We start from the raw sequence: 101,675 nt of genomic DNA on the forward strand, positions 1-101,675 counted from the left end.
TGAAGGATTTAAACTTCCCCCCCTCCCCCCCCAAAGGATGGAGGGGAAATCCTTCCTGGAGCTGTAAATCTCAAATCTCCAAAGTAGTGGTTCTCAACCTGTGGGTCAGGACCCCATTTGGGGTCGAACGACCATTTCATGGGGGTTGCCAAACAACGCAGTCCACCATTTTTTCCCCCTTTTCCTTAGCTGTGCTACTCCCTTTTATTCTATTGGCTTTTGAAAGCCAATAGAATGACTCTCTTGAATAGAGTCTAATTCTATTGGCTTTCAAAAGCCAATAGGAATTGTCCAGGCTGTCTCTGCCCTGCTGAGCCCGCCAAAAGTCCCATTCTACAAACGGTGCTGCACCAGTTGAGTAGTCCTCAACTTACGACCGGTTGAGTAGTCCTCAACTTACGACTGGTTGGGGGGTCGCGGCATTAAAAAGGTTGAGAACCACTGCTCCAAAGGATGGAGGGGAAATTCCCTCCTGGTAGGCAGCTCTTTCGCTCTCAAAAGAGCTCTCCTGCTGGGCGGGAATTTCAATTCCACATGGAGCTGCAATTCCTGCTTGCTAGGCAGCTTTTTCAGACAGGCCTGAGATGAGAGGGAATACTCTCCGGAGGTGGCAGCAGTTTTTAAAAACAAAAAATATTTTATTGGGTTTTTTTACATATCACCATTAATATTTGGTAAACAGTGTGTTGTCTAGGTTTGCATTTACAAATAATCAAACACTTAATTTTTATGGTTCCATATTCCACATGGTAATTTTCCTTGATTTTCTCCCAATAATATCTTTTATCAACCTTAAATTAGAACATTTCTCGGTAACTTTTTTGAAAAATAACAAATGTCTACAAATATCCTCCACTTCACTAAGCTTCTTTTCTAATTAATCATCTAAATCACCCTGTCATAGATCCTGTTTTTGGAGTTCTCATTTAAATGTCTTTTCCCCACAATATTCAAAAGAAAGCATTTTACTTGTTAAAATTTTCTTAGAGTTAATTACACTTATATATTGAAATCTTTTTCCTCATATGAACCATCCCAACACTTACATTTTTCGTATCTTGAAATAGAAGGGACAGAAATAATATACTATCTAAAAAAACAAACAAAATATATCCCTCTTAAACTAAAATACCTTAATGTTTCATTTTTTAAAAACATTCAAATCTTCAAAATCCATTATATTTAAATATTTAATAAATTTCCCTCATATAAATCTTCCCACATTTTTATATTTCTCATGTCAATAGGCAAAAATACTCTTGCTTAAGCTTATCCCTCCTGAAATTCATTTTTATTCAAAATTTTATTTCTTTAACCTTATTCAAACAAGTGTTTAATCTTTAAATATTCCATCAAATGAATCCTATCATCTAATTTCTTAATTCTGACTTTAGCCCTTTTTTTTGCCAAATACTTTCCCTAGTATGTTCCATTGAACCCCAAGATCTTCCCATGGTTTTGTATATGTTGTTGTCAGTACAAAAGTCAAGTCAGTTAGTGTTTTTATGAAAATATTCCTCAGAAATCTTTTTTCCTTAGTTTCTCCCATCACCTTTTTCTCTTAAATTCTTGACATATAGGTTGTCTTTTCCGCATCCAGTATTTCCTGGAAGTTTTTGTCCATCTGAATCCTTCCATTATTAAATTCCATCTCAAAGTTTCTTTCCACTAGTTTATATTCAGTTGTCTGCTTTACACGATCTCTTTTTTATTTTCTGATCATTTATTGGTTGTGACATTAAATTGAGAATGCATTCATTTAAATTTTCAAATTCATTTTTAATTTCCTCGTGGTTTGAAATTAATGTCATTTGTATTTGTTGTAACATAACATACATTTCCTCCTGGAAAGTATTTATTTTTTCTTGATATATTCTTTCTGTAGACCTCTGATAATCCAAAATGACCAAAAATCCTTTCTCTGCCAATTGCTTTAAAGTTACAGTTTAAAAAATATTTATAGTCTAGGAAGGTTGATTTTTTTCTAAATTTTATAGAGATAATCCACAATGTTTTCTTTTCTTTTATTACAGCTATTCCTTGTTGGATAAAGCTTTGAAGGTCACAATAATAAGTTTTTTTTTCTGGGCTGTATATTTAGGGTAGTATTTTCATCCACCACTAGATGTCAGCACCAGTCCAACTTCACTTTTCAAAACAAATAAGCCATTTATCTCTGTCAATAATCTTTTGCCAGGAAATTTTAATAAATTCCATCAATTTCACCTTTTCCAAGTTTAAATCTTACATTAATTTTATTTCTGTGTATTTTTATTCCCCATAAATTTAATTTGCCCCCCTCTCACTTTCGGAGGATTTTTACTTCTGGGTTTTTTCCCCCAGGAAATCAGTCAGGTAGAAGAGAATCAATATTCTTACCCAGTTCAATCACACTGTTTACGATCGCTTAATTTAGTGCTTTTTGGCTTCAGCTGCATGTAGCTTGGGCTAGACTCATGGATGACACTAGCCTTCTGTTGGTTTCTGGAGAGCTTTCCCAGGACATCTGGATTGACGGGGCTTCCCTCCTTCTTTGCCACCTCTCCGGGGTGGGTTTTGGCTCATTTAGGGTCCCCAAAGAGAAATCAGCTGTAGGATGCGGAGCCCCATAATCCCCCCTGCACAAAACCGGAAGCCAGCTTGTAACCTTTCCTATTGGCTTCCCCACTGATTTTCTTGGGAAGCCGGCAGAGATTGTAAATGACTATCACATGATCATGCAGTTTGGTGGCAACTAGCCATTAAGTGTGAACAGGTTTCCAGTGACCCAGTATACAGTCATGTAACTTGGAGGGTGGAGGAATACTTTACAACAGCCAGAAATGCCTTATGGGCCATAAAGCATCCTTTCTGAGGACACTGTAACTTCAAATAGTTGTTAAATGACTAGTTGTAAGTCGCAGATTACCAGTATTTTGACCCCTAAAATCATGCCCAAAGAACAGATCAAAATCTTCAGTCCAACATACCATTGAAAGGCTAGATTCTGCAAATGGGAAGCAGGATACACATTGTTGAAATCTGCCACTTCTTCAAGTCTTTTTTTCCCCTTGCACTTCAAAGAATGTCCATTTGTATACACTTTTATGATCAGTCGATTCTTCTGGATAGAGTTACACTCTTTCATAACACAGATCTGGATCGTCATCCTTCATTTCAGCAGTGAAATAGTTTTCAGTTTTGCAAGTTAAGGAAAGGAGTCAAAAATTATGTGGAAAAATAAGAGGAAATGTACAGTTTTAAAAAATATTTAATACTCTGTTATCTTAGTATACATTTAAAGCAAATTATTCTGAATTCTATCGTACTGGACCACAGACCAATTAGCAAATAAAAATACAGAAGTGTTTTACAAAATACAATCTATTTATATAAAATGGCATAGATTAAAAAAAAGTTCTAAAAAGCAGTAGTTATATTATCACTTTACTTAATGGCAGCAGTCTTGTCTATGCAGCATTTTTTTCCTTAAAGCAAGTCACAGCAATAATTGGTATCATGGTAAACCATTATGATAAAGTGAATAGCGCTCTGGGAAAGGAAAAAAAAAGAGAAGATTTGTAGTACCCTTTTATATTAACACACTTTATTAAAACATATTTGCTTTTGTAGGCTACAGCTCACTTCATCAGAAGCATGGAGTGAGCTGTAGCTCATAGAAGCTAAACTTTTTAATAAAATCTGATAATCTGAAAGGTGCTTCTAGATTCCTCCTGATTTTTGGCTATCATAGACTAACACAGCTCTCTTCCTACAGTGGAACAGGAAAATAACTGAGAACACTATTGATACACAAATAGTATAATGTTTAAATGATATGTACAAAACTGTTATCACAGAATTACATTTTTTTATTTGATTGACTGGTTATTATAGTTTTTGAATTGTGTGAGCAACTAATAATCTGACAGTACAAATGAAATCAAGACCTCATGCATAAGGACAGGAGCCACCGATGCAAGAGCTCAGCAAACATAATTTTTTGAGAATCTTCCTCTCTTGAAAGCCTTCTGTGTCTTTTAAAATCTTGAATCGGAACATTTTTAAAGTAGTCTCCAATCCAGTCTGAAATACTGTATCCAGAAACTTCCTTGAATATATGGAAATATTTGTGCCAAAAAATAGAATCTGCTTGAATTTCCATTTAAACAGAGCCAAAGTGAAATGAATAAAGTGAAAAAGAAATTTGGACAATGCTTTACTTTTGACAGCACAATCCTATCATGTTCACAAAGAAATAAATCTAAGCTCAAAAAGTTTTATTTTGTGCAAGTGTTTATATGGCTGCAACAATGGAAATTCAAAACTGAATAGGTTTCAAACTCTTAAAGCACTTCAAATATCTGTTAAATATTTGAAATTCCTTATATCAGAAAACTAGAATATTCCAATTCTATTAGAGCAAAAAAAAAACCACTTGAAAAAAATAAGCATGGAAGAACTTTTCTTTGCATTACACAAAATTCCCTGAGTTTTCTTCCTTTATATGGAATATGAAATCCTCAATCAGATGAATGCAGTTCAATAACAAGACCGATATTGAATCTGATGCCTCGTGTTGTTTTCAATCTGATGCTACGATAATTTGGTTAACAGGGGAATCCCACTACCAAGCATTTACCACAATATTTCACAAAACCAAAATGCAGTTTCTATACAATAAATTTTATATCAATGTACAAATGTGCATCGTATCATCCAAAGCCATTAAAAATATACAGTCAAACTGTCTCTTAAAATGCTATTGGAAAAAAATTCAGCCGTCAATAACAGGATAACAGACATTTTACAAAATGTAACTATTTACAATTTCATCCTCCCTGCCCCTTGTTGCTTAGCATAATTTCCTACTCTTTAAAATAAAATTAAGGTTTTACCTGAGCAAATTAGATAGTGGGATGGCTCCTCTCATAAAGGGACTTCCTATCACCTCCCATCAATAGAACTACGGTTTGTGCATGGATTCTCCAAAATACATGGATCTTGTCCCCTTACCACTGAGCCAGACTGAGGAAGCTGGCCTATTTGGATGGGGAGCTTCGCATATAAGCCAGGCCCAGTCAGTCCACTTTGATATATATCTATATATGCTAGTGCTCATAGCGGCACAAACAATTTTAAACTGGCACCCACAGGCTGGACATCTGCATTCTGAAGTACTTGTTTAATTCCATATAAGATTGCTATACCTTCTTCTATGCTTGAGGTAGGTAGGTAAGTAAACTGACTAGAGACTTATAGAATATGGCCACCTACCCTACATTTTGCTAAAAATGCATTTCAAGTTTTAAATTGGCTTCTGTAGCAAAGAACCACTGCTTCTTTGACCAAACTTACTCTTTCGATATTAGGAATTTAACTGAGCTCAAATTTGCTTAAAAGAAACTTTACATTTCAAATGCAAGACTTGGTGGTCAAACTATGGAACAAGGTATTCAATTCACTTGCTTTCCTCTGAATTTTTATGGCCAGTCCTTAAGTTAACATAGAGTTTGAAAGCGCAAGAGTGCCAGAAACAGCTTACTATTTTGCAAACATGAAGTTGTGCCACTGATACTGACAAGCATAAATCTGCAGTAATATCCCTTATTTCACAATGTAGGCAACCAATTCCTATTACATGGCTGAAGTTACATATAGCCAAATCATACAATAACCCAAAAAAAGATGGGCCATGATTATCCTGTAACATCACAGACATACTTCTCCTTTCAGGTGAATGAATCAGCCTATAAAAGTTAAGGAACTAACAAGACTAACAAGGATTAAGCTGCTACAATATGGTTCAATCTTTGCATCTTTAGGAGACATAGTTAAGCTTTACAAATCCACAAACACAAAGGTAGGAAAATAAACAACTATATGCTTATTTAAAAAGGCAATTTTAACAAGTTTTCTTTAAGAAAAATACTTATCTGTTCCCTCCCCCCCCCACAAAATATATACAGTGCATTATACTGCCTCAACAGGCACATCTGCTTTTGCTGACCCACCACTGGCTCAGATAGGCATATAGTTGCTCAATCAAGTACTAAACATATTATTTGTTCTCGTCACTGGAGCCATAACACCTTGACATGGTGAAAACTAGCATTAAAAAAAAATGTAAGCCCTTGTATAAGCCATGAAAAAGCATGAGGAACCATTTTGTTTCCTATAGAAAAGGCAAACAGGAATTCCAGGGAGCTTTTTGGAATGTAATCTACGGGCACTCAGAATTGCTTTATGAATTCTGGCAGGAAAGAGATGTCCTTTGCATTTTGCAAAAGTTTTCTTTTTTGAATGCCACATTGAACGTTTGGGGATCTTCCATGCTATAAAGGCAACTCCAAGAACCAGATGTGCTATCTTCTCCTCTTATCTTGAGAGCTCTTTGCTTCTCCACCATGTTTTTTTATGTTTAATGCATATTCTCAAAAGAACAGCATAATCATATATAAGAAATATGCAACAGGCAAATGAACAAATTAATCTCATCTACTTTTGGGAAACACAATGAACAAATGGAGACTAAAAAAAAGATTAGAAATCAATTTGTTCTAATCAGTACAATCAATAAAATCAGTGATCAAGACCACAGCATGAATCTGATGTCCATAGGCATTGCTAAGCTTTAATTCAAACATTTGTTCCTCTTCAAAGTGATGCCTTTAGGAATGTGATTTTTTTTTAACAGTTGTGCTGAAGATGAATAGTACACATTCTGCAGGTAATCTGTTTAAGAGCACAATTCCACTTTCTTAGAATAAGTCTCAAGAAATTAGTAGGGCATAGCCCATGAAAGAGAGGGTATAGGATTACAGCCTAAATTTTCTTCGGCTCAGAAAAGAAAAATTCTGTAGGCCAACTCTCCATCTTTCCATGACTTTTCTTCTTGACGTTTTGATTTGCAAATCCGTATCAGGCGATACTGACTAACTACTGTTTTACTCTTTTAAAAAAGGAACTTTTCCTATCAAAGTGCTTTCCATTGGTGCATTGGGATAGCATCCCTGATGAAGGAGGTAAAGCAGAGATCGTCACCGTTTGTAAGTTTTGATGGGATGATTTCCTCAAAGTCTCCACCTTCAAGGATAGGAAGATGTATGGGAAGGCCAATAATCTGCAACTGCCTAAGGAGCAAAGTACATTTGCTCTGCATGTTTTCATGTCCCTTTGAATGAAGGTCAATTTTTTCATCCACCCAGGCCTTCCCTTATGACATCCACTCTCAAAGCAAGATCCCTAAAAGATGGCCGCTGACTTGCATTATTATTCCAACACTCTGCCATGATGATATAAACCTTGATAAGAGAAAAACATCAGTATGAGATAACAATAACATCAACAATTACAATCCATTAAAAATCCTAAGGAGCTGTTTATTTTATTTCAACTATTATAACCTTGGAACCAAAGACACTGAACACTTTGGTATACTATACATTATCTCATATAAAAACCTTACTCTCTTAGCATCTTATACTAAATGCATCTAATTCATAGGTATACATTTCCTTCACAAGGCAAGAACAAGACTGAGGAACTGCTTAATCTACATGATATATAATTTTATAGAAAGAGAATAAAATTTAAACTGTTCTATGGGAAAACCAGAAATCGATTACTTTCCCCAAATTTCCCCTATGTCTTCGTCTCCATCTTACCTATTAATTTTTTTTATTGCCAATGAGCCTGGTAATCATAATTCTAAACTACTGAGAAAAAAATCTCATTCCATTTAGCCACAAAGTTTTATCAATGAAATAAATTTGGGGAAGCTGTATTATACACTTTAAGATCATTTCTTATTTTCAAAAGGGACATCTATAGTTTCTTTTGAGAATACTTTTATGATATTTTACATCTGGAAGTGAAAACAATCTTATTAATGTCAAGTAGAAAAAATATTATTTAACTGCTTTGTTATTATGGTACAATTTAAGCACAAGGAAACATTTGTGACCATAAAAAATATCCACTGAATTCAAAATGCTCTGAATTCATTTTAGGAATGACTCTTGTTCAATGTATCTGGTGGTAGGAGATTTTAAACAAAATATAGGACCTCTCTAAGAACCAAGAAACTGAAAACAGCCCCATTGATTTCATCATCAATTATTACATTTTTAGGCTGCTGCTTTGTTTCTAATTGAAACGGCTAATTAGAAATTAAACCACTTTTGATTTTGTAAGATGCCTGAGAGGTAGACGCTGATCACAAAACATCAGGTAGTCTTCATTTACAATCAGCACTGAAAAAAGACAACTTATATTCCTTGAAGCTGTTGCAGCATCCCTATGGTCACGTGACTGTGATTCAGGTGCTTGGCAATCGGCTCACAATTACAATTGTTGCAGCTTCCTGCAATCACACAGTCATCATTTGTGACCTCCCCTGCTGGCTTCCCACAAGCAAAGTCAGTGAGGAAGCTGGCAGGAGTTTGCAAGTTGCTCCCATTGCTTTTTCTCCCAAGGAGACTCTGGATGGCAGATCTTATACTCTGTAGTGCCCACCCATAGCAATGCCCATAGCTCTTGCCCATGGGTCTGCTTTGCTGGGATGTGGCCTAAACCATCAGAGACAGGAAGCGATGATGAGAGCGCTCCTCAATGATGGTGCCCCCCCCCTCTGCAGACCTCCCTCCCTGCACCTTCTGTTTTCAGTCAGCCTCTCCATTTCACAGGAGTTCCTTGGGTCTGCAGCTCAGTAGGGAGAAGAAAATCGCTGAGCGCAGCAAGAGAAATAGAAAATTCATGAATGAGTAAGAACCATACAACCTGCACAATGTAGAATCAGTCTGAAAAACTGGGAGCCAAAAATCACGTCTTTTCTGGGCACAGACTAAGTCATGATTGGGAGGTCTCCTGGCCCAGGAGAGGCATGACAAGCTTGACAGACTTAGTCTAATTGGACAGGAAGACAGAGTTAACCCATTCATGGATTCTCCATCTTCATGCTGGAGAACGACTTATGCAGTCTTAGCTTAACAAATAGCAAGATTGCTTGGATTTCTGTCACTAAGTGATGCGGTCATGTGACAATGCACGTCATGACTGAACCATTTAATGGAAAGCCCAGTCACAACGGCTGTTGTAACCTGAGTACTACCTGTAGTCCAATGACAAGTAAATGCAAGCAATCTCTCTCTGATGAAACCATCTCTACTAACTGCAGAAACAATACAGGCATTCTCATTGCATGCAAGTTACAACCAAATACCTCATCAGGGCATCCATCGGGTCTCGGCAGCCTCCCATTATTCTTCAAAAGCTCTATCAAATGGAACACAATCATCTGGTTTTGCTTATCATTTCCAATCATGCGCATGAACTCCTGAAATAAAAATCCAAAACTGAACTGTTGCAACAATAACAGTAGCATTCTAGGTTTATTTCTTTTTTTAAAAAAAATAAATTGGGATTATCAGGGAAAGTAATAAACACAGATGAAGCAACAATAAACTTAGGGACAGTGAAAGTTGCAATCACATCACCCCAGGACGCTGTAACCATCATAAATTCATACTGGTCGCCAAGTGCCCAAATTTTGATCACACAGCTATGCAGATGCCGCAACAGTTTTAAGTGTGAGGACTGGCTGCAAGACATTTTTTTCAGTGACATTGTAATTCTGAACGGTTGCGGAACAAATTAAGTCAAGGACTACCTATAATTGCACCTAGTGGTAGCAGCCACCAATGTGTCCAATAAAGAAAGCAGGCTCTTTGCACTGGTTACACTCAAAAATAAACTTTACTTGGTTCTTCCTCTCTTTGAAATTTTTCCATTCAATCTGGTAATTTTATACATGTTATAATTTTAAGCGTTTGAGTTTCACAAATCCTTGCCTTTCTTTTTTCCCATATTCTCTTTTTTCCCCCTTGCATTTGTCTCTTGAACACAAGCTAAAACACATTTCCGCCAAGCTGTTTTGGAGATTTTTTTCAACTAAACTGAGAAAAAGTGCTTCAAACAAATAAATAATACTTTTGTATTATGTGCTTCAGGTGTGATTCTTCAGCAAGTCTCCTGTTATTATTTGATTCAAGCTACTTTTGGTGGTGTGGCAGAAACATGTAAGGAAGTAGAGCATGTTGCCAAGAAGCTAATCTTTTAAGTCAGTGTTTCTCAACCTTGACAATTTTAAGGCATGTGGACTTCAACTCCCAGAATACCACAGCCAGCGTTGCTGGCTGTGGAATTCTGGGAGTTGAAGTCCACATGCCTTAAAATTGTCAAGGTTGAGAAACACTGTTTTAAGTCAAGAAGATAACTACAGCACTGTACTTTCACATATAAAAATGATGTAGTCATATATACACATTACTTACCGCTGGAGGGCTTTTATTCTTGTCTATATAAGTGAAGAGTTCATACAAAACCACACCAAAGCTCCACATATCTGAGGCCACAGAAAACCTGTTGTCTGTCAAAGATTCCAGAGCATACCTGCCACGTAAATTTAATAAATAAATACATAAAAACACCTGCAGGATAAAATGAGAGGGCTCAGAAATCTGCAAATGCAAATATTACTTTGAGCATAACCAGGTTGAGTGACTTTTTTTAATTGAGAAATTCTTGGGAGTTAAAAGCCAAAAGTCTTACAAAATAATCTATTGCATCCTTCTAGTTTAGAATCTATCAGCAATCAGAAACATACCAAAATATAGGACTCTCTCCTGGTTCCTTTACTTTGTAATATTCCTTATCCTGTGGCAAAACTTTTGTCAAGCCAAAGTCTCCAATTTTCACTCTGCTTTCATTCTCCACCAAGATGTTCCGTGTTGCCAGATCTCTATGAACGTATCTTTTTGAACCCAGATACTCCATGCCCTATATATAGATGAAATCAAAATTAATTGGTTTAGTGAGTACCAGTTTACCAGTTTATGAGTCATGTAAGTTATTTCTGAATATTGGACACTTTTTTTGCAATAACTTCCCATTAAGCTGATCAAGAACAAGGCATTATAAAGTATCAAAAATAATCTTGCACTCTCAGGAGAAAATTTTTTTTTACAAGACAATGTTGAACAGGAAGTTTCCTGAAGCTGATTATAACTCATCATTTTCTATTAATTAGCACTACTTGTCACCTTTGTCTTTCTTGTCTTGTTAGGCAAATCTTTCTGTCTGTCTGTCTGTCTGTCTCTCTCTCTCTCTCTCTCTCTCTGTCTCTCTCCCTCCCTTCCTCCCTCTCTCTTTCTTTCTTTTGTATGCTTTTAGCCAACTACAAAACAGATATTAAATATTGGTATGAATTATTTAGGTGATTCAGATAAGATTCACTGGAAACCCATCCAAGTCAGAGTTTGGATCCTGTATGTAATTGTGACTGCAATACTACTAAAATGAAATGAGTATGGGTTTTATGGTTAGTGGGAAAAAATCCTGTGTGTGTGTGTCTATGTGTGTGTGTATGCGCGTTTGTGTAAAATATAGCTGCCCATCTTTCAACCAACTGTGGTTGGCTCTCAATCAAAATAAGTGATCTACAACCATTCTTTTAGTGATCGTTCAAAGTTACGATGACACTGAAAAAAAGTGACTTATGGCTGGTTTTCACACTTATGACCACATGGTATTGTGATCAAAATTAGGGCATTTGGCAACTGGCATATATTTATGAAAGTTGCACTGTCTTGGGGTCATGGGATCACCATTTGCGTCTTCCCCAGTTGGCTTCTGAAAAGGAAAGTCAACAGAAGAAGCTAGATTTGCTTAATGACTGCATGATTCACTTAACAACTGCAGTGATTCACTAAACAACTGTTGTGTGGTCATAAAATGGAGCAACTCACTTAACAACTTGCTTACTAATGGAAATTGTGGTCGTAGATTGAGGACTATCTGCATTAAAAGGCTACTTCAGGAACAAATGAAGTAAGAAGTATCACTATCAAGGACAGAGAAAAATCAGTTGATGCCTAGGATAATCCCACTCTACACCTGTAATCAGATTACAAACAGCATTCATTATTATTACATTATAGAACTTAACCTTTTTTCTCTGGCCGCTACAGAAATGCCTTCCCTCTCCCATCATCAGTCAAATGAAGAGGAAACTAGTGCATTCAACTGCTTTTCGGCATTAAAAACTAGCATATGTCAAGAAACAAGATGTTAAAAAAAAAAAAAGCAAACAAGAGGAGTCATGACTGTGTTATGAAAAAAAGACTGATTAAAGAAAGGGAATGGATTGATTTTGTGCCACTGATGAGGAAAAAAACATTTCCCTACAAGAATAGTTCATGCCTAGAGTTTGTGGAAAACAATGAAGACTGTAATTCAATGCAATCCCATAGTAGGTTTAGTAGGGTTAATTAATGTATTACCTTACATATCTGAGAAGCATACTGTAGGAGTTTCTTATGATCCAACCTGTCCTTGTGTTTCTGGAGATAATCCCGTAAACTTCCATAGGGTAAATATTCCATTATCAACTTCAGATTTCTCCGTCCTTTCCAAACAAACATAAATATTTAGAATTATAGTTTAAAGTGATTTCTTCATATATAGTACTGAAATTCTCTTGCATAAGGTTACTTCTGACATGATTATGGCCAGCAAACATGTTTCTAAAAAAGAAGGGAAGAATCACAAAGATTTTGTCCCTTCAGATAGAGACTTGTTGTAATCCAGAACACCAATGCTGGATGAACCTTAATATATATTAAAGCTTCAGAACATTACACTTAAAGCTCTAACTCTATGCAACTATTCCATGCCAACAAAACAGAAAACAGCAATTAATTGAACCACGGCTCAATAACTAAGGGCATTATATTATCCATGTGCTTATCGTTCCAAATACAATTTTCAACCCTGAGCCAGCCATGGGAGGCTGTCGAGATTCTGTCCCAGTGCTTGGAAGCTGTTTAGGTTTGGATGGATAAAAACCATCTCCGATGTTATTAAGACCAAGTGGCAGTGGGTGTGTGGGTCACCCAGATCTCATGATATTCTGTGTTTGATCTTGGATGGGGTTATACTTCCCTGTTCAAGAGTGTTAGGTAATCTGAAGGATCTTTCTCGACTCACAACTCTGGCTTGTTGAGTAGGTAGCAATTGTGGCCAGGAAGGCCTTTGGAATTTCATCTGCTGAGCCAGTTTTGTCCTTTCTTGGATCAGACAGTCAGTCATGCCCTAGTCACTTCACTACTGGTCTACTGCAATGTGTCCTATGTGAGGCCTTCCTTGAAGACCACCTACAAGTTTCAACTAGTGCAAAATGCAGCAGCATGGGCAGTATGCCTCAGTATGCCCATTTAACACCTCTGTTTTGTGATCTGCACAGGTTGCCAGTTTGGTTCCTGATTCAATTCAAGGTGCTGATTGTTACCTATATAGTTCTACATGGCATGGACCTGGGTTCTTGAGGGACCACCTGTCTTCCAGAGGATTTACCCTGACAATTTAATCTAGCAAAATTTCTTCAATTAAATAATGTAATCAATAGGGACTCAGGAAGCGTACCCTCTCTGTAGCAGTGCCTGACCTCTAGAACAGTGGTTCTCAACCTTTTTAATGCCGCGACCCCCCAACCGGTCGTAAGTCGAGACTACTAAACCGGTCGTAAGTCAAGGACTACTCAATTGGTGCAGCACCGTTTGCAGAATGGGACTTTTGGCGGGCTCAGCAGGGCAGAGACAGCCTGGACAATTCCTATTGGCTTTTGAAAACCAATAGAATTAGACTCTATTCAAGAGAGTCTATTCTATTGGCTTTCAAACGCCAGTAGAATAAAAGGGAGTAGCACAGCTAAGGAAAAGGGGGGGAAAATGGCGGACTGTGTTGTTTGGCGACCCCCGTGAAATGGTCGTTCGACCCCAAATGGGGTCCCGACCCACAGGTTGAGAACCACTGCTCTAGAATGAGGTTTCCCCCAGGCATCAAATGACGCCCATTGTGCTGGTGTTTAAAGGCTCTAAGTGAATCCCCTTTACATTCTTTTTTTTCAATCTGGGCAATTCCTATCATCTCTCTATCTTGTATTCCTTATTTCTATTACTGATTGTATCTTTTAAAAATGTTTTTACTTGTGAGCTGCCCAGAATCATTGGGATGGGATATGAAAGAGGGAGGGAGGGAGGGAGGGAGGGAGGGAGGGAGGAAGTAAGTAAGTAAGTAAGTAAGTAAATACAACTTTCTATCCTGAACCGACAACAGGACACAAATATGAGAAAATAGAAGCTATTTTCTATTTTCTAACTTCTGCTGTTCCCTGGTCAATGAACAAGAAAAAGATTGTAATGTGAGCATCACACATGCCCTCAATGAAACAGGTATCTGAAATGAAGTTACACCGTTTTCAGGCAGATACAGAGAAACACGAAGCACCTACATATTGCTGAACTGTAACTCCCAATAGCATCGGACAGCCTGACTAATGAGCAATAGTGTTTCTCAGTAACATGTGGATGGCCTCAAGCTCACCAGTTTGATTAGTAGTAGCTTCTGTGATTATTAAATAGATTTTTAATTAAGACATGAAAGGCCAGTATTATCTAGTTTGGTTTTGAAATACCATTACTTTGCTTCTAGCATCAATCAGCAGATTTAAAACTAAAGCAAAACAGGTTTTAGGTTTGATAGTAATACTCTTTCAAGCAAATATAAGTATGTACAAGAGATAATCTTTAAAGTTACAAATAAATAATTTTGCAATTATTTAAAAACCACAGCTAATCTATTTCATGCAACAGCAAACAAAAAATAAACACAACACAAAAAAACCACTCATTATGAAAAAAAAAAGCTTCTCAAATTTTATGTCCAGCAAAACTAACCAGAAATATTAAGGCAAAAACAAAGAAAGTAGCAGTTCATAAAAATGCTTCAATACATTAGCGCCAAATATTATCACAGGTCACCTGATATGTTGCTTAAGTAGGTAATGAATAATGTGATTAAATGTGTAAGGTACCTGCACTATAGCACACTCCTTTGTATTTGACAATGTTATCGTGTTGCAGAGATTTGAGAATTTCAATTTCTCTTTCAAAATCTCGCAGGTATTCTTCTGTGCTGTGCTGCAGTTTCTTCACAGCCACCACTTCCCCTGTATTATCTTGCAGTGGATCATATCGACACATTTCCACACTACCAAAATTACCCTGCAAAATGAAGAAATAGAAGCATTTTGAAAAAGGTATATGCGTGTGGGGAGAGCAGCCAGAAAAGCAGGTAGTCCTCACTTAGTGACCACTAGAACAGACCTCCCTAAGGCTACTTATGACCTAGTTCCCGAGTACCGACAGCTGCACATTTTGGGCACTTGGCAACCAGCTCTCATTTATGGCCATTTGCAGTGTTTCAGAGTTACATGACCATAATTTTTGATATGTTTTGCTAGTTTCCACTGTTTACTTCCTGTTTCTGGCAAAAAAATGCCCATTGAAGAACACCAGATTCACTTAACAACTGTGGTATTCACATAACAACCACTGCAAAAAAGGCCATAAAATCAGAAGTGGTCATGTGGCACCCGACAACCATCACAACATACAACCATAATTCTGGGCTCAACTATAGTCATAGGTTGAGGATTATCTGTACTACAAATTGTTCTTTCAGCCTAATGCAGGGCTTGAGGCTGATATATGATGTGTTGTGCAATATTCCAGCCATTAACTGGATGTACCAGCAATTCAATACAAATAACTGTCCCAGTTTGCATTAATTCAGTGTATTCAAATGAAAGAAAACCAAATTATACACAGATAAGAATAGGTTATAGCCAAGATAAATGCACTCCCAGGGGTGGGCAATTATTTTCCCAAGGGGCCACACGAGAAACTGAGACTCTTGTGGAGGGCTGAACTGATAGGGCTGTGAAGGTGTGTAGGCACACATGCATGCACATATGTAAATTGAAAAAAAAAAAAAAGCAGGCCCCTTCAAAATAAAAGCAATCCATGTGAGCTGGACAGGGATAGCCAAAGGACTGAATATGCCCAACTCCAGTCGTGTCTGACTCTAGGGGGCAGTGCTATCTCGGTTTCTTAGCTGAGGGAGCCAGCATTGTCTGAAGACATTTCTGTGGTCATGTGGCCAGTATGACTATAGGCCAAGATGCATGGAACACTGTTACTTTCCCACCAAAGTCTTGACAACCTGGGTCTTTCCAGCTGCCACGTTTAGTGTCTCTAACTGCTGAGCTACTGCGCCCCCATGTTCATGAAAATACATATGCAATATGAATTATACTGATTTATGGACACCTAACATGACCTTCCAATTTATGTAGTGCATAATTCTGAAAAAAAAGGCATATCCTTGCAGTAAGATATACCTTGCCAAGCTGCTGCAAGAATTTGAGGTGTCTCTCTTCAAAGTAAGTTGGGTCCCGTCCTTCAAAAGCTTCAGAAAATCCAAGAGCACCAATTCTCATATTTGGTAACATATCGTTTTCTGTCAATAATTCATAATCTTGAAAAAGAAAAAAAAATCCCCAGTTATTTCAGTAGGTAATACTGATTTTACATATATTATATTGTAATACTTACCACAAATACTTATCTAAACTTGGCGTTCCTTCCAGAGAGAAGCTGAAATTCCAAGAGAATCCAAGAGAATGGAGAATTCTTTCCTCCATTTAACCTACCTGGGGTAAATAAACTATTCAGATCCCGTATAACTGCTCTGAAAGAGGGCCGGAAATCTGCTTCATATTCCATACAATTGTTTATCAGATTTGCCAGTTCTGTCCAATTGGGAGCAGGAAGCTGATGCCTGTCTTCATAAAATTGTAGTTTCTAGACATCGAGACATTATAAGGATTATTAATACAATTTTAGACTAATTTTAAGATGCTTTCTATAGCAAGAGAGACAATTGGTCACATTTCTTAGCACGCAACAAGTACATGACAAAGTTGTAACCTGGATCTTACACTCAAAATTCAATTTAAAAGGAGAGTAGGATCTTGTTGTGGTTGCTAATTTCACACCAATTATGTATATTTAAACTTCTTTCAACAAGATTGTAAAACAAAAGCTTTTACTCCCAATGTTCTGTTGTACGTTTCCCCCAAATCCTTTTTCTCAAAACGCCAATAATTTCAAATAAATAAAAACTCACAAATCTGCATAATGGGTGACTCATCATAAATTAACAAATTAAAAGATGCTTCATAGAGCGTTTATTGGCAGAGTTGGGATGTTTTCCCTGAATCAATGATATTATAAATGAACTGCTTAAGCCAGACATGTCAAACACAAGGCTCGGGCCGGATGCGGCCCACAAAGTGGTTAAATGTGGCCCACGAAGCCAACCTGGAAACAATGAGGGAATGGCCCCCACTGCCTTGGCCCTGGCCCAGGCTGGCCAGGCCAATGTACAATTTTGTGGTGCCATCTATGCTGAAACGCATTCAGTCTTAGCTCCACAAGGCCGTCTAGAAATACCGAGGCACCAGCCCCTGCTGTGTCGGCCCCGCCCCCTGGGTGCATGCTGGGAAGGTGTCACCCTTTGTGAGGAATGAAGAAATGGACCATGCCTTGGCGCTTGCCCCAGTCCCACCCCTTTCTGCCAGAGACCCTCAGATGTGTCCCACTCCTGCCCAGGCCCCCACAGGCACTCTTGACGCAAACAATATAGAGCTGGCCATGCCCGCCCAATAGGCCATACCCACTCCATCCACGTCCACCCAGTAGGCCACACCCACCCGGGCCTCCCGAGGGCAACCGCAATGCTGATGCGGTCCTCAATGAAATTGAATTTGACACCCCTGGCTTAAGCCTTTTGAAATTCCAGACAAAACCTAGCAGCACCCCTATTTTCTTTTCCCAAACAGAAAATCACCTTACTATTATTTAATAAGTCACACTGAATGTTCTTAATATTGTTTTCAGTTTAAAGTGATAGCAAAAAGCTAAGACAAGTACAACTTAATTGACTGGAGAGCCACAGGAAAATCCATGGACTGAAGGCTGGACTGAAATTTAAGAAAAGGCCAGTTGGAAAGCAAACCCTTCCATACTGTTACCAAGAAAACAATAAAGGTGCAAGGTACAGAGTTTAACCCAAGGAGGCTTACTTAAAACGAAGCACAATGTCCTTAATACTTCGCCTACTTCAGGCAATCGAACCCCATTCCATAAAATGAGGAAGCATTTGGTAAGTTCAACAGAATAAAGTGACAAAGAGGAATGGGAGGGAACCAACCTTTTCAGCAAAATCCTGAGGCTGGGCTATACCTTATGTCTGATAGACCAGAAAGGCAAGCATGGAAATCATATCTGCCAGTATGTCAAAAACTATTTTCTAGACATTAATGGAAGAGGGAGCCCCAGAAAGAAACTGCACTCAAATGTGAGAGCAAGTGGTGTGCGTTAGCATCTAGCAAGTTTCACTGTTAGAGGGACAGAGATGCTCAACATGACTTACCCTTTGAGAATCCAGTGCATTGAGAGGTTTGTCTCCTCCACTGCAGATTTCCCACAGAGTCGTCCCAAAACTCCATTTGTCTGCCGCCTGACTCAACTGCTTAGGGTTTTCAATGCATTCTGGGGCCACCCATGGAATCCTCTCCAGAAGAACTGACAATGAAAAAAAAAGAGAGTGAACTTCTACTGGAATTATAAATTTTAGCCTAAAGATACTTGGAACGTTTTAGTTGTTTTACAATTTTATAAGCTCTTGAAGGGAAGTTAATAAAAGATAGCAATGAGTTCTAAGTCCCGCCTTGGACGTGAAGCTTCCTGAGTAAGCTTGGGCCAGTCACTTTCTCTCAGCCCTAGGAAGGAAACAATGGCAAACCACATCTGAAAAGCCTTGCCAACTTTGGGTAAGAATGACATGATTGTTGTATGAATGTTACGTTTATGCACTGATTTCTTTGCTATAAAATACACTTGCTTGTATGTATTAGGCACTACTAGTTACAAAGCCAGAGTAGCTATGTAATTCTACTGGATTTGTACCAAGAAATTATGAGCGTTCTGACCCTGCAGAAAGCAATTGCAATATACTGCAAAATCAGAATCAGAATAGAGCTGAAAGGGATCTTGGAGATCTTCTAGTCCAACTCCCTGCTCACGCAGGAGACCCCATACTATTTCAGACCAGTGACTGCCCAGTCTCTTCTTAAAAACCTCCAGTGATGAAGCACCTACAACTTCTGATGGCAAGCTGTTCCATTGGTTAATTGTCCTCCCTGTTAGGAAGTTTCTCCTTAGTTCTAGGTTGCTTCTCTCCTTGATTAGTTTCCATCCATTGTTTCTTCTCCTGCCTACAGGTGCTTTGGTAAATAAGTTGATCCCCTCCTTTTTGTGACAACCTCTCAAATACTGGAATACTGCTATCATGTCACCCCTAATCCTTCTTTTCTCTAAATTAGCCAAACCAAAATCCTGCAATTGTTCTTCATATGTTTTAGTCTCCAGGCCTTTAATCATCTTAGTTGCTCTTCTTTGCACTTTTTCCAAAGTCTCAACATCTTTTTTGTAATATGGCAACCAAAACTGGATGCAGCATTCCAGGTGTGGTCTTACTAAGGCTTTATAAAGCGGTACTAATACTTCACATGATTTTGATTCTATGTCTCTGTTTATACAATCAAGGATTGTATTAGCATTTTGGCTGCAGCCGCATACTGCTGGCTCATATTTATGTACTAGTATTTCAAGTTCACCCTGTTTGTTCCCTAAACTTTGAGCATTCGTATGTAGGCATTTAAGTCCTTTATGGATCTTGGGTATGTTTCTTATATCTCCTACTTTGTATCTGGATTTTCCATCCTTTCCATCACTCTCTACTTCACTGTGATTCCCCCCCCCCCTTTTTTTTCTTCTTTCTCTTTACCAACTCCTTATATAGTTATCTAGTGGTTTTTGTTTGGAATCAGGTTCTAAAGGTCTTGAAGATTGCCCCCCTCCCCCTACAATTTTAGTTTAAAGTCCTTCTAATAAGATGAGTCAGTCGTTTTCTGAATTCTTTGAGGTTACATTTATGATATTTTTATACTTTTGTTTAGCATCATTGCAGTATGCAATATCATCTCATAAGAAACATATTTTTACAAATGCATGCTATTTTAGATAGCATAATATATTATCATATGATGATAAAAATATGTCCCACAATTGTGGAAAGATCATCCTGAAAAGACAAAGGAAAACAGGAATTCCCTGGAATAAAATAATCAATGAAATTGCAGAAAGAAAGCCACACACTGACGTTTTCATAATGTGCTCAAATAGGGGAGTCAGAGACTTACTGTCTTTTGGCAAAACTGTAATGCTGATACCAGGATCGCTAAGTTTGATAAAAGGAAGGTTCCCAGATTTCCTATCTTCCTCTCTGATAAGCAAGATATTTTTTGCACATACATTCCCATGCACCAGGTTTTTATCTTCCTGAAAAAGATACATGTGAAGATTTGATTATTCTACTAAATATAATGTAGCAGTGTGCATTTAACTGTTCAAAGTCAAGCTGACTGTGTTTACTTCAAAAATACTATTTAAAAATATTAAGCAGAAAGAGATTATAAAACTGTAATATAGTTACTGTCCTTCCCTAATTCTAATTCAGAGATATGCCACTGTTTTAGGCTTGCTGGTTACATATGGCACTACACAGTATTTGGAATCTTGAGATAGGTGTGATAAAAAGGGAAGTTAAAACTATTTCTAACTAATTTCAATTTATCTAACCTCTTTTAATATATATTAATGGCCCAACAACTGCAAAACTCCTATTCTGAGAATGTTAAACCTCTGGATTCAATCCAACAGCTCCCAACCATTAAAGCAGGGCTCTCCAAACCTTTAAGACTTGTACAATTCCCAGAATTTCTTAGCTGGCCATATTTGGAGATCTCTAGTCCATACTTTAGGAGCACAGTGAACAGCCTTTCTCCATTGGCTATAATATCAGTACAGAAATCAGAGAACAAGGCATTCTGTAGGTGGTTCCTGAGCCTTGCCAAAATGGGAACTGCATCATTTAATTTAGCAGAGAGCTTGGAAGGTATTTAGGAGACAAGTGATTGCACTCTGTGTTGCATTGCCTGATTAATATGCACTACATCTAAAAAAGCTGTGATTTATTTTGAATTCTCAGTTGGCCCATTCTTGCTATAGGCTACAAGAAAAATTTCAATTCAAGCTTTATATAGTGCATTTATGTAGTGTGCTGATGTGAAAATCCTTCACCTGGACATGGTAGAAACATTCAGTGGTGTATAAAGGTTAGAAAACAGGGGAACAGAAAACATGACCCTAAAGATCATAGCTTGGTGAAGTTGGCCCAATATACAATTTGCCCTAAAACAAACTAATGCAGTTTCCAAAAGAGAAATTACCGCCATTCTCCAATCACTAGTAGGCCTGCACAACTCCAATATCTCACCCTAGAAAAAGCAGTTTCCTGCATGTTTGTTAGCAATAAATTATGAAAAAATACACAATTTTTAATAAATAACTAAATAATATCTCAACTATGAAAAGTTTATGAAAATGGCTAATTATAACCTAAAGCCTGAAGTACCCTGAATAAACTTAAAAGAATTTTTACCAATACCAAAAAAAATAAAACGAACTTACCAGAAAATGCATTGCCATTGCTAGTTGTTTTGCAACTTCTAATTTCCACAATATATTTATAGAAGTTTTATTTTTCTTCAAATAAGTATCCAATGATCCAAATTTTACATACTCCTGGACCAGAATATCTGACAAGAAATATATAATAATTTTTAACACAATGGAATTCAAACAGTAACTTTTAATTACCACATTGGTTAATTTTCTTATGTACTACAGTATACACTGTAAAGCAGTTAACTAAATCTCTTACTCCTTAAGACCAGGGGTGTCAAACTGCCGGCCCGTGGGCCGGATGCATCATAGAGAAACCATGCCCACCCATTGCCGGCAATGGCAAAAAAGTTGTGATACTTTGCGACACGTCACATGACGTTGCGAGTTTGACACTCCTGCCTTAGAATAATTAATGCTAAATAGTTCTTGGAAATAGAACAGAGATTATAAAACTGCTTTCATATTCTTACCATAAAATGCCAAGATATGGAACACAACTTCTTCTAGATAGCCAGACAAAATAATTACACGCAGGAGCATTTTTAACATGTATAGATAGTCCTCAACTTAGAATTTCCATTGCTAAGTAAGGTGGTTCTTAAGTGAGTTATGCCTGATTTTACAACCTTTTTGCACCATTGTTAAGCAAATCACTGCAGTTGTTAAATAAATCAGGCAGTTGTTAAGTGAACAGGCTTATCTATTTACTTTGCTTGTTAAAAGCTGGCTGGGAAGATCGCAAATAGCTATCATATGACCCCAGGATGCTGCAACCATCATAAATATTTGTTGGTTGCCAAGCTCCCAAATTTTAATCACATGAACATGGGGATGCTGCAACAGTTGTAAATGTGAGGACCAGTCATAAACCACTTTTTTCAATGCCATTGTAACTTTGAACAGTTGCTAAATGAATGGTTGCAAGTTGAGAACTACCTGGACTTAATATGACTATATGCTATGGAATACATAAAGCACAGTATTTCATTAATTTCTCAAAATCTATCATGTCTCTGAGAAGTTGGGGAGAGTATTATTAACAACACAAGCTGATGTCAAATGTGTGCAAGATTAAATTCAGGTAAGCACTAATTACTTTTTCATCAGTTTAGGATAATAAGCAAATCTTTTCTAGTACTTTGCCAGCTAAACCACCTGAATTACAGCAAAATAACCTCATCTCTATCTATTTACTACACATTACTGGAAGATGTGATTTTCCTTTTGCTGACTCACAGAGCTAAGCAGAAAATTTTTCCCACAATACCAAATACAAAGAGGCAGATGCAAAAAGTGTTTGATCAAGCATTCAAGATAAGCAAAGGTGAATTACAACTTCAGACCAATTTAGCCACAAGCTTCTACTTGCTTTATCACATCTTAAAATGATAAATGAATGTGTTCACTGACAAGATCCCACCAGAATTTCCCAGATTTTGACTTGGCATAATTTCACTAAGCTGGTATTAGCTTAAGGTTCTCCAACATACAGGCAGCACGAGACTCTTTATTTCATGCTCAACAGAAACAACCACAACAGGTGTTTGAATTCTGCCATCCTCTTAATGTTCACTGTGGGTCAATTTTTGGTGCTTCTTTCTACCCTTCCTACAATTTTATGAACTCTTTGCACAATACCCCCTTGCCTTGAAGGCAGGAGGTTCTTCAGATAACTAACATTCTACCCTTGAAAATTCTGGCTGGTGGGACACACAGTTTTATTATCTTCCGATAAGTCTCAGGAGCAGTCTGTTTCAAGATTTCAGTCTAAAGCAGGGCTTTTCAACCTTTTCACCCATTGTACCACTTTTAGGATATGGCAATATCCGAGTATCACCAGTCGCTTAGCAAGGTGTCAAAAACTTGATGACCAAAAAAAAGGAAAAAAGTGATGAAGTACACGTAGTCTTCGACTTACAACAGTTCGCTTAGTGACTGTTCGAAGCTACAATGGCACTGAAAAAAGTGCCTCCCCCAAGCCACAGCCTGCCTACCCGGCGGTGCTCTTCCTCCTGTCCGAGGTTTTCATTGTTATGAGCATTTCTGTTGAGGATTGGCAGCAGGCGAGGGGGGTGTTTGGTTTTATTCCCCCCATCTGCTGGGTGGTTGCAGCAGGTTTTGATCACTTCACATGACCCTGGGACACTGTGACCGTCATAAATATGAATCAGTTGCCAAGCATCTGAATGTAAATCACAAGACCCTGGAGATGCTGCAACATTCCAGCTGATCAATGCTTCTTCTGGGCTCAGCAGGAGTGCCAGGATCAGTGCCGAGTTCCAGCTGGAGCCTGGTGCTGATCCTGGCGCTTCCGCTGAGCTCTGACAGCCCTGCAGCTCCAGCCATCTCTCAGGCTTGTGTGGTGCTGCCACCGGTTCAGCTCATTCCCTCCCCCGCTACCACTTTTCTAGGATGGTCGCGTACCACCTGGCAGGTGCCAATGTACCACAGGAGGTACCCATACCACTGGTTGAAAAGCCTTGGTCTAAGGAACAAAATAATCAAAATATCCAGATCTGCTCTGATTTTCATACGGGTATAAAACTAACCATGAAATATTGCATTTCAAAGTTGTTTTGATGGATAAGAAGATGATTAAGAGATTTTAATAATGGGCCGTCATGTGGATATGATGCAAAGTTATTATCTTAGACTGTTCAATTTTTTTAATGAAGAAAAAAATGAATATCAACCTGAAGCAAAGACATTAAAAAGCGCTTAATCGAAAATAACTTTCACACACATATACACACTTTCAAAACATATAAAAGTCATTATATTAGAATTCATTGTTTTCTGGTATAACGAGGACCACTAATTAAAAAGTTTTAAAAGAAGATTGGGCAACTCAAGGAGAAGCTATCAAAGTCTACTGATCACAGATTGTATTCTTTGAAACCTAGCTGCTACCAGTATAGAGGTGGTCGGTTACCAACTTACACTTGTGATCATCTTGAGAGATTCTAGTTGGTTCTGTTACTAAAGTAAGTGAACTGTTGATCTGACCCATCAGGATTCTTACGTATTAATACAGGGGTGTCAAACTCGCAATAACACATGACGTGTCGCGACATATCACAACTTTTTTCCCATTGCCAACAATGGGGTGAGCGCGGTTTCGCCATGATGCATCCGGCCTGTGGGCCAGCAGTTTGACACCCCTGCACTAACAGAAAAGAACATTTGCAGCTCAGCTTGGTTGTTTTTTTGCAGATGTTTCATTACCAAATTAGATAACATCATCAATGCTAGCAGTGAGATATTACCTACTTTGGTAATGAAATAACTGCAAGAAAGCAATCGAGCTCAGAGAGCACCAAAGACTTCACAGGATTTTTCTGTTTTCAAGAAAACAAACAATTATTTTACACAAATGTTGAGTGTAAAACCTTCACTACTTCATGTTTTTACCCTTATTCAAATACTGTATCTCTATTATAGAAAGACTTCTGGAAAAAAACCTCTAATCAGAGTACAAACCATTAACTGGATTTACTTACTTTCTTCTCCACAGACACAAACTCCATAATTTAATACTAAATGTTTATAAGAAAGCTGACTCATCATGCTTGCTGCTTCAAAGAAAGACTACAAGAAAAAGATAACAATCAGAAAGTGAGTCAAAGTAAAAATTGGTTGGAATTAATCCAGTTATATTGTGACACCCCTTCGTTCCCTGTCTTCTGCTACTTGTTGCACAATTAATTCTGCAGGACTGGTCTCTGTTTTTTTTTTAAAGAATTCATTTGCTACCGTGAATACATATTTTAATAGTAGACGTAATGGACTGTGTCAATGGGCTTGGGAAATGAAGGGATGAGATGCTACCCAGGAAATAACCAGACAAGAGAAGTAGAAACCTCCAGTGGCTTAATAGTCAGAGAAAGTAACCACCCTAACGGTTCAAGTGGAAGTGGGAAGTTTGTACTTTCAGACTTGCAAAATTCTGTTAATTAAAATAGAATTAGTTCATACTGTTGTATTTTCTGTCTGGTTTCACCTGGGAGGACTGACAACAGTGTTGATTTACTGGCAAGAGGTAAATCTGTGATGAGCATCTGAATGCTTTTCATATTGGGTTATAATAGATGACAATATTTGATATGTAGAAATAAAATTCAACAAAACAAAGATGGGGACAATTAACAAATGAGTCATTAGGAAATTGCTTTTGAAATCCAAGGTACAGAATTTTTTTTTATAGTCAGAGACAAAACTTCACAGAGCACTTTTATCAGTTGTATCATATTATCAAAGTCAACAAATTTGCTTTCAGAAGGCATGGGAAAAGGTGATACAGTTTGTTCACCTCCTAACTGTTGATGGTGTAGAATCATCTTAATTCCTAATTAGTATAGATATTTAATCAGTATCTCTTAAAATTTTTCATGGAATAATCAACTTCATAATATCAGAATTTATCAGAACTCCTAGCCAGCAATAAACAACAAACCAGTCTGCACTACCATGAGAAAGACTGGAAGGAGAAGTCTACGATTTTATTCTTCTGAAATCATGAGATTAATTTATTAAAGTACATACATTAAAGTAAATTCATTTAGAGTAGATGCAATATTTTAGTACAATCTCTAAGCCGTATTGAAAAACTGAAATTCCGCAACTTCAGTATCTTAGGAAAATGGAAGTGTATATTTTGTATAAATTGTTTTGCTTAAACCAGGGGTAGGCAACCTTGGCTCTTTTATGACTCGTGGACTTCAACTCTCAGAATTTCTGAGCGAGCTGAAGTCCACGAGTCATAAAAGAGCCAAGGTTGCCTACTCCTGGCTTAAACCATTCATGGGAGAATAAGATAAAAGAAAAGCTACCGCTCAGATAAATTTTTGTCTCTTGGATATTCAAAATCCTACTGTATATCTAAAATGTGAGTAACTTTGCACACTTTCAACAAAGGAAAATTCATCAGATTTATTCAACTAAGAAATGGCTACCAACAGATAACTCTGACTTGCATCTTGGTTGCATCCTTCAGTTGTGATTCTTTTTAATGTTTTTATTGTTTCATTCTGTATTATTTCAAATCATTATCATATCCAGTAATTAAAAATAGGATCTTTTAATTAATATTAATAGGATATTTTTAAATTAATAAACGAACCTCGGAGTAGTGTCTGTGCGTTTTATCCAGAACTTTCAGCAAGACTTCAGTCTGATATAATTTACCATAGTCTCCTACTTCTTTCCTTACTCCTTTGACAATTTTAGTGAAGGTGCCCTGCCCAAGGCTTTCATTCTACCCAAAAAACAGAAACAAAACCCCCAAAATTTGAGATTAAAGGAAAAAGTTAATCAAGTGACATGAAAAACAATAAAACATGTAAAAAGTAAAAATAAAAATAAACTGATAAAAGAAGGTTGCTTTGGAGCAGGGGTCCCCAACCCCCCAGGCTGCGGCCCACTACTAGGCTGAGCTGTTCAGAACCAGATCGCAGAAGTGGTGGGTGAGTGCGCATGCGCACACACACACAACCCTACTTGCGCGAGCAGTGGGCAAGCACATGTGTGGTCCATTTGCATGAGTGGGGGTACATGTGCCTGCCACTCGCACAAATTGGAGCTGCGCATGTGAGCTCGCCCACTGCTTGTGCAGAACCATCCCCTCTCCACCCCTCCAGTCCACAAAGTCAGAAAAGTTGGGTAACTCTGCTTTGGAGCACAGAGATGTTTTTAGACACCAAATTAAACAGCCTCATTTTTTAATACTAAAGAACTATAAACTGAGGGTGGGAAGAGCTGTAACAATAACAGCTTAAGAGCTCATCTTTATCTTAATAAAAGCACAAATCTATCTTAAAAAGGAAATGATAACACATCCTATCTCAATGAATGTACTTACATAGTAAATGAAATTCAATTTTCAATGAATAATGAAGGGAAATCTTACACCTTATATTTATATGCTTTATATATTATTATAAATATCCAGCTTTTGGTAAATGCACATAGCCTAATCACATTTAAATTAATTGAACTTAATTTCAAGGTGTTGATAAAACAAGGATACTAGTGTATGAATCTTACAAAGATAAGATCTTCATTCCGAATTTTGTGAAAAACCATCTGATTGACGTTATTATGTCTCTGCAAGGTAGGTGATGTTGGCATATCAGAGTCTCCATTGCTCCTGAAGACAAGAAGGTTGGACTTATCTGCAAGAAGTCAAGAAGAGTGCACTCAGCCATGAAGCTTCCTATGTAAATTTTGATTAATAAAACTAGGAATTGTGGGGTCCTCATTGCAACTCTCAACCTAATTTCCCCTCCCTGTTATGTGATCAAAAATAGGGAAAGAAGAAGCCATAGAATTAAGTATCTCGTTACACTTTATCTAACCCAGGGGTAGGCAACCTTGGCTCTTTTATGACTCATGGACTTCAACTCCCAGAATTCCTGGCTCAGGAATTCTAGGAGTTGAAGTCCACGAGTCATAAAAGAGCCAAGGTTGCCTACCCCTGATCTAACCATTTCTGAGCAAAATAGGAATGGTGTACCATTAATGGAAAATTGCATGAACATGTAAGATATATCCATCCTGTATCGCATGTTGCACCCTCAAGTTTCAAATAACTTGAGTTTGTGATCATGTAGGATATTTCTTTGGATTGGTCAGGACACTGTTATCATACTTCTTTTAACTCAAATAATACAGGTAGTCCTCAACTTATGACACAATGGAGTCCAGAATTTATGTTGCTGAAACATTTCTTAAGTGAGTTTTGCCCAATTTTATGACTTTTCTTGCTACGTTTGTTAAGTGAATCACTGTAGTTGTTAAATTAGTAACATAGTTGTTAAGTGAATCTGGCTTCCTCATTGACTTTGCTGGTCAAGAGGTCACAAAAGTTGATCACATGACACCAGGACACTGCAATGGTCATAAAAATGTCACGCATCTCAGTGTAAATCACATGACCATGGGGATGCTCCAATGGTCATAAGTGTGAAAAATGGTCATAAGTCACTATTTTCATTGGTGTTTTAACTTTGAATGGTTACTAAAAGAACTGTTATGAGTTGAGAACTACATGTACTACAGCTCCACTTCCAAATACAAAATACAACACAGCATTTGCTTGCATTTTCTCTTACAGAAAAGACATCTGCCACTCCTGTCATAGCCATAGTACAAATGATAAGGCACACAGAAGAGCAGCTTAAATTAGGAAGTCCGGCTACTAAAATTACTTTACTAGCTTTTTATTTTTTCTCAATCTTCTGCCCATCTCCAGAATTCTTGTGTAGCACAGAAACCACACAGAATCCTGGTAAAGAGGATTCAAGGAAAATCTGTCTCCTTTCCTGAAAGAGCCACAAAGGGAACAAATTCTAATGCCAGCTGCTATATCTGTGCTAGCTGGGACTGGTTCCAGAGTCAAACTACAGTACACATGTCAACATTTTCAAAACGTCCAGAGCACAGCAGCTCCAAAGCTAAGTTTGTAAAACAGTGTACAGAATGAGCCATTTGTTAAATCCAAACAGATTTTGGAATCCTCTAGTGAAGGATGGAACGATTTAAACATTTCCTATATCAGTGGTGGCGAACCTATGGCACGGGTGCCAGAGGCGGCACTCAGAGCCCTCTCTGGGGGCACACGTGCCATTGTCCTAGCCTTGCCTCCCCCCGTGACCCCTTCCTCTCCAGAAATCCCCCTGAAGGAGAGTCGCCCCCGAGGGTGGCCTACACGGAGCAGCGCAGCCAAAGACATGGCAGCCAGGCAGCGTAGACAAGACTCTGCCCTTACACTCCATCATGCAGTTTGACAACTGACCCCTGAATGAAAGAACTGTTATAAAATACTGTTTTTACTGATGCCTTGACAATTGGAAATACAGTAGATTATAAAAACTATATATAAAGATAAGAACTATATAAAATTGGACTGTTTGGATTTTGAGTTTTGGCTGGTTTGACAAGGCTAATTTTAGAGACTATGGCACTGATGAAGGATTATTTGAAAGGAGGAGATAACATGGATATGGCATAGTTATCAAAAAATGACAGAAAACCACATTTAATACTTACTCCTGAAGGACCTAGCCTAGAATATCAAAGACCTCAAGAAGCAACTTTTCAAGACAAGACAAATACTTTCCAGGAGGAAATGTATGTAATGCTATGACAGATACAAATGACAACAGCTTTAAACCACGAGGAGATCAAATACAATTTTGATGACATAAATGAGTACATTTCTAATCTAAACTCACAATCAAAAAACACTCAGAAAATGATGGTAAAGAATGAACAAACAAATCAGATAATAGAACATGACTTAATCAGTGAAGCTACAAATGAAGAGAATTATAATTTAATACAAAGAGGAAAAAACCTACAAGACTTGGACATAATAACAAAAATGGAAAAGATACTTTATTCATTAGAACGTCAAACTAAACCTGAGAATAAGAAAGCATCCTTCTGCACCCCAAAATATTCTTTGCAGTGAAGGAGAAAGACAGCAACTGCTCCTTGCCCCTCCCTTTCTCTTATCTATCCTAATCTTATCTCATCTCATCTATCTAGTCTTATCTGTTAATCCTAATGTCCATCTGCCTAATCTGAAGAATGTGCCTATGCATGTGTGTATACATATGCCTATATGAGAACCACGTTGTTAGAACTGCTCTTTTATTGTTTAACGTAGGCCTTTGTATTTTTCTCAAATGACAGTTATTTCTCTAGTTCAGTTAGGCCACACAATAATATCATCCTCAACAAATAAAATTCGAATTGTTTACCTTTTGGCTTTGGAGGGCAGCATCTGATAAACTGGAAAATCATATTATCCGATCGGACAGTTTCTGTACGGTAACAATTCAACAAATCCACAAGGTTGGTAAAACTTTTTCTAGTTCCAGTGAGATTATATTCTCCATTTTCATTTTTTGTTATCAAGCAGTGTTTATAATCAATTATGCTGTCTTGCTGCAAAATTTAAGGACAATTTAAAAATGCTTTAATTCAACAAACCTTTATTTGTAATTGTGTAACTTTAATCAAATGTCATGCATAATTCTAATTTGGCAATCATGACTAGGAATCTGTCCTGTAGCCATATTGGGTGGGGAAGTGAAGTAAAAAAAAATAACTAGAAGAACAGAAAAGAACAATTTTTATGACAAAGAAATGGCTGGGTAGGACATGGTTCATTCTAGTTCATTACTGGTTTGTTGTAGCTTTCTAACTTTCGCTCATCACATAAACTCCATTACAAACAATGAAATAAGTTGATGGAGGAACAAAATTATGTTTTAATTTTACTCTGAATATACAGCTATCATGGCATTAATACTTAAAGATGCAAAAGTGTAAAATCTGGTTGATTTTATCTGCTCTATAAATGCCATCTAACGTAGCCTAATTTTGTTTTAATTCTACAGCAAAGCTTTCTGGAACAAAGGACTGACACAGGTCAATACTTCAGCTTTGTTTAATGCAAAGGAACTGAACTGTACTACTAAGAGTTCCTTTAGCATATAAAAATAAACTTGTATAGCAAACATTTTGATTTTTTTTATAAAGCAAACTCTGAACTTGAATCATCTTAATTGCTTTGTACTCTGCTTAAAAATATCACAATAGCAACAGACACAAAAATTGGCAACTTATGAGGCTAAATATATGAGAACATCAGCATCATGTTCTTCAAAATATATCATAACTTCTAAATTGCAGATACTTTTTTTAACAAATGAAGAAACCTATCACTTCTTGATAAGTTATTCTTGAGTAACAAATATTGTGCGGTGTCTTTTGAAGGAAGAACTGATAATCTTTGTAAACCATTTCAGAAGTTCCTCTGAGACGTTCCTGAGATTTCCTGTATCTCTTTTAAGCTACTGTTCTACTGGCAAATTCACACAAATGGATATAAATCACAGTAAAACTTTGAAAATTTAAATATTATTTGGCACTTGAATTAACAGAGAGAGTAAATGGGAAAATTAATAAAATATTGATCCAATTTGTGGCCAATTTTCATAAATACATGCTGATCATGTTATTTTGAAAACAAAAGGTGATTTTTTTTTCTTAAGAGTCAAGAAAAACAATATATATCCAAAATAAAAGGAACTGAAATCTCCTCTTAACTGTAGTCAAAGCAGTTGGAAATCTGGATCCTTAATACTAACCTGCACGGCAAAGGTAAGAAAGAATTTATTAAACTCTTTTGGACTGCAACGAAGAACATAATAGCCAGTTTGATTGCCAGCTTTTTTCAGTTTACTGATTGCAAAGTCCATGCTATTTTAAAAAAAAATAGGAGGAAAAACAAAGTATTAAAAAGAGCTGACATTTCTGAATTACAGAATATATTGGGATACAGCAGATTTTTCACAAAAAGAATCTGCCAGTGAAATGGAAATTCCTCTTCTCTCTTGATCTAAGACTACTCTTTCCACATTATTTTCAGTAAATAAAAAACTGCTAAAACCAGTTCCCATTTCCTTGACCTGTTCTCTCACCAGCAGAATGCTACCAAATAAAATTTACAACTAGTCCTCAAGTTACCATGGCAATTGGGACCTGAATATCCAGCACTAAGCAGTGTGGTTATAAAGTGTAATGTCACATTAACTCATTGCTTAACAACAGCAATCCAGCTGCACTCCCCTGGCCCTGTGGGACCCATGTGGAGCTCAAAACCATTTCAAGAAGGTTACAAATGATTTGGATAAAGGGCAGGTGCAGCTTTGGGAACATGGTTTAGCGTAGCCAGCAGCTGCCATACAAAAGGCCAGACCAGGCATGTCTCAGCAGCAGCTGCAAGGAAGAAGAAGGTGGTAAAGGTTAGCTGTGGACAGCACAATTGGCAAGGCCAGCAAATGCAACCTGACAAGGGTGGCAGGGCCAGCAAGGGCAGGGTGGCAAGGCCAACAGGCTGGCCAAAAGGGCAGAGATGGGAGGCAGTTGGAAGGAATTAAGCATCCCTGCGGTTTTAAGTGCGGTCAGGCTGCCAAGTGCCCAAATTCTGATCACGTTATTGTGGGGGTGCTTCAATCGCAATTGCTTTGGGGACCATGCCATAACCTTGAACCGTTGCTGAATGAATGGTTGTACATGTGAGGACTATCTTTAATTGAATAGGACAAAATAGGATGGACCCAACAGAGATTAAAATAATTAAATATATTTTAAAATAAAATGGGACATCAGAAGAGGTTTGAAGAAATTTGGCAGACTATAAAGGACACAATTTAGAGAATTATTTGTGCTCCAGTTAAGCCAAAAAAGAAATTATGTCATTCTAGATAATGTCATTTCCTAAATAAGGACACCAATATCTGACTTTCTCTGAGGGACATTGTTACAGTGAACTTTTTACTATGCAACTTTCACTTGATTTTATAATTCACCAGTACCTTAACTGAAACATGTTAATATATTGAATTGCTCAGAACCGGGACATATTATATGGAATCACATACATTTCTACCAGTGGTGGGATTCAGCCGGTTCGCACCACTTCGGCAGAACCGGTAGTTAATTTTTTGTTGCCCAGGCCCAGAATGGACTTCCGGAAGTGGCATCCACAGAGAACTGGTTGTTCACATATTTGAATCCCACCACTGATTTCTACTCAGAAATATTTTTTCCTCATCTTTATGAAAGGAAGGGGAAGAAGTAGTCTGTACCAAGAGTAATTTCTTTTGTTAGCAATTTCCCATATTTTCAAATAATCATTCAAATAACTGGTGTGTGTGCATAGATAAAAATGTAATGAGGTATAACATTGCTTTTCAACTTTCTCTATTGCTAGCAATAATAACAAAAGCAAGAACAAAGCTATTTTGACCTGCTTCCTCAGGCAGAAAGAAGCTTCTTCCTAAATATGGTCCATGTTGCATCTATAGCCCTGGAGGCAAATTGTGTGTACAAATGAGCAGGGTTAATGTACCAATGATTCCTGTGTTCCCAAATGCCTAACCTAGCATCTGATAAAATACTACTTACGAAATTGGCCCATGGCAATTGCTCTGGATATTTTCAAGAACTGAAGGAGGTGCCACTTCTTTACAAAGGTAATGATGAGCATCCGCCGTTAATCTATAATATCCATCAATTAATGATACAAAAGAAAGCGCATCTTTTAATGACTGAAATTCAACTTCCTGTAAAAGACAAGGAAAAAATGTGGAACAGAATGTAAAGTAATAAAATGCAAATTACAAAAAAAAGTATACAATGCTATGTGCTGAGATGAATAAGCATGAGTTTTCTATCTTAACATTATGTTTTTGAATAATGCTATTTAATTTATTTGTTTACTTTATTTGCATGCTGCCCATTCTTGAAGATTGAGCAGCATACTTTACTTCCAAATAGTTAATACTCTGTGTTAGGCATTTATAAACTACTTTTCTTTTATTTATTTTTTTCTGTATTTCTTGTATTTTATCTTTTGTAGAAATTTAACTGTATGTTTGTGTATATATATGTGTGTAAATAGAAAGGGTTAAATTATCTGGCATGCAAGCTTCTGTCTCCTGCCAATTTAAGCTAAGTAAAGAATTATCCAGAGCAAAACTTTAGCTCAACATATTGATACATCTATAGCAGCGGTCTCCAAACTTTACGGCTTGGCGGCCTGGCAGAGGGGAGGAGAGGGGAACCAGCACGCCACTCGCCAACCACTTGTGTGGTCTGGTTCTGAACAGGCTATGGCCCAATACTGCGCTGCAGGCATGGGGTTGGGGACCCCTGATCTGTACTACTAAACACTTTTCATGACCTTTAACTGGGTGAAACAGTGAATCACAGGGCAACAGTTTTTGAACCAAGGGATGAAGGGTTAACTTACAAAATGCATCCAAAATCCAGGACACATTATTCCAAGGGAATGAAATTTGGGAAAGTTGTGGCTGTTTCAGTGCTCCTGGCTAGTGTTGAGAGATTGTGCCATTTGCTAATGTTGCAAATTCCTATGTTCTGTGTTTGCCTGTACTGGATAATTTGTCCCGTCTGAAAAATATTTCTATTGCTGGAAAGCCACTTTCATCACAAGCAAATCTTTATTGGAAATATGATAATTTCTTTCAACTGGGAGAAACAACCTCTCAGAGAGAGAACACATAATAGCAGAAGAACGTCCCCCTTCTTTCACAGCTTGAAGGAGAACAGTACCTAATGTCACACTAATGAAACATCTGTCTGCGATACAAAAGGAACAGTCATCTGTATGTTTGAACAGTTAAGAAAAGGCGTTATCTAGCCACTATGTAAAACAAAGAGGCAGAAGACTGGTAGAATGCATCAACGAAACCAACTAGAAGTCAAAAGACATGATGAAAACTCTTTTAATTTCACAACATATGGACAGACTTAGCCATAGTTTCAACTGGGAAATTGTGACCATCCTAGACCAAGTCAAGTCCAAAAATGCTATGAAGTTTCTAGAAGACTTCCACTCTGACAAATTAGCCATCAGTAGAGTCCTCGTGGGATTCCTGCCCCGGAGATTGTTGGGTGTGAGTCCCTCCTATTGAAGTTGGGTTCACGGGTTCAGTTGGGCTTGCTGCTGACGTACCTACCTCCCAGCTGCGTTGCAACAGCCCTGCCTGCGTTGCTGGAGTCAGTAGCCGGGTTGGCGGTGGAGTTCCCCAGACTTATAGTACTGGGGGACTTTAACCTACCATCACTCGGCGATCGCTCAGAGGCGGCACAGGAGTTCATGGCTTCCATGGCAACCATGGACCTGACCCAGGTAATTCAGGATCCGACCCATAGGGGTGGTCACACACTCGACCTTGTGTTTCTCTTGGGGCAATGGAGACATGATCTGGAATTAAGGGGAATAGAGATCTCGCCCTTGTCATGGACAGATCATTTCCTATTGAGGCTGGACTTCAGAGCATCACTCCCCCATCGCAGGGAGAGGGAACCGACTAGGTGGTTCCGCCCCAGGTGCCTAATGGACCCAGATCAGTTCCAGGAGGAGCTTGGGGAAATACCTGACTCCCTTGTCCACAACTCGTCCGGGTCCCTGGTTGCGGCCTGGAATGAGGCGGCGTCCGGGGCCCTGGATCGAATTGCGCCTTTGCGACCTCTCTGTGGTGGTGGTCCCCGGAGGGTGCCTTGGTTTACTGAGGAGCTCCGGGAGATGAAGCACCACAAGAGACGTCTAGAGCGACGTTGGAGGGCCAGTAACTCTGAATCTGACCGATCACTATTAAGAGCCTATCTTAGGACTTATTTAGTGGCGATAAGAGCGGCAAAGCGTGTTCACTTTTCCGCACTTATTGCGTCCGCAGAATCTCGCCCGGCCGCCTTATTTAGGGTGACCCGCTCCCTTCTTAAAGTGGAGGAGGCGGAGGAACCCTTGCAGGGGAGAGCTGAGGAGTTTGTTCAGTTTCTTTCGGACAAAATCGCTCAGATTCAGAGGGACCTGGACTCTGACTGGGCAGTGCCAGCCGAGTTGACAGGGGCTGGTCTTAGTCATATTATCTGGAGCGAGTTTGAGCCTGTGACCCCTGATGAAGTGGACAAGGCCGTGAGGGCAATGAATGCCTCCACCTGTTTATTGGACCTGTGCCCCTCCTGGCTGGTTTCTGCCAGTAGGGAGGTGACACGAGGCTGGCTCCAGGCGGTAATCAATGCTTCCTTGATGGAGGGGTCTTTCCCACAACCTTTAAAGGAAGCGGTGGTGAGGCCCCTCCTCAAGAAGCCTTCCCTGGACCCAGCTGTTTTGAAGAACTTTCGTCCCGTCTCCAACCTCCCCTTTGTGGGGAAGGTTGTAGAGAAGATGGTGGCATCTCAACTCTTGCGATCCTTGGATGAAACCAATTATCTGGACCCTTTTCAATCTGGTTTCAGGCCCGGCTACAGCACTGAGACTGCTTTGGTCGCACTGACCGATGACCTCTGGCGAGCCCGGGATAGGGGTCAGTCCTCTATCCTGGTGCTTCTTGACCTCTCAGCGGCTTTCGATACCATCGACCATGGTATCCTTCTGCGTCGTCTCGGAGAGGTGGGGGTGGGCGGCACTGTATTGCGGTGGTTCTCCTCCTACCTCTCTGACAGGTCACAGTCGATGTTGGCGGGCGGACAGAGATTGACCCCTAAGCGCCTCGATCATGGGGTGCCTCAGGGCTCGGTCCTGTCCCCCCTCCTTTTTAACATCTACATGAAACCGCTGGGTGAGATCATTCGGCGACACGGGGTGAGGTATCATCAGTACGCGGATGATACCCAATTGTATATCTCCACCCCGTGTCCTTTCAGTGAAGCAGTCGACGTGATGTGCCGGTGCCTGGAAGATGTGAGGGTCTGGAGGGGGGTGAACAGGCTTAGACTCAACCCTGACACGACCGAGTGGCTCTGGGTCTTGCCTCCCAAAGGCCAACTGGATGGTCCATCTTTAGTCCTGGGGGGGGGCAAATTTACCTCCCTCAGTGCAGGCACGCAACTTGGGTGTCCTCCTGGACTCACAGCTAAATCTGGAACAACATCTATCGGCTGTGGCCAGGGGAACCTTTGCACAGGTTCGCCTGGTGCACCAGTTGCGGCCTTATTTGGACCGGGAGGCTTTACTCACAGTCACTCATGCACTTGTCACCTCAAGACTGGATTACTGTAACGCGCTCTACATGGGGCTACCCTTGAAGGGCGTTCGGAGGCTGCAGTTGGTTCAGAACGCAGCCGCGAGAGCGATTGTGGGCGCGCCAAGGTACGCCCACGTGTCACCTATCCTCCGCGAGCTGCACTGGCTTCCTGTGGGTCTCCGGATGCAATTCAAGGTGTTGGTTATCACCTTTAAAGCCCTTCATGGCATAGGGCCAAGTTACTTACAGGACCGCATTCTGCCGCACAGCTCCCAGAGACCAGTGAGGTCCCATAGATTGGGCCTCCTTCAGGTCCCGTCGGCCAGACAATGTCGGCTGGCGGGCCCTCGGGGAAGGGCCTTTTCTGTGGTGGCTCCGACCTGGTGGAATCAACTTCCCCCCGAGGTTCGAACTACTCCCACCCTGCCGGCCTTTAAGAAGGCCGTTAAAACCCTCCTGTTCCGGCAGGCCTGGGGCTGATGTCCCCGGGGGGGCCGGGATATGATCGGACTCGCGGTATGACTGCTTTATTTTATTGTTTTATCATTGTTTTAACTTTGTACGCCGCCCTGAGTCCTTTGGGATTGGGCGGCATATAAGCACTGAAAATAAATAAATAAATAAATAGGCATAAAGAATATCTACATATTATACAAAGAGGCAATCAAAAAACCAAAAGGGAGATAAAAAGAGCAAAACACCTTCCCTTCAGCAATCAGCACCCAGATGAGCATAGATTAACGCCAAGATTAATATCAGACTATCAAGTAAACAAAACCCCAATCAAAGAACTGCCAAACAAGCTAGCAATAAACACCCCAAAGAACCTCTAAGACAGGGGTGTCAAACTGCCGGCCTGTGGGCAGGATGCCGTCATGCTGAAACCACGCCCGCCCCATTGCTGGCAATGGAAAAAAAGTCACGATATGCTGCGACACGTCACATGATGTTACCAGTTTGACACCCCTGCTCAACACTGATAGGGCAAGCCACTAGAATATAAATTGAGAGCAAACCCCACTTCTTATTAGCACTGATAATGTTATCTAGTTTGGGTAATTAAATGTCTGCAAGAAAACAACCAACTTCAGAGAGCACCAAGGATCTCTCATTTAAAAGAGTGAATGAAGCCCTCCTTCAGATTATTAACCAAGAACTCCTTCAAGGTAGCTATCTTTTGAGTAATCATAGTATATTGCCTCTTAGCTGGGATTTGAACTTCTGGCTTTGCCAGGTGCAAACAATCAAAGTGGCTCCAGGATTCGGGTCAAGAGGTTCCTTTATTGGTGACTCCACTGTACATAAGAATCTTGCCAGGCTGTTTTCCGTGGGAAAGCCAGATATGCGTCCTCCCATCTATCAAGTCCAGACTGGAATATCTCTTAACTCTCCCCAGAGGAGCTGCCTTCAGTCATTGATTCCACTACAGGTTTCAAGTTAATGTTAAAGTCATACACACTATGACATGGGTGTCAAACTCGCAACATCACGTGATGTGTTGCGATGTATTGTGACTTTTTTCCCCATTGCTGGCAATGGGGTGGGTGCAGTTTTGGTGTGACACATCCAGCCCGTGGGCTGGCAGTTTGACACCCCTGCACTATGAGGAAGCAATGAAGTTATTTCCTCCTCCCTGAAAACATCAGCAAACTCTGTATGCGCTTTTTTTTTTTTTTTTTTTTTGGCAAGGAACATGATTCATGTAGGAGAGGAAGAAGCATTAAAGTGGAAAGCTTACAATTGGTGCTGTTGACATTTCTGAATTGGAAAAAAAATGTTAGTTGCGTCCAGTGAGCATCTGGACTATGTGTTAATGGCCAATCAATGCCCATCACAATGGAAATAGTAAAGTAATTGTGAAACAGAGTGGCAAGAATTCTTTGAAATCAGCCAAGTCTCATCTGTTATGAGCTAATTGTATTATATTGTACTATAGTGTATTTCATGAGGTGCATGAGGTTCAATGAAGAATATCAGATGCACTGGCCTGTTACCAGTTGCTTGAACCTCTCTTGAGGCCTTCTGATCTTTTTGGAGTATGTGCCTTTCTTAAGAGGTAGAGATTTTAAATGAGTCACAGAGTTCAACCCAATGAATAAACAAACTGAATACCTTTGCATCACACACAGATCTAAATTCACTGAACATGGCCTTTGATCTGCTATAAAATTAATTGAAATTTTAGTTTTTTAAATTTAAATAAGTATTGTTGGCATTTATTGCAGTCCAGCCAACCAAGCAGAAAATAAAGATTATGTTTTTCAAAAGCAAACTGAAAGGTATATCTTTCAAAGAGCCACAAAGTAGTAATGACGGGGAAATTCAATTGTCCTGACATCTGTTAGGATACAAACTCTGCAAACGTGATTTTTTTTTTTGTTTACTTTGAATGACTTTAAATCACCAGATCACAGGAACTGCATGCTTCTTTCACCAAGCATGAGGCTGAATTAGATGTCTTTTCCAACTTTATGATTCTAATAAGATATCATTCAATAGCAAGGAACTATTCATATTAACTACACTTGGTTTAAATACGCTTGAATCAAGTTTTATTTTGATTTAGCCCCTTCCTCTTTCTTGAAATGTAGTGCTTGATCTATCACTCAAAGGACACATGCTATGATCAGTGTGGAAAATGTTTATGGGCCCTGATTTAGGCCCAGGCAATTCAGCATTTTAAAAGGTCCACATCAGTGTGTATTAGATCTCATACATATACAAGAAGTCTTAATATAGGAGTCATTTCTCATAGATATCTGTAGACAAAAATATGTGTTCTGTACATATAATTAATATCTAGAGCAGAGGTCCCCAACTTTTAAGGCATCAGGGATTGGTTCCATGGAGAAAGGTTTTTCTGTGGACTGGAGAGTGCATGGTTTTATATGCTGCATCCCATGAATGGGGTTTTGCTTGTTTGTGCGGACCAGTTGCTGGCATGCAGCGACCCGGTACTGGTCCATGGACTGGGGATTGGGGACCCCTGATCTAGAGTACATGTTGATTATGTCAAAACCATCAACTTTCAGAACAAACCATAATTCAATACAATGGTATTAGCAAACGATTTTACATAGGCTTAGAAAACATTCAATTTCTCAACAGAGTTATCCAACTGAGGGTGAGTGAAAATTTGCCACACTGTCATTTTTAAAAATTGTGTAAGGATGCTCTCAGGTGAGGAAAAGAAACAAACATGGATAGCTAACAAGTCAATCTTATTCAAGCCTGTTTAGATACAAATACCAATAAGTAAATCTCTACAATATTTCCACACTGAAATAAGACATGCATTTGGGGTTACATGCTTCTCTGTTTTCTACCCTCAAGAATAGAAATCTCTACTTCAAATTCATTTCCAAAAAGAAGATTCGGAATACCTAGGATTACAAATGTGGTATCTCTTTGCAACTCTTTAAAATAGCTGCATCTTTACCCATAACTGTGTTTGGGAATCAGAAAGCAATGTGGTCAACTAAAAGTATAGCAAACAGGTGGGCGATTGTTATGTTTGTGCCTCCCATCCACATATTCTAAAACACTTCTCAGATTGGAAACTGAAACACTGTATAATGCTGACTGTAATATTTAACAAAAATAGAATAATCACCCACATTAATTTTGCAAGAGAATAAGTAAGGGTTATGATGTCATCCTCAAAAGTTTCCTTTTTTAACTGGAAAATGATTGCACTGCACACTGTAGAAATAACTATTTCTATGATTGCCAACTGTGGCTATATTAGATACCAAAGTAATGCTAAAATGCAAAGCACATTATCCAATTTATTTGACCAATTAATACACATACTGTAACACAAAGTCACCAAAGTTAGCTACAGTACCAGATTCTTGCTGTCCTGCTTGTGAATGGTTACAATTCTACTTTCTCCAGAACTTTCTTGATTTGCTTGCTTAATACTGACATCTATAATATCAGGAAAATCACAGTAGGTTTGTATGTCCTGCAAAAAACAAGAGCAAAAATCAGTGATGCTTTGGAAGGTAATCATTTTAAATATTTAGATCAAGATTTAAATCAATTCAAAGAATGACATTCTAATTTAATGTTTATAGATCTGAACTGCCAAATACTTTAGGGGGCCCACTGCTAATAAATATATATGATCATATGTCGCAATAAGTGAGGTCTTTAGGACAGGAGGACATCTCCTCCCCCTTACAACATCTGCGGCAGAAATAGGGATTGGAACATAGCCATATGATCAAAACAATTAAATGAATATCAGAAAAATTTCCAAAGGTTAACAACTAGAAGGAATCTATCTGAATAAACTGTTGAAAGATTACTCCACCCTCAAGCATCAACTGCAAATTGTGGTGAAACAATTTCCAAACATTTCTCTTTTATAGTTCTAAGGAAAACCTCATGAAATACAAAGTTGTAGTATTACCGTTAAGAGACAGAACATTAAAGGAAAATGTATATACCAATCTTACAGTGAGAACTTGAAAATGCCGTTTTCTGTTTTACAATAATTTCTATTGCTAAATCAGTTTTCTCTGCAGTAATAATACTGGTAATTTTAAGTAGTCCAAGTTTACAATCCTGCTGGCTTTAAGCACAAATTAAGAAGAATTACATGTGTATTAGTGCAGGGGTCCCCAACCCCCAGTCCGTGGACCAGTACTGGGCCATGGCATGCCAGCAACCGGTCCGCACAAACAAGGAAAGCCCCATCTACATGATCCAGTCAGCACACAAAACCATGCCCCCTCTGGTCTGCAGAAAAATCTCTCTCTACATAACTGGTCCCTGGTGCCCAAAAGGTTGGGGACCTCTGCATTAGTGTCCGTAGGCATATATGAATATTAAGAAGCAACATATAGCTGGAATTCCACAAGATTAACCAACCCCCTGAATCATGGAGATTGCGGAAAAGAAGTAGGTGCCAACTAAGATTTACAAAGCTTTCAATCTTTCATTCTGCCCATTAATTATCTTCTGAGAAATTATCTACTTATCTACTCTGTAATTTTTAATCACTGTACAGTGTTGTTTCTAATTAGTTACTATGCATTCTCATGACAAAGCAAAATCATTCTGTCCTTCAGTGACATCTTAATAGGTTTCTACTGAAGTAAGCATGAAAGAACTTGATCAAATATTACCTCATCTGCAAGCATATCACTGACATTTTGTTTTCCTCTGGAACACTGTATCCCGCCATTTCCACTTATCATAATGGTTGCAGAAGATTCTGCATCTAAAGGTTCTCTTCCAGGATCCTTCACATCAAACACTTCTGAGTAAAAGGCAGGCTGGAGGCTTTCCAAATTAATGAGATACTTCAGTTTCAGATTTCTGGCAGTTGCTTTACACTGGCTAAACTGTTGAATAAATTTCCGGAACCTGTACCTTATTCTTTTTCGTGTCAAAATATGATAATCTTGGATTTTTTTTCTGATGCATTTTGGCAAAAACATTTTGTAGCTGTGAATACAAGAACTACCAAATAAGTAATCAAACATCAGTAAGAGCAATTCAAAGACAGTTATTTTTCTACAGTAAAAAAAATCAAGGGGTTTACAATTGAGCATTTATCACCAAATATTCTATCTAAAGCCAATAGAACTAAGAACTTAAGGGGAAAAATAAATATTATACTGTATTGAAATATAGATAAAAACCCCAATTCAAGTCTCTTGCATTTGGCTGCATTATTACCCTCCAATAAGATGAAGCACACTGCTAGCTCCTTTAAATCTGTCAATATCTGTTTTCTGCAATCCAATGTAGTATAATGGACAATATGTACATTTTAGGACTGTGGAGAGGAAATTGCTGACATACTGTAGGTCAGACATATTTTTCAGAGTTGTACATACTATACTGAAAGTTTTGGGAGAAAGTACAGCAGTGTGAGTTAATTTTAATTTTCAACATGTGACCTGAATAGAACTTTCCTCCCCCCCTTCCATCCTTCCTTCTGCATTTTTGTCTGTGGACCCTCTAAAATAAATGACTATGCAGTACTGGGACATGTGTGTTTGTGTGTAAAAGGAATAAAGAATTGACTTTTCTGCTTGCACAATTAGAGTTTGGGGCTTCTGCCAACAGAATTGAAAACCTCAACTACCGGTTTTGAAAAACAGTTAATAGGTTCAGAAACAGTTATTTTTCTAAACCTAATGAATATCTAATCTATTCATGTTTTGGTTAAAGAATGTAGAAGATCATGACAGAAAAGAGGAGAAATGAGTTGCCCTTGATACAACTCTTTGTCATCACTCCTTTAACTTTACTCTCATTTCAAGCAGAGGCATTTACCTTCGCCACCTAATAGCAATACTTAGATATGAATTGCAGTGATCTATCTGGATAGAATATATGAGACTGAGAATGTATTTTTACTTATGCTGTATATGTGACTGATGTGCTATTTCGAAAAATAATTACCTTACAGAATTGTAAATGGCTAATGGAGTTTGGTCCTTCTCTTTGGCCATTCTCATCATATCAAGGACAGCCATTCCAAGACATTCTTCCTGTGTTTCATGAGTCACAGCCATTGTTACCCAGCCGTGGACAAAATCTTCTCGCCACTGAATCAAAAACAAGACCAAGAATTCAGGATGAGTGTTTCACGTGGGTTATTTTTACTATAACTTGAAAAATCTTCCATAAAAATCAGTCCAAACCACACGATTCAGCAGTATTTTGATGCTATTCCCAATCTTGTTATACTGAAGAGTATAACCTTTCAAGTATTTTTAGATAGGAACATAAGCATAATCAATGTACGAGTAAATACCTACAGATCTATATAATGAGTTAACAATTTTTACCTGAGCAAATAGGTAAGACATGACAATATCATCAAGGACGGGACTCTCTGCACTTCGAGAAACACCATACCGGTATGCTCGTACATTGCTGCTACAATACCAGTGTGGGAAATAAAATCTGTATAGAAACAGTATGTCACATATTAAAGTTTTTACTTTTTCACAGAATAAAGTTATTAAAAACTAAATGAGATAAAATTAGGGTTTTGAGTATGTTATTCTGTCAATCAAATTAGTTTTATTTTTTTTAATTGTTACCCTTAAAGTTTTTGAAAATAAACTTCATAAATTTGGCTGCTACTCAAAATTCATGGGAAGAACATTCACACAACAATTTTAGCATTTTGTTTTTCACTAAACCAAGCAGTAATTTAATGCATGTCAAATAAGTTTTCAATTTGAAATAAGATAATTATTTTCAGTTAAATTGGCATTTATCTAGTAACGTTGTCAACTGACAAATAATTGTCAATCAAGCCACTAAGACAAGGACTGTTAATTAATGCGGAAAAATCTGATTCAGAGTGAAGCCTCTCTGGAAAGAATTGAAATTATTATGCTAGATTTTATAAATAATAATAAAATAATATATATAAGGACTCAATAGGTGGACAAATATGCAAAATCCAATCTAAACATCTGGCTGACTATACAACCAGCCATAATATAAATTACTATGCTGAATGTAGCCAAGTTTGAAGATCAGACTTTTGAAGCAGTTACTGTAATCACTTCAGTCATTATTTTCTCAATGTTTTCCTAAGCCCCATATTAAAAAAAAAAGCTCTGAATTCCTGTTTAAATAAATTTCTGGTATAGAAGTAAGAACATCTAAGAATATGGCTAGTGAGAAGAGAAGGCAGAAGTAGTTCTCTAGAGAAAGCTATTGGGCATAGTACAACTTCTGATGTATATCAATGTAATTCTAGATTCTGGTAGGACTGGAGAATAAACTTTCCTCACTACTGCCAATGCTATCAGGTTACGTTATGAAGCTGTGAAGAAAAGGTAGATTGTTTACCACATCAGCTATCTGATAAGGAACAAAATAATTTCATATATGTGTGAGATCAAAGACCAATCATCATGTCGGCACTACAACGTGGAAGTGTCCAACAGCCACTCTTCTAGTCTGAGCCAACTACTTCCATTAACTCAAAATTAGTTTTCAGATCTGAATAATAAAGGAAGGGTACGAATTATCTACAGAGTGACTTTGCCCTTTGCTTCTCAGAGGCTAGTTCTACAGTATAAGGATATGTATCCTAACATACTAAAGAACTGCCCTTTTTGACAATGCACAAGTATCTCTTCATAGTCCATATGTCGTACTTCTTCTACCATAGCTTGAATTATATTGTGATATAATTCAATGTTCTAGGACAGGTTTCTTAAAATGTGGTGCTAGGACTCCTGGGGATCCTCCAAGATTCCCTCAGGAGTCCTCAAATTCAGAATTATTTCTCAGTCTATGTTGAAAATAATACAATATCAAAATTCCATTAAATAATAATGAAAAGCAGTATAGCAAATTTACAGTAAATATAAGCTATAAAAACAAAATCTCCTTTGGGGTTCTTCATAATTTTTAAAAACTAAAACAAACCTTGAGGGAAAAAAGTTTAAGAAACAGATATATTACGTATTTATTTCCTTTTTCCTTTATTATCCCTTTAGAATGTTTTTGTTTCATTCAATGACATGTATAACTATTAAGCCCCACTGCTACCTAATGTCAAATCTTAATAGGCAGCATTAAATATCCCAGTCCTAATTCTGACATATAATTTCAAGTTTTGATTTGATACAAGGGGTTTTGGTCTCACCCTCTGCAACTGCGGACCTAATCAGGATACAAGAAGTGACATCTCAGTTGTTAAGACTGCCTGTAGACCAGTGGTTCTCAACCTTTTTAATGCCGCGACCCCCAACCGGTCGTAAGTTGAGGACTACTAAACCGGTCGTAAGTTGAGGACTACTCAACTGGTGCAGCACCGTTTGCAGAACGGGACTTTTGGCGGGCTCAGCAGGGCAAAGACAGCCTGGACAATTCCTATTGGCTTTTGAAAGCCAATAGAATTAGACTCTATTCAAGAGAGTCTATTCTATTGGCTTTCAAAAGCCAATAAAATAAAAGGGAGTAGCACAGCTAAAGAAAAGGGGGAAAAAATGGCGGCTCCCGTGAAATGGTCGTTCGACCCCAAATGGGGTTCCGACCCACAGGTTGAGAACCACTGCTGTAGACACAGGTAGTCCTCTCTTACCAGTGTTAATTGGGACCAGCAACTCCATTGCAATGGGAAACAGTGGTAAGGTGTAATGTCATGTAACTATGCCAACTTATGGCATTTTGAGCTGTCTCAGTTGCTGTCATTAGGCAAATCCCACATGATTGCAGCATCCCACGGTCATTTGTGGACTTCTGCCAATTTGTGGACTTTTGCCAATTTCGCCATTGACTTCGCTTGTCAGAAGTTGGCAGTGAAGGTCACAAATGGCAATCACATAGCTACAAGATGGTTCAACATAATCGCAAGATGGCTACCAAGTGCAAGAATCATGATCACATGACCAAGGAGACATGCCAATGGCCGCATTTATGAAGACCCATCTTACATACCCCTTGTTCAGCGCTATAGCAACTTGAAACAGTTGCTGAATGAGTAAAGGTTAAACAAGGACTAACTGTGTACTGTTTTTCAGGTGGGTTAAAGCCATGTAAAGGGCCAGAAAGTATTATTAGCCTATAAGGCATTTATGGTGCAGGGTACTTAAAGAAGGAATTTCACTCCTGAGTAAAAAGAATCATCAGGAGCATAAAAGATAACAAATGGGATCCTCCTATAACCTTCAACTAAGGCAGCAGTCCTCAACCTATGGGTCGCAACCCCATTTGGGGTCGATCGACCATTTTTCGGGGGTCGCCAAAGAAGGCGATCTGCCATTTCCCCCCCTAAGGGGGCACTGCCGCGCATGCGCACCGCGCATGGGGGCGCCGCCGCACATGCGCGCCGCACATGGGGGCGCCGCCGTGCATGCACGCCGCGCTGCGCAGAACGTTTGTGTGACGGGGGTCGCCGTCACACAAACGTTGAGAACCACTGAACTAAGGAAAAGGCGTGCACTGAGCACTGATCCGGACACTCTTGAGCAGGGTTTTACAGAATCTTTATCAGCCATGTTGCCCTAAAATCTCTGAGTGATTCTATTGCTCAAGATTGTCAGTAAAGGGCTAAAAATAATACACTCTTATTTATGAGATCGAATTTGGGTCAGTCACCAGAACCAGAGGTGTACTCTTCCAAGCTTTCGGACTCATATTGGAGCCCATCTTCAGGGAATTTTTCTCTACTGACATACATGCTTTTGGCTATTCTGTGAGTCATGTTTATGTGGTGCCTTCCTACTGGCTGACTGGTGTGTTAATGGCTGGCGATTGGCTGTCATTTCCTTGTGCTGCCATGCCCTCAGCTCCCAAGAATTTGATAAACTGATGGTAATTCAGCACTCCTGTTAACTATTATTTATGCCCATATATTAGAAACTCAGATTAAAGAAACCATTAACTGACACCTGTGATTCTCTGATTAAAGTTTCTTCTTTAGATATGACTGAAAAAGTTCTTTAAGATGATACATAAATGAAATCAGATTCTATCTCAAACCTTCTCCAGAAATATTAGCTTTGTTTTCAGGAACAAAACAATGTGATCTCACCTGAAACAAAGTCCCATTTACTTCCAATTAAACCACAATTAGCATTACCTTATTCGATAGAGTACAGTGATAGTAGCTGATCCATCTATTTGGAAGGTATAATTTGGAGGATACCAACATCGGTCAACCTCGTTCATTAGTGCAAATATGTTGTGGTACACAGGCAGGATCCCTATAAGGCAAAAGAGAAAGAAGAACGTCACTACAGATAGTCCTCACTTAACAATGGTAATTGGGACTGGAATTTCCATAGCTAAGCAATGTAGTCATTTGGTTATTCCACTTAGCAACAGAAACTTTGACATTTCCAGTTGTCATCATTATGCAAATCATTGTTAAGTGAGGGTGTTACATGATCACCATTTGTAACCTCTTACTTGTTTCCTCATTGATTTGGTAACAAGAAGCCATCAAAGCAGGTTTCAAATGATAATCACATAACTGTGGCGATGCTATGAACAATGTAAGTACCATGTAAGTCATTAGTGTGAACAATTGCTGAATGAATGGCAGTTGAATGAGTACATTCTGTAAAGTCTTTATCACATAGAACAGTGTTTCCCAAACTTGACAATTTTAAGGTATGTGGACTTCCACAGCGTTGCTGGCTGTGGAATTCTGGGTTGAAGTTCTCATGCCTTAAAAATTGTCAAGTTTGGGAAACACTGACATAGAACATGCTACTAAAAGATGATTAACTGGCTGTACCCACAAGGTTTCACCCTTTCTTTGGATTTTAAATCTCAAAAGACAAGATCAACAAAAAAATGTAAAAGTTAATACCTAAACAGAAACATTATTATCTCGGTAATTCTTTTCAGCAATTTTTAAATAATGTTATACGAACACAAGAGATATGAACAAACGTTATACAGAAAAGAATAGGACAGGATGTCCCTTCAGCAGCAGTCACTGTATAACCTCCCTTAACTACAGGCTTTGATTTCATGAGTTAGATATATATTCACATGCTAAAAATAGAGAGGATAAACTAAATGGAAACTGTTAATGGTCTCTCTCTGCAAAGAGAAGGCTCTTTGGCCCAGTAGATACTCATTTGATCAGAAGAAGAGTTGATTCCCAGTAATTTTATAGTCAACACATGCATGTGCTTGCACAGATATGTATCTGCATGCATAGGTGCGTGTGTGGGGGGGTGCACCCCCACACACAGAGACACCATGCCACTCTAAACTGTTCCAGAAAGCTGGACACTCCTTGTAACAGCATGGGACAGTTCAAAGTGAGCAAGAAAATTACAAAATCAGTGTCCTCCTTGAATTAGGAAGTTTTAATATATGCAATTGGATAACAAAGGTTTTTATGTTTTTTTCAAATTCATGATTTGAAAGGAGAAACAGAGGGTTGAAATATCAATCCTGTAGACCAGGGGTGTCAAACTGCCAGTGTCAAATGTGTCATGGCAAAAACCGAACTCACCCCATTGCCGGCAATGAAAAAAAAGTCACAATATGTTGCGACACGTCATGTGACGTTGCGAGTTTGACACCCCTGCTGTAGACAGATCAAGACACGTCAATCCGCCACCTCAAATTTGAAAATTCAGATAGCTATATTTTATTCTACTTCCAGCTACAAAGGTAGGTTCTAATGCTAACATAGTAACTTGGAATAATAAAATGATCTGAGGAGGTCTTTGAATTCATCTGCAGATCCTTCCCTGTTCTATGTGAAGGCCCTTGAATCAAGATGAGGTCAGCTACTTCTAGGATTAAAAGACTGTGCCAGACACAGATATACATTATGATGGAGATAAGCATCTGTTTGCATAGTTTAACTGCACTGCAAGCTGCTTTGGAAACTAGTTCTAACTGGTTTAATTATGGATATAATTAATTTATGACAAGTGAACCTTATTTATTAATGTACCTTCCCTGGTAAAAGTGTGCTAAATGTTCTATTGGAAGAAGGATTCCTTGCCTACCATAGAAGAATGGTTTCTTAAAGTTTCTTATTTATCAGAAATGGCAAAAATTTCGGCTTATCTGAAAGACCATTCACAAGAGAGATATATTTCGGTGTGGAAAAGATGGGTAAATTTTGTACAGAATAAATATGGGATCAGGAAGTATTATTTAGCTTTTGAATAATCTATAGTTTAAAATGGGTATGGTTGGATTTGTAGTTTCTATGTATTGGAGTTAAAGTACTTTAAATTTTTTGGATGTATGTATAGTGGATTGATGTTCATTTAATTTGTATGGTTTTTTTTTTTTGTTTCTTTAACCCTGTATTCAGCTCTGGGAAGGAGGGGGGAGGATTATGGGGTGGGAGGGGGGTATTTTATTGTAAAAAGTTTATAAAATTTTTAATAAAAAAAAGTGTGCTAAATGTTCTGAGCTTGAAATATTCTGACTTCAAAGCAGCTGTTTCCTTAGTGTTTTGAGCAAAAGTCAAAATATGTGTGTTCTGAGAGTTTTGTACACCACAACACAGCTGCATGTACCTTGTTTTGTTTGAGAATAAGTGATTTGCTGCTTGTGGGAAACACAGACTACATATTACTGCCAGCAGTTGGCAAACAGTTTTGTTTTAGTATCCTTAGTATCTTTAGTATCCTCATGTAAAATATATATTCAATATTTCTGTCTCTACTGATATAGGCATGAATCTTCAAGATTAAGGGTATGCAAGACACTTGATTTGGAGGTGCTGGATTGACTTTTGGTTTTCCAGGTTGTCACCCTCAGAGCTGTGAACCCCTATTCAAGACAGGCATCTTCATCTCCTGACTCTTTCAACAGCCTCTGGATTTCAAACAAAAGAACAAGTTAACTAGGGGAGTAGTCAGTGCAGCTTCCTTCTCTACCTGTGCTGAAAGAGAAGCCCCTTCTTCCCCCCCCGTCCAACATGACCGATGCCGTTGCAAGAACACTCACCTTGAAACCTGGATGGCCATGTGTTCCCCCTGCTACATGGTTGTATTTCCAAGGGTGATTCAAGATTCCCTTACTTAAACACTGACATATTGTGGGATGGAGGAAATATGCCTTCTTGGTCACAATGCCCACCCTCTGGAACAGAGATCAGGATAGTGCCCTCTCTCCTAGGGTTCCAGAAAGCTCTTAAAATCCAGCTTTGGTCCCAGGACTGAGGTTACGGTATTAATGTATTTTTGGAGCCCATGTTTTGTTTTGTTTGTTTTATGTTGCTTTTAAAATCATTTTAATCCAAGCCATCTACGTGGTTTTATCTCTTTTAATGGATGCTTTGGTTTTGTATGCTGCCCAGAATCCCTCAGAGTTAGGGCAACTATCAGTCTCCATTTCCCTTTCCTTCTCCATCTCTTTCGACTTACAACCAGTTGTTTAGTGACCATTTGAAGTTTCAACAGCACCGGGAAAAGTGACTTATGACTGGTTTTCACACTTATAACCGTTTGCAGCATCCCCGTGGTCATGTGATCAAAATTTGGGCAATTGGTAACAGGCATGTAGTTAAGACCGTTGCACCACCCCGGGGTCATGCAATCACCATTTGTAAACTTCCCAGCTGGTTTCCAACAAGCAAAGTCAATGTAGGAAGCCAGATTTACTTCACAACCTCATGATTCACTTAACTTTAGTGGTTGTTTTAGCAACTGTGGCAAAAAGATCATAAAAAGGGGGCAAAACTACTGAACAACTGTCTTGCACAGCAATGGAAATGCTGGGCTGCATTGTGGTCGTAAGTTGAAGACTACCTCAACTTTTTAATTCTCCCTCTGACATTTTATGAGTTGTGGATTTGAAGAGGTTTTTTTTAAAAAGAAGAGTAGATTTAGAGTGTAACAAAGCAAAGGCAAAAAACTCATAACTAAATGTGGTGGGAGTAGCAAAGTGAGCTTCCTGAGGCTGACCACTCAATATCAACAGAGCTTCAGCCATTCACTCGCAGCCTCCCACTCCTCTCTTTCTCCATGAACAAAGCAGACTCTGTAATAACTTGTTGCTACTATTACTATACTTAAGTAATTTTTGATTTGATCAAGCACTGCATGTACTATATCAAGCCTTGGCCCTAGGGCAGGGGTAGGCAACCTTGGCTCTTTTATGACTCGTGGACTTCAACTCCCAGAATTCTTGAGCCAGTCCACGAGTCATAAAAGAGCCAAGGTTGCCTACCCATGCCCTAGTGCACGGAACAAAAAAGAACACTCAAATGCTTGAAATGAGTGTGCTGTGGGTAGACACAACAACAGACTTTATATGAGATGTGACAGAGATGATGGAGTTGGGTGACCAGCTGTTCCAGTGGCTGTTTATCCCCAACTAAAATTCCCCTTAAATACAACCTACAGAAAGCAGAAAAAGTCTTTCCTATATAACTGATATAAAGAGGTAGTCCTCAGACTACTGTGTACACTACATCCAAATGTAGGCATGCAGCACATTATATATATATTAAGTCCAAACCAAAAAGAAACATGAATATCTTACCTCTCTCATTCAACTGCTGATAAGGATCACCATGAGATCTGTCCTGTGCATGTTGATACAGTTTAGCCTTATGTGTCCAGATCACATTGTGATCTCTACAATTATTTCAAAACTTAAACAGAGAAGCTAACTTCTACTCAGTTATGAGTACCGGAGACCATGCTCATATTTGTAATTTGTAATTTATACTTAATAATAATTAAAATTATGCAATAATTTATCATCTTTAATGATGATTTAAACATCCAGATACTGAATTCAAGCGAATGAACGATTTGGTTACATATATTGAGCTTTTCCCTTGAGCAGGAATTATGCTTTCTAATTCTTTTTCTAGACATAGTTTAGTGTGTTGTTTTGTGTTCCCCAAATGTTTTGTTTAATCATTATACACCAGCCCTTAGTGTTACAATTTTAAAGAATAGTATTTCCACACCAATTAGTGCATTCTCACAACAATTGGCACGCTTATATGCAGAGGTTTAAGCAGTATATTTTGAATTTCGTTGGAATATGCATATTTAAGCTTTTTCAGGATATGTTTAAACAACTGAACTTTTATTAGCAAATGTTTATGGATTCAAATATGGGGGATAGCAGATATTACCAAGAAGATAATATTTAAACATACTATTAATACAATCCAATTACTGATAAGTTTCTTCTGAGTTCTGGACTATTTGGAAGAATTTCAAACTCAAGATAACTTCCACAACAGTCCATTTTCAACTCAGAATAACAATGGTTTCAAATTTGAAATGGAATTACTTTAAAATAAAATATGTTTTACATACTCGTACTTCTAGAATACTGCTTTGTTATCAGTGATGCAGTCTATCAGTACAACAAGATTTTTTTAAACAGAAAGAAAAAGCTAACTGGGTTTATTTTAACTTCTCAATTTTCTCATTCTGTTTTATAATAATATAAAATGGGCGACATTCAATGTATTCTATAGTATAAAAAGTATTAACAAGATAACTGAATTATAATCCACTTAAAACGTTTAGGTGCACATTTTGCATACAGGCACTTAATTTGAAATTAGAAATTTCCAGAATAGTAAATTACAAACACTAAGTAAAACCATCACAACACGATTTAAGCATAAAACAACTTAAGGTTTTCTTTTCTGATCTTCACTTCTTCAATATGCAGATGATAGCCAGTTATGTATCTCAGCCTCAGATTGACCAAGCAATGCTATCCAAATCTTGTCTAAGTGTCCTTAGGCTATGGAGGAATGGGCTTAAACTCAACCCTGGCAAGATTGGGTAGCTATGGATTACTGAACCTTTCCAGGGCCAATAATGTGACACCTTTAGTTTCTCTGGGGCTCATGCACAATTGGGAGGCTTTCTTGGACTCACTATTTCAGCCCAAGAAGTAAATAGAAGCTATGGCTAAGAAGACTTCTGCAGAGATCTATCTTGTGAAGCAATTGTACCTTTCTCTTGATTGTGAGGCCTTTCAGACACTCTCTTTGATCACCTAACATATAAACTATTAACAAAGGAGAATATTTGTAGCTCAAGGTTGAAATGAGGAGTTCTTGGGATTCATTACCCAAACAAGGTAACATAATCAGTGCTAGTCTGATTATGTTACCTAGTTTGGATAATGAAACCTCTGCAAGGAAATAACCAAGCTCAGAGAGCACCAAGGACCCTTCATATAAACTATTGCAATGCAGCCTATTTGCAGCTATCCTTGAAAACCACTTAGAAGCTGCAGAATGCAATAGCATAGGCAATTTTGGGTATATCTTACCAGGTCACTGTCATAGCTTCTCTCCATGAGCTGCAATGGTTACCAGTCAAGGAAAGGATATAATTCAGGTACTAATTATGACCAATAAGCTCTTTGTGGCACACGGCCTGGTTATCTAAAACAGAGGTTCCCAACCTTTTGGGCACCCGGGACCATTGGTTCCGAGGAGAGAGGTTTTTCTGTGGACCAGAGGGGGTGTGGTTTTGTATGCTGCCTGCATCCTGTGGATGGGGCTTTGCTTGTTTGTGCGGACCTGTTGCTGGCATGCTGCGGCCCAGTACCGGTCCACGAACCGGGGGTTGGGGGCCCCTGATCTAAAGGACCACTGTTTTCTATGGTTTCTGCATTGGCTATACAATTGGCTAGAGATGGCATGCTCCAGGTCCTATCCACCTGATGGAAACTAGGAAACATCTGTTCTCTGCCAAAGCATCTGTCTTCTGATACAGCATCCTCTCCTTGAGCTACACAGCCCCTTTCCCCTGGACCATGGTGAAAACAACTCTGAAACCTGGCTGTATCTCCAAGGCTAGAGTGGATATTGGTCCTGCATGGTTGATTGTCTTTTAATAGTTGTTTTCTTCTAGATTTTTTTTTGGGGGGGGCGCATTTGTATTGTATTATTCTTCTGTTTTTAATGTATGTTGCCTAGAGCTGGGTGGCCTTATAAATTATTTAATGTATTAATGAATACTAATGAATGAATGCATGAATATTAAATAATTTTCCACATGTCATTGTTTATTTTTATGGCTCATTTGATTCTTTTTAAATAAAATCCATCATAACCCTGTGAAAGATGGTATGAAGACCAGTTCTAATATGGCTGAGATAGAGAGGTTAAAAAAAAACTTGTTCTTATGTTGTTATTTGGTAATTATTTCTTATTGATTGAAAAAGAACAGAATGCTTACTACTAATAAATAATAAAAAAGAAAACTACAAATATTGAATTTTTATTAATTTTCTGAATATTGCTCACTGGATATATTCTGTATCTATGCAACCCGCCCCTCTGTCAGGAGCAAAAGAATAGATACACATATGAAGGTTCAATTAAACTGATTTATTGCTAAAAGCCTATGCACAGGAATTATCTTAACTAATGGCTGGCACCTGTACAGACTTAGATAAAGGTCAATGGTACTCAAGGAGGGTTGGACTTAGTTCTCTTATGGCTACATAGGGATTCTGGACTGATCCCTCTTTTCACTCTTCCCTCAGGTCCTGTCATCCCTTCTCCTATTCCTCTCCATGACTCTGCAGAAATTTTAATATGGAAACTACGTATCAATTTAAAAGCAGAAAAGCATTCTGGCAATATGATTATGTAACTGGGATGAAAACCAAGTCAGACAGAGGATTAAGATACGTCTGTGACCTTTAGCATTCTTGCCATCACACAGATCATAGCCAAATAGTTTCACTTACTGCTTTCTGTAACAACTGCCAAAGTTAGCAAATCTTGTTTTTACAATGCAAACAATGCTATCTTAAGGTTGTTTTTTTTAGTTTAGTCAGTTACATGCTACCAAAATGTTTAAATCAGGGCCCCTCCTTTAAAACAAACAAGTGAAATTTGCAAGTACAACATTTGAAAAATTAGCTTTATGCAAGTATTTCTAGGCATCTCCCTGCATATTTTACAATTTAAAATGTAGAATGTAGTATGTGTTCATATGAATGCTGTTCTCTAGCTCTCCACTTAATTATCAGGAAGCTGAACACAAAGTTATCTACAATAAGAAACCTGGATAAGTTGGGACTGTAAATGCATGAAATTAAACATACTTTAGAAACCACTTGCAGAACTTCTCAGAAAATATGCAAAATACACTGTGCAAGAATATTGGGGACTAGGCTTCCTGCACCCCCATCTTCTTAATATTTTAGCTCTTGTACATAGAAATCAAGCCTGCCAATATACGCCTATTGCTCTTTTTGTGAAAGAAAAACACACACTGCAAGACAAAAACAAGGATATTCTTCCAGTATGAAGTCAAGTTCTCCAGAGAGAAATTGATATGACATGCCAATACGAGGCAGAACCAAAGCCAAAAAATGTCATATTCAATCACACATTCGGCCATTATGCTTGAAAAAGGCCTACTATAACACCAAAGGTCAACATTTATATTAAAACAATATTAAACTAATCTCTACCATGGTATTATATAGCATATAACCATGTTAAACCAATATCCATCAAATCACATTATGGCTTATTGCAATGTGTGAAAACAGTCAATAGGATGTAAGATAGGAAGAGATTAATTCAGGTGCCATGCCATACCGTGTCTTGCAAAAAACATACTTTACAAACCCAAATTGCTTTGAAGATCCATATAGGCAAAATACTGTATTATTTGTTTGTCTATACAAATTCATTCCTGTCACCAGGGTAAATAGTAAAATTATTAGCGTCATATAATTTGAGGCATGGTTCAAATTGTACTGCTATTTTCAGAGTTATGGTGGTAAATAAATGGTGCAGTAATATGACTTACAAGTAAATCAGCCAAGTTATTTCTTGTATATACTGATATGGATATTTTAACTGTGGAATCTTTGCCAAATTAAAGTAATCAATGCCTCATATTAATTCTGCAACAGGTGCTTCAGAAGACAGAAGTGTGAACACAGCATCTGTGTAGTCATTATGTCTCCATGATGACAAAACTACAATGGAAAACTCCATATAAGAGTTGCATAATCTTAGCAACACACACACAGCTCCAAAGGTTGCTTTAACAAATTGCAGACAAGCACTGTGTTCATAGTCTCATGTGTTCCAAAAACTGCTATCAAATTACTCTCTGGATAACAAAGATGCCTGGCGCTGTTCTCAAAAATGATTTTGGAAGTAACTGTTAAGATCATGTATCATTTCATGTTAAATTAATTTTTAATCTATTTGACATATGGTACCATAAAATAAAGGTAAGAAATTGTGCCATCACATACAGTATAACAGCAGTGAAGCTCTGACTAAGTAATATAACAACCTTCCCCTCAATCCTTTAACAAGATTCACTTAATCCATTAAACTATAAAATCTAATCAATAAAAATATGTGTAATATGTATCTCTAAAATACAATTCAGAAATACATAAATGAGCTTCCCTTTCCTCCTTTGGCATAATCAATCTAACTAGCTATTTTATTTTAGCACTGTACATAAACTTTCATTAATCTTATTTTTTTATATTTTATTTACTTTTTATGAAATTTATTGCCGTCCATCTCATATCCAATGATTCTGGGTGGCTTACAACATAAACCATTAAAAAACTTTAAAAATCACCTATTATAAAATAACACAGCCGACAAAACCATGAACACAACATGGCAAAGGAGGGAGCCAGACATGCGGGGCGGGTGGAATGGGATTAGGTTTTAATTAGTCAACCATCTCCAGTGTGAAGCTCCCCCATTTGGGTACTGAAACCATCTGGCAATTCTTATCCATGGTTTACTGAAAGCACAATTTCTGAAGCTATGCTATAAAGAAGTTATGTGGTACGTTTGAACTTGGTTTTGCAACTGAAATATGGATACATTAGAAACCATTTTTTTCTGCTGAAGAGAAAGGGAAGGGGAAAGAATGGGAGACTTTGGAGGCATGCAAACTGAAGAGAAAGAGGTAGAGAAAGAAACAAAATAAATGCAAAATTTGTCTGAACAAGACTAATACAATGAGCTACTATTGCATACTGAAAGGGGGAGGGGTCCATTCCAAAAGTTGAACAGACTCGTTCATTTGATCCAAAGAAATTGCAAAACAACCCCCCAAAATACAAGGTTGTTTCTTACTAATTCCTAACAAAGGAAGACAATATATCTGTACATTTATTTTAAAAGAAGCTATGTTCTTACCGCAAGCCTTACAGCAGGCAACACAAATTTCTTCTGCAACATACTCTCCAGCTGGAAACAGTAGATAGTCACCTTCTGTCTTTCCTGGGGAATTATAAAGGTAAATTCGAAACAGCTGTTCGGATGGTTGAGAAATGGTAGAATTTCCAACAATGCCACCATTTTGATGAATAGTAGATGATACTGTTCCTTCCATATCTGTCACTGTAAGTAAGGCCATGATAACTTTACATTCTGTTCGGCATATCTTCCTGCAAGATATTAAAATTAAAATATGTAATCATTTTAGTTATATATCTAGAATATTTTGCATTCGTTTAGACTTAGTTTATATATAGATTTGGTTTATTCAAGGCAATGTCCAGCATTCCAAAAATGAATGCATTCTCTCTTTCTGAAACTCTTTAAGAATTTAACATATCTGATGATACAGTTTTATAGGATAACTGACTCTCAATTGACCTTCTAAGTAATATGAAGCAAATAATGCTTCCTATAGTACAGAACCAACTTCTCAAAAAGACTAAATCCAGCAAAATGTAAATATGTATGTTCTGATACTAAGAAAAGAGATCATTGAGAATTTCAAAAATCCAATCATACTTAACATTTCATCAACACCAGAAACCATTTGCAGCACCAAAATCAAATCAATTCAAGACCAGACAGGAGTCTAATTATGCTTGAGGGGAAGAGTGTTGGACTTTGCTGTCCTAGGAGCTTGTAAATGACTGTCCTTATTGTGTCATCTCCTGCAGCAATATTAAGCAACTTTCCCAAAGGCATAAACCAAAGGAGAAAAAAAATCTGGCACCCCAACAAGAGAATAATAACAAGGCCAGATGTTCATTCATTCAATTTCAACTTTCAAACCAGTATCAGACTTTCTGAATCTTCACTCCGCCTTACAGTACAGAATCAGTGCCTGGTTGATTATTGAGCGACTGTTTAATTAGCTTTCTGGAAGAGGGGATTAATTTTGCAGGAAAAAAGCTTCCCTTGCTAAATATTACTGTTCTCTACCATCATATTCATCAATGTTTTTCCTCTTTCATCACATCTTCCTTGAAAATATTGCTAACAGGAGGAAATCTCGTGTTTTCTTCCTTTTTAACAGCATCCCAATAAGTAACTTCCTGCTGCTGTTAGCAGTGCAAAATAGTTACGTAGAGCAAGATTAATAGGAAGAAAGAAAAAAAATGAGTTTCCCAGCTATGTGCATCGAGATCATGGGGAACAAAAGAGAGCAGTGTGGGTTCTCCCCACCAGCCATTTTTCTGCCAAGATATCAAAGGGTGATGATGGTGATGTACTCAACTGACACCTGGTGTTACCTTATATGAACATGTGTGCAAGGTTCTGCTTTTTAACATTTCCCAGTACTAACACATTCTGTTTCTTTTTGGAAGCTTTACCAGGCAGAAGGGGCGTTGTCTTACCTGAATGCCTTTTCTCAGTACGGAGATGGAGAATCCACCAATGGGTTTTCTCTGGCTGCCTGCTCTTGAGACCAAGTAGCCAAACCTGACACGCCCCCTCTTGCTAGAAGATCCAGTCTTGACGAGGGCGAAAGTGGCTGATGCAAGGACGAGGTGTTGGCTCTCAAATCCCTAATAACGGCCTAACTGACCTTAAGGTGAGTGTGGATTCTCCATCTCTGTACTGAGAAAAGGCGTTCAGGTAAGACAACGCCCCTTCTCCAGTACAGGAGATGGAGAATCCACCAATGGGACATACCAAAGCCTCACTGTCCTGATGGGTGGGAAACAGATAAGGCCAAATCTATGTCCCTGGAGACCATCTGCTGGAGGACCCCCCGACCAAAGGGGGCGTTTGCTGAAGCGAAGCAGTCAATCCTATAATGACATATAAAAGGGGAGGGCGATGACCATTTTGCAGCCCTGCAAATCTCCTCGATGGACGCCTGAGTGGCCCATGCCACAGATGTCACAGTGCTGCAAGTGGAATGGGCTGTGATATGACTTGGAGCCGGCAGGGAGGAAGATTGGTATGCCTCCGCGATACAGGCCCTGATCCACCTGCCGATAGTGCCAGCGGACACCTTCTGTCCCAGGGAAGCCGGACGGAAGAAAATAAAGAGGGCCTCAGATAAGCGAAAGGGTTCCGTGCATTTGATGTAACGCCGCAGGGCCCTGCGGACGTCCAATGTGTGCCACTGCCGCTCCAAGTCATGGAAAGGATCAGGACAAAAGTTAGGCAAGATGACTTCCTGTGTCCTATGAAAGAGTGAGTTGACCTTGGGCACAAAGGTGGGATTCAACCGAAGGACTACCCAGTCCCGGTGGAAGATGCAAAGATCATTCCTGACCGAGAGAGCAGCCAGCTCGGAGATACGTCTGGCTGACGTGATGGCGCTTAAGAATGCGACCTTAAGAGATAAGGCCCGCAATGAAATACTAGTGATGGGCTCAAAGGGCGGTTTCATGAGTGCGTGAAGCATACGAGGCAGTTCCCAGGAAGGATACCTGTGTACCACGAGAGGCGTAGTGTTGCATGCACCCTTGATGAAGGCACGTATCCTGGGATGGTGAGCTAGAGAAACTGAGTCTGCACAAGTGAGCAACGTCGATAGGGACGCCACCTGCCTACGAAGGGTTGCAGGGGCCAGGCCTCTGTCCAGACCGTCAAGAAGGTAGTCTACAATCTGGGGAATAGTTAATTTGTAGACATCCAGTTGCCGCCTTCTGCACCAATGGCAAAAAAATTTCCAGGTGGAATTATAAATGCGATTGGTTGCCGGCCTACGAGAGGCCTGAATCATGGTGATTGCCCGTGGTGAAAATAACTCTTGTGTCGTGATGCTGTGCTCAAGCGCCAGGCGGCTAACTGCAACCACTAAGGGTCCGGGTGTTGGAGGACCCCCTGGTGTAAGGATACGGGGGAATCTTCCACGGAGGACAGCGGGAGAGATTCACATTAGGTCAGCAAACCAGGGCCTCTGTGGCCAGTATGGGGCCACGAGGATCACTTCCACCTGCTCCTGGAATGAGTGGAAGGAGAGGGAAGGCATAAAGTAGACCTTGCAGCCACGGAGTCCGCAGGCCATCTGTCCCCTCCGCCTCTGGAAGGTAATAACGGGAGAAGTACCTGGGGAGTCGGGTATTGCTCGACGACGCAAACAGGTCGAGGACCGGATGGCCGAACCTGTGGGATATCTCGGAAAAAAGATCCGGATGTAGTCCCCATTACGAGGGGTCTATCGTAGAGTGACTCAGAAAGTCTGCCTGCTGGTTCTTGAGCCCCGAGATGTGTTCGGCCCTGAGAGAGGCCAGGTTGGACTCTGCCCAGGATCCTAGTAACTGGGCCTTGGACATAAGGGACTTGACCTGGTGTCCCCCTGCCAGTTCATGTGGGCCTTGGACGCCACGTTGTCCGTGAGGATCAATACGTGACGGCCCCGATCCAGTGTCGGAATTGATGAAGAGCTAAGTGAATGGCCCCGAGTTCCAGCCAATTGATGTTGTGTCTCAAGTCTGCGCGGGACCAACTGCCCTGCGCAAACTAAGACTATAGATGGGCTCCCCAACCGAATAGGCTGGCGTCCATCGTGATGGTGAGGCGCTCCGGCTCCTTGAAAGGTGACCCCTTGGCTACCGCTTGTGAGAACCACCAGTGTAGAGACCTGAGGGTGTGGACCAGAAGTCTCACCTGCTGGCTGGATGTGCTGGCATTCAATCATTGGAGATCCCGGAAGTGTAGTCTGGCCCAGGGGACTATGGCTATGCAGGAGACCATCTTTCCCAGAAGCTGGGAGAGTAAGACCAGTGGAACGGTGCAGTTCTTGACACTCGGCGAGCCAGATCCCTGATGCTGACCAACCGCTCCTGGGAGAGATAGACCATGCAGTTCGTGGTGTCTATGATGGCTCCCACGTGCAGAAGCCTGGATAAGGGAACCGTCTGGCTTTTTTGGAAGTTCACTGAGGACCCGTGCTGTTGGAGGACCTGAATAGTTAGTTCCAGGTCCGACTGGGCTGCCTGGAAGGAGGACGCTTGGATCAAGATGTTGTCCAGGTAACACTGAACATGTACTGATACCTTCCGTAAATGGGTGGCTAGCACAGCCAGGATCTTGGTGAACACCCTGGGTGCCGAGGAGAGGCCAAACGGGAGGGCCTTGTACTGGAAGTGACGGCCCCTGTAACAGAACCTGAGGAACCGCCGCTGATCTGGATGGATGGGGATGTGGAGATACGCTTCCGTGAGGTCTATTGACGCCAGGAAGTCTCCCTGTCTGATGCCTCCCAGGATGGACTGGAGTGATTGCATTTTGAACTTTTTGTATGTGATGTAATAGTTCAGACTCTTGAGGTCTAGAATTGCCCTCCATCCCCCCGAGGTCTTGAAGACCACAAAGAGGATGGAGTAGAATGCCCTGCCTATGTGGTCCGGCGGTACCAGTTCTATGGCCTGAATCTCTAGAAGATGTTGAATGGCCTCCTGCATAAGTCCCTTTTTGATTGGATCCTGAGAAGTGGAACAGATGATGAAGCAGTTGCGAGACGCCATTTGGCTTCGGCGTCGGCCTGCCAGTATTTCAGCCATAGCATCCTTCTGGCTGTGATGTTGGAGGCTAGAGACCTGGAAGCAAAGTTGGCCGGCTGAAGTGTCGCATCCGCATTTTGCTTAGGTCCTGGTGAGTCCGAATGTCCTCAGAAGGGACTCTGGCCTGAAGCTGACGAAGCCATAAGAGGGTGGTTCTGACAAAAACAGACGCGCGGGTGGCCATTTTAATTGCCCATGCTGCTGATTGATGGATCTTTCGAAAAGTTTGGTCCCATTTCCTGTCGTCCGCTTTAAGCACCTCAGACATGTCCCCATCGACCGCAGTCTGGGACACCAGAGGCCTCGTCTACCTTAGGGACCTCCAGGGCCTCAGTTAGGTCTGTAGAGGTACTAAAAATCTTTTTATCTGTCCCGCCTACAGAAGGAAATGAGGAAGGGGAAACCCATTGCTTTTTGATCTCTTTAAGAAATATAGAAGGACAGGGAACGTGATGCTGGGTTACCACCGTTTCAAAGAATATCGGATTTGGGCTGGAATCCAATGTGGCCGGTGGCTGAGGGAACTGATCGGACTCTATGTTTGCCATTGAGGTGGCCTTGCGAAGCAAGGGGAGAAACAGGGCTGGATTGAATAGACCTCCCGATGGGGAGGGTTCAGAGGGAAGTTCCTCCTCCTCTGATAGATTGAAGTCTGGCTGATCCTCACCCTGCAGAGATGAGTATCCACTAATTGAGGAGTGTGCAGGAGATGTGGGCTCCTGAAATAAAGGGATCCCCGTAGGAGGGACATAAGGAGGCATAGCTGATGTGGAAGCCTCCTGCCCGGGTAGATGGAAGGACCGTTCTGCTAATGCGCGGTCCACAACCTTAGATAGCAGGGCCTCGAGGCAGCCATCGGAGAAAATGTCTCCAAGGTCTGGCCCCCTGGGCCCGGCGGCCGTTGGTGTGAAGGTGGTCTCAGGAACTGAACCCGAGGGAAGGGTCGGTAGAGTGATTGCTGTGTGCTGAACTAGCACAAAAGGGGGACAATGTGTGGTGGGGGTTTCTGTCAGGGACCACACGCCCTGAGCCGAGGTTGAAGGACCCAAAGGGAGATCAAATTCAGGGGCGACCAATTGATCTGTCCCAGATCCTGCCTGTCTCTGCCTGTCTCTGCGCAGCCTACGGCTGGCTTGTTTCTCCGCCAATTTGGAAGGCTTTTTCAGGGTGGCCTTAGCCTTGTTCTTGAGCTTGCCTGCTGCCTCCTGTTTGGAATTTTTGTGCCGGCCATGACTGGAGGACGGGGAGGCAGTGCTTATGGGTTGAGGCACCGTGGAGTCCTCCATCCTGGGACGAGCTATCTCAGGAAACCTGAGGGTGAGCTCTGGCAGGCAAACGGTTGGCGGGAAGAGAAATTGGAGCAAGTAACGAGGACTGCTCCTCTGACCACTTGACCAGTTGATAATTCTCTCTGGGCTTAGGTCACAATTGATAAAATAAGACCGAAGGCATGGTTGAGACCCGCTAAGGGTTCCGCCCGGAGGTCTTAGGTGGCCAGTCAAGGTGCAGCAGACAGCCCAATGAAGGGCGCAGAGGGCCTGAAAATGAGGCCTGGCAGAGGCAACATGAGAGGAGATTCAAATGGATGCTCCGATTAAGATGGTGGCCTAAGAATTTGGGCCTTGTCTGTGAATTACTGGGTTGAACTTAAGGGATGCAGTTTATGAAACCTAGGAGACCGATACGGGTGCAGGGTTAGAATAGTATCTCAGATGACCTGAGAAGTAGCCAGAATAAGGGAAACCTTATGGGGAAGCTGGGAGCCTGCAGCCAGTACAGAGGGCCTGATGTGGTGGCTTAAAATAGGGCCTCACGATGCTCCCAAGATGGCGGCCGCAACGGGCTCCGCCAAACTCCCTGGGATGGCAAGGCTGTGTGATGGGCCTGAAGTCCTGTGGAAAGGCCCTGTAACGCACTGAGGCCTTCAGTCAGTGATAAGGCTGATGGCAATTGCAAGGCCAACTGTGTGGCGCGTCCAAAATGGCGGCCGTGGCGAGTTTAGGTGAGGCTTCCTATGATCGACCAGGGTACATTTTGTGAGAAGCTTTGTCTCGAAAATCAGAAATTTAGAGTTAAATTCGCTCAGAAGCTGTTTTTAAGGGCAAAAAAAAACCTCCATCTGAGTTGTGAGTTCGTCAGCCGTCCAAAATGGTGGCAGCGACTTTTGGGCCATTCAAAATGGCCTCTGGAGGTTTGGAAGGTGAAATTTAAGCTGTGGGGGTGATCTGACTGCAGCGCTGAGCGCTATGCAGGGGAATCAACGGGGAACTGATGTTGAAGGGATTCTTCCCCCCCCCCGAGCCCTGGGGATAGAAACAGAAAATTACTCTCTCCCCCCCACCCCACAAGCCTCAACTCAGCCAATTTGAGGCAGTGCTGATCCCAGCATTTCTGGGGGAAAATGTTTAGAGAAATCTTTTAGAATGTAAACACTAATTAGGGGAGGTACAAATACCTGAACCAACGCAAGGAGAATTCAACAATGGATCTCTGACCTGCTAAATGAATTGCAAAAACCTGAGAGCCAAACCTGATATGTCTTCAAGAGCTTGAGACCAAGTCAAGACTGGGTCAAGAGGGGGTGTGTCAAGTTTGGCTACTTTGTCTCAAGAGCAGGCAGACAGAGAAAACCCATTGGTGGATTCTCCATCTCCTGTACTGGAGAAGGCTCATTTTTCGGAACTTAAACAACTCATAATACCTTCTTCACATGTACTTGATGACATAATCCAAAGTTCATACAATAATAATGTGACTGCTTTTAAAATGCTACAGGATATTTGCTGCAAAAGATCCCTTCAATATTGTAAAATGCAACTATTGTAGCTGCAAAAGATCCCTTCAATATTGTAAAATGCAACTCTATTGCAAAATACAGGCTCACAAAATGGATATCTAGAAGTTTTTATATGACAGATAAGGAACTGCAAGCCACTCACATAAGAACTGTTACATGAAAACCGTTTCTATCTGACCCTCTTATTAGCTTTAGTTATGTATACTGAATAATCTAATGTCCAAAAAGAATAGATAGACTCCTGCAAAATATATGCATTTCTTAAAAAAAAATATGCTTCATCACAGTCAAGTTAATGAGTTTACAATATGTTGGATACATTTGATATTGAGATCTTTTGGATCTCACCTCCAACATGCAAAACATAGCAGTCCTGACTGAAATAGGATTTTGGATTATATTTTTAGCTTCAGAAGGCCTTAGCCCAAATAAGCAAGGCTCTTTAATCTTGCACTAGTGTAGATTGATAATGATTTCTGTGACAGGTGAGATTCTAGAGAAAAAAATGGTATTTTGTCAGACTGTGCAATTTTTCACCATAGACAGACCAGGATTACATTAATATAGTTTCTAATTTTATTCTCAATGAAGGTATTTAATTATACTTCATAAATGGCAAGAGACCTCAATGATGGAAGCTAGCATTTGAGCTGCTATGATTAGGCACAATGGCAAAATATATCAGGAAGACAGTCCAGGAAAAAAATAAAGCTGGCAGACTGAAATTTAGAAATAGCATAGAGCAGTGCTTTTGAAAGTTTTAGACATTTGCATCTCTTTATATAACCGGACTCAGAAATGATCAAATGATGCTTGAGATAAAGATAGTATCAAAGTTATTAAATTTGCAAATAGTTGCAGATTGAGAAGATAAAAAATATTAAATTACTGCCCAACTATTAATTTGTCCTTTTGCTTTAAAATAAAATAATAAATGTATTATTTTATTTACTCCTAAATTTATTTTAAGTGAGAGAAACTTTTAATGACCTAATTTTACTTATGCACATCAATAACACCAGTTGGATGTTTTTCAAGTATCTACAACAGAAAATCCTTCTTGTGTAAGAATAAGAGGTGAGAAAGTTTCTAAGATTTAGGGACACAACTCTACTTGCAGACCCTCTGAAGAGCCACAAGAGGTCATCTGATGATTTGATGGTATTCCTGGAATGAAAATGTCTGGTGGGCTTTAATGGTGAGTAGTTGTAGTCTGTTTTCTGTCACAACCTAATTTTGAAAAATACATTAAAATTACTACACTGAAATTGCAGTATATAGCAATAGAAAGGTTGGAAATTGAAGAGGGGGTGGATATTTTGACCCCTTGAGGCATTCTACTTTTATTCCTAACCTTATTTTTGAAATAAAAAAATGAAATGCTAAAATTCAGCAGCATGGTTTTAGAAGGCTTTAAAAGTTTCATGCAGTGGTTAAAGCCCCAGGCTAGATACAAGAAAACCTTAAGTTCTAGTTCTGCCTTAGACATGAAGCCAGCTGGATGATCTCAAGCCAGTCACTGTCTCTTAGCTTTAGGAGGAGGAAGGCAATGGCAAGATTATATACAATATGCATACAGTTTTTAGAAAATCTGTGATAATTTATTCCAAAAGATTCTATTCCACAATTCAAAAACTGGTATTTCAGCATCAAGATATGTTAACATAGTTATAAAGAGATTTGGAAAACAGTGATCATACACCGAGTAATCATCAGTAAGTCAATCATGAACTGATCTGTTGTGAACTATGATCCATTCAACTATTCAAATGTTTTAACAGATGGTAACTATCCTGAAAACAAATGCTGCAAGATGTTGGTTATGTAGCCATGAACTAAACAATGTGAGCATTTTCATGTATTCAGAGTACAAATACTTGTGGATAAAAAAAACATGCAAATACTCTTCTCATTACAAGAAAACAAATTATTATAAAACAGACACCACTCTTGGAAACTAGAAACAGCTGGGAAATAATTCAATCCTTCCTTTTATGTATATAAAAAGTAACATTTGGCATGACTATCAGGAAGCTGCAAATGGCCCAGAATGCAGCGGCTTGTGCAGTTTTGAGTGCTCCGTGGTAAATTCAAGTTACATCATTGCTGTATGAGCTGCATTTGCTCCAAGCCACTTTCCAGGTACAATTCAAGCTGCTGGTTCTCATCTTTAAAGTCCTAGACCAGGTTACTTGCAGACTGCCTGAGGGTATTTGTTTTACCTACTAGATTTGGAGTGCCCATATAGACATAAATCAAAGGGGGGAAAAATCAGATATATTCTCCAAGCAAATTCTGCTTTCTCCTGAAAGGTAGGAGAAGGTAGCTTCACATTAAGAAAGAACTGTTCTGTGCTTACTAATATTATTCAAGTAAAATACCAATACATATGCACAATTTCATATTTATTACCTCAGTTACTTTACTGTTTCAAAAGATTCTACAACAATAACAATTATCAAAATCAGCCTTCTCCAAATAAGTGCCATCTAGATATGTGTGACTACATCTCCATTAATCACAACCAGGTGAAACATCTGTAGGCATCAGGCTATTTATTTATTTTATTAAAATTTGTTTGCCGCCCATCTTGCTGCAAGGTAACTCTGGGCAGCTTACAACATCAGCTTTCCCCTACTCCATGAAAAAAACAGCAATGAAGTAGCAAACAAATGGTTTAACACAAGCATTTGCCATGCTAAATAAAAACAAAAGAGATGTTCAAACATTAAAAAAATAGTTTTCTGTTAAAACAGTTTCAGTATGCAGCATTTTTCAAATAGGGGTTTTAACTAAAAATGTTATTTAATTTCAGCAACTGTGCTCTAATAAAATGATTGTGGCCAAAATGAGACATACAGCAAAGAGCAAATCCCACTTCTGTATTTAAACAGAATTAAAGCAATGAGGAATATAGCATCCAGTTCTTTATTTCTGTTGTTTACTTAGAATTAAAAAAAATTCTCCTTTGAATTCAAGTTTCAAATAAATTATGAAATGTTAGAGCAATGTTTTCTGTTTAACATTACAATATATCCTAATTAACAAGTAAACCAGAATAAAATCTGTATTTTCAACACAAGTTGGCTCAACAGGAAATGACACTACAGGTGGTCTTCGATTTACAACCATTCATTTAGTGACCATTCAAAGTTACAATGGCTTTGAAAAATGTGGCTTATGACCGGTTTTCATACTTACGACCACTGCAGCATCCCCATGGTCACATGATCAAAAATTGAGCACTTGGAAACTGGCATATATTTATGACAGTTGTAACTTTTCCAGCCAGCTTCCAACAAGCAAAATCAATGGGGAAACCAGATTCACTTAATGACTGCATGAATCACTTAACAACTGCAGTGATTTGCTCGACCTTGCCAAAAAATGCTAGTAAAATGGATCAAAATTCACTTAACTGTCTTGCTTAGCAATGTAAATTTTGGGCTCAATTGTAGTTGTACGTTGCTTTTTTCTACTTTCATGGAAAGTACAAATATTACAAGTTTAAATCCATTTTCCACTATTATATATGTTGAGAGATACAAGTTTGTCTCCTGTATAATCTGGAGGGCCACCATTACCCGTTTTCTATTATAGAACCCAATTATTTGATTGTCCAATATTTAAGTGGATGCCCAACAATTACCCAATCCTAATGTAGCATTCATAAAAGAGGAAATATACTTCCAACCAATGATAGTTCCTCTGGGGAGTACATCATGAGCCAAACTTTACATTCATTCACCTTTGAATATAATGAAAAAACTAATGTTCACAGACTTCCAGGAGGCAACCATGACTCTAACTTCCAGACAAAAGCTCTGTTGCTAACAAAGGTTAGTATACAAAAATACTATCTACTTAACCTTTTGGAATGTTCCTGAAAGCCATATACAGATAGTCCTCGACTTATGAGCACAATTGAGCCCAACATTTTTGTTGCAAAGCGAGACATTTGTTAAGTGACTTTTGCCCCATTTTATGACCTTTCTTGCCACAGTTTTTAAGTGAATCACTGCTGTTGATAAGTTGGTAACATAGTTGTTAAATGAATCTGGCTTCCCCACTGATTTTGCTTGTCAAAAGGTTGTAAAAGTTGATTGCATGATCTTGGGAAACAGCAACAGTCGTAAGTATGAACCAGTTGTCAGGCATCGGATTTTTTTTTTATTGAAAAGTTTTATACAAGTTTTTAATAATACTCCCCCCCCCTAAAATAACCCCCTCCCTCCCCCCCTCACTTCCCAGGGCTGGTTATAGGGTTACAAATAAACAAACAAATTCTAAATAAACTTATCCAACTATACAAATAACAAAATCAATAATGTACTTTAACTCGAATACAAAACAAATTTAAGCAAATAAAATATAAAAAAATAATAAAAAAACAAAAATAACAATATAAGCAATTCCAAATTGAAAAACTAAAAATTATTCATAATCTAAATAATACTTTTTAAACCCATATCAATTCTATTTACTCTACATGTAATTTATCCATCTTCTCTACGTTGAGGTGTATATTTCTTTTAAACAACCATTCATCCATAATAAACACAAAATTTTCTTTCCAATATACCCCAACCAACAAACTTACATTCGATAAACTTGGCTATTTGCTTTTTTTCCCACCCCTAAGTAAATCTATTAATACCCTCCTGCTTAAAAAGTTTCAACAAACCATTCATCTTAATCACTAAAATTCTCACCAACAGAGATCATTAGAATTTCTTTTACACATTTACCCATAATATGTCATAATTATTTTTATACTCTTTAAATTAAACATTTTATAATATATATACTCCCAAATATTTAAACTTTTCCACTAAATCGTCACCTTCTATTATTGTTTTTCTTTACATCTACATACTACACAAATCATTCACTATTCCTTTAAAACATACTATTTATCAGGCATTGGAATTTTGATCACATGATCATGCGGATGCTACAAAGGTTGTAAGTGTGAAAAATGGCCATATCATTTTTTTCACTGCCATTGTAACTTTGAACTAAATGAACTGTTGTAAGTTGAGGACTACCTGTAAATGCCTATGTCTTGGAAACATAGAGCCAGGGTATTTATTTGTCTATACCAGGGGTAGGCAACCTTGGCTATTTTATGACTTGTGGACTTCAACTCCCAGAATTCCTGAGCCAGCCATGCTGGCTCAGGAATTCTGGGAGCTGAAGTCCACGAGTCATAAAATAATCAAGGTTGCCTACCCCTGGTCTATACAGATATATTTTGGCAGAGACAGAAGCAAAGAGGCTCACTAATATAAAGCAGTTGCTGAAAAAAAATTGCTTCATAACTGCTTAGTGAGTCATAAGTAGGTAGATAAATAACAGAGGTTCAATGGTTGGGCAAAAGTAGGTAGATAAATAACGTAAGGTTCAATGGTTGGGCAAAAAGTAACTAAAATTTGTGGTGGGATAAACTAACTGAAGAGTCATGACTAATTCCTTTTTACATTGACTGCAGATATTCAATTTTTAGTAATGGATAACCAAATTATTCTGGTAAACTTTCGCAAAGATTATGAGGCAACAGCATTACCGTCTGTGGCCAACCTCTAGTATTCAGTTACTCTGGCTCTGAATATGAATGTTCTGCTTAATTAAGAGAGGTCACTGCAGAGGTTTCCTGGGACAGAGCAAGAAATGAACTTTAGAGATGCAGCCTAGAGCTATGAATGCTCCTTCGAAAGTTGCTGTTCAAATATTTTTAACTGACAAAAAAAAGAAAATGTATTATACCTGAGGCATCTTCACATAAGTTTAAATTTAGTATAGTTCCCCTACCTCAGATTGAATCCACTTAAATAAAATTACATTTCTGGAAACATTGAAAATGTAATTTTCTTGTGTCCCAAGCTAATAAAAAGTTATATAAAATATATGCCATACACCATATATTCTCTTAAGACTTCTTTCAAGCTTTATGTGAAATCAACACATTAAGTATTACGTAACAAATTAATAAATATGTAGAACATGGTGTTTTAACAAGTGTTTATTTAACATAGAACTTGTATACCAATGACTATATATTTGCCACATATCTGAAAAGACAGCTAGCCTGTAATCTAGATGTAAGTCAACATGCATAATGAAGATCACACTTATCTCTGCAAACACAGCTTGACAGAAAGCAGAAAACCACAAAAACAGACCATGGCTCTGAAAGTAAACATCACTTGGAAAATGGAAAAAAAAAATGAGCATGCGCGCACACACACACTAACTGCTGGTGGTAAACACTTGCATTATACTATAAGAAGATTAATATGTATAAAAGCTTTGTAGGTTCTCCTCCCCACCTCATAGCATAGCAACCTTTTTTGATTCAGTAGTTTTGGAAACAGATTAATTTGGATTGAAACAGTTTACATAATTCTTGACCAATTTGGTAATTTAGAACAAGAGAGATCATCCGGTTTTGAGTTCTACGATGAGTTATGATTTGCTTAAACATCATTTATTTAATCACCTACAATTGATTGTATGTATATTAATCTACAAATCATGATTTACAACTATGTTTGCTAAATATGTACAAGTCACAAAGGTAAACTTTGTCTGCCATGCAAACTTGATTCTGTTTTAGCATGAGTTAATCCTTCCACTAAGCAGTTTGGGTCTGTTAGCATTGTTGTTTTAAAAATAATCTTACTGTTGCAAAGAAACCCCAGTAACTATCTGGTGTAAAAGGCTTTTATAGGAAAATATGATACACAAGTAGTCGACTTACAACCACACTCAAGTAAGGTGGTTAAGTTGCACCTGATTTTATGACCTTTTTTGCCATGTTTAAGTGAATTACTGCAGCTGTCAAGTGAATGGCGCAGCCATTAAGTGAATCTGGCTTCCTGATTGACTTCGCTTGCCAGAAGCCAGCTAGGAAGTTTGCAAATGGCAACCATATGTTCCTGGAATGCTGCAATGTTGTAAATATACACTGTTTGCCAAGCATGTGAATTCTGAGCATGTGACTGTAGGATGCTTCAATAGTGTTGTAAATGTGAGGACTGGTTGTAAGTCGCTTTTCTCAATGTCATTGTAACATCAAACAGTTACAATGTTGTAACAAATGGTTGTAAGTAGAGGATTATCTGTACTATCTCACAAAGACTTTGGCCAGTGATGCAAAATAGTCTAGCCTTGTTTATTTCCAAAACAAACATTCATATATTTACTCCTTTATCATCAGGTTATAATTTTGCAGGAGTTTATTTTAAAAAAGCAAACAATGTCAGAATACCATCAGTGTTTGTTCTTGATCCTTCTTGTAAACAAACAGAAGTTAATGATTTGGGGTTTTTTTCTAGAAAGTTGAAGTATATTTATAAGCATATGTACAACTAAAATGCTTCATGTGATCGTACAAATAATACCCCAACTAATATTTCGAAAGGGACAATAAAAATTACGATTCTGCCCATTGGTTTCAGATTAGTTCTCAGTTTACTATTCAGGTCCTCATTTTACGATGATATGACATGAATTTTCATTTTAGTTTTTCATAGATACTGATGGTAATCAAAACTTTGTAGGCGATGTTTCTGCAATGTCCATCTGCACACCCATAAAGTCCTTCACTCACCTCAGAAGTAAATAAGAAACAAGTACTATTCCTCATTTCAACCTTTAAAAGAAGATTAAGTTGCATGGGAGAACAGACATCTAGAGCTCTCTGCAGGTAGTGGCTGGTTAACAACTACCCCATATAGCAGAGATGGCGAACCTTTTAGAGACCGAGTGCCCAAACTGCAACCCAAAACCCACTTATTTACCGCTGGGTGCCAGGTGGGCGTGGCCCACTGGGTGGGCATGGCTGTGGTCATAGCAGACTGGCTGGGTGTAGCCAAGGTGGGTGTGGTCACCTCAATGTTGCTTGTGGGGAGGGATGCCTGTGAGGGCCGGGCAGGGTTGGGAGAGATTCAGAGGGTCTCTGGCAGATGGGGCGGTGGGCAGGAGGCTTGTCCTGAGGGGTGAGGTGAGGCGAGGCAGGGGTGCCATTGTCGCAGGGCAAGGCGAGGCAAGGGCCGGGGCGGCTGCTGCCTGACACCATCGGCCCCTGCACACAGAGGCCAGCGAGCACATGGGGGCTGACAGTGTCCATCAGTAGCCACAGCCTGCCGGCCCCTCGACTGGCGCACTCTGGGGCTCCACAGCCCGCCGCCAGCAGTTCAGAGAAGCCGCCTCTGAGCTGGATGGCCGGCTGACAGCTGAGGAGGCGGTGCAGTGGGTCGTGGCCAGGAAAAGGAGAGCATGTGAGGCCAGGAGGTATGGGAGGAGGGAGGGAAACCAGCCATGCTGGGATGCATCTGGCCCCGTGGGACCTCAGTGAGTTAATGGGCAGCTGATTGAAGAGGGATGATTGCCATCTCCAGGGCATGATGCGCGTGCCCACAAACAGGGCTCTGAGTGCCGCCTCTGGCACGCATGCCATAGGTTCACCACCGCCATATAGTGACCATTTGAATTATGATGGCACTAAAAAAGTAACTTTATGACTGGTCCTCAATCTTACAATGATCATATGATTGCTATTCAGGTGTTTCACAACTGAAAAACATTTACTATATTAATAGTATATAGACACATGATCACCACTTGTGAACTTCAAAACTGGCTCCAACAAGCAAAATCAATGAGAAGCCAATATTATGTAAATTATAACCTGATGATAAAGGAGTAAATATATGAATGTTTGTTTATATATAAACAAGGCTAGACTATTTTGCATTACTGGCCAAAGTCTTTGTGAGATAGTTGTGGTGATATGATATTACACTGAACAATCATCAATGATTTGCTTAATGACTGCAGTAGAATTGACACTGTATGTCTGATATAGTTATGTGTTGCTTAACTAGTGTGTTGCTTAGTAATGGAGTTGCAGGGCCCAAATGTGGTAGTTAAGCAAGGACTACCTGTATTTATGTTACCGAATGCAAATAATCACACACAACAAATACAGGGGTGACACACTTTTTTATTATTTATAAAATGTAACCAGATTCCATGCTAAATGAAATGATATCACAGTGTTAATGATGGATATTTTGAAAAGAAAATCTTTTCAACAACAAAAAACATTAAGACTCTTCTGTTGCCACAAATGTCTTAAAACCAGCTGTCTAATTTATTAATCTGTTATGCATGTATTATAATGAAGCAAAATAAGAAAAAGACACATTCTTACAATGTTCCATTATACCTCTTTATCTGGTCCAGATCTGAAAAATAAAGAATTAACACTTAACAGTGATTACATTTTTTTTAATAAAAATCAGATTGTATAAATTGCCACAGTCTGACCATTTTCAAACTCTATTTTGGCAACAGAAAATGGATGTACCTGAATACATTTCAAAGTAGGCTTTGATCATTGATAAGGTAAGACTACCGGTACTTCAGCTGCTTTAATAAATAAGCTACCTTAGAAACTAGAAGGGGAAATATAGAAGCTGTAATACTTCTGAACCACTTGGCTGTATCAGTTATAGCATCATTCCCTACTGCCCTTGTGTAGTGATTGTGATCACATGTCCAGAAATGGTGCTGGGAGTTACCTTCAAACAATATTTACACACAGGGCTAATGCCTTTGACAGTAAATATAACTTAACTCTCCCTGAGGACTGGGTAAATGTAATATATTTTAGAACTAAAACATGAAATTGGTTTAACAATTGCTCTGCCAGAAGTATGAGATTAAATAAGAATTTAAAAATCAATCACCTGAAAAATTATTTTCTTCAGGGGGCTAAAGAGACATTTTTGTTCTGAATACAGAGCTCAGTATTTTTCTTCTAACATTAATCACTTCAAATTCTTACTGAATTTGAGATGCTAATTTTTCATCTTTCATCTTCCTCTAATGGAAAAAATATTTTAGAAAAAGATATTTACTGAAGTAAGACTTTAAAAAACAGTCCCCTGAGTCATATAATTAAAGGTTAAGTAAAACTGAAACTGACATTTTAAAAAAGAATCTTCATCAAATCTCCAACTTTCCCCAAGTTAGCTGATTAAAGATATGGATCAGGAGCAGCTGTGCCTTTTTTGAGTTTATGAAATCAATCCTTGATTTTGGATGTGAATGAAATGGAAGATCTTAGAAAGAACTGTATCGAGAAAGAAACTATTTAGTGTAGATTAGGAAATATTTAAGAATAGTAATAATAAAAAGAGAAAGAAAAGATAGTACTAACAGTAATAGGTGCCTGGGTACAATCCCAAAACAACTGAAGCATTATTTGAACATCATAACTATTGACAAACCCACCATCAGTCAATTGTAAAAGGCAGCTTTGCTGAAAACAACTTAACTCCTGTGATGATACCTCTAAAACTATCAAACATCAATATCTGCCTGTCCCAAGTCCTTGGAAAAGACTTCATAGGTTGATAAAAATGCCAAATCCAGTTTAAACATTTGGCTGATTGTGCAATGAACCAGTAATAAAAAAATGTGAATATCCTTCCTGAGATTGTAAACATTTTTAAACAATGAATAAACTATTTTTTAAAACTATGGAAACTGCTTTGAGTGTTTCTAAAAAAATATAAATACTGTCAATAACATTAAAAAATAAACATACAAGTCAAAATAATGCAGTTAAAAGACTGAAGATTGAGAAAATGCTAATCCAATTTGCAGGAACTAAAATTGGGTGGAATAAAAATCCAGCAACAAAATTCAGAATAATTTGGTAGGTTAAAGAACTGAGAGGGAAGGGGCGTTGACTTACCTGAACGCCTTTTCTCAGCACGGAGATGGATAATCCACGCAGTGGGTTGAGACTGTATTCCTGGCCAATCAGATCAGTCAGCCAAAGTTGCCACGCCCCGTCTTGGACCATGATCCTTTAGTCTTGACTCGAGCGCAGCCATTGACTGACAGTAAGACGTTTTGGCTCCACTAAATATACCCTATTATTCTAGTCTATAAGGGTGGGTGTGGATTATCCATCTCCGTGCTGAGAAAAGGCGTTCAGGTAAGTCAACGCCCCTTCTCCAGCACTGGAGATGAATAATCCACGCAGTGGGACATACCAAAGCCTATTGTCCCTTGGGATGGGGAATAGACTGGTCCCGTGTGCAACTTTGGTCTAGCACCTGCTGGAGAACCCTCCTACCGAAGGAGGCCTCTGCAGAGGAGTACCTGTCGATTTTGTAATGACGAATGAATGGAGAGGGCGAGGCCCAAGTGGCTGCCCTGCATACCTCTTCAATAGAAGCCTGCATGGCCCATGCTGCTGAGGTGGCAGCACTCCTTGTGGAATGGGCTGTGATATGCTTGGGGACTTGCAAGGACTCCGCCTGGTATGCCCCCGTGATGCATGCCCTAATCCACCTACCGATGGTAGAGGACGAGACCTTCCGGCCCCTAGTAGCAGGGTGGAAGGATATGAAAAGCGCTTCCGAGCGTCGGAATTCCGCTGTGCGTGAAATGTAATGTCTTAGTGCCCTGCGTACGTCCAAGGTGTGCCATTGTTGTTCCAGGGGATGAGCTGGGTTTGGACAGAAGTCTGGTAGGACTATTTCCTGTGATCTGTGAAAAAGGGAGTTGACCTTTGGAATGAATGAAGGGTCTATTCTTAGGACTACCTTGTCCCTGTGAAAATGGCACAGGTCCTTCCTCATTGAGAGAGAAGCTAACTCGGATATCCGCCGAGCTGACGTGATGGCTACCAAGAATGCTACCTTATGGGTCAGATAGCGAAAGTCACATGTTTTGAGTGGTTCGAAGGGCGCTCTGGTAAGAGCTTGTAGTACTCGTGGTAGTTCCCACGATGGATACCTGTGCACGGTTGGCGGTCTGATGTTTGCAGCCCCCTTGAGGAAGGATCGTATTAAGGGATGCTTGCCCAAGGATTCACCGGGGCTGGCAGAAAGTATAGTTGAGAGGGCGGCGATTTGCCTGCGCAGTGTGTTTGGCGAGAGGTCCCTCTCTAGGCCATCTAGTAAAAATTCTAGGATCTTGGGAATTGTGATCCCTTCGAGTAACAATTCCTGTTTAGAGCACCATGATTGGAAGCTTCTCCACGTGGCCTCGTAGATACGGTTCGTGGAGGGGCGCCTTGATGCCTGTATGACCCTAATTACACCCTGTGAGCAAGCCCCCTTGGCTAAAATTGACCGTTCAAGAGCCAGACGGCTAGTTGTAGCCATTGTGGCTCTGGGTGGGAGATCTCCCCCTGCTTGAGGGAGATCCTCTCCGGAGGAATCCGCCATGGATTCGTGCGGGAGAGACTCCTCAAGTCTGCGAACCAAGGTCTCCTTGGCCAATAAGGGGCCACAAGGATTACCTCGGCCCTTTCCCGCAGAATCTTGCGTACTACCGCCGGAAGGAGAGGTAAGGGTGGAAACGCGTACAGGAGCCCCCTTGGCCATGGGCTCCGTAACGCGTCCGTCTGCTCTGCTCCCTTGGATGGGAATCGGGAGAAGAAGCGAGTTAGGTGGGCATTGGAAGGAGAGGCAAAAAGGTCCACCTGGGGAAGCCCGAAGCGGTGACAGACCTCCCTGAAGATCCTCGGGTGTAGTTGCCACTCCGAGTGATCTATTGTTGATCTGCTCAACAGATCTGCTTGGATGTTTGCCTCCCCCGATATGTGGTCGGCCTTTATGGAGGCCAGATTTTGTTCCGCCCAGGCCCCCAGTAGGAGGGCCTCGGCCGAGAGCGAGCGAGAGTGTGTGCCCCCCTGACGGTTTATGTGGGCCTTGGCTGTCACGTTGTCCGTCAGGACCAGTACGTGCCTGCCTTTTATGCTGCTGTGAAAATGCCTTAACGCTAGGTGAATAGCCCGCAGCTCGAGCCAGTTTATGTTGTGTCGGAGATCCACCGCTGACCAGCGGCCCTGTGTCCACTTGGTCCCCAAGTGGCCTCCCCAGCCGAATAAGCTCGCATCTGTTGTGACTACTACTCTGTCTGGTTCCCTGAAGGGGGACCCCCTGAGGAGAGCTGGAGATAGCCACCACCTGAGGGAGTGTCGTGCTCTCAGAGGTATGCCTACCCTCTTCCGGGATGCACTGATTTGTTGTCTCTGAAACGGGAGCATGAACCATTGCAGTTCTCTTGAGTGCAGCCTTGCCCAAGGAACTATTGCTATGGTCGATATCATCTTCCCTAGCAGCTGGGAGAGGCAGACCAGCGTCACTGACTGACCGCGGCTTACCTGTTTTACGGCTTTCTTTATGCTGCTGAGGCGTTCCTGTGATAGGTACACCTTGCATTCCTTTGTGTCTATGACCGCTCCCAGGTGGAGTATTCTCGTAGTTGGGGTTAGATGGCTCTTTGGAAAGTTCACCGAGAAGCCGTGGTCCTGCAGCATTTTTATCACTAACTTTAGGTCCGCCCGAGACTGCTGGGCGGACGATGACTGGATTAGAATATCGTCCAGGTAGCACTGGACTCTGACTGGTACGTTTCTTAGTTGTGCTGCCAGAACCGCCAGAATCTTGGTGAACACCCTGGGCGCTGATGACAGGCCGAATGGAAGTGCCCTGTATTGAAAATGGTGCCCCCTGTAGGCAAACCGTAGAAAGCGGCGGTGAGCCAGAGAGATAGGGATGTGCAAGTATGCCTCCGTGAGGTCGATCGATGCCAGAAAATCCCCTTTCCTTACGCTTCCAAGGATGGAGCGTAGTGTCTGCATTTTGAATTTGCGGTATTTTATGTAGAAATTTAGCCTTTTCAAATCCAAAACGGCTCTCCAACCCCCTGAGGGTTTTGGGACCGCGAAGAGGATAGAATAAAACCCCTGGTCTCTCTGGTTCATAGGCACCGGCTCTACGGCCCGTATGTTTAGAAGGTGCTGAACGGCCTCGTTCATGAGCCTTCTCTTTGTTGGGTTTGTGGGACAGGGGCACGGGCGGAAGCGGTTCGGGGGCTTTGAGAGAAATTCTAGAGATAGACCATGACGTATGGTGTTCCTGACCCATACGTCCGTGGTGGTCTCTTCCCACTGGGGAGCAAACCCTGCTAGTCTGCCCCCTATGGGAAGGTCTGGGCGGGAGTCATCTGGTACGGCGGAAGGGGCGGTTGTTCCCCCGAAAGGGCCGTCTTCCCTGTGTTTGCCTATGTCTTGTGTTCTGTCTGTCCCCCTGTCTTTCCCTATCCTGTCTAGCTTGGAAGGGTTGGGAATTTTGAAAGTAGTTGACCCTGGCTTCCGTACGAAAGGATTGTTTCCTTCCCCAGGAGCCGGGTCTCTTGTCCTGCCTTTTAAGCATGTGTTTAAGGACCTTGCGCTTGTCCTTGTTCTCTGTCAGGTATGGCGTTAGTGCCTCACCAAACAGCTTTGCCCCTTGGTACGGAGCCGAAGCCAATTTCCACTTGGATTTGGTATCCGCCTGCCAGTTCTTTAGCCAGAGGATGCGCCTGCTCGTGTTGTTTGCCGCCATTGCCTTGGCTGAAAACTTGGTCGCTAAAAGTGTTGCGTCCGACGCATATTCCGTGGCCGCTACCATTTTGCTGAGTTCCTGGTGAGTGCGTATATCCTCCATGGGAACCCGGCCCTGTAACTCACGGAGCCAACAAAGTGTGGCTCTGGAGAAAAAGGACGCAGAGGTAGACGCCCTGGTAGCCCAAGCTATTGCCTGGTGCGTTCTCCTGTAGTTGGACTCACTCTTTCGGTCCTCGGCTTTAAGAGCCTCAGCAAAATCTCCTGATATGGCCGTGTCCGATATCAGGGGACCTATGGGTTCGTCCACCACCGGCACCTCCAATGTTCCCTCTAGCTCCCTTGCTACGTTAAATAGCTTCCTCTCCGCATTGCTAGGAAGCGGTAGGGAGGTTGGCGCTGCCCACTGTTTCCTTATTGTGTTTAGGAACATGGTCGGGCATGGTATGCGGTGTTGAGTGGTTACCTTTTCGGCGAACGTCGGCTCAGCCTCCGTGTCAACTGTGACAGGCTCCGCTGGTGTCCCATGCCCCAGATGGGCTGTGGCCTCAGCCTTGCGCAGAATAGTAACAAAAAGAGAAGGGTTAAACAGGCCGCTGAAGGACGGCCCTTGAGGTGAGGTGTCCTCCTCCTCCTCAGACATTTGAATCCCTTGTGACGTACCTGGCTGGTCCAGGTAAGCTTCCTCAGAGACCGACGAGTCTGAGATGGAGGAGAGGTCCTGATGGTCCTCCGTTTCCTCCCGATGCCTCGTTCTAAGTCCTAGAGGCTTGGCTTTTGAAGTTTGAGCCCTGGCCTCAAATGCACGGTCCACTGCCTGTGCTATTAGGGTAGCTAGCAGATCCCCTGTCAATGCAGGAGGAGTGACCATTGCCTGCGACCCTGCAGGTGCTGTGGTTAGCATGGTCCTCGGGGTTTCCTGTAACCTCCGTGGGGAGGGGGATCGGGAGAGCGATGAGAATTCGCCTATCCCACCCTCTGTTTGGGACTGTGATGAGTTCCCTAATGACCAAATGGCCCGTGGGGATGAAGGGAGACCCAGCGGTAGGTCAGGACCTATTCCCCCATTCTGCCTATTTTCAATTCTGGCCCTTTTCTGGGCTCTGTCGAACTCTTTTTCTGATTGCCTGTTTGTCAGCCTTCTTTGATGACTTCCTTGCAGCTTTTCTAGGGGCTGCAGAGGATTCCGAATCCTCTGAAGCAGGTGCTCCAGAGGATGAAGGCGGGGCTCCAGTGGAGGGAATGATTGCTTCCTCCATTCTCCACTAACGCTGGGCCGCGATAGGGGGGACCCAGGTAGTAGGAGAGCTCCAACTTTGAGTAAGGACAGGCGCACTACTGGGGGCGTCTGGAACTCAGGAGCAGACTCTGCAAAATTGTCAGAGTTAGTCACTGTGCACGGATAAGAACAGGCACGCTAATGGGAATGCCTGGAACCCGGCTTGACTATGGTGGGTAAGGACAGGCACGCGACTGGGGATGCCTGGAACCCACCACTAAATCCAGAGGCGTACGGGCCACTAATGGGGGACCCGAAGTCTGGGAGGAGCCAAAGGCAACTAAACACAGTTAGTTATGAAAGGTTCTTATTTACTTTAGGTAGAAGACACCAAGTCCTGGAACCAGTAGCTATGTGTCTGATTTGAATGTCTCTGAATGAATAATAGATGCTTTAGTACCCCAGTACTGCTTGCCTATTAATTCACTCCAGCGGCTGAACCTAGCTTTCTTAAGGAACTTTAACTCCCCTGTTTGGACAAAAAATATGGCCGCCGCTGCCAGGAAACTACTGCGCATGTGTTAACAAGGCTGCCTATGCCACGTGCGGTTGTAACAAAGAGCTGCGCGTGCTTCCAGCTGTGCAGACAATGGCGCCTCGTTTAAAAAATCCTGAGCAGCCTGGAGTGAAAAGACTGCTCCTTCGCACGCCAGCTGTTTCCCTTAATCAATCTCCCTCCCAGCATGCGTCCCCTTTGTCCTCCGCTTCCCTCGCTAACTGCTTGCCTTTCTGTCTTTTTTTTTTTTTTGTTTTAAACGCGAGGGGTTGCCCGAGCCTCCCCGTTTGTTTAAGGCGGCTGCCGGCTGCTGGAAGGTGGCTGGGGTTGGTTAGGGAGGGGAGTTAGGGATTTCCCCCTTTTAAGTGGGGGTGGTTTCCCCTGTAGGAATCTGACTTCCTGAGTTTTACAATTTAGCAAGGAAATTTTTGAGTGGTCAATTAAATTGAATTAAATTATCTCTAATTAACTTTTAAACTAAGCAATTTCAGCTACTAGAAAAAATCCCCCCTAATGGAAAGGAACTATACCTGCCCAGGAGCCAAAAGTTGTAGATGTCTCGCATGGCCAGATCAGTCAAGACTAAAGGATCATGGTCCAAGACGGGGCGTGGCAACTTTGGCTGACTGATCTGATTGGCCAGGAATACAGTCTCAACCCACTGCGTGGATTATCCATCTCCAGTGCTGGAGAAATAAGAGTTAAATTTAACACAGATAAATACAAAGTTTTTCAATTGGGAAACAAGAATGAAATTCACAGCTACAGAATGGAAGATGCCTAGTTGGGTTAAAAAAAAAAAAGCCTTGGAACACGGTGCAAAAAAACTAACAATGCAATCCTCAACAGAAAACTATGTTCTGATCATGGTATTTTAAAGAGACAAATTGTAACACTTTATGTGTTGCAAGCAGAAACTAAGTAGGGGAAAGGTAGGTTGGGATTCTTGGGGGATATAATTATGATTCTTCTATATCAGTGTTTCTCAACCTTGACAATTTTAAGGCATGTGGACTTCAACTCCCAGAATTCCACCGCCAGCACTGGCGGTGGAATTCTGGGAGTTGAAGTCCACATGCCTTAAAATTGTCAAGGTTGAGAAACACTGTTCTATGTACATGCAGAATTATCCTCTGTCCAGGTTAAGTTCATAGTTAAGAAATCTCTTTTGTTTACAATCCAACTTACTTGTAAAGTGAGTGTAGGTATATTTCTATCATTTGCAATCTCCTCTAAAATCTCACAGAACTTTCAAAGCTTAAGCAATCTTAAAATCAAAGAATACAATTAACATGCACAGTGGGATAGAATAATTTAAAAAGCATGTGGAAAAAAGAATTTCAGCTGGCATAAACATGTGAAACATCATATGAGCCTTCTCTTGATAGGAGCAAGTCCAAATCAAGAGTATAACTACCAAATCACCAGTGAACCAGAATAGGTCTCTGAAGATGAGTGTCAATAGGCAAGCAGGGAGCCTTTTGGATACTGTACATGACTCCAAATTGGAAACAGACCAGGAATTAATGGAACTGTTTACATAAGTGGAATTAGTGGAATTGTTTCACAAGTGACAAGAAACTTTTCTAAGACTTGGTCCTAATAAGTATCCAGGCTGCAATATTCTTGATTTCACTTGCTGTCAGAGCCCTGTCATACTTTGGTCTTTTTTTTTTACACAAGATATGCAAGTTGCTGCAGCGATATAATTGACACTTTTGTGAAGAAACCAAATCCTTTAATGAGCTAAATAAAATTCATCTGTTAATGTGGTTGGTGTACTCTGCATTACAGACACAAGGCAATGGCCATTTATGTGTGAAGTAATTGTGCAACAACCTCAGTGAACTAACTTTGAAAACAGAAGGCAAAAAAGTTTGATCAAATGTTTAAGGCACTATGTTAGAAAGTAGGAGACCATGAGTTCAAGTCTTGCCTTAGCCATGAAAGCCAGCTGGGTGACCTTGGGCCAGTCACTCTCTCTCAAGACTACCCACCTCACAGGTTGTTGTGAAGAAAGGAAGAAGGATATGTTTGTGGGATACAAATTATTTAATACAAATTAAATAAATTAAACCAATCCAATGCTGTGGCAACTACTTGAATAGCCATGGGAATAAGGCAGGGAGGAGCAGCAAACATTTTAAATGTCTAATAATTGCTGTCACAGGAGATTTCTAAAGCTTAGAAACCAGACAAAGGTAAATACAGGCAAAGATAACACAGGTCTGCAGACTGTTGCTCTAACTTAAAAAGAAAGGGCATTGAACTCATTTTGTCTATTACTCTTTAAAAGATATTCCTTCTCTACATTACAAAAGAAACAGCATTTAAAACTGCAACTGAGTATGTAATTATCAGCCCAACTTACTTCACAGAGTTGTCATTGTATATAAAATAGAAGGCCACCTTAATAAAAATAGTTTGAATAAAAATCTAATAATAAATAATACACTCCATGTCTAATTTATAAACTTTACATAAAAGAAAAAAGCAAAACATTCTGCAGCACTTTACATAATTCAAAATATCATGAGGGAAGGATCATTTGGATGAGATGCATATATTTTTAAAACACAGCTGAATTTCAAGTATTTTTGCACACACTGCATGTTTGTTTTATTAATTTTAAATTGAATCTGATAATCAAATTTATGAACCTTCTCTTCTTCTGCTTTGGTGCTATCTGTACTTGTTTGAAATGAAATTACTACAAATTAACATCTTAGGCATCAGCATGTTTCACTATGTTGATTATGTTCCAGGTTCCTACTGCAATTCTGTCTTTGCAATGTCAGCTTTTCTTTTCCTGTATGGCAGCAGCAACAACTAGACATCCCAAAAGTTTTAATCGTAAACCCCATTATTACACCAAAGGATCCTCATTTCTCCTCAGCAGCATGTTGAGTGCAAACTGATCTGAGGGGCTTATCATCAGGCAATAGATAATCAATTATTTCATATTTTTATCCATATTATTTTCTTGGTAAAAATATAGGGATGGTTTACCATTGCCTTCTCCTGCACAATATGAATTCGTGCCTTGCCATTGGCAATAAGGTGATCATCTGCCTCCTGCATCTTCCTATATTGCTGCTGCTTTATATAGTTGCCTGGTTGCTTGGATGACCTTCATTCCTTAGTTGACCTTGCAGGGAATATATATTCTTGGCATACATTCCTGGCATTCTTTGCTGATCCTTCCAGGAACATCCCCTTGCCACAAGTGAATATTACCTATAACATTGCAAAAAATGCTAAGGACCAGAATCATGAAACTAATCAAACTCTTTCCAGCTACAAAGGTAAATATGAAGATACTTAATGAAATATGAAGGTTACTACACAAGGTGGTGTTATGAAGTCAGACATTACTTCATGGCAACAACTAAACAATTAAAGATGGATTTTAGTCTTTGTCAAATATTACATAAGTCTTAAAGCAATTTAGGCAGCAAAGCATTCAACACTGTTCTGGCATGAGATGTCATTAGTTTTCAGATTCATAAACTTTATCCAGCTCCCTGTCCCAGACTTAGTTCTGCAGATGCTCAGCTTACTTTCAAAGTTAAAAAATAGGCAATATTAAACACAGAGTTTCTTAGTTTGTTCAGATTTTACACAGAAGGGACACGCTGCAAACTATTATTCAAAATAATAGATTGCAGTCTCCCATCAAATGCTATCATAATACCTCAAAATTTAAGCCACAAAGTTACATATTAAAGAGAAATTCCAAAAGCAAACTATGTGTTTTACTTACTCTTAAAGGAAATTCTGTATCTGACAGTAATTTCTAATTTGATCATCTATTAGAATACACTGAAAATATCAAGACAGCACCATAAACCCTCCTCAAATGTACAGTTTTCTACAAAGCATTACTGTATATCATACATAAGTGAAGGGAAGAAAAACAACTTTCATTGTATACATCTGATTTAGGATCACTCTATGTTTTCTTGGATTAGAGATTAAAAATATTATACCAGGGGTCCCCAACCCCCGTTCCAGGGACTGGCACCAGGCTGTGGCATGCCAGCAACCAGGTCCACAAACAAGCAGAGCACCATCCGGTCCACAGAAAAAACTCTCTCCAAGTAACCAGTCCCTGGTGCCCAAAAGGTACATAATACAGTGTAATTTTTGGAACTGCTTAGAACAGGGGTATCAAACTGCCAGCCCGCAGGCCAGATGAGTCACACGGAAACCGCACCCACCCCAGCTCCGGCAAGGGGAAAAAAGCTGCGATACATCACCTTATGTGATGCGGCGAGTTAGAAGTAGTCAAAATTATATAAAGAGACTGTTCTATTTGTAAGGAATATTTTTAATGTGCATTGATTACATGAAAAAATCCCCAATAAATTTGAAAATAATTAGGTCAAAACAAGTAATCTCACAACTCAAATTCTTCCTAAATAGTCCAATTCAACTCTGAAGTGAATAGTTTAGAGATATAGATTAATTTTTTGCTTCAGGGAGCAAGCACATAAATTATTATGAAAAATATTGTGTCATAATAAATATTAGGCTTTAACTGCAACAAAGTTCAGATTTAAAAAATTCTATGCACTTGCTGACATAATTTTCATCCTACAAAGTAATATATTTTTTACTGGTACTTACAAATCTTTCATAAATACACCGTGTTCTGCCACCCATTTAATAATGAAGGTGTTCAATTTTTTTATTGTGAGTTAATATCAAGGAAACTGAAAAAGAATAATTATGGATTAAGACCCTCAAAGTTTCCACTCTTACCATAGACATCTCAAAATCACTTTTTAAATCTGCTGACAAGGGAAAAAAATCCGAGAAATATAGTAGCTGCTTAATTCGCATGAATTTTCCCTGTTAGATATACAGGGCTGCTTAAAAGTTTGTGAATCCTTCCAAATTTTCAGTGTTTCTGCTAATAAATGACTTAAAACATGATCTGTTTTCCACACACGTTCTAAATCTAAATAAAGAGAAACCAAGTAAATGAGTAAAAAATCATTATTAAGGAAAATGATTCAAAGCTACATATTTGTATGTGGCAAAAGCATATGAAACTCTAATTATCAAGTTCACTTGAAGAAGAGTCAGGTGCTCCAATCAATGGGATAGTGATCAAATGTGAGGGTATGAGGTCCTGCCTTATTTAAAGAACAACATTCTGGGTATGCAACTGAGGGATGCAGAAATCTGTTCATTCAATACCACTGCCCAATCCACCACTGCATTGTCTTTGCTGCCATGTCAATATACCCCTTCATACACAATCTTTTAGTGTTTAAACCCTGCACATTTGTCTTTTCAGAAGCTCAATTCCATCAATAACTTTCTTAGTTTTCCTCTTCCCCGTTAATTTCATATGGTTGTTTTGAATTCAAACCTCATTCTCTCTGTGTACCTAAAGCATCAATACGCATCTTTCATGTTAGTCATTCACTTCTGTAGCCAATTTGTAGTCATTCAGCACTCAATCATTCTTAACATTTTTCTTGTACGATCACACTTAAATACTCCATGTTGCACAATTTACCTTTATGCTTCTCCTGACATAAAAGAGGAAAGAAAAATACAATGCCACTTTCTTTTGAGAGTCATCTCTCACAATAGACCATGAACTAATCCCTTTGTATATCTTCAAATGTTTTAAATTTATTTTGTAAGTAACTAAAATGATCATGCTTAGATCTATATTCATTTGTCATTTATATATATAAACAGAGAAAGGTTTAAATTAAATATTTGAGTTGCACAAAAAGTTTCTGAAGAGATATTCATCAGTTGCCATTGTTACTGTCAACCCTCAGGCTGCTGGATAAGATTCAAGAAGCAAGAACTATATAGATGTCAATGTAGTCACGCTTTAATACCAGTCTGGGATAACACAGGATCTTGGAATCTATAATAGGAATTTCATAGCCTCATTTAAAATAAGTTAATTAAAGCTGGATCTCTCTAACTGATTTGATTTTTTTCTGCATGTACATTTAAGTATGATTACTGAGCAACGATCATAATAAATTGTACAGTTATCAAAACCCATCAAATAACTCAGTGCTTTTATATTTCTGTAACTTAAGTCATGCTTCAAACACATAGTTCACTTTTCTAAAATAAAACCAATTCTCTTCTTTGGTACCCTTGTCCCTCAGCAATTCTAAGAAAAAAAATATTCAGAAATGAAAACTTAGACATTCTCCATTAATTTTATTGTAACTCTGTTAAACACAGGTATTTCTGGAACCAAAGGCTATATGTCCAGCTCACACAGACCTGCCTATTTGTAGTAATTGCAATCACACCACTTAATCAGAATATGACAAACTCTTTAGAGAGTCTCATAAGATTGTCAATGGTTTACAAATTGTTCAGAGATCTGGAGTAAAGTTTGTCCACCACCCAATTTATGATAAAATGTTTACAATATATTAACTTCTAGCATCAGCTCAGAAAACTGCGTAATGGATACCAGCATAAAAAATGACAGATGACCCAGTCTGAGAATTTAAGGCCAATGTTTGTCATAAGACAACTGATGCATTTACAATGCTAAGGCATGATTCTGCATATTCTGGCTTATTATTCACAAAGAAAATTGTTCCTATTACTAACCTCTCCCATCCAGCACCAAGGAAAAGCAATTAGATATAAAAATATTAATGGACCAATAAAAATTTTATATTTAGAATTTTTAGAGTTGTCTTTGACCTGAAATCAAAGCTTCTTAGAGAAATGACATTCTGGCTTCTTAGAACATATTCAAACATAATTCCTCTTTTAATTTGTTAGCCAAAGCCACTTTCAATAGAAATAACAAGACACATCTGTGAATAACAAGCCAGAATTCTAGCTTAAAACTGAGAAGCCAGGGCAATAATTCTGACTAACTGACATGCACTATTATGAAAATAACTCACTTGAAACCTAATGTCCAAACTATGACATTAATTAATTCTTTAGGCTACCTAAATGCAAACTTTTTGCTGTATTCTATTATTAAATAACTCTTCTTTATTTTCCTGTTTACTATAGAAAATAAAATGAATGTTGCATTCTATCTCAGCTTTCTATAAATTTATAGATTCAGTATAGATCCAATATTCCAAAATTAAAGGTTCAATATCTTCTCACCCAAATCTAAGAGAAATCCAATAACAGCAAAAGCAAAATTTCAACAATTATCTTAAAAGATAAATACTGTTCAGCTACTGAGTTGATAAGAAACTTGTAGTTTACTAAGAGCATAAGAAAAATTAATTGGACTCAATTACACATGGATACTGGAGAGAAAAAATGGATTCAACTGCATACTAGATATTTTACATAACTTTGATAGTATTGAGCAAAGCAGTATTTCATAGAACCATATTTTTTAAGAAAAAGTTCATTGCACCATACAGATTAAATCAAATGAATAATATATTTAATTAACTTCACACTCTTATTTTCTTTCCCAAAAAAATAGCTCTGAAAATTCTAAAAGCAGCTTAGAAATATGCTTGCGTGTGGCAAGTCCAAACAACGTAACAAAATTATCTGAAAAACAACTCAATAATCAGCTTTAAATCTGTATTGAATCTATTAACAATTCAAATATATAACAATATCTTAACTTACTTTATGGGTATATTTATGCCACAAGAGTAAAATAATCCTTCCCCATAGCAGAATTACTTTTCATTTCACCCCTCCCAAGAGCTAATGTTTTAAAATATTTTGTCAACAATAAAATACCCCTCAACTAACAGAACCTTATAAAGTAACATTTACAATTAACTGGTACTGAAATGTAAACGTTGTACAGAAGAGATTTCAGCCATTTTAATAGCTTCGCATGGTGCCAAATGCTTTAGAAAGTATTTCACTCACAATCAGATTTTTAACTCTTGTGTTACTGATATTAGCAACTCTAGAGAGCAAATATCCTTTGTGCAACTGGATTCTTAATTTTCTTACTAACAGGCCCCAATATGTGCGAGTTGGAACAAATATTTCTAACACCATTTTCTTGAGCACAGGTTCTCCTCAGGGCTGTGTCCTAAGTCCGCTGCTGTTCACCTTGTTGACCCATGACTGTAGTGCTAGATTTGCCGCCAACCATATTGTGACGTTCGCAGATGATACAACAGTAGTGGGCCTTATTCATGACGACAATGAGGGTGCTTACTGCAAGGAGGTTGAGGGTTTTGTGAACTGGTGCAAGGAAAATAGCCTAGTTTTAAATACTGGAAAAACCAAAGAGATTATTGTCAATTTCAGAAAAGGCAGGAACAGCCACACTTCTCTGTGCATTAATGATTCACCTGTGGAGATGGTTATCATCATCAAATTCCTGGGTGTGCAGTTAACAAGTAGGCTGGCTTGGTCGCTCAACAGCGAGACACTGCTGAAGTGGGCACAGCAGCGCCTGCTTTTTCTGCATCACATGAGAAAAGCACATCTTCCTTCCCCTATCCTTACCACTTTCTACAGAGGGACGATCAAGAGCATCCTGTCATACAGCATCACCGTCTGGTTTAGAAGCATCACTGCTTCAGACAGGAAGGCAGTGCAGAGAGTGGTGAGGATGGCTGGAAAGATCATTGGTAGTTCCCTCCCTTCCATCCAGGATACAGAAGCGTTGCTTGAGCTGGGTCCACAAGATTGTCTGGGACACTACACATCGTCTTCACAACCTGTTTTCCTTGTTACCTTCTGGTAACAATGTATCCGTGGTATCCAAAGCAGAACATCCAGATTCAGTCACAGCTTTGTTCCATACAGTATTAACCTTGTGAACTCTAAAGCTTCCTCCTTCTGTTATGTATTCAAGATGGACATGAATAATATTTATGTTACTTACAGTATATGTAAGGATGTAGGTCTATACATATGTTGTATATAGTATGTTTTAAAAGTGTGTTATGTATGTGTACACTTTGAGAGGAAGCAACTAAATTTCATTTTTAATGTGTGCCATTGTGCCCACAGGAAAAAAATGACAATAAAGGTTATCTAATCTAATGGAGCATCCTGCATTATTTCAGTTTTTCAATTGATCAAAACAATTTCTAGTTCGTAAACCTGGATAGCGAGATGGGCAGCATACATATTTAATAAATAATAAATTTAGTAAATAAGCTCATCTAAAGTTTTCTTTACTGTCTCAGTAAAAATGAATCAGCATTTCCTCTTCCTTGGAAGGCTGCATATTTACTATCAAAAACTGCAAAATCTGCCTCACAGGGGCTACAAGGAGTCAGGTATATATCCTTACATTAGCCAGGTCCTCTTATCCCCAATATCCAATTTCTACATAGATATTCTCTCCGAAATATCCTGCTGCTTTCTTTATATAAATAGTTTTCAGGTTATGATCACTTATTCAGCAACAATTCAAAATTCGATGGTGCTGAATGAGAGGGAAATACGACAGTCCTTAGAATTTTGGTTATCATCACATGCCCACAATCATGGTGATCATGATTCCCAATTTTCCCTGCCAGTTTCCCACAAGCAAAGTCAATGGTGAAGCCAGCAGGAAGTTGGAAGTTGTGTTCACGTGAGGTCTTCATTTACTGACAGCAACCGGGACTGCCAGAATGTATTTATTTATGAAATATTTTTATGGCCACCTAATTGACACACTGTAACTCTGGATAACATTAAAAAAAACAAAATAAAAAAACCACACACCTCCAACTCCCCCCCCCCCGGTGGCAACAATACAATCATATCACGTACTTGATTGGCTCCATATCTGTTTGGAGTCCCCAAGCCTACAGACAGAACCACATCTTCAGAGCCTTCCTGAAAGGTAACAAAGCGGGGGCCAACCTTATCTTTGGGGGTATTTTCCATAAAGAGGGAGCTACTACTGAGAAAGCCCTTTTAGTTGGTTCTGCCAGATAAGTTTCCCAAATAGATGGGACCTGCAACATGTCCTGCCTTCCCGGTAGGTTGGGTAGATATAACTGAGGAAAAGCAGTCCTTCAACTAAGAATTGCCATTACAATTCCGGTCCCAATTACCATTGTAACGCATAGACTACCTGTAGGTGGGATGGAAGTAAGGGAAGGCATATGAATTTTTCATTCCATGTTTATTATCATATTTAAAACAATTAAGATGGGAGAAAATAAAAGAGAATTTGATTATTATGAACCACGCGCTTGACCTGCATTTTTAATTAACACCTGGAAGAGGGACTGCTCAAAGAAATTAGCTCTATTCATTTTTGCAAAAGAATAACTCCAAAACTTCCAGCTTTAACCTCAATCAGATAATTATTTCTCTCTTTTGTCATAGCAGGTTCTCAATATCCGCTAGAAACTTAATCCTCATTAATATCTGACCTTCTTTTACTGATGCTGAAGCAGCTCTGGGGGTGGCAGAGGAAAGAAAAGGTTTCAGGGCTGTAAAACTTGCCCAACAAAAATGAAGACCATACAGTGCTCACTACTGTGGCAGATGGAGGAGAGGCCCCTGGTGCTGAAGTAATTAATAGGAACAATTTAAATAAGCACAACGCTGCTTATTTTAGTCCTGGTATCTCTTTTCATGTCCTCCTGCTTCAGTATTAATCTTGCAAATTCTAAATTAGCCAGCAATACAAGAATTTCTTGCAATACAAGTGTTTGTTGCACATATCCTTTCCTACAGCTGTTACTGTTAGGAAAAGGTGTTTTCTACTCTTATGGAGATCTAGCTAGTCTCAAAAATCTTTTGGAAGGGAAGACATGCCTTTGTTTTCCTACTTCTACTCTGCCTTGCCCTAATGTTTATTTAGGGATGGGTTTTTTTGTCAGAAATCTAATTCCTGCTTTGTCTTAGATTTAAATTGGACCTTGGAGATATTTGCTGGGTTTTATCTTTGTCCCTCAGCATTGTAGCTGTTGAATAAAAGGGAAACAGTATCTAGGACAGTGATTGACATTTCCTCCGTAGACAGGTACGGCCTAGCTGAAATCAAAATTAAAGTCTTTTTAACAGTTGTCTCTGAAAGCAATCCAGGTACTGAATATCCTGTGTCAATGTATACATTTTCCTTTTCCCAGCTTAGGAAGTTCTCATTTTGGGAATTATTAGGAACTTAATGGAACTAAATTGTTAGGAACTAAATAAAATCTTTGATGTTGAAGTGTATAACATTTTTATCTAATCAGGAATGCAATGAACAGTCCAAGTTTTGCCTCAGGGCTACTTTTACCTCCCAGAGCATGCAATAAAATGGGAGCAGAAAGATTTTAGCCATACTGAAAGTCTAGGTAAAGGAAGGAACAAGACAAATGAAAACTTGAGAAATATTAGACCTTACTGAGCAGAACACTTCACAAGTCTTGGTGAAGAGACAGTTTCCTGTATTTGTGGCTAATGATTGTCTTCATTAGGCACAAAGCCTTCATGTTGACACAATGAAAATGTACATGCTTCCTATTGACTATGGCTACTCTATGCTGTGATGATACAATAATTCACAGAACTTTGGCATCTGAAAGAGCCAATCAACAAGTTTACCATGACTACATATATGACCTCATCCCTTGATCATTATTCTGCTATGTGCAACGGCATATATGGACAATGCCTATGAATGGCACAATACATTATAATATTTTCCAAGAAGAACAGAACTACCTGTTTAAGGCAACATGTTGAGAAGTGAGATGTGTTTTCTATGTGTCCTCTTACTGAAACAAGACTGTATTTACATCCTTAAACAAAATTGCCTTATTAAAAAAGGTGTCTTTATCTATAAGATAAGATAACCTTTATTGTCATTTTTTACTGTGGGCACATTGGCACACATTAAAAATGAAATTCTGTTGCTTGCTCTCAAACGTGTACAGATATATAATATACATACAAACATGCTACATACATACATACAGTATGTATATATCTATACCAGTTGTAGGCAACCCAAAACACTCAAAGAGCCACTTGGACCCGTTTCCCACCAAAAACAAAACACTGGGAGCCGCAAAACCCTTTTGATATCTAAAATGAAACTAACACTGCATATATCCTTTTTACCTTTATTATAGGTAGGTGTGTGTGTGTGTGTGTGTGTGTGTGTGTGTGTGTGTATGCAGGTCTTGGCGTATTCAGGTCTTTTCCCATGTAAGATTGAGAGTATCTTGGCGACGTTTCGACGAGGTCAAGATACTCTCTTTCTCGCCAAGATACTCTCAATCTTACACGGGAAAAGACCCGAATACACCAAGACCTGCATACCTGTACCAATGAAAATCTATGAATGAATATATATATATAAATATAAATATACATAAATATAAATAAATAAATATATAATATATATATATTCAATGGTATACAATCCTCGAACTCCGGGAGGAATATAAAGCAGCTGCTTATTGTTATCTTCATTTTAGATGTCAAAAGGGTCTCTCTCTGTCTCTGTCTCTCCTCTCTCTCTCTCTTTCTCCCCCCCCTCTCTCTCTCCCCCCCTCTCTCCGATCTTCTGCTCACCTGGCAAACTGGCTTCAAGCTGTTCTCCAACAAGCTCAGGGGTAGGCAACCTCAGCTCTTTTATGACTCATGGACTTCAACTCCCAGAATTCCTGAGTCAGCATAGCTGGGCTAGCTAGCTCTCTCCTGCCCTTCCTGCTTCCTGCAGAGACACAGCAAAAGGAGGAGCTCCACCCAATAAACTTTCCAGCTCATCGGAGAACACCGTGAGTCCACTCTTTTTTACACACCAATACACACACAGAGAGAGAGAGAGAGAGAGAGAGAGAGAGAGAAGGAGGGAGGGAGGGAGGGAGAGAGAGAAGGGAAGGCAAGTGCCTCTCTCTGTCTCTGTCTCTCTCTGCAAATGGCAGAGGAGGCTGGAGCCGCAGAAGAAAGCTCAAAAAGCCACATGTGGCTCTGGAGCCACAGGTTGCTGACCTGTGATCTATACCATCACATATAAATACATATAAATATTAATCACTGTCCATCTTATAAAGCAGACATTTGTTGCTTAGACATTTAATCCTCATTCATATCTAACCTTCCTTTGCTGATGCCTAAACTAAGCAACTCTGGGGGTGGAGAGGGAAAAAGAGGTTGCAGGGCTATATAACTGCCCAATGAAAGCAACCTCTTTGTTACTGGATCTCATCCTGGCAGACGGAGGAGCCCCTGGTGCTGTAATTACAGGGACAGTTTAAATAAACATGCTGTTTCATTTCAGTTCTAGCACCTCTTTTAATGTTCTCCTGCTTTAGTATATATCCTACAATATCCTACAAGTAGCCAGTAATAGAGTAATTTCAGAAAATACCCACCTTCTTCTAAAATCATTTTATGTGAACTCACCTCCATTTAGATAAGATAACCTTTATGTCATTTTTTTTACTGTGAGCACACTGGCCCACATTTTGCTCTGCTTCTTCTGCCATATCAAAGGATGGTACCACTTATGCCCAACAGAGAATATAAATCTGTTCTACACTAATTATGTCTGCTATGAGTTCACTACTATCTATCTCTGTCCACCACTGCGTGCCCTTCAATTGTGTTGACACATTCATTTTCTTTACTCCCAGCTCCTGTTACACAGGTGCCCAGATTCAGTTTATGGCCACTCATACATTCACAGCCTGTTGTGACAGATGGCTCTTGTAACACCACCACACTCACACACCACTTTCTAGCTGGGGTTTCCAGATAGGTGCAGCTAAAGCAGATGAGAAATATAATTCTGATCAACAGCCAGGGAACAATTAGCAACACATATAAATCATTTTCAACCAAATACTGAGGCACATAAGGAAAACACAGAAACACAATGAACTTTAAAGTAGCAGCAAAACTTTACTGGTTACAATGTACCGTAAATGCCGGTGTACAAGGCGACCCGGCGTATAAGACGACCCCCGTCTTTATAGCCGGGACGCATTCCTAAAACGTCGTCTTATACGCCGGAAACTACCAGTATTTCCGGCGTATAAGACGACTCGGCGTATAAGACGACCCCCGTCTTTGGCGCCGATTTCAGCGCTCGCGGAAGTCGCCTTATACGCCAGCATTTACGGTATGTTTCCTCTCACACACTTATCTCCACTTATTTGATTATGCCTTTAGCCTGGTATTGGGAACTGCAGGTACGCTACATAAACAATTTACTCTCTTGACATCCTTTCCTCTCCAACCTTTCCACTATGCAGGGGGAGAGGGAAAAAAGCAAGTGCTTTTGTAAACCATCTCTCCTTTGTCCGATTCTTTCCTACTGGTGGTACAACTGCATTTTTTCAACATGTAGAAGAGCAAACAGCTTACTTTCTTCTAATCCCTTTCTCTCCAATCTCTCTGCTCTATGGGAAGGGGGAAGTGTCATAGAAAGGAGATATTGCCTTCAGAAATAGTTTGTTGTCCCCTCAAGATTGGAGAGAAAGGAATTTCAAGAAAGTACTGTAAGCTATTTACATAGTGCATCTGCGGTTCCCAGGCTAGGCATGAATACATTGCTTTTGATTTATAGAAGAGGAGTTTACTCTCTTGCAATCCCTTTCTCTCCAATCTCTCTACTCTGCAGCAGAGGAAGAAAAAAAAAACCTAACAAGCCAGGCATAATATATGTACTGATTGTAATACCAATCACGTGACTAAGGAACACTATGAAGGTCATAAATGTTCCTAAATTGCCTGTAAAGTTGAAGGTCATAAATAAGAATTATCTGTAATTGTATATGGGACTGAGTGTTTCTGTGAACTTAGGTCTCTTTTGTCTTCATCAGATGACCTTTCTTCTTTGATCCTTAGAGATTTCCCTCTTATGTTTCTCTCCAAGGAACTTTTTGAGAAGGTTATTGACTTTGCTTAAATGCCTCATCTTTAGGTTAAGGCTGATCTTTAGCAGGTATTTGTATGTATGGCTATGTAAATATGCATGTACATGTATGCATACATATGTACATGGAGTGAATGTATGTAAATATTTATATATTTAAAGTCGTAAACAATGTGTTTGATACAGATATGAAAAAATATGTTCATCTGAATATTTTACATTGTTTCCTATAGACAAAGCAACACCGCTCAATATTACAGTGCCATCTCTAGAAAAAAAAAACCTAATTTAGCTATAGCCTGGAATCACATTTTTTTCTAGATAAACTCTAAACATCCAGGATGTAAGATTGCTGGGAGAAATATCAACAAGCTTGAAACTCAACATTAAGAAAACCAAAATCATGGCATCCGGCCCTCTCAATTCCTGGCAAATAGATGGGGAAGAAATGGAGGTAGTGACAGATTTTATTTTCCTGGGCTCCAAGATCACCGCAGATGGGGACTGCAGCCAAGCTTGCTCCTGGGGAGGAAAGCTATGGCAAATCTAGACAGCATACTAAAAAGCAGAGACATCACCCTGCCAACAAAAGTGCATATAATCAAGGCCATGGTTTTCCCAGTTGCAATGTATTCCTGTGAAAGTTGGACCATAAGGCTGAGCGCCAAAGAATTGAGGCCTTTGAACTATAGTGCTGGAGAAGACTCCTGAGAGTCCCTTGGACTGCAAGGTGTTCAAACCGGTCAGTCCTAGAAGAGATCAACCCCGACTGCTCTTTAGAAGGCCAGATCCTGAAGTTGAAACTCAAATACTTTGGCCACCTAATGAGAAGGAAGGACTCACTGGAGAAGGGCCTAATGCTGGGAAAGATTGAGGGCAATAGAAGAATGGGACGACAGAGAATGAGGTGGCTGGATGGAGTCACTAAAGCAGTAGGAGTGAGCTTAAATGGGCTCTAGAACAGTGGTTTTCAACCTGTGGGTCGGGACCCCATTTGGGGTCGAATGAGCATTTCATGGGGGTCGCCAAACCACGCTGTCCGCCATTTTTTTCCCTTTTCCCTAGCTGTCCTACTCCCTCTTATTGGTGGCCACACCCACTTGGGGGTCACCACAACATGGGGAACTGTATTATGGAGTCACGGCATTAGAAAGGTTGAGAACCACTGCTCTAGAAGATGGTAGAGGACAGGAAGACCTGGAGGAACATTGTCCATGGGGTCGCGACTTCGTAACTAACAACAACACAACTATTTATTTAAATCCCAGATCATTCCATAATCATGTTAAAGTCAAGAAGATATAAAACTTTTTTTTGGGTTTCCTTATTTTTTCAAGAGCAATGTCACTCTGATTTATTCTCTAATACATATCATATATATGTTGTACTGATAGGCTTATGAAGGATAGCAACTTACAACATAGTGGAGAATCAATCTGATAACAATGAATCTGGATCATCTGCTAGATAAAACTACTACTTCTATGCCCTTCCCAACTTAAAATCATACATGCAAACCTGTGGAAAGAAGATATTTTTCTCTCCCCACAGCTATAAACAGGCCTGAGGGGGTTGTTCCCTTATCAGAGACTTTTCTTACTTTTAATTTTTTAAAAATATGGAGAATTACACAACAGAGCATTCATGACACCCATTGCTGTTTGTGAAGCAACAGTTCCTCTGTAGATTTATAATGCTTTTAAAAAAACTATTACTAAATCCTCAACATTATAATTTGTGATCATTCCCCACAAACTACTAATACCTTCCTAGAGTTGCAATTCAACAGTATGAAAAGCACAAGAGTAGAAGAAGTCTATCAGATAAAGCAAAAACAAACAGTGATAAATAGCATCAATTCTCTAAGTTGGTGCTGCTGAAAATGTCAATTCTGGCTAGATTCTCATGACGTGCAAAGCCAAATTGTGGTTTCAAAGTCACTGTGGGGGGGGGGGGGGTGTCGTGTGAGCGCAGCCAGATTGGTTGCAAACCACAACTTCTTCCAATCATTCTGAGCAAGAAGTTAGCCACCCCTTCTTTTCTTCCCCTACTCAGAAGCCACAGGATCTTTGTCTTCTTTTGAGAAAAGGACTCATTTCTAGAATTTCAGCTTTATAAGCAGAAAAGAAGGCAGAATCAAGTCACACAAGTTATCCTTGAAAAAATAGAATCCCCCTAATGTCTGAGACAGATCACCCCCAAAGTTCTAAATATTTATAAATGCATGCTATATCTTAGCAGAGCGTCATTTAAACGGAAACATCCTTGGGATTAAAAAAAAAGAGAGAGAGAAAGAGAAACATGAAAGAGAGGAGTAAGAGGCCTCTTCTAACCGCGGCCGAGTTCATCTCGCCTAAGGATGTTGACAGCCTCAAATTAAGAAAATGGTCGGCTTTTTAAAAAGGCGTAAGAAAAGGGACACCCCAGAGCTTCTATCAAATTTAACCCCAGCTTATTCTGACACATTGGAGACCATCTTTCGCTTTCGCTTCTACCAGAGGCGAAGGGGATTTTGAGGGGTAGGCGGAGAGATGAATTAAAAAAACAAAAAAAAAAAAAACCCAAGATGATGTCTCTCCCTTAGAATAAATGCCAACAGCAAGCACGAATGACCGGCAACTTCCCCGCCCTTTTTTCTCCCCGTTTTCCTTTAAAACACAAAAACACACGCACACAAAATCCTGATTATTACCCGGTTAGGTTAATAAAACCTCGGAGAGCACCAAAAACTCCGGAGCTCAACCTTGGAGAGTCTCTCCGATTGAGGGAGGGGAAAAAAAACACACACACACACACACAACGCAAACTTTTGCCTTTTGCAAAACTGGCATCTCTAGAGAAAGGAGCGGGCTGCGAGCGCGGCCGTCCCGCTCCTGCAACTGTGGGCGAGTCCCCCGCAGATAATCAGATAAAACCAAACTAAAACGGGCGCCCAGGAAGTTAACTCACCCGGGGTTGGTGTCGGCGGAGGCTTCCTCCAAGCTTCCCTCAGGAACGGCTCCAAGTTTCCCTCAGCTCTGGCCGCCGGGAGGAGGAAGAGAGAAGCTGCTGCTGTTCCTGCTCCTCGCGCGCCTGCCGCAACTGCAGAGCTCGGCCTTCAGCGGGGGTTGCAGGCTCGGTCTCTTTCGCTCGCCCGCTCGTCGAGTCCGCCTTTCCTGCTCCTGGTCTTCCGGAGGGAGGGGAAAAAAGAACAGCCACCGCTTCCGCACAGAGGTCCAAGCCGAGCGGGAAGCCGCAGCCGCGCGCGCGCGCCGGGCCTGCCTTCTTAGGTGCACGCGCTACTGTCGCCAAGAAGCGGAGAGGCCCGACAGGCTCCTCCCCCGGGAGGAGAGCTAAATGCCCGGTTTCTGAAGTGGCTTCAGCTCCCAAAGGAGAGGAAGCGGGGGTTTGGTCGAGATCGGAAGAAAGGCTGGTGCTTAAATCTTTTAAGAAGGGGGGAGCCGTTTTAATAGGCCAAATATCGCAAATACCCCCGTTTTTCTAGCTTCGCAAAACACGGAACTGTACAAGAACTAATCAGCCTGTGATCCCGGGGGTTGCAAAATGCCTTGATTAGATGTGTAAGTTATGGATAATTTCCCTAAAGAGACTTAGATTTGGTCATTTGAGGCTAGCATAGAGGAATTGTTGTACTAATAGAATCAGATATGCAACTAAATATGTAAATAGATAGTTTATATCCTGTCCGATTCTGAGCATGACAGTGATAAATACATGATTTATAGGTTGTCCTACCTAGTCAAACTAATGGTCAATGAACAACATGGAAAAACCAGGATTTTGGAATGAAGCTGAATATCCATACTTTTCTTTTTATTCTTTTAAAGCAGTGGTTCTCAACCTGTGGGTCAGGCCTCCATTTGGGGTCCAACGACCATTTCATGGGGGTCGCCAAACAACGCAGTCCGCCATTTTTTCCCCCTTTTCCTTAGCTGTGCTACTCCCTTTTATTCTATTGGCTTTTGAAAGCCAATAGAATAGACTCTCTTGAATAGAGTCTAATTCTATTGGCTTTCAAAAGCCAATAGGAATTGTCCAGGCTGTCTCTGCCCTGCTGAGCCCGCCAAAAGTCCCATTCTGCAAACGGTGCTGCACCAGTTGATTAGTCCTCGACTTATGACCAGTTGAGTAGTCCTCGACTTACGACCGGTTGGGTGCCAAGGCATTAAAAAGGTTGAGAACCACTGTTTTAAAGCCATTGCTTTTTCTAGTCTGAGTGTACTCTGTAATGACTAGGAATGTTTTATATAAAAAATGGACATGTATCAGGAGGAGCTCAATGTGAAAGAAAGTTCCTATAAGCAGAATTGGAAACAATTGCAATGATGAAGACAAAAAGGCCTTATACTGGAGTAAGAAATGGGCCAAGTTTCCATGACATATGCTGGAAATGCAGAGATGGAAAGTTGAAACTCAGAATGAGTTCAGGTTGGTGAAGGTTAGGATACTTCCCAGATTAGGAATACTGGATAGGGAGGATATGACTAATAAGAAATAATGAGTATAATTGATCAATGGAACACCTTGCCTCCCAGAGTTGTGGGTGCTCCGATCGCTGGAAATTAAAACAAACAAAAATGGACAAACATTTAACCAGGATGGTAAGACCTCTTGCTTCAAGCATGGACTAAAATACCTCCGAGGTCCCTCCCAATCAAGGAAGATTCCCCAGGCCTCTTTCTATTTAAATACAGTAAAAAAAAATCTTGTTCTTCTAAAACAGCAGAACGCTAAAGAAACTGAAAGAACTTGCTATCCTAAGCTGGGAAGAAGTAGAAAGTACCATTTCCCCAATAGAAAAGAACATCTCTGGAATTATCTCCAAAGTTCAGGTAGGTCCATGAAAAAGAAGCTTAAGGACTTCACTTTAGGATTCCAATTAACTTTAAGAAAAAGTAAATGTTTTAGACAGAAGCTGTGTTAATTTTATTTTTAGTTTGGAGGTGCTTAAGCCCAATCTTTTGTATCTCTGTGTAAGCTCAGTGACTGAGACCATCAGGGTATGAGCTCGGCCCTGCCGAGAATTTCTTTACGTATGTTCAGTGCTAATGGAAAACTATCAATGTTCCTCATGCTTGATGAAAAAAGGCAGAGTTACTTAATTCTTAGTTTTCTTCCCAAAAGAGATAACCTTGAAATTCATAGAAACATGATGAGGAAACCCCTATTTACTTGTGTTTAAATGTTCAAAGTTGGATTGCATACAAAGGATGTTGTCAGCCTTCCCAGGTAAATCAGACAGGAAGCAGGACTAGATAAGCTAATTCTACCTTTTTCTAAAGGCTTCATTAACAGAATCTTGCAAGTCTGGAAGGACAAATTTCTCCCCATCACTTTTAACTGCTTTATCCATTAGGCGGGTTTCCATGTCTGACCATTAAACCATTGGGGGCTCCTGCCTTTCTCTCCGATTGTTTCCTAGGCAGCATCTCTTCCTTTCTTTGCCCAAGGTCATCCACACATTCCATTACAGATATGAAAGCTGCATCCAATCTTTTATGTTTTCATTGACACTGGAGACAGAGAGCGTGTTAGTCAATGGAACCCCAAAATCAGAAGAGGCCTGGTAGCAACTTTAGTAAATATATATATATATATATATATATATATATATATATATATATATTGAA

The 101,675-nt window shown here is 39.7% G+C and overlaps 1 protein-coding gene across 5 annotated transcripts; it reads right to left on the reverse strand.

The window, feature by feature from the left end:
• Positions 1–3,232: 3,232 nt before the first annotated feature.
• On the reverse strand, positions 3,233–99,829 carry JAK2 (Janus kinase 2). 5 transcript variants are annotated; one of them, XM_039364484.1, is made up of 24 exons: positions 98,995–99,829; positions 57,714–57,964; positions 47,676–47,799; positions 43,912–44,029; positions 43,523–43,668; positions 42,235–42,571; positions 40,947–41,066; positions 33,513–33,670; positions 31,691–31,802; positions 30,296–30,482; positions 27,576–27,703; positions 26,653–26,787; positions 25,034–25,121; positions 21,537–21,664; positions 20,207–20,345; positions 18,376–18,527; positions 16,592–16,742; positions 16,280–16,416; positions 14,912–15,101; positions 12,321–12,445; positions 10,646–10,818; positions 10,314–10,431; positions 9,203–9,316; positions 3,233–7,283 (listed from the first exon to the last, which is right to left on the reverse strand). In XM_039364484.1, exons 2-24 carry the CDS (start codon positions 57,931–57,933, stop codon positions 7,176–7,178), a joined length of 3,408 nt encoding a protein of 1,135 aa, XP_039220418.1. In that variant the 5' UTR covers positions 57,934–57,964; positions 98,995–99,829; the 3' UTR covers positions 3,233–7,175. The 5 variants fall into 5 exon arrangements, with proteins under 5 accessions (XP_039220418.1, XP_039220422.1, XP_039220419.1 ...); XM_039364488.1 differs by having other exon boundaries at positions 42,235–42,556; positions 98,995–99,824; XM_039364485.1 differs by lacking the exon at positions 98,995–99,829 and adding an exon at positions 75,844–75,890.
• Between the last annotated feature and the right edge of the window lie 1,846 nt (positions 99,830–101,675).

The sequence above is a fragment of the Crotalus tigris genome, unplaced genomic scaffold (assembly GCF_016545835.1).
Source record: "Crotalus tigris isolate CLP2741 ecotype Arizona unplaced genomic scaffold, ASM1654583v1 scf7180000019762.1414395, whole genome shotgun sequence".
In the NCBI taxonomy this organism is placed as follows: domain Eukaryota; kingdom Metazoa; phylum Chordata; class Lepidosauria; order Squamata; family Viperidae; genus Crotalus; species Crotalus tigris.

What these genes read in the sequence shown, in the direction of transcription:
- JAK2 (XM_039364484.1), bottom strand. Translation starts at nt 57,933, where the DNA reads ATGGCCTTACTTACAGTGACAGATATGGAAGGAACAGTATCATCTACT. An exon ending in ATGCACTGGATTCTCAAAGG is followed by an intron (nt 16,743 to 18,375) that starts GTAAGTCATGTT and finishes CTCGATGTCTAG; the next exon opens with AAACTACAATTTTATGAAGA. An exon ending in GAATAGTTTATTTACCCCAG is followed by an intron (nt 16,417 to 16,591) that starts GTAGGTTAAATG and finishes TTCTTTTTCAAG; the next exon opens with ATTATGAATTATTGACAGAA.